Genomic DNA, 110975 nt, shown 5'->3' with positions numbered 1-110975 from the left:
CTGCTAACTGAGCAAAGAGACACTTTTCAAAGTGGTGATTCTCTTATACTTAGCAGGGGGAGAGCAACTGGCCCTATCCAGCCTCCGCACAGCATCCCTCCAGTGACTGTTTCTGGTGTCTACCTTATGTTTCTTTTTAGATTGTGAGCCCTTTGGAGACAGGCGACCATCTTACTTATGGATTTATTTTTCTATGTAAACCGCTTTGAGAATTTTGTTGAAGAGCGGTATATAAATATTTGTCGTTGTAGTAAAAACCATTAACACATTAACAGAATTAAAACAATTTAAAATACAATAAAAATGCTAAAATCAAAGCTTTAAGACTTTGGACTAAAAGCCTGACTAAACAGGTATTCTTTTAGGTCCCTCTTAAAAATATTCAGAGAAGGAGAAACTAATTTCGTTAGGAAGTGCATTCCAGAGTCCCAGGACAACTCTACAAAAGGCCCGGTTTCAAGTCGCCCCCAATCAAGCTGGTGGCAACTGCAACTGGACCTTTCCAGATGATCTTAATAGGCGGTGGGGCTGATGAAGACATTCTCTTAAGTACCTCAGGCCCAAGCCGTTTAGGGTTTTTATTGGCAATAATCAGCACTTTGTATTTTGCCCAGAAACTTATTGGCAGCCAGTGTAGTTCTTTTAAAATGAGTGTAATATGATCTCTTTGGGCTGCCCCGGAGACCAACCTGGCTGCTGCATTCTGTACTAACTGCAGTTTCCAAACTGCATACAAAGGCAGCTCAACATGGAGCACATTGCAGTAGTCAAGCCCGGATGTTACCAGCATACGCACTAATGTTTTAAAGTTGTTTATCTCCCAAAATGGACCGGTCTGGAGAATTAGCCAAAGCTGGTAGAAAGCACTCCTGGCCATTGCCTCAACCTGAGAAATCAGGGAGAGGTTTGGGTCCAGAAGTACTCCCAGACTCCATACCTACTCTTTCTGGAGGAGTGCAACCCCATCCAGAACAGGCAGATCTAAACCACTTCCCAGAGTCACCTACTAGCTGGGTGACTCTGGGCCAGTCACTTCATTCTCAGCCTAACCTACTTCACAGGGTTGTTGTGAGGAGAAACCTAAGTATGTAGTACACCGCTCTGGGCTCCTTGGAAAGAGAGCGGGATATAAAATGTAAAATAAATAAAATAAAAATAAGTCTCAACTTCCCACAATGACTATCTCCATCTTGCTTGGATTCAGCCTCAGTTTGTTTTTTCCTCATCCAGCCCATTACTGTCTGTAGGCAGGCATTTAGGGAAGTTAGGCCATTTCCTGATGAAGCTGACATGGAGAACTAGATTTGGGTGTCAACAGCATACTGATAACACTATGCACCAAATCCCCTGATTATCTCTCCCAGCGGTTTCATGTAGATGTTAAAAAGCATTGGAGACAGTATGGAACCTTGCAGGACTTGCTTTTGAAGAGCAACAGCCTCCAAGCAACATCCTCTGGAACCTACCCAAGAGGTAGGAGCGGAACCACTGCAAAGCCGTGCCACTCCCAACCCTTTCAGGTGCCCCAGAAGGATCCTGTGGTCGATGGTATCAAAAGCTGCCAAGAGATCCAAAAGGATCAACAGTCATACTTCCCCTGTCAATTGCTAACTGGAGAGCATCCAACAGGCTGACCAAGGCCATCTCAACCCCATAGCCTGTCTGAAAGCCAGTCTGAAATGGGAACAGATAATCCACTTCCTCCAAGACAGCTTGGAGCCGAGACACCGCCACCCTCTTGATCAGCTTGCCCAACCATGGGAGTTTGGAAAGAGGCCTATAATTGCCCAAGATCACCTCATTAATGATCTTAACAAGCATTTATCTCCAAAACACTCATTAAAAGTGTCACAATGGGTAACTGATGGATCCAAATACTCATTCAGGGGAGGAGGGGCATGTACTAGCCCTCTCACAACCCTAGACAACTGGTTGTGAGTTTGCAGAAGCAAAGTGGGCAAAAAGGAACTGTTCCTTTGCTGCACGTATTGCCAGAGCATAGATCTTCAAATGCGCTCTGTTTTGTAATCTGTCGGACGCGAGCTGAGTCTTTCTCCACTTGCGCTCGAGCCATCTACCTTGCCACTTCAGCCCCTGTAGTTCTTCCATATACCAAGGGACTAATTTTAAGGGCCCAGAGACATTCCGCCCCCCCCCCTTGTTGAATTATAGCTACACCTCCTGTTCCCGATGGCATACAATCACTACCGAATAACCCAAGACTTTCTTGGGTAGTCTGCCAAAGCCACAAGTCTGGGGTGCATATCTGGTGCAGATCCTCTTAAGAGACTTGTGGCCACTTGAAGCCAGGAACCCTGCACTTGACATCTCAGCTCCACATGGCTGGGGGATGGGTGGGGGGGAGAGAGATGGTTTACCTTGTGCATACAGCTCTGTGCGCTTACGGTCTGCCTCGATGAAGCAGGCTGTGGCCAGGAAGAAGCCACCTCCGATAACTCCCACAAAGGCGCAGAGCATCAGTGCATATTCAAGGCTTCGGAACTGTGACAGGAACGACGGGGGGCGATCACGCTGGATTCGGTCGCTGATCTGGGGCAGGGGCAGGCAAAAGGACACACAAGCTATTAGGCAGCAGCCAGAAGGCAACGGCAGTGGTACAGTCAGTAGGAAACTCTCAGAATTGGAAGGCATTTTGTGCCACTTGGTTAGGTACACCTTGGGGTGGTAAGGATAATAATGAGAGGCTAAACCATGAGTAGCAGTAACTGCCCCAACACACTGTCTCTGTCCTGTATTGAAAAGAGAGCTGCTGGCTTAGTATCACTGTCTCTCTAAGCCCTTTATGCCAGTTTAAAGCAACAGTGCAGCACAGGCCAGAAAAGCGGGGGGGGGGGGGCGAAGGAAGATGCTGATGTTATGTGTTTGCTTATGACCATAGAGTCTTTAAAAAAGCATTTGAAGTGGTTCACAGATAACACCACAAGTTGAAACATTGTAGAACACACTGTAACAGAACATAAAGCAGTTTAAAATGTCGGTGTGACAGGAAAAAAAGAAAGACTTCCAGATGCATTCTTGGCAGAGGAAAGAATAGGTTTTTACACATTTAAGGAAACGGACCAATGAGGAAAATTAGCCTTCTTGGGACAGAGCATCCCACAGCAACACAGCCACAACCCAAAGGGCTCTGTTCCTGGCAGAACCTCATCTCAACTCTCAAGATGGCGGCACCTGGAACAGAGCCTCACTGGCTGACATAGGAAGCTGCCTTACACTGAGTGAGACCATTGGTCTATCTAACGCAGTATAGTCTTCACAGACCGGCAGCGGCTTCTCCAAGGTTGCAGGCAGGACTCTCTCTCAGCCCTATCTTGGAGATGCTGCCAGGGAGGGAACTTGGAACCTAGATGCTCTTCCCAGAGCGGTGGCTCCATCCCCTGAGGGGAATCTCTTCCAGGGCTCACACTTCTAGTCTCCCATTTATACGCAACCAGGACGGACCCTGCTTAGCTAAGGGGACAAGCCACGCTCGCTACCACAAGACCAGCTCTCCTCAGGACCAATGTCCTGGGGATTCACACTGGCTAGCACCTGAGGCAAGACCACCGCTCCTCCCCTCCCCATGCTGTCTGCCCCTGCTAGCCAGAGAGTCTGTCCCCAGCACGGCACTGGTCTCCACCCCTTTCTCACCAGGGAAGAGACAAAACTACTAGTTGCTGTTGAAGGAGCAGCACAGTGGCAGCATGTGCTGGGCAGGGGAGCAGAGGAGAGAGGGAGAAAGAGCGAGCCGTGGTGCCAGCAGCAAGGAGGAAGGGCGACGGCAGTGGGGCGATAGGGTGGTGGCTGTGGCAGGGCAGGATGCCCACAGCTGCTGCCTGAGGCCATGACCTCACCCCCACCTCATTAAGGAACTGCTCCTGTACAATACTACAGGGAGCCTTCCTGGAGCCCAGATAGTACACGATTATACTGGCCGCCTCTCCCACCTTTGACAGGCACAGAAATGTAGCTGCATTAGCCAGCAAGGCCTGTCCCAACTGCTAAGGAAGTCCCAGTAGTGGCACAGGAAAGTGGGGCTGTCTGAATGGTGGAGTGAGTGGGAAGGCCAGATTTGCAAGGCAGGCCCACGGTCTCTCCACAACCACATCCTAAGCCCCGATGCACCAGCCTCAGCACCTACCAGGCCAATGAGGTAAGGGCTCCCGGCATCACCCAGGAGATGGGACAGCAGGATCTGGACGGCTTCAGCTGTGGATCTGCGGGTGGGGATGACAACGTACTGGAGAGAGAAGAAAGATGGCTTACTAGCGCCCTCTACTGGATGACCCTTAGTGCACAGCTTCACCATAATGGAATGCCCCCGGCCCCCCCTTGCCTAGCTGGGCCCTCTGACCTCCCTTGGTAACAACATGGCCACCCCTTTTTGTCCATGTCTGTATATATGGTGGGGGGGCGGTGTTGTGGGGGAATGTAAGAGAGAGAGTCAGAGAAAGACAACACTTCATGCATCTGATTAAACCTTCCACTACAACACATCCGCTAGTGAAGGAGTTCCCATTCAGCTCAGGTACCCCAGAGACTGTGTGTGAGCACAAATTTAAATGTTACTATTATAAGACAGGCTACTCCGGTCACTGGGTTACATCCAGAATAAATTATTCATGATACTCCCATGGAAATCAATGGGACGTCCTATCAATTTCCATAGGAGTAACCAATGCTAATTTTCTGAAGCCAGTCAGGCAGAGGGGAAGGGTATGCTGAGCTTCAGCACACAGCCAGCCAATCAGGAGCAGGGGAGGGAACTTCACTCACCTCCCTCCCCCATCTGCAGCAGACATGTTACTGAGAATGAGTCGGCTTCAAGCTGGCAATGCTCAGATGGGACACAAATAGCGCGGCCACAGGGAAGGAGGCAGGCAGGCGCTGAGTGCCCCCACGAGCACCCTAGGGGTATTAGTGCCCCCTGCTGGGAACCCCATGCTTGTGCTTAAAGTGCTATAGGACTCTGTTGCATTTGCTGCATCCAAGAAACCCGATTCTCTCTCAAACGTCTGTCAGTACTACAAGTACTTTTGTGACCTACTGCATTGCCAACACAATCTTCTTACAACTGCAGATGGGAAGAGACTGGAGAAACACTGGCTTACCCAATGACATGTAAAGGCTTCAGGGCAGCATTATATTAATCTCTGTTCAAATGTGAACACAGGGAGCTGACTCAGTCGAAAAACCAAAAACCTTGTAGGGTGCACCAAAAGTAAAGTAACAATCGACAAAGAACCCCCAAGAAAACTAGTCAAATATACAATACAAACCTTGTATCATAGATCCCAGTGAATAAACAGACACTCATATGATCGAGTCCATTTATTTCTTGGGACTGATATAATAAAATACTATATAAATATAAAGAGAAGTATAAATATATTTTGGACCAGTTGTTTTCTGAAAGGTTCTACCAACTCAGGCCACTAGTGAACCTAGCTCAGTAGTGTCTACACACCAACTAGCTGCAGCTCTCCAGGATTTTAGACAGGGGTCTTCCCCCAGTCCTACCTGGAGTTGCCAGGGAGCGAACCAGGGACCTGCGGCATGAAAAGCCGATGCTCTCCCACTGAGCTACAGCCCTTAAGGGCGATATCTCACAACAGACGCTGCTCACACATGGTCACCCATCCAAATGCACACGCTTCTACCTAAATGTCACTGAACGATGTAACAGACAGCTGTAAACTCATTTGAGACAAGAAGAGGGCATCAACTACTCAAAGCTGATGCTCCCTGGTCACCAACAGCGGAGTGAGGGGGGAGGCGGATCGGACTGCAAATTTAAATATTCCCCCTTCCCTACATTCTCACCAGAAGCATATCGGCCACTATGGCCCAGTTGAGGGAAAGGAGGGTCTCGCCAATGAAGATGAACACCTACGGGGATGAGAAAAGAAAGATTATTTTCTATAGCTCTTTTCCTAAAGAGTTCCAGAGCAGGCTACAAGAACACAAAATCATTCACTGAAGCTAAATGCTGGGAGATTCAGGGCAGACAAAGAAGAAGAGCTTCTTTACAAAATGTGTAGTTCAAAACTATGGCATTTGCTGCCACTGGATGTGGTGATGGTCACCTGGGTGGGTTTTAAAAGATAATAGATAGATTCATGGAGGACAGGGCTCTCAATGGCTACTAGCCTGGCCATCTCTGGCTTCTCCAAGATAGGGCTGAGAGAGATGCCTGCCTGCAACCTTGGAGAAGTCGCTGCCAGTCTGTGAAGACAATACTGAGCTAGTTAGACCAAGGGTCTGACTCAGTATATGGCAGTTTCCTATGTTTCTATCTGTATATTTCCATCAGGATCAGAGGGGGGCATGCCCCTGAACAGCAGGGGCTAGGGAGCAGCAATGGGAGGGCACACTGCCCTCTTTGCCCCCTTGCAGGCTTCCCAGGTACACCTGGTTGGCCTTTGCATGAAGCAGGATGCTGGGTGGGCCTTTGTCCTGATCCAGCAGGGCTTTGCTTCTGTTGAAAATACAGGTTATAGCAGAAGGTACCTCTATGCCACATCAAAGTTGGAAGCACCAAGGCCAAGGCCTGGTTCAAAGCAAGAGGTAAACTCACATAAGTGGCGACGATGCTCCCCTGAGCGCTCACCACTGCCAGGAACAGGAAGGGGGCAGAGCCAATCAGTCCAGCTGCACACACAAGGGGGTCAGCTCGGGGATTGGTGCGGTGCAAGCGCCGGGAAACCTCCACCCCAGTGCTGACGCCCAACACGCCAGTCACACAAGTGACAGCACCAAAGATGAGGCTGCAGAGAGAAAAACGTTATACATTTGATTTATATAATGCTTTATGGTGTCCAAAGCACTGCATGTAAAATATCTTGTATTCCTTTATAAGTAAGTTTTCAACCTTTAAAAAAAAAACATGTACCCCTTACATAGGAAGCTGCCATATACCGAGTCAGACCATTTGTCCATCTAGCTCAATACTTGCTATATAGACTGGCAGCAGCTTCTCCAAAGCTAAAGACAGGAGATGCCCAGGAGGGAACTGGGAACTTTCTGCATGCAAGGATGCAGAGGCTCTTCCCAGAGCAGCCCTTCTCTAAGGGGAATATCTTACAGTGCCGACACATATAGTCTCCCATTCAAAGGCAAACCAGGGCAGACCCTGCTTAGCAAAGGGGGCAATGCATACTTGCTGCCCCAAGCCCAGCTCTCCTCCCACAGACCAGCTCAAAGTTTCAACTCAAGGCAGTGTTCCCTCTAACAGGGATCCCCAGATGTTGGGGATTCTAGGAGCTGTAGTCAACAACATCTGGGAATCACTGTTAGAGGGAACACTGACTCAAGATAGCCCATATAAGCAACCAAGAATTGTGACCCCCAAGAAGCAAATCTTGCCGAGGTTGGTGGGAAATAAAATACAAGTGAGACTGTCCTGGAGATTAATAAGAAAATGAACACGCGCACACACACACACACACTCACTCACTCACTCACTCACTCACCTCACTCACTCACCTCACTCTCACTCTCACTCTCACTCTATACTGTACCTGTCCAATTTGCTCCCCCCATGCCTTGTGCTGTGGGCTCCACAGCAAACCCCTGACCCACCCCATTGCTCTCTCCTTCCATGCAACTGGCTGGCTTCTGTGCTCAGGCCCAGCCCACCCCTTCCCTCAGCCTGACAGGCTCCACAGCAAGGGCAAGGCCAACACTGAGCATCAGTCAGTGTTGCCCCCTTGCAGCAGAGCCCGCCAGTTAGGCTGAGGGAAGGGCCGTGGGCTGAGACTGAGCACAGAAGCCAGCCAGTCGCATGTAGGGGAGGGTGCTGCCTGACACTCCTCTCTCCTCCTGGAGAGGGAGCCAATGAAATAGTATGCAAGTGAGTCAAGGAGATGAGAGGTTCTGTCTATCCTCTACAAGGCTTCGAAAGTACCCTCAGGGGTTCAAGTCCCTAGCTGAAAACCTCTGACCTTACAACAATCCCCTGCTAACTGAGCAAAGAGGCCAGTGGTGGTTTTCTTTATTCAGCAGTGGGAGAGCAACTGGCCGCATCCACCCCCAGCACAGCACAGCATCACTCCAGTGGCTGTTGATGGTGTTATATGTTTTCGTTTTTTATTATTGTGAGCCTTCTGGGGACAGAGAGCAATTTTATTTACTTCTGTTTAAACTGCTTTGGGAACTGTTCGTTGAAAAGTGGTATATACATTAGTGATGTGCACAGGCCTCCGCACCGGTCCGGACATGGGAGGTTCAGGGTTCGGCTGGACTGGGGTGGGGGTTCCTTTAAGGGCAGGGGGGAGGGTGTACTTACCCCTCCCACCACTTTTCCCCCTCTGGCGCGCCTTTTTTAGTTAGCAATTGGGGCAGCAGGATTCCTCCCTGCCGCCCCTTCCCCCGCTCGGCTGCAAAAGGCTTCAGGAAGCCTTTTGCGCGTGCGCACAATGTGCGTGAGGCCACACACACACACGCACATCACGGAGACGTGACGCGCGTGACGTGCGCATGCGCAAAAGGCTTCCTGAAGCTTTTTGCAGCCGAGTGGGGGAAGGGGCGGCAGGGAGGTATCCTGCCTCCCCAATTGCTAACTAAAAAAGGCGCACCAGAGGGGGAAAAGCGGCGGGAGGGGTACGTACACCCTCCCCCCACCCTTAAAATGAACCCCCACCCCGGTGCCGGACCGCAGCTCCGTGGTTCCGTGCACATCACTAATATAAACATTCGTATGTAAGTTGGGTCACATATGTTCATCTGCATACTGCAGATGGGAGGCTGAGGCTGGAACAGTGGCTTGCCCATGGCTACCTAATGAATTCAATGCAGAGGCAACATCCCAATCTGCAGCTCAGCCAGTTCGGAGAGGAGGAAGACAAGTGTCAAGAGAGAGACGGTGGAGCAGAACCTCCACTACAGAGTCAATGCACGGGCTCAGACATCACACAGAACTACGGTTAAGCTTAACTGAGGTTGGCAAGTCAACGTCAAACCTAGGGTTCAGTTCTAGATATGGTGCCCCAAAATAAACCAGGGTTAGGACAATCAAAGCAACTTGGTTTACTAAAACCAAGTTCAGTGTGACACCTGAACCCACCCAATGTTCCTCAAGAGGGACCAAAGTCAGGAGTCATGATCAAGGCCCCCTTGCCCCCACCATCCTGACTGCTAACTCACCTATCAGTGTTCTTGCAAGCAACCTCTGTGGAGCAAGGCTGGGTGCTGCCAGTGGCCAAGCGTGAGCGGTACAGGAATGCTGGTGCCCACAGAGCCAAGGAGCCCGTGACGAAGGCCACAGCTGTGAAGCCCAACGACGACAGCACAAAGCTGCGACTGGCAATAAAGGAGGAAGAGCACATGTGAGTGTGCACATTCGCTCTAAAGCATACTGCAATCAGTTTTCAGTTCAAAGAACCACCACTCAGGCAGGGATTTAGGATTTGCTAATTAGCCGGCCATTATTTGTGATCGTCACCAATCCCCTCCCATCTCTTCTCTCATATCCTTTTCGGACACACAGGCAGAGGGTTTAGGAGTCTTCTGTCATTGGATTCACAAATGGTAAGTAATAGTGAGAGCCTTCTCCTACTGCTTAGAAAGGATTCCTGCTGTTTCTTACCTTTCATTCATCCAACACATGTTTATACCATCCCATAAGCAAGTCCCTGCGCAGTTCACAATTTAGACCATAATCTGAAAATGGCAGTGGAAACAAGACCTCTGGGAGAGAAGATCTATGTGGTGTTGGGTGCCCTCCTCGTCAGAGGACTGGGAGTGCTCGCCCCTGGCAAGTGGATTTCTAGATGCCTAGTCCCAGGATTCATTTTTACATTTGTACCCTCCTCCAGCAATGAGTGCAATATCAAGTGATGACTTGCACAGGCAACTGAGCTGTCACAGATCCACCACTAATTGAACTTTCCTATCACCTCACATGTAGAGCTTTTCAACTGCTCAAACACAGTCAGCTGCCAGCCACCATACACACCCATGTGTAAACAGCCCTTAAAGCACATCACTGGGCCACGAAAGGATATTCTAGGTCGGGGTGGCTAACTGGCATCACACAAGCCCCAAGTGGCAAGGACAGCAGAGGTCTGTGACGTGCCTGGACAGTAGGGCCGTGCAATTCAATTCGCCATTGAATCAATTTAAGTTGAATCGGAGGAGATTCACAAATTCAACCTCGAATCATATCTCCCTCAAAACAGGGCCAAATTCAGGGTGGAGAAGATTTGGGTGATTTGTGCACCATTTTGAGGCCTGTTTTCCTGGGAAAACAGGCCTCAAAATGGCATTCCCCACCCCCACCCCCCCAGGGAGAGTTGATCTACCAATTAGGAACAGCAGGTAGACCAGCCTTCCTTTCCGGACTTGGCATGTCAGCCCACCTTGGAGGACAGATCTACCCAGGTAGACTACTATGCCACGCCTCTATAGCTGTCTATAGAGACATGTGGCAGCCTTGCACAAGACCCATGGCAAATTATTATTATTTTTTTAATGTTAGGCTTTCCAGGAAAAAAACAATTTTAAGAGTTAAAGAAAGAAATAGAAATGAGTGAACAGAAATTGATTCCAGAGCACAGGAAATTAGTCTGTCCAGAGTGCTCTCATGTCAGCAAAAACTTGGCAGAGCCACACCTCCATCTCATCTTGATCTGCTTTATCTGTGGGGTCTCTCCACACATCAGAATCATACTCCACAGAAAGACCCAGGAAAACATTTTAGCAAGTTCAACTATTTGGGGACACAGATACTCCGAGTTAAGCTCCATTCGTACAGATAAAACCTGAATAATTCTGCTTGCTATATGAACAGTCTCAGTACCCGAGTTCAAATCCCCATTCAGCCATGAGACTTGCTGGGTGACTCTGGGCCAGTCACTTCTCTCCCAGCCTAACCTACTTCACAGGGTTGTTGTGAGGAGAAACTCAAGTATGTAGTACACCGCTCTGGGCTCTTTGGAGGGAAAGCGGGATATAAAATGTAAATTTTTTTTTAAGCGTAATAAAAGCCCCAAGCAGAAAAGCTCCTGGGGGAGGAATGATAGTGGTGGACAAGCCTGTCTGCTGTTTCTGACCTTTGACTGAAGATCCCCAAAGTTTGAAAGCCACTGGCCTAAAGCACCCCCAACAGGTGCCTGTCCAGTCTTGCTTTGGAAGGCCCAACGGCAAAGACTGCACAGCCTCCCTAAACTTACTGTGGCTGGTTGCCCTCGAGCCACTCTGGACTGAAGAAATGCCAGGAAGCTGTTCCAGATCCATTCAGAGTAGAATGCATTCATAGTGGCAGCAGATTCAGCCTCTCCCACACTACTCACTTGCGGCTGAGGGCCCTCAGGTCAGCTAGCCAGGACGTATTTTTCAGGGGAGCATCTGAGTGAGTCTCCAGAGCCCCCCGAGGTGGCTCACGCACCACAGTCACCAGCAGCAGCAAAGCCAACACCCCCAGGCCAGGAGTCACCTGCAGTGAAGAATACAGAAGGCAGCCTGTTTGAGGCACCTAGACACTGGAAGAGAGAGCAGTGTGCATGGCAGCAGGGGTGGTGGCGGAGGATCCTGCCATTTTTTGAAAAGGGGATCCCAAAGAGGGACTATAAAACTTAGGCGATCATCATGGTGACAAAACACCCACACACACAGTGACACCCCCACCCTACTTACCCGCAAGGCCCAATGCCAGTCATCAGCCACGTCTTTCACTTTTGACCCCACAATATAGCCCAGCCCACTGCAGGGGAGAAAGGGAGAGTGGTCAGACCCATGCCCAAGCAGGCTTTCTAACCTCTGCAAGGGTTAACTAACGCCTGCTTAATCTTGATCACTGGTATCATTTGGTGGGTTATGAATACCCATAGGTGGCTTTGTTGATTGCATAAAGCTGGTTTCTGATTTACGGTAAACAAGCAGCTCCAGTAATCTGGAGCATTCCAAGTTTGTAACACTCCATGTCTGCCTGTCACAGAACACACCCCTCACTCCACCACATGGAGCAAAGACTATATTTACCTGCCCACAGGTATGGCAAAGTAGAAGATGCTGAGCATGCGCGATCGTCGGTTACCCAGGAACAGATCAGCAATAATGGTGGGGGCGATGGTGGAGTAGCTAGCTTCTCCCACACCCACCAGGCCTCGTGTTAGCAGCAGCAGCCAGAACCGCTGGAGAAAACAGACAAACAATAAAGCCCTTCAAGACACACAGGATGCAACTGTTCTACAAGTCTGAAACTTTGCCCTAAAGAGCTCTAGGAGTTTTAGTCACACGCAGGTGCTGAGAATTCTTTGTCAAGTACTCCTAGCCCCTTCTTGCCATTTCAGTTTCTTGGCTGAGAGTCTCAAGAATTTAACAGGTTTGAATAAGAAGGGCCCTGCTCAGGCCAAAAGAACACTTAAGGAGCAAGTACTGGATGCTGAAGGACAGTTAGATCTAGCCAGTCTCCCAAAAGACGTATTTCTGTCCAACTCATTTCTTTGAGACCTGTGAGCTATTTAGATCCCTTAACATCATCAAAGTTTAGGAGAGCATTGACCCTTGTTCGCTTTGATGCATACCCTACTGCGGTACTAGATGGGAAATATAAGTAAATAACATATACAGCTCAGCTATATCCCTGTGGTACAGGTACCACTCTACGCATGTTTTACTTTACTGTTTATTTTTTAAGGACATTTGAATCAGTATTCTCTTCCTCTTTTAGCAAATTATTCCAGACATACTGACATGTTTTATTTGCAATATCTATTGTCTGATCATGAGGATTCAATTTCCTTAAGTGTGGCTACATTTTTCTTTATAGCCTGTAAAATACGACGAGATCTTTACCGTGCTGTTGTTCCTTTTTGTTTGCTATGAACTATATGATTATTGTTAACTGGTCAATGACCATAATGAAGGAATCTAACAGGTTTGACAGCTGTTCAGATGTACTCAGCACATGAGGCTGAGCCTGGTTTGCAAACAGTCAGAGACAACCAGTTGAGTGGCAATGAACGATCTCCCCCAGGCAATCAGGCAGCAAACCTTTACATAAGGGTTCTTAAGGACTAGCCAGTTCTGTGGACTTTTTTGTAGCGGTCAACTAAACAGAGCAGAAGCTCTCCCAGAAATACAGCTGCAGTGGAAAGAAAGTTTTCAGGCCAGATTAGAGTGCCCATAATCTCATCTGAGGGTAGCGAGAGACCTCTTCTGCCCCACAAACCCAAGTTGGAGGAGTGAAAAGGGAAAGACATTCAAATGGAAAACCCAGAACCCTTCCTAACATGCAGGAGGCAATTGGCCTTCAAAGCCTTCTCAGCTACCTACAACTCTCCCCCACCCCCCAGACAAGTACCTCCTTGGCGATGAAGCTGCTCCCCAGAGTTACTATTGACCAGAATGTGATTCCAACACACATCAGGTTTTTGCGATTATAGCGATCCCCCAGGTAACCGAAAATTGGCGCTAGCACCATGTAGCTGCAAATAAAAACTGCCAAGAGAGAAGAATGGTTAAGAGTATCTAGGCATCTCAGTGGCCCCCCACTCTAGCTAGCTCTGCTCCCAGAGCATTTACAAAGTATATGGGGAAGAGAGAAATCCAGTCTATCCCCTACTCCTTACCCGTCTGTAGGAGTCCCGATTTACTGTCATCAATGTTAAAAAAATGTTCAATGTCAGGGAGAACGCCTGCAGAGAGGATGCTGCTGTTAGTATTAGAGATAAAGACTCCTCACACACAAAACGAACCACCCAACCCACAACCATGATGTTAACAAAAATGTGGAAGAGTTGCAGGGTGGGGGGAGAACTACTTCTTATTTGAAGCATTACACCCCCACCCACATCTAGGAAGGGAAATCAGAAATTCAAGCGACTACCCCAGCCCACTGCCAACATGCTTACCGGCCACAGTGAAGCGGTCCATGTAGTTCAACAAGTTGACAAAGCAGAGAACCCCCACAATGAAGCCAGCATGAGTTGGAGAGATCCCCGTGATGGTCTGCACGTCTACCACTCCTTCATGGTCCGATGGGAGCCCCTCTTTTTCCTCATCCTCTGTGTCATCCGGTTGGGTCAGGATTGGGGCCGTATCAGCGTATGGGAGTCGCTGGGATGCCATGGCCGGGGCCAAGAAGGATCTAATTGGGAAAACATGAGAGGTCAGCAGTCATCTTCTAGGAGGTTGTAGAAAACAGTAAAGGAGGAAAAGAGCATGCTTAACATGAACCCTGGATGTAACAGCAGTCCTATCAACCTCATTGTGCCTGGGGTGAGAGGAACATGGTTGGGAACAAAGGCCCTCCAAACAAGCTCTCAGCCCACATTGCTACCCTATCATAAACAAAGCTGAGGGCAGATGGGGGAAGGGTTAACTCTACATTACAACCCACCCACCTCACACAGACGGGAAATGGACAGGCCCCTTTTCACTGGACTGTCTCTCCTCCCTAGGCTATAACTAACACCAGAACACTATAATTAACACGGGGTGTTCCCAAAACGCCCCAGCTCCTCTGCTAACCCTAGATTCACCCAGGAAATGACTCATTATCTGGCCCCTCCCTCCCTAGCCCGCCCCCACCCCAAGTAAACACCAGCAGCAACCCCATCGTCAAGGCCCTGGAGGGAGCCACAGATTCCCTGCCCCACAAAACAAACCGACCCGGCCACTCTCCCCTCCCAAGAGAGTGGAGCGGCTGGCCAGAGTCACGTGAGCGCCTTCCTTTTCTTTTTTCATAACCTCTTTCATCACATGATGCCTCCAGGCTCCTCCTCTCCTTTTCCGCCTCCACTGCTCGCGCGGCGCCCATGGTTGCTACGGCGACGCGGCCAATTGCCTTGCCGCCCTCTCCACCCCCTATCCCCCTGACGAACCACACAGGAACGTTGTCTTCCGCCTTACTCCTTTCAAGGTCTCAGAGCAGCCAATGGGACCTCCGCTTTCTTTCGAGTAAGGGAGTGCCTTGCTCGGTTGCCGTGGTTACCAGCCCGAAGCCCGCCTCCTCGCTCGCTCCCTGCTTCGTCTTCTCTCTGCTCTCGTGCGGCGGCGTCACGGTAACCCGCGCTTTGCCGACTGCGCGCGCCTCTTCCTCGCCATGGCAACCATAGAACACCTGCATTCACTTACGACAACCCTAGTATTACTACGACAGCCAGTATCCACGTTCTTCATACGGCAAAAGAAAATCTCTATAGGAACATTTAACCCCAGAAATATCATTTCTATGCTAATCAGTATGTTTAACCACACGGCAACCATCCAACCCTCTCCATAGCAACCACAGCTGTTGTGTATTGTTAGCCCTCTCTCCTCTGAAGTAACAATGAATCTCAGTCATCTCACTGAAGCTATTGTCACTTACTGCAACAACAAATCTAGTGCCACCTTGAAAGACGAGCAAATTAGTTGTGACGTAAACGTTTCCTCAGATGCATGAAGTGATCACTTGCTTGCAAAGGTCCTGAGTCCAAAGAGACAAAAAGGGGTTGAGGTGACAAAAGAACAGCCCTGCTGGATCAGGCACAAGGACCATCTAGTCCAGCATTATGGTCAGATGCCTCTGGGGAGCCCCCAGGCAAGAGGTATGTGCATGGCCTCTCTCCTGCTGTTGCTTCCCTGCAAGTGGTATCGAGAAGCATCGTGCCTCTGAGGCTGAAGGCAGCCCAAAGCCACTAACTAGTAGCCATTGATAGACCTGTCCACCATGAATCTGTCTAAACCCCTTTTAAGGTTTTCCAAACTAGTGGCCATCACCACCACGTCCCATGGCAAAAAATTCCATAGATTAATTATGCACAGTGTGAAAAAGTACTTCTTGTCGGTCCTAAATTTCCCAACCTTCAGTTTCATGGGGTGACCCCTGGTTAGAGTGGCTAGTGGTTAGAGTTTTGGGTTTCACCTGGATTTTAAGCATCTCAGCCAGATTGCTTAGGCCACACAGATTCACCCAGATTTCTTTAAAAATAAATTTAAAAAAAGCAAAACTCTAGCTTTTGTAGAACCAGAGTTATGAAGCAAAATGTGGAGTCACTATTCTGCGCAAAAATTATTTTCAAGCCAATTTACGTAAAATGCAAATTAGGCACCCAGATTTGGAAAGCCATAATATAGCAACCCTACCTCTGGTTCTAATGTTGTGAGAGAGGATTCTGTCCACCCTCTCCACTCCATGCACAATTTTATACACCTTGATCAGGTCTCCCCTTGGTCGCCTCTTTTCCAAGGTAAAGCGCCCCAGATGCTGTAACCCAGCCTCATAAAGAAGGTGCTCCAGGCCCCTGATCATTTTGATTGCCCTCTTCTGCACCTTTTCCAGTTCTACAATATCCTTCTTAAGATACGGTGACCAAAGCTGTACACAGTATTCCAGATGTGGCCACAAGTTTGTTTAAAAGACAAAAGGACAATGTACTGCAAGAAATGGCTGTAGCAGGTGTGTCCCAGTACTATATATACAGCCCACAAATGTATATAGAATAATCCAACTAGATGAGTAATATATAGTGACATACCAACATCTACTTTGTATGCTGCTTTTTTTTGCTTCGCTTTGCAACATATTTTATCCTGGACCCTCACCCACTCACCCCTGGAGGTTACAACTTCACACTCAGAGAAGTGGGTCCTTGCTTACAAAATCTTATGCCACAATAAAAGACTCTTTGGCAGTGGTTTGGGTTTTTTTTAGTTTTCTGGCACCTTAAAAGCAAACAGATTTATGATTATATGAGTTCTTGTGGATTAGCCCACTTCATCATGTGAGACTGGAAATGGACACATCACACGCTTAATCTGGTGCCTCAAGGCATCAGCACTCAGAGAGGAAACTGATTGCTGAAGCCAAAACAAGTCTTGCGATACTCACAAGACTTACTTGTCAGATTTATTGCAGCACCATTAAGTCACAAAAGCTTGCACACCATAATATACCTGTTAAGGTATTACAAGACTTATTTTTTATTCCTAAATTGGCTACTCAGAAGTTTACTGCCATGACAGCTCCCCCCTACCCCCCCCCCAATTTCCATAGTAAGGAGTGTTTTTTCCACAGAAACCTGTATGTCTCTAGAATTCTACAATCCCATTCCTACTCCCAGCCTATACAGTTTGTGACCCACCAAGTTGAATGCAGCCAACCAGCCGCGCTGTGTGTTCAAACAGCTCCTCATCTTAACTCTACTGGCACAGTAGTGCTAATCTAACCTCTGCATTCACTGCCTGCCTCAAGGGTACAAGAATAGGGGAGTTTCCAACCACCTTTGGTCACCAGCTTGAACAGCTTTAGAAGGGAGACTTGAAAGACAAGTCTATTGATGGCTAAATACATCCAGTTTCAGAGGTAGTATTCAGAGGTTCTGAATTCCCAGCTGCAGCAGGAGAGGGGGCATGCTTTCTCACCTTTTTGCTGGACTATTGTGGGATACAGGAGGCTGGACTAGATAGGCCTTGGGCTCTTCCTATGCTCTTACCAGAAAAGACCACAGTAGGTGCCTGGCATACAGAGAGCACCCAAGAACTCTGTATGCCACTTTGGGATGGTTTGGCTTGACCCATCCTAATCACATTGGGGAGGAAAATAGGCACACCATCCCACTGTTGCCCCATCAAGTGTGTGTGTGTGTGGGGGGGGCTTGTTCTAGCGACATCCCATGCAATTACAGTGGTGAGACAGCACATCTGATGGGAGAGGGAAATGTGTGCACCCACACTCTGCCCCTATGGTACCATGATAGAGGTAGGATATAACTGTCCTCAAGTTGCCTAAGCCTGCATTTATGTGCAACATGTGGACCAAATAAGAAGAGGAAACTTTTGCCAAAGCCCTGGAAAGTATAAGATTGTCATTAAAAGCCTGGAGGCATTTTAAAAATGAACATTTTGCTTGTTTGCAAGACAAAAAAACTTAAGAAGCATGATTCCCAAAGGATTTTGTGGCCTTGTTTTGTTTATAAACTAAAGTCTCAGCCTCTAGTAGCATTGAAGGCACAGGGTGAACCCACAGTCCCTCTGCTCACAGTATAATCTATTAAAAATGCTGAAATCTTCAAAAAATATGATTGACCACAATCATCTGTGATGAAGGATATGTAAACAAGTGAAGAGTGCTGAGCTTTCTATTATTTGCTTATTTAAACCTACTGTTGGGGCGGGGGAGGGGATGTAAAGGACTTTGTACCTGGCTTACATGTTGACTTGTTAAAAAAGCAGTAGATCACAGTCCTTCACTAGTAGCAATTAACCCTACTACAGTCCTAAAGCAGCATGTCTGCAGCTACTTGCATGAGAATTAAGGGAAAGGTTCCTGCCACTCAGATAACATATATGACAGAATTTTAGTAGGCATATATGTTATTCCTTCATAGTGCAGAAGTCCTTCAACAGTGCTCATAGAAGATGAGTCTGCTAGGGAACCATAATAGGCTGATAAGTCCAACACTGTAGCCCTGTTCACGTTACATTCAGCACAGGGTACAGTATATACAGATAGTTATTCACATGTTATGTTGAACACAGGAAGAGCAGTATACTTATCTGTGCCATGCAACCAAGCATGGTCCTGTATCCAGGTTCGCCTTTACAATGAATGCATGTATCTCTATACTTGTACAATTTAGTGATAATCAAATTGTAGGGAGGGTCGTTGTCATTCAGAGTCTGGGAATCTGTCTCCCTCAACTCTTAAACTCAATTCCTACTGAGCTCAGTGGAGTTTATTCCCAGATCAGGAGGGACTAGGCTTTCAGAATTTGGACTACCAGCTGCTGGAACCCATTATCCCTGTAAATTAAATGGCAGTAAGCCTAGAAGATGTATTGCACTCTATGAAGTTTTATACTCTGCACCTGTGAACTGCAACATGGCTTGCTTTTTAAAACCATCCTTACTGGAACATCTTAATCCTTGGCTAGAGCAAGATGCATAACCTAAACAAACATGGGAACCTGTCAGACAAGAAGCTGTATGATGTTATAATCAAGTTTGAAAACGTGAGACTTCCATAATATCCAGTCCCCCATGCTCTGATCACTGACCACCAAGTAAAGGCAATGCAGAAAAACTGAAGTTGTACAGGTACATTTAAAAACAAATGGAAAAGCAATAACACTGTTCAGAAGAAAGCTAAATTAATCCAGTGCACACTGGACCCAACTGCACTCTGTATTGCTATAATGCCAGAGCTCAGTTTCTCTCCACATTGCTAGACTGCATCAGTAACAAAGTTGATTTTATTAAAAGCTTCCACACATTGCTGGGGGTGGGGTGGCTAGGAGAGAGGAAAGTATGTACAAGTCCAAGAATGGAGTATACTCTCAGCTTCTCATATCCTGGAACAGGGAAAGAGTAGATAAGTAGTGGAGACTCTCCCTATCTCCACTGTTCATATTAAGGTACTCCCGTAACTTCTGATTAAATAGAATCAGGGTTAAAAAACTGAGAGGTGACGAGTAAGGCAAGGCTCAGTTTAAGAGGTGGTATCCTGGAGTAGACAAGAAAATCCTATAGAGGGTGGGCCTCAGAGAGAAAGGTTTCTAGCTCCACACTTCAATGACATCACCAGACTCCATCCCCAGCTCTTGTGGGGTCCTGGTTTCTATCAAACGCTGTCCATCAAAGTAGAAAGCAAGTTTCTGTCTTCCGAGGCCTTGGGCTTGACGGTAGTGAGTCATCAAGGCTTGCAATGGCTCCCCCTGCAAGAAAGAGGACACAGCTATAATAATCACTAGCCCATAGCAGAACCCATCTTCCCAACCTACAGTCCCCTTACCCTCTGGACAGTGATCTCCATCTGGGAGTTTTTGTCTTTTCCTTGCACTCTGAGCTGCAGGTTTCCTGAGTCACTGCTCTCTACTATGCAATCTGCAAGACATTTATGAGAAAAATATTGAAGAATGCAGCTTAGGGGTAGGGGGAGAGAACCAAGTGGGGTGCAACAGAGCTATCGGATAGAACAGTAGGGCATTAGGGATTAACAGTGACAGCAGCCATTTCTAGCACTGGAGCTATTTCTCCCAAGCTTGATGTGGCCCAGAAACTCAGCAGCAATTCATTTGTTTGCCAAAACATATTTCCCACCTTTCCATTGAAACCATGCACAAGGCAGCCAACAACACTAAAATTAAATATTGCATAAGACCACCAGAATTACAGGAGCTCAAGAGAACAGAAACTACACATCCACACAAAGAAAAATTCCTATAGGAAAGCCAACAGCAAGTAAAAACATTTACAAAAAACAGAACTCAGTTACATTTCATTTTAGACTGGACTACTGCAATGTACTTTACGTGGGGCTGCCCTTGAAGATGGTTTGGAAGCTTCAGCTGGTCCAGAATGCTGCTGCAAGGAGAAGTGTGACATCCAACCTGCAGCAGCTTCATTGATTACCAATTCGCTGGCAGGCTTGATTAGAGGTGCTGATCTTGACCTTTAAAGGGCTTGGGGCTGGGGTACCTGTTGGACTGCATTTGCTCATATGAAGCTGCCAGGGCCCTCCACTCAGCATCTCAGGCCCTGCTCATGGCCCCACCACTAACAGGGAGCCGGCTGGTGTGGACAAGAGACAGGGCTTTTTCGGTTGTGGCCCCTCGGCTTTGGAACGCCCTCCCTGCAGAGCTTTGCCATGCTCCCTCTGTCAGTGTTTTTTTTTTTTATTTTTTATTTTTAATGAGGTTTTAAAATGTTTTATCTGCTGCTTATATCTGGTAGTTTCTTTAGTTTTTATACTTCTCAGTTTTTAGCTTTTTAACAACTATTAAAATTACAATTCTTTAAATTTGCAAATTAAATGTGGTTTTAGCCTGGCCTTTTAATTTTTATTTTATATTGCATCCATTTTATTAATGTTGTGAGCCATCCCGAACAGTAGTGTAATGGAAGAGTGGGGTATACATAAATAAATAAATGTTCCAAATTAAATTAATGAGCCCTTCCTAGTAAATTAAATTAATGAGCCCTTCCTATGTAGTACACTGTATCTGCTTCTTTTCCAAGATTTACAGGTTCTCTGTTCAAGCCTGGCCAGGACAGTGGGGAAAGGAGTGGAGAGGGCAATACCCTCAGAACTCTGGGGAAGAACTGTAGCGCAGTGGAAATCTGTTTTATGGCTCCAGGTACAGTCTCTGGCATCTCCAGGTAGGGCTGGGAAATACACCTGGCTGAAATTGTAGAGAGCCGCTGCCAGTCTGTGTAGACAATACTGAGTTAGATGGATCAGTGGTTTGAATACGAATACGATGAATATATAAGACAGTTTCCTATGTAATCCATGAGAGCTGTAGGGAGGTTTGGGCCCCATTTCCGTGCCTCTTATACCTGCTGCTGAGAGCTGTAGGAGACAATCGTCAACACGGTGGGAGAACCTCACCCAGTGAGGGATTCACCTGTAAACATCCCAACTGTTGTCTTTTAAATCTGTTATCTGTCTTGAACCTCAGTTAGTAAGAGGTTCTACGTGGTAGGGTATATATTTTTTATTATTTCTTGTTTACACAGTCAGACAGGTGTTATTGACTGGTTTGTTTTATCCAGACATTGAGTCCTTCCCAAGGACCTGGGATGCCAGAATTTTATTGTCAATAGTTATAGATATCGTCACAGAATATAGGCTGTTCCCAGTAAAGCTGCTTTTTGTAATTGGCTGATGGGGATTTCTGTGGCCCCTATGGTGTTGAGGTGCTCTTCAAGGTCTTTTGGAACTGCACCCAGGGCGCCAATTACCACTGGGATTATTTGGGTCTTTTTCTGCCACAGCCTTTCAATTCCATTTCGTATATTTTTTTCGGTTAAGCGACGTTTCTTCCAGTAACCTTGCAGTCTCCAGCCCTGGTTGCTCAACTGAAGATCCTGAGTCCTGTTGCCCACTTGCCACCAGATGTCCAGGGACTATAGCACCTGGCGCGGTCCTTGTTGACCCGGGCGACGACCGATCCGGTATAGATTTATTAAAGTTATGTCTCACCATATTGTTATTGGGAGAGGCACTCTTTGTCTGGCTCCTCTGGTGAGACCTGTCCAGTATGGTTGGACCTCTGGCATAGCTCTCACCTTCCTCAGAGCACACAAGCCCCACAACCACGCCAAGGTAGTGCCTCACTGGGGGATTACTATTATTACTACTACTACTACTACTACTACTACTACTACTACTACAGGTGAAACTCGGAAAATTAGAATATCGTGCAAAAGTCCATTAATTTCAGTAATGCAAATTAAAAGGTGAAACTGATATATGAGACAGACGCATTACATGCAAAGCAAGATAAGTCAAGCCTTAATTTGTTATAATTGTGATGATCATGGCGTACAGCTCATGAAAACCCCAAATCCACAATCTCAGAAAATTAGAATATTACATGGAACCAAGAAGACAAGGATTGAAGAATAGAACAATATCGGACCTCTGAAAAGTATAAGCATGCATATGTATTCAGTACTTGGTTTGGGCCCCTTTTGCAGCAATTACTGCCTCAATGCGGCGTGGCATGGATGCTATCAGCCTGTGGCACTGATGAGGTATTATGGAAGACCAGGATGATTCATTAGCGGCCTTCAGCAATTCTGCATTGTTTGGTCTCATGTCTCTCATCCTTCTCTTGGCAATGCCCCATAGATTCTCTATGGGGTCAGGTCAGGCGAGTTTGCTGGCCAATCAAGTACAGTACACTGTATACTTTTCAGAGGTCCGATATTGTTCTATTCTTCAATCCTTGTCTTCTTGGTTCCATGTAATATTCTAATTTTCTGAGATTGTGGATTTGGGGTTTTCATGAGCTGTACGCCATGATCATCACAATTATAACAAATTAAGGCTTGACTTATCTCGCTTTGCATGTAATGCGTCTGTCTCATATATCAGTTTCACCTTTTAATTTGCATTACTGAAATTAATGGATTTTTGCACGATATTCTAATTTTCCGAGTTTCACCTGTACTACTACTACACATTTATATCCCGCTCTTCCTCCAAGGAACCCAGAGCGGTGTACTACATACTTGAATTTCTCTTTCACAACAACCCTGTGAAGTAGGTTAGGCTGAGAGAGAAGAGGCCCAGAGTCACCCAGCTCGTTTCATGGCTGAATGGGGATTTGAACTTGGGTCTCCCCGGTCCTAGTCCAGCACTCTAACCACTATACCATGCTGGCTCTATAACATACATAGACACAATTAAATAAGCAAGCAGGCAGAGAGGACAGGATAGTGATAATGGTATGAAGACATATAGAACTGAACACCATTTTGGAAGTCACAGGAACACACACACACACACAATATGCACGGAACTGGCTCCCTTCGAGCCGATAGTCGGGCGGGGTTGGCTTTGAGGATGGGGGAGGATGCACTCACCCCCCGCGTGCTTCCCCCTCTGGTGCTCCAAGTACAAATAGTCCGGCAGGGTGGCAGCATACCTTGCCACCCTGTTGTTTCTGTGACTGGGGGTGGTGGTGGTGTAAGTGCACCTGCATCCTTAAAGCCACCCCTGTCCCTGCATTCGAACGTGGGGGTTCCAAACCTGTTCGGCATTCTACGTATAGAATGCCAAACAGGTTCGTGCACATCCCTTACACACACCTTACCTATGATATCAGCCACACCTAGGCCCAGCCTATGGGGAGTGGCATCAGCTGCAAGTTCGTGATCCCGGAGCAGGAGCAGTATTCTGCTGGGGTGAACCTTCAGGGTCTGGCTCATGTGCTCAACCACCCGCTGAAGAGGGTCCATCTGTGATTAAGGTAACTGTTTTAGAGAGAAAAGCACCGTGTGCCACAGGGAATACCCCATAACACAATAGGATGATTGGGCTCAGCATTTGTTTCTGAGACACATTATTCCTGGGGCTTACACCATTTTACACAAGGCTGTGGATAAAGGCCGTGAAGAACAGATAGGATCAGTTATACATTCTAGAAAGCTCAGAGGGGTTCTGGGAAGGAGGAGGACAACCTAGGCCTAAAATGAAGACTTAAAACAGAGGCCTGCCATGTGCAGTTTGATGGGGGCAAGAGAAGAAAGAGGAACAGACAGGCCTGAGTGGGAACAGCAAAACAGACAGTTAAGGCTGAGGCAGGACTCCCCAGGGAAGGGAGGGGCCACCAAGGCATCTCACCATCCGAACTGAGACTCTGTAGAGATCTGTCCGACACCGGATCTTCAGCACCAGCTCCCGAGACTCTAAGGGGTCTGTTGTGTCAATCAGAATCACATCATCCCAGTCAGCCGCCAGCCCCTCATCCTGCAAGCTCTTCTTGGCAGCTGAGAGGGAAGATGTCAGAGTCTTCAACCTTTGATCAAAGGTTCTGAAGGAGCAGAGAAGGAGAGACAGAAAGATCAGAATGAGAAACTCACATTTGAAAGGCAAAAGCAGTGCTTCCTTGCAAGTAGATCTGAACAGCACAATCCAGAGCACCGATGACCAGAGTTCAAATTTCAGCTTAGGAACATAGGAAGCTGCCATATACTGAGTCAGACCATTGGTCCATCTAGCTCAGTATTGTCTTCACAGACTGGCAGCGGCTTCTCCAAGGTTGCAGGCAGGAATCTCTCTCAGCCCTATCTTGAAGATGCTGCCAGGGAAGGAACTTGAAACCTTCTGCTCTTCCCAGAGCGGCTTCATCCCCTGAGGGGAATATCTCACAGTGCTCACACATCAAGTCTCCCATTCATATGCAACCAGGGCAGACCCTGCTTAGCTATGGGGACAAGTCATGCTTGCGACCCCAAGACCAGCTCTCCTCTCCATGGACTTCTGCCATGAACTTCCTGTGGAGCCTTGGTTAAGTCTCAGTACTTTATCCATTACTTAGGAACAAGACTGCTCAGCCTCACAAGGCTGCTGGAAGGATATACACAGTAGAGACTGTTCACAAGAAACAGTTATATATACACAATGGGATATACAATTTTGTGAAACCGAAGTGTGCTACACAATGCAAAACAAGTCTCCAGCATTCTGGCTCCTAACCTCAGCCTATTCCCTGCCCAGAGAATCTAGGAGCAGTATTCCCTCTAGCAGGTCTTCCCAGATGTTGACTACAATTCCCAGCATCCCCAGCTATAATAGCCTTTGCTTGGGGATTGTGGGAGTTGTAGTCAACAACATCTGGGAATCCCTGTTGGAGAGAACACTGCTTAGAAGTCTGATCAGCAGCAGAAAAGGAGAACAGAAAAATTGAGATGCATCACGAGAGGGGCTTGAATGTTATTTTGTTTCTTTTAACAGTGTAATTATTTATAGGTGTGTCTTAAGTTTTTATGAAACCTTTCTACTCACTACCACCATGAGAGAATATAAAGTCCAGTGAACCATTAATTCTCCTTTATGCTGGTTCGCAAAGTACGGGGAGGGGTTGATGTATTCACTCAGAACAGATGATTGTGAACAAACAAGAAGTAGAACAAGATTAAAAAGGTTGTTCGAAGGTTTCTCTACTTGCTTGTAGGGTTTTGAACTTGAGATACAATGTTACATTTAAATCAGATCTCCGCTGCAGTACCAGTCCCTCTTAAGGCTTGATCATCATTTAACCATTTCCAGCCCCGCTTTTGAACTAAACATTCCTTGTTTTACACACTTTGATATATTTCAAGTTTCACTTTAACTTAAGAGAGCCAAACCAGGCAACTTCTTAAATCCCAGGGGGTCCCCCCTCATCAGGCTGTTCCTTTTTGTTTTATTTATTATTGTAGCCTCAAAGCCTCCCCTTCTTGCGATTGCACCCCAACAGCAGCAGATACCTCACTGACTACACCTTCCTCACCAACAGTTCCTCACCTCAGGCTCAGCAGGAGTCCAAGCACCCCTGCAGAGAAGTGCTGGGCATTATCTTTTTAAGTATCAAACCATCACAGGTTGCCACAGGTCAGTCACACACACACAAGCAGCGGTTTGGAACATTTTGCCATGGGTGAGATTCTGCTGTCCAGTTTACAGGAATTCCATCTATTTTCGATGTTGTCGCATGCCCAACTGAAGCAGGGAAACACAGCTCCCTTCAGACCAAAAGTTTTCAGCATGATAGTCCTCAGCACAAAAGAGTTCCCAGGTGTTTCCAACACAGACCATACAGGTGAGAAATGCACTAGATGCACCTTATATTGACAGACATCCATGAGAACAAGGCCTTTATTGGAATGACCATGTTTGGGTAGACGTCATTCCTACCCAACAAACTGAGGATCTTCCTTCTCCTCCCTGTCCACAGCCACCCACATAACCACACCTTGCTTCCAGAGGATTCCAGTCTCTTACTTGGCTTCACGATGCCGTCTCCTTGGTCGCGGTGGAGGCGAAGGTGATAGAACCTGAACGCTGTTAAAGGAAGAACAGATATAAGTGCGGGTGTTAACTAGGGATTCCAGACCAATTGACTGGAGGGAGCAAAGAAGAAGAGAAACTGAACCTTTTTTCTTGCTCTACTTTTGTGGAAGTTGCTGCCACCGATACCAATTCCTCCTCATCATCATCATCATCATCTGAGGCACTAAAGAGATGGGGCTTAGAGGACAATTCTGGAATTTGAACTGGCAGCTTCAGAGAGTTGGGAAGCAGCTGAAGACTGTTCTGAACCTGTGGAGGGGAGGCAAAAAAAGCAGGAGAAAAGACTCAGGACTCCTGGGATTACTAGGAAATAAGAAAATACTAATCACTTGGCCACATGGAAAGTACAAGTGCTGGTTTGTTTGGAAGAGGAGTCACTATGGAAGGGAGATGCTAGAATTCCTAGATTCTCTCCTCGGCAAAGCAGCAGAGAGTGCTTGAGGAGGGACTGGGAAAGGTTTCCAAATCCTTTTCACCAAGATATGGAACCTGTAGGATGTGAAATAAAGCAACTCCTAATGTAAAATGTAGATATGGGACCTACGCAGCATTCTGTAGGACAAAGATATTGGGAATACGCAGCATAGCTGGATTATCTTTTTGTCTAAAGTTGCTGTGCAATGCAAGTTTTTGGCAGCATACAAATCTGACAAATAAAAGGATTACTCAGCACTCCAATCTGTGAATGGAAAAAGATATCAGGATATCAGGTCAGTCTCCTCAGACGAGGATTGTAGTTGGAAGCCAGAGCTCTGGAATTCTTTCTACAGGAGCCAGTGTGGTGAGTGCTGGACTAGGACTGGGGAGATCTGAGTTCAAATCCCCATTCAGCCATGAGACTTGCTGGGTGGCTCTGGGCCAGTCACTTATCTCTCAGCCTAACCTACTTCACAGGTCATTGTGAGGAGAAACTTAAATATGTAGTACACCGCTCTGGGCTCCCTGGAGGAGCAGGATATAAAATGTAGTAGTAGTAGTAGTAGTAGTAATAATAATAATAATAATTTCTCAAAGCAGAATGGATCGGCATGGGGCTCAGGAGCAATAGAAGGGCAGGATCAGTGTTACCTCCTAAGGTGTGCACACAGAAGTTTTTTTTTATGTCTGCTCAGTTAATTTTAGATCCTGCTCAGGTTGAATCAGGAAGGCCCCACTCTGAACACAGGTACACACACACTGCCTTGATACTGCCGCCCAAAACAAAACTCATTCCACACACAGATGAAAAAAATTAAGAGAGAGCACTGGGCAGGATCTGGGTTCTTCCAGACAAAGGGGCAGCAGCAAGTCACTTAGATAAAGGAGGAAGAAACTATACTTGGGGCTCTTGAGAACTGTCCCCCTTTATGTGAGGAAAGTGGACTAGAATGGACATCATCAGTGTTCTCCCTAACAGGAATTCCCAGATGTTGTTGACTACAACTCCCAGCATTCCCAGCTGCAATTGCCTTTGGCTGTGGGTTATGAGAGTTGTAGTCAACAACATCTGGGAATCTCTATTACTACTACAATTTTTTTTTATACCACTCTTCAACACAAGTTCTCAAAGCAGTTCACATAGAAAAACAAACAATACATAAATAAGATGGTCCCCAGTCCCCAAAGGGCTCACAATCTAAAAAGAAACATAAGGCTGACACCAGAAACAGCCACTGGAGGGATGTTGTGCTGGGGTTAGATCGGGCAAATTGCTCTCCCCCTGCTAAATAGAAGAGAATCACAGGGAATACTGGACATCATGCACATTAGGCTCTGGCCTCCTCCTGGATTTCCCAGATAGTAAAGGAAAGGCTAGTAGTCACTCAAATAAAGGGAGACAAAGAGGACCAAAAGTTTCAGATTCCTTTCTTCAAGTTCCACTGTTTAGAAAGGAGTTAGTACTCTGCTCAGAAAGCTTCAGCTGAATAACAGCAAAATTAATTCACATCCTTGAACTGATTTAAGGTAACAGATATTTGGGGTGGACTGGTCCAAAATTCCTGTGCCCATCTTTTCCCAGCCATGCTAAAGAATTAAGCAGGAAGAGTGTGTGTGTGTGTGTGTGTGTGTGTGTGTGTGTACAAGGGATGGGGTTGGGGCACCTAAGTTCTCCTTTTCTCAGCCATACTAAGGGATCAGTGGGGTGTGGAAGGGACGGGGGTCTAGGTCTCTTTGGACCTTCCCCGGATTTGCGCACCTTATTGGAGTAGACAGGGACTGCAGGAACGGCTGTGCCAGTGATGAGGCGGCGGCGTTTGAGAGGGGGCTTCCTGGGAATCCCCTCCGGCTCCGAGTCGCTGCTGGAGCAGGAATCCAGCTATGGGGAAGAGAAGAGGCAAACAGAGCAGGGGTCAACCAGAACCAACCACGAACACCCTTCCGACAGACAGGACCCTCTTTCCTCCCTCTCTCTATTTACCGTCTCCGCCATGACAGCAGTAGGTTTTTCCCATTGGCTTCGAACTTCGGCGTGTTCCATCCCCTCAAGTCTCGATTGGACTCCAACCCAGCCTGAGTTTTATCGCGCTGCACAGAAAGGCTCGGAAAGAAGAGTAAGCACCGCCTCCGTTGCGGCGCGTGAGGAATCTTGGGGAATGTAGTTTTCGCCTTCCGGAGCGCCGTCACTTTGCCCCCCCCCCCGGCGTCATTGGTTTGGCTTGGGAGCCTGAGAGGGTCTATGTTGAGATCAGTTTGGAACAGTATATACAATTTCCTTATGTGTAGAGCGGGGAAGATTGGTGTGGTACGTGCGCTTCTCCCAGGTGGAGCGGGGGGGAGACTTTCCAACTTTGTCTATTTGTTTATACAGTGTTTATTTTCTCCCTTTGAATATATATCAGGACAACAAAACAAAGGAAACAAAATCAGAGGCTCAGAAAAGTAATTCTTTTATGAGAGGTGTCGATCCGCGCCCATGAAATGTCACAGTTACCTGGCCTTTAAATAAAACCTAACAACAGTTGCCAAGCCTGGGAAAGGAAGTCAAGTCTATCCGTAAGCCATGCCAAAGATCCGGAAGATGCTTCTGAGGCAGAAACTCAGGTTTGCGCTGGTCAAGAAATGGTTAATAGGGTCTGTAAGCGGCCTTGTTGTTAATTACAAGTTGTTAAGATCATAAATCTCCGCATGTCTGGCTGGAGATGCCAGTGAGAGGCCCTTTCTGATATCTCCAGCTAGCCAAGCGTGTAAACTAACATTTTCAAGGACACATCTGGAGGAAATAGTTTGCTTATCTATATGTAGAAGAAGAAAGGCTTAATTGTAATAGAGGAATGTTGCCAATTGTAATATGAGCATGATTATAATAATTGTAATATGATGGATAATTGATGCTAACCAATGAAGATTGTATCTACTGAATGTAATTGAGATGGATATAAAAAGCTGGAATCACGATGTAATCTTTATCTCAGGTTGGGAGCGATTCCTCTGAGATCCAATTGCCAGGCAATAAATCTGTTTTTTCTCAATCGCTGGTGACAATCTTTCACTTTGAGCTCGGGAGGGAATTCTGCTACACTTCCTAATCTAAGGAGTGGAGATTGGTTACAGTTACTCAGAGCCAGTATTGAAGGAAAGGCTTTCAGCACAGCACATGCACAGAGGCACTTTTTTTCATTAGTTCACATACTTCAGAACGGAATCCTTCCAGGACTGACAAATGTATCCAGGAGATCTTCATCCATTCCACCCTTTGGAGAAATACAGTAGCAAAACAGCCAAAACAGACCAAAGACTGAACGCAAATAAGAATCTACCGTCCATCCACTTTTTGTTTTGGTTCGTCTTTGTTGTTATTGGTTTTAAAATGATATTTCATAGAAAGGATTTTGCTGCACAAGGTTGTACAATAATAACATCAGTTCAGAGCTGGACGGTTTTGACCCTAAATAGCGAGACCAAAGTTTTTGAAGGCTGGAACTGTAGCTCTGTGGTAAAGCATCTCATTTGCATGCCAAAGGTCCCAGGTTCAACCCCTGGCTTAGGACTGGAAAATATCCCTGCCTGAAACCTTGAAGAGCCCCTGTTGCCAGTCAGTGTAGACAGTACTTAGCTAGATGGTCTGATTCGATATAAGGCAGCTTCTTGTTCCTAGGACTGCCTTCTCTCCCATGACTTTGCCCATCCATTTATTGTTGTGAGCCGCCCTGAGCGCTCGTGTACTGGAGGTGCGGCATATAAATACTTTAAATCAGTCAATAAATCCTGTGAGAACATAGACTTTAGCAAGGATGGGCAACCTTGGTTCTCCAGCAATTGCTGGACTACAATCTCCATCACCCCCAGCCTTAATAGATTGTTAGCTAGGGATGATGGGTGTTGTAGTTCATCAATTGCTGGAGAACCAAAGTTGTCGCTGTATCTAGTACACAGCTGCTCAACTTCGGCCCTCCTGCAGATGTTGGCCGACAACCCCATAATAAATAAATTGAATAAATAATAATACCTGGCTATTTATTTTATTTATTGTTCAATTTATATATCACTTTTCATTAACATAATCTCAAAGCGGTTTGCAGTATAATTAAAACAATGCATAATTAAAATACAAAGGTACAGATATCTCAAAAATTAAAATACATTGGACAAAAGTACAGATAATATAACATATATATATAACACTGACAAAAGTACAGATAATATAAATATAAAAATAATCTCTATATAAAAATTTAACAACCCATAAGATAATAATAATACATAACACAAAGCAGCAGCAGTAAAAAAACAATACTTTCATTCAAAAGCTTGGGTGAAGAGCAATGTCTTTCCTTTTTTCCTAAAAACTGTCAAGGAGACTGAGGGGCAGATTTCAGCCAGAAGAGCATTCCAAAGCCTGGGGGCAATGACTGAGAAGGCCCTGTCCTGCATGCTCAACAACTGAGCCTCTCTCACTGTTGGTACACAGAGCAGAGCCCCCTCTGATGATCTGGTCAAGTGGGCAGAAACCATTGGCCATTGTGGCTGGGAATTACGAGAGTTGGAGTCCAAAAATAGCTGGAGGGGGGGCCAAAGCTGAGCAGGCTTGATCTAGAGAGAACCTTGCATGTACCGTTTCTGATGAATGCCCGTTTGGTGACCAAGCAAGAGAGAGCCTTCTTGGTAGCTGCCACCACCCTGTGGAACTCCATTCCCTTGAGAGATCTGTCCAGTTCCCTCTCTGGAAGGTGCTTTGACAGCAGTAGTAGAATAACCGTACTTTATTTCAAAAATGATTAATAACCCTAGGGTCAGGAGGTCACGCTTAAGTCAAGGAGGTACAAGCAGACAGCTATAACTCTATATAAAGTGCAGCTGTTTTGAAAGCTGTATTTCCTTTTGGGGGAAGTAGAGCAGAATTCTGAAAAAAGCACTATAATGTATACATACATGTATAAAATATATATATTGGCAAATAGTACAGTTTTGATTATATTTATTTGTCCTTCAGTTTCTTTTGGATTAGCAAAATGCCCATAGCTTCTTCAGCTGCAGTCCCTTACCCCCACATTTCTTATTGTGTGTCTATGGCTGTACAGTATATGTATGCTGAATATGAATCTGAGAGTTCCAAGATAAGTCTTCTGGATCATGGTTCAAGCATCTTCATTTGTTTAGGGTTTGATTCCCCTGTATCACCTATTGGCTAAGTCTTCCTGTGCAAGTCTGTGGTAGATGGTGAGAATTGAGTGCCCATGTAACTTTACTCACACTGATCGACAAGATATAAGGTCACAGCCAAACTCACGTGCATAGGCCTCCTTGAGAAAGATTTGGAATTATTAGACACAGTCTGCTATAGAAGTGAATAGTTTCTTAAAATAGCTTTGTGCCACCATCCTGTATCAACATTCTCTTGACATCAGAATTGGCAGCATGGAACTTTTGTGAATTCAGTCTCTATGTAAAACTATATATTACTTTATTTTTATTTTTTATAATTAAATTTTGAATTTTTATTACAAAAAGACTCAGTACAAAATACAAAAAAACCCTGAAACAACACATTTCCTAGCATATCAACATAGCCATACAAAAAATTTCAACATTCATAATGCTAGCTTCGTATAAACATTAAAATCCATATCAAGTTTTATCTTCCAGATACCCCAAAGTGGATCCCACTGAATTAAAAAAAAAAAGATGATCTTATTTGCCTCCCTTCTTCCTATCTTATGAATTCTGTTATTTTTATCCTTTATCACTTCATCTGTAACAAAGTAAATGGTACAACATAAATGTAAAATCATACACTTGGCAATCATTGCTAAAGTGTTTGGAATAAACTCGTATAAATTTGAACCACCTCCCAAACCCTTCTGCACCATTCAGTTACAGAGAAAGATTCATAGTCTTTCAAGTGTCTTGAAATTATCTTTTTTAGCAGCAGTCAGGCCCTATTGTCAGAGTTCCCAGTTTACAGGGGATATTTACAAACCATTCCATCAGAACCACTTATTTATTATTTTATTTTATTTTATTTAACATATTTTTATACCGCCCAAAACTTATGTCTCTGGGTGGTTTACAAGAAGATAAAAACAAAGGTAAAACATTAGTAAAAAAACAAAAACAAGAAATTTAAAACACAACCATTTATTTTATTTTATTCTTTAAAAAACAATATTCTAAAAACAACATTAAAACAATCAAAACAATATCAGTTAAAAGCCTGGGTGAACAGATGTGTCTTTAAAGACTTTTAAAAATTTGTCAGAGATGGGGAGGCTCTTATTTCACTAGGAAGCGCATTCCAAAGCCGCGGGGCAGCAGTGGAGAAGGCCCCGTCCCTGAGTAGCCACCAGAACACTTAGATGTTCTTTCAATTATTATGTTTGTTATTCTTTCTAAATTATCTAATACCGCCTTCCAAAATTTATGAACCACAAGGCAATTCCATAACATATGGGAAATTTCTGCATTTATATCTCCACACTTCCAACACCTCACAGAGCTTTTGTATACCTTATTAAGTTGTTTAGGTGTCATATACCATTGATACAATACTTTAAGAAAATTTTTCTTTCATATGAATACAAATAGCTTTCATTGCTTGGCTATTGAAAATATTATGGGATGCTTTTTAATTGGGTAATGGGGGGCACATGAGAGTAGGTTGCTTATATAGGAGAAGGGGCAATTTTGGAGGGGCAGCACTGTTGGGGAGAAACAAAATGATTTCAAAAAGACCACATACATGAGAGTTATATATTATTACTGTTGTGTTCTAGATGTCATTGTGGTTTTGCACAATTCTTATCATTCCTGCTCCCTGTAGTACACTTGTACTACAGACAACCAGCTAGGGCATCAGCACATTTAATGTCAGCATGCCAGTCACCTGCAAAAGTATGACTGCTAGCAGCAAAGCAGTTATCTAGAGAAATTCATTGTTACTGCTTGACTTGTCTGTGTCCCCATTTCTTAAGGGGCAAGTTCACACATGATATTCATTAGTGCCCCAAACCAACATCAAGTGATGACTTGCATACATGAAAGAGTTAGCACAGCTCAAACACAACCGTTTTTAGTTATAGCAATTCACACAAGGTCAAGTAATAGGCATCTAGTGATGCACGCGGACGTGTGAATCAGCCACCAGGCAAGCCTTGAAGATAAATTCTTAAGAGTTTGAAAGTAACAATTCCAGCTGTTGTTGGCTTGTAGTCTTCCATTGTTTTAAAAATCAACCACCACCACCCCCCGACAAAAAATAAATTACCAGAAGTGAAATTCACAGACAAGAAATACTTTAATTAAATATTGTGTAAAATGAACATTTTTATACAGTTAAATATCTGAAAAGAATGTACAGATAAAACAATCTTATTGTAGGGTCTTTAACAGTAAAATCTACCATTTAGTGCAGTTTTCCGTTGGGAGACAATGAAGCAATGAGTGCATTGACTAATTAATCTAAAACACAATCAATTTGCAATTATGAAGAAATTTGCAAACTTTCTAACATTTGGAGGGGCAGAAACAGGGTATGTGACCACTCTACAAACATGCCCCACCAGTTGGCATGAGTTTCATGGCTTTGAATCACTCCATGCTGCTTGTGTGGAAAAGAGTGGTGCTTGTAGTCCCACCAATGTAAATTCATTTTTGTTTACCTACTGTAACACAGCGCTTCAGAAGATGAGCTTTTTAGGGGACAAGCTTAGTATATAAGACATGCTGATGGAACCAGTATCTTCAAAACACATTGAGATGCTACAAAAACTTTGTTTAAAGATTTTATTTAAACTGTTAAGAATCAACCAACTGCTTCATGAACAATTCCATTTTATTTCCTGATCTTCTCTCATATTTTCACATTTCTTGGTCCTGAAGAATAAGGAAAAAGCGATGCCTACTTTGTATAAAGTTTCTGATTACGTCTTGGCTATGTCTAGTACTTGCTATGTATGTGTCGGGGGAAACTTTGTGGATGCACCATTTTGATTATCATGAAACACTGATGAAAACGCCTCCAAAACATTTTTCTGTACTCATAACTAGATTCACAATGGTGGTGTGTCTCTATAATGTGATTTTTATTTTTTAATTTTATTTTATTTTATTTATTTATTTTGGTGGTATAAAAAGGGGGGCCAAAGAGGTATGAGCCAACAAAACTGGGAGGAAAGGATGAATATATGATTTGGGATAATTTTGGGCATTGGAGGGTGGGAGGGTTTTTCATTGCTTAACTTCATCTTAATGAAATGAAACTTTGTAACTTATTATAGTTAGAAATTGTAACTTTGATATTGAATTCTCTTGCCTTCAACAAGCACACTGACAGAGACAGAATGCTACAGTCTGTTGGTTATATATATTTCCACTGCTAGAGCTTCCTGTTAAGCAAGTGCGATCTGCAATATTCCCCCCCCCCCAAAAAGGTTTGCTAGCACTATATAATGTTGCATTCTTAGGCTACTGTGAAGTCTGTGTTTCTTGTACCAGAAAATTGCCCCTTTGACTTCTAGATCCTGCTTCCCTAATGTGTTTTGTAATTGGTTATAAAATTGTAGACTTTTGTGATTTTGCCAAAGTTGTAGCTCAATTTTTATACACTTGTCTTGATTTTTTCCCCCAGATCCACTTAAATATTTAGAAAAGTAAATTTTATTCCTTAAAAAGATAAGGAATAAAATAGTCATACTTTGCAACACTTTCTTTCACATAAACACTTGCAATCACCAGGGGGATGTATTTTGTAACATATCAATTATAAATATTGTATTTATCTTTGAAATTTTGTATATTGCTTTTCATCATTTTTTCTTGTATGTATGTTTTTTGGTCACTTGACTGGTATTGTGATGTTGTGAAAAGCATTAAGCCAAGAACAATTGCCGCTCGGCATTGGGGGAGAGTCCCGACATCCATGCTAGGATCTTTAGGAATTATATTATCTCTCCATACCATGCATAATTTTATAGACTTCTATCATGTCTCCTCTTAGTTGCCCCCACCCCCACCCCTTTCTAAACTAAAAAGCCCCAGAGGTTGTTCTAGGCTTGCCTTGCCTTGTAAGAAAGGTGCTCTAGGCCCCTAAGCCTTTTGGTTGCCCTCTCCCGCAGCTTTTCCAATTCTAAAATATAGTTTTTGAGATATAGTGACCAGAACTGTACATCGAACTCCCAGTGTGGTTGCACCATAGATTTGTATGAAAGTATTATAATACTTATAATACTTGTTATAAGTATTATCAGGGTGCTGATGACACCCAAATCTATTTCTCCTCCTCGTCCTCATCCTCATCCTCATCATCATGAAATTTGCTGGTCAATGACTGAATAAACTTATAACTTATAACTCATCATGAAATGGCATTCACTCCCTAAACGCCTGCTTAAAACTGAGCTTCAGGGTAGAATTTCCCCAGTGTGCCTCAGTGTGCCTTGTATACATATGCATCTGCAAAACTGTGATAGTAAATAAATGCTTCAGGTCATATAGCTCCATGTTTCACTATTTCACTAAATTCACAAAACATACAAGGACATTTCTTAGCATACTATTCTTAGCATGATATGCTGACAGTCTACCATAGTCTGTGAATAAACTGTGTCTTTTGAAACTCCTTTTATTCAAACTTGGAAACAAATCAGTTTATTCATGGATCGCTGTAGATTGTCGGCAGATGGCACTAGGAATACCACACAATCGTCTTGTACATTGTGTGTATTTCTTGTTTTATTTAAGTTGAACTATATCACCAATGTAGAAAAAAAACCTGATCCATACATTATGGCTGAGTTCAGAGATGGCATGAAATTGGAGTTAAATGGGGATTGGTTGGAACTCCAGTAATCAAAAATTGAATAAATAAAATAAATGTCTGAATTCGTGAAACCATGTTTTTGCAGCAAAAATGATCTGCAGTTTGCCTTGACAACCTCCAAATTGAATCTTCAGTTTGCACAAAAGTTTGCCACCAAGCCCACTGGTTTGGTCACTAAAGGGTTATGTCTGAGCCCAAAGGCTGCTATAATCATGGGTTTGTGCTGATTTTCAATCAATTTTCAAAGTGGTGGTGGCACAAATGTGCCAGGGATTGCAGCCGCTTCATTGCTTCTGTGATTCTCACTGGTCACCTCTCTGAGCACCAGCCCCACCCCTCCTGTCACCTATCCAGCTATAGAGTTGCCCCCCCCCCAACAGGGACACCACCACATCCCACCCCCAGATTTGTCAGCCTCACAAGCAGTGTAGTCACACAAGGGCATTCCCTCTTCCCACTTTGTCCCTTGCTCCCCCCGACCCACAACCTGGCAAGCAGGAGGGAAAGGGGATGGGGTGATAGGATGGACACTAAGTGCTTTGCTCCCCAAGGAGGAAGCAGCAATGATGTATGTTCACAAGCAGAAACACTCTAGGTGGCAACATAAGCAGGGCACCCCATCACAGCACTGGGAGGAGAACAAATGGCTGGTGGTGTGGTGCCTGGGATCAGGTTTAAAAAAGCAGCCCCAACCAGGAATTCTTGAGCAGCCAAATTCAATTTTTTTTTCACAGAAAGGTAGGGGAAAGGGGGGGGGGCAGAGCTGGCAGATCCCCATTCCCAGCAGTCTGATTTAGGAATTTTGAATAGATTACAAGATCCACCCACTCACTCAATGCCCCCGGGGTTGCAGTGATTCTTTTCTATATATAGAGGTTCAGTCTACTAGGGAGGACCATGCAGCTGAAACCCCTAGGTCTCCCTGTAGACTACATACTCATGAGTGGAGCTAACCCAACAAAGCTTGTGTGGGGTCCCCAACTCATATATATATATATATATATATATATATATATATATATATATATATATATATATATAAAAGAATCACTGCAACCCCGGGGGCATTGAGTGAGTGGGTGGATCTTGTAATCTATTCAAAATTCCTAAATCAGATCTGTTGGGAATGGGGATCTGCCAGCTCTGCCCCCCCCCTTTCCCCTACCTTTCTGTGAAAAAGAAAAAATTGAATTTGGCTGCTCAAGAATTCCTGGTTGGGGCTGCTTTTTTAAACCTGATCCCAGGCACCACACCACCAGCCATTTGTTCTCCTCCCAGTGCTGTGATGGGGTGCCCTGCTTATGTTGCCACCTAGAGTGTTTCTGCTTGTGAACATACATCATTGCTGCTTCCTCCTTGGGGAGCAAAGCACTTAGTGTCCATCCTATCACCCCATCCCCTTTCCCTCCTGCTTGCCAGGTTGTGGGTCGGGGGGAGCAAGGGACAAAGTGGGAAGAGGGAATGCCCTTGTGTGACTACACTGCTTGTGAGGCTGACAAAGCTGGGGGTGGGATGTGGTGGTGTCCCTGTTGGGGGGGGCAACTCTATAGCTGGATAGGTGACAGGAGGGGTGGGGCTGGTGCTCAGAGAGGTGACCAGTGAGAATCACAGAAGCAATGAAGCGGCTGCAATCCCTGGCACATTTGTGCCACCACCACTTTGAAAATTGATTGAAAATCAGCACAAACCCATGATTATAGCAGCCTTTGGGTTCAGACATAACCCTTTAGTGACCAAACCAGTGGGCTTGGTGGCAAACTTTTGTGCAAACTGAAGGTTCAATTTGGAGGTTGTCAAGGCAAACTGCAGATCATTTTTGCTGCAAAAACATGGTTTCACGAATTCAGACATTTATTTTATTTATTCAATTTTTGATTACTGGAGTTCCAACCAATCCCCATTTAACTCCAATTTCATGCCATCTCTGAACTCAGCCATAATGTATGGATCAGGTTTTTTTCTACATTGGTGATATAGTTCAACTTAAATAAAACAAGAAATACACACAATGTACAAGACGATTGTGTGGTATTCCTAGTGCCATCTGCCGACAATCTACAGCGATCCATGAATAAACTGATTTGTTTCCAAGTTTGAATAAAAGGAGTTTCAAAAGACACAGTTTATTCACAGACTATGGTAGACTGTCAGCATATCATGCTAAGAATAGTATGCTAAGAAATGTCCTTGTATGTTTTGTGAATTTAGTGAAATAGTGAAACATGGAGCTATATGACCTGAAGCATTTATTTACTATCACAGTTTTGCAGATGCATATGTATACAAGGCACACTGAGGCACACTGGGGAAATTCTACCCTGAAGCTCAGTTTTAAGCAGGCGTTTAGGGAGTGAATGCCATTTCATGATGAGTTATAAGTTATAAGTTTATTCAGTCATTGACCAGCAAATTTCATGATGATGAGGATGAGGATGAGGACGAGGAGGAGAAATAGATTTGGGTGTCATCAGCACCCTGATAATACTTATAACAAGTATTATAATACTTTCATACAAATCTATGGTGCAACCACACTGGGAGTTCAATGTACAGTTCTGGTCACTATATCTCAAAAACTATATTTTAGAATTGGAAAAACTGCGGGAGAGGGCAACCAAAAGGCTTAGGGGCCTAGAGCACCTTTCTTACAAGGCAAGGCAAGCCTAGAACAACCTCTGGGGCTTTTTAGTTTAGAAAGGGGTGGGGGTGGGGGCAACTAAGAGGAGACATGATAGAAGTCTATAAAATTATGCATGGTATGGAGAGATAATATAATTCCTAAAGATCCTAGCATGGATGTCGGGACTCTCCCCCAATGCCGAGCGGCAATTGTTCTTGGCTTAATGCTTTTCACAACATCACAATACCAGTCAAGTGACCAAAAAACATACATACAAGAAAAAATGATGAAAAGCAATATACAAAATTTCAAAGATAAATACAATATTTATAATTGATATGTTACAAAATACATCCCCCTGGTGATTGCAAGTGTTTATGTGAAAGAAAGTGTTGCAAAGTATGACTATTTTATTCCTTATCTTTTTAAGGAATAAAATTTACTTTTCTAAATATTTAAGTGGATCTGGGGGAAAAAATCAAGACAAGTGTATAAAAATTGAGCTACAACTTTGGCAAAATCACAAAAGTCTACAATTTTATAACTAATTACAAAACACATTAGGGAAGCAGGATCTAGAAGTCAAAAGGGCAATTTTCTGGTACAAGAAACACAGACTTCACAGTAGCCTAAGAATGCAACATTATATAGTGCTAGCAAACCTTTTTGGGGGGGGGGGAATATTGCAGATCGCACTTGCTTAACAGGAAGCTCTAGCAGTGGAAATATATATAACCAACAGACTGTAGCATTCTGTCTCTGTCAGTGTGCTTGTTGAAGGCAAGAGAATTCAATATCAAAGTTACAATTTCTAACTATAATAAGTTACAAAGTTTCATTTCATTAAGATGAAGTTAAGCAATGAAAAACCCTCCCACCCTCCAATGCCCAAAATTATCCCAAATCATATATTCATCCTTTCCTCCCAGTTTTGTTGGCTCATACCTCTTTGGCCCCCCTTTTTATACCACCAAAATAAATAAATAAAATAAAATAAAATTAAAAAATAAAAATCACATTATAGAGACACACCACCATTGTGAATCTAGTTATGAGTACAGAAAAATGTTTTGGAGGCGTTTTCATCAGTGTTTCATGATAATCAAAATGGTGCATCCACAAAGTTTCCCCCGACACATACATAGCAAGTACTAGACATAGCCAAGACGTAATCAGAAACTTTATACAAAGTAGGCATCGCTTTTTCCTTATTCTTCAGGACCAAGAAATGTGAAAATATGAGAGAAGATCAGGAAATAAAATGGAATTGTTCATGAAGCAGTTGGTTGATTCTTAACAGTTTAAATAAAATCTTTAAACAAAGTTTTTGTAGCATCTCAATGTGTTTTGAAGATACTGGTTCCATCAGCATGTCTTATATACTAAGCTTGTCCCCTAAAAAGCTCATCTTCTGAAGCGCTGTGTTACAGTAGGTAAACAAAAATGAATTTACATTGGTGGGACTACAAGCACCACTCTTTTCCACACAAGCAGCATGGAGTGATTCAAAGCCATGAAACTCATGCCAACTGGTGGGGCATGTTTGTAGAGTGGTCACATACCCTGTTTCTGCCCCTCCAAATGTTAGAAAGTTTGCAAATTTCTTCATAATTGCAAATTGATTGTGTTTTAGATTAATTAGTCAATGCACTCATTGCTTCATTGTCTCCCAACGGAAAACTGCACTAAATGGTAGATTTTACTGTTAAAGACCCTACAATAAGATTGTTTTATCTGTACATTCTTTTCAGATATTTAACTGTATAAAAATGTTCATTTTACACAATATTTAATTAAAGTATTTCTTGTCTGTGAATTTCACTTCTGGTAATTTATTTTTTGTCGGGGGGTGGTGGTGGTTGATTTTTAAAACAATGGAAGACTACAAGCCAACAACAGCTGGAATTGTTACTTTCAAACTCTTAAGAATTTATCTTCAAGGCTTGCCTGGTGGCTGATTCACACGTCCGCGTGCATCACTAGATGCCTATTACTTGACCTTGTGTGAATTGCTATAACTAAAAACGGTTGTGTTTGAGCTGTGCTAACTCTTTCATGTATGCAAGTCATCACTTGATGTTGGTTTGGGGCACTAATGAATATCATGTGTGAACTTGCCCCTTAAGAAATGGGGACACAGACAAGTCAAGCAGCAACAATGAATTTCTCTAGATAACTGCTTTTGCTGCTAGCAGTCATACTTTTGCAGGTGACTGGCATGCTGACATTAAATGTGCTGATGCCCTAGCTGGTTGTCTGTAGTATTTTCACTGGTTGCCCATTTGTTTTTGCACTAGATTCAAAGTGCTGGTTTTGACCTTTAAATTCCTGTATGGTTTATTTTATTATTATTATTTATTTTTTACATTTATATCCCACTCTTCCTCCAAGGAGCCCAGAGCGGTGTACTACATACTTGAGTTTCTCTTTCACAACAACCCTGTGAAGTAGGTTAGGCTGAGAGAGAGAAGTGACTGGCCCAGAGTCACCCAGCTAGTTTCATGGCTGAATGGGGATTTGAACTTGGTTCTCCCCAGTCCTAGTCCAGCACTCTAACCACTACCCCACACTTATGGTCAGGTTATCTGTCACACCACATTCACACATACAAATCTAGCAGGAACCTCTGTTCTGTGTCGCAGGCCCTGCTCTTGGCCCCACCACTGACTCAGATTTGGTTGGCAGGGGCCAGGGCCTTTTCCATTGTGGCCCCTCACCTTTAGAATGCCATCCTGGAGGAGCTTCACCTGGCTTCCTCTTAGGTTTAAACAAAAATTGATTTAAAGACTCTCCTCTTGAGAGACTTTTTTGTATTTTAACCTGCTGTCAGTACTAGTCTGATCTTTGGATTTTAAACTTGGTTTTAAATGGGATCACAGTTTAAGCCCGTTTTAGCACTATTTTTTATGCTGCCTTGCTGCCTGCTTATTTTTATTTTATATTGTTGTATTGTGATTTATTGTCATGAGCTGCCCCAAACAACACTATGCAGGAAGGGCAGAATATAAATAATTTCACCCTTATCCAGAGTCATGACTTTTTTTTTACACACGAGTAGAACTTCTGCCTTTTAGGGTCGACCATCAACAGTAAAGGACCCAGCAGGTAAGAAATACGCCACAGATTAGCACTTGGTAGGGTTGCGATGAATAAAGGCCTTGGAATGGATATTTAGATGCCATGACACATCTATACCTACACTCTACAGATGTGAAAGCTGGAGTTTGAAGAAGCAAGATAGAAAAAGTATTGAGACTTTTGAACTTTGGTGCTGGAGAAGACTTTTGAGGATACCATGGAAAGTCAGGAAAACGTACAAATGGATCATAGAACAAATCAATCCAGAATTTTCACTAACGACACAAATAACCAGGCTCAAACTATCATACTTAGGACACATTATGCAAAAACCCAGCTCCCTTGAGAAGTCCATAATGCTGGGGAAAGTTGAAGGAAAGAGAAGAGGACAACCAGCAGCAAGGTGGATGGATTCGATTATGACAGCAATGAATGCACTACTGAGAGACCTTAAAGGCCAAGTTGTAGACAGTTCATCCTGGAGAGAATCTATGTGGTTTGCTAAGAGTCGACCCTGGCTTGATGGCACTTAATCAATAACTTCCTACTCCCAAATGGCTGCCCCCCAACTTTTTTTAGCCTACAGAACCCACAATAATTTAACAGGTCACTCCAGTGAGTACAGCGGTGACCCCCACATTCCAAGCACGGTGCCCTGTGTGACTGCATGACACTGAGAATGTGAGCTGTTCACAAAGAAAAATGAACACTTAAAACTCCACACTGATGAGGATCCATACTTCAACATCTCAGTTCTCAGCTGGAAGGACACACTGTGACTGACCTAAAGGCAAACTGGGAGCAGGTCCAAGTGTATTCTAAAGGCCAGTCACCCACAATCATCACATCTTTTGCTTGGTTTCTTGTCAGCTGTCCTGGGCAGAGATTTCCTGGTTACACACAATACCAACATCTTCTGCCCATCCAAGCCAAACACATTTGACCGTACTTCCCTTTGTGAATGTGGTTGCATCTCTGGGGGTATGTCTGGCTGCTGCTTGTGTCTCATCGTGCCTACATAGGCCCAAACTCTTATTCAGAAGAGCCTCTGCCAGCTATACACTGGGAAGAATCTTATCCCTCACCACATTTCTCAGAGGGCAGGTTAAGATGAACATTGCCCTGCACACACGAGAACATCAGGTTCTGTGTCACAATCAAGGCTCTCCTCTCTGTTGCCTGTATTACCAAGGATCGGTGAATACAAGACTTTCCAAGTGTATGGGCAAAGGGTAAGACTGAGTATGGTGTGATTGATGCAGAAGTGGTGACTGAAGGACCTGGCCCTCCCCCTCAGAAGCAGTACAAGTGTCCAACAGAAGTTGAAGCAGGAAACAGAAGTGTAATAGGAGGACTCCTTGGACAGGGAGTTCTCCTATAAACACCCAGGTTATGCATTACAGATAGACTGCATTTCTGTGAGAACGTCCTGTTTAAGGAGTCCTTCTATTATGGATAAGTTTTATTCTTTGCCTATACACTGGGAAAGTCTTGTTCTTGGTCATACTGGCGGCGGGGAGGGGTATTTTGATCACAGCATATCAGTGGATGGCCGAGATCAGAGGTGACCTGTCTTCCATATGCTCAAGTATTCCGTTGTTTAGGTCTAGTTAGCTTGTTCTCCCTGAGGGAAGGGGCTCCTAGAATCCCCACATTCTCCACCAGATTGTTGTAACACTATATTAAAATGGAATCATGCCCATCTATCAGACACTGAGTAAATCCTACTTTTCTATGTAAAAGAGAAGCATGGAAAAACTAAGTTGATCTTAGTAAGCATTATATATGTCAAGCATTTGCATGTGGCTACAGTCTCCAACTGCTTCTCCCTTCCTCTGCTGCTGTTCAAAGTCTAATGAAGTGGCCTCAGAAATGCTGGGGAGGGAGCTGTTACCCTGTTCCTCCACCAGCCCTCAGAGAAAGGAATCAGACTGCTCCTTGTCGGGAGTCTCTAGGGCCAAGTCACTCCCATGTTACCCTGCCAACCCTAACTCTGCAATCAGGACAATCCCGATCACTTTCTCCCAACTCCGCCCTCCCCAATCTAGCTGCCTCCTCCCTCCCTCCCTCCCTCCTTCAGCTGTTGCCTGTCCCACTACCATTGAGGCCCTGCCTTCTCTGCCACCAGGAGGCAACCTGCTGCTTGCCATGATGGCTCACCCACGGTCCTCAGTTCTTAGGTCTTCTGGCAATCCCCAGCAGCCGAGGAAGGTCCCAGATGGCTTTGACTGTACCTGGGAGCTGTATGGCCTCCGTCTTCTCAGCCCCACAATCGGGTGAGTAATTGGGCCCTCTCGCGACTGGCGGGAAGGCTTGACAATATACAATAAAGCAAATCATGTAATGTATTATAATATTTTTTGGACTTTGTACTGGACTCAGGGACTAGCACAGGTGCTACAATCCAGGACATGCTGACAGCCAGACTAAATTACTCATGAGTAGTCTCATTGAGATTAAAGGGACAAGTTAGTCATGACTAAATTGTTCCATTAATCCCAATGGGACTACACATGGGTGATTTAGTCCGACTGTCAGCCACCATTCTGCCCCTCACCAGGGTCAGCCACTGAGCCCAAGTGGATGTTTTTCTCCTATTGTATGCTCTCTAGCAGGGCTGGCATTGGCATTGGCATTGCTGGGCACCTACTGAGGGAACAAGGCCCTCAGAAGGGCCCACCTGATCCCTGAGGCTACCAGTGTATCCATAGCCAGAGTTGTAGTGGAACAACTCACCTGAGTCCCATCCCAGATAGGAAAGCCCCCCTGGAAGGCAATTCATAATGCCAAGGACCCCCCTGGAGCCAACTCTGCTTTTCAGCTTCAAGCGCTTTCCAAGCAATTCAGTTCTCAAATTATGAATATCTGTGACTCACACCAATCAAGCAGCATGGATATTTTCTTTTCGTCTCACGGAGCAATGTTATTTAGCACAATAACTACCATCTCTTGCTCCTGGAATGAATGTTCTAGACAATTCCCTCCCAGCCAAAGCCATGGGCATTCTTGAAACTGGCCTTTCCATGAATCAGTTCTACATCACTGCCACAGAGCAGTCCCACTATTTACTGGAAACTGCCCCGACTATTTGCCGCCCCACTATTATAGTCCCACTATGGGACTATAAACCGCCCCACTATTTGCTGGAAACCGCCCCGACCCAGGTTGCGAGCCAAGCACCGAGCCCCTAGATTTTTATTATTTATTCTAATTATTTAAAATATTTATACCTCGCCCCTCTAGTACACTCCTGCTCAGGGATGCTCACAACATTAATAAAAAGATACAATGTAAATTAAGATTAATACAATTAACCAGATTTAAGTTAAACAAGTTAAAACCAGGCTAAAACCACATTTAAAATTATATATATATATATATATATATATATATATATATATATATATATATATTTAAAGTTCCAAATTGATGAGTCTGCTCTCTCCTCAGACGAGGAACTGGTGGCCAAAAAACTGCCTCAGAAGGACATCATGGCCCCGACTCCCAGTCATAGAAGACCCACTAGAATCCTTATCCAACCATGGCCCAGAGGTCACCCTAAACTGCTATGCTCCACCTGACTGCACACCGAGCTGCAGATCTAGCCCCCACCTTCATACCAGACCCAGCTTCCAAGTAACCAATCCCTTTGGGACCCTTAGAGGCTGTGGCACCCTAGGACACGTCTTTGACCTCCCATCTCCCCAAGGAAGCTCCTTCAAGTTCCCTCTGTGGTGAACCAGGCTGTGGTCTATTGCTGATTTTGCACACCTTGGCCACAACTCCGTTCGTGAAAACTCCCAGTAGCGCTGCCACCATCCTCTGCTAAGAAAAAACTTCAAAATTTCACCAAAAATATCTCAAAATTTCAAGTAGTATGGAGTCTGAGCAGGCAACATGGAGATACAGAATTAAGAACTTTATCCAGCATGGACCATGTTTAACGTAATAAAAAGGCTAATTTATTCAAAGAGATATAAAAGGAACTATTTAGAGGCAGTAAAAAACAAGATAAAAGGTCAAAGATTCAAAATTTACAAGTAAGGTACTTTTCTTCCCATATGGTGTCAGGCAGGAGGCCCAGAGATCTTAGTAGTTAAGCTGAAGTTTCAGAAGTTAAAGTTTGCATCATGAATGGAGAATGGAGCTTTCCTCTACCCAGCCAGGCAGAATCGCTCTCTGCACACTCTCTGGAGCTATGCAGCTGGGTTTAGCTAAGATAGATAGATAGATAAACCTTTTTACAGTCAAAGACGAGCAACATAACACACAGTACACAGAACAGACTATGAGTAACTATATAAGCAAATATAAGTGTGCATCCCTCACAGAGGATATAACAAAAATACAAATATTCCAGTATATTAGGGTTGTTAGGTTTAAACTTTCATATCTAGGGGAACTAGGCTCAGCTAAGAGCCTCTTTCCTAAGCAGGAACTCAGAAGTACATAAGAAGTACATAACTTAACACCAGAGAAAAGCTGACCTTGGCTTTTTAAAGAAAAATGTGTCTTTTCTGTCTAGCATGGGAAAGATTTGTAGAGCTGTGTTAATTAAAAATCTCCCTCTTAGACTGAGCAGACATCCTGGCAGAATGGTATTGTAATTAGTCAGAACACTGAATTTAAAGACTCAGGTGTTTCTCCCTGGTAGTGGCATGTCCTTAGACAATAGGAGCATCAGTTTGCATGGAAACTTATCACTTAGCATCAGTTGAGGTGCTTCCCAACATGGGGAAACACACCAAAGTCACCTGACTGACGACAGGTTGTATGAGACACAGAATATACACAGAGAGAATGCAAATGTGCAGGTAAACAAGCTCAAAATGGAGGTTTAGAGTAAAGCAGGGCCGCTCAATTTCAGCCCTCCTGCAGACATTGGCCTACTACAACTCCCATAATTCCTGGCTATTGGCTATTGTGGCTGAGAATTATGGGACTTGTAGTCCAAAAACAGCTGGGGCCAAAGTTGAGCAGGACTGGAATAAAGTAAGCTCTGGTATGTGACAAAGAAGCCTTTCACAACACCCTCCATTAGAGGCACAGCAAGACCCGAGAAACCCTCCAGCACCGGGCAGGTGCAGAAGCGTGCAGCTGACTGCTAGATTACCCCTGGATGGGTCTACTTGGGAGGAGGACTGACAGAGGTCTACTCAGGAGTTGCTTCAGCTTGCAGGAAAGAGTGTGGCCCTGTCATGGCCTATATAAGCTGCTTCTTCTTGCAGTTCTTCTTGGGACTCTGCTGGTAGCAATGGAGCTGCTGCTGACTCCTTGACTAGCTCTCAGACTCTGAACTCCACTCTCTAGTATTTAATTTTTTTTATCTGCCCTTTATCTGAACTCTTCAGGGTGCTTAACAATAAGATAAAACGAGTAATAAAACTTCACTAAAAACAAACTGCAGAAATAGTTAAAAAAGAGAGCCGAGGAGCCACTCCTTGGGCAAATGTCTGTTTAAAAAGGGCAGATTCCCCCAAAAGGCGAGGAGAGCGGGAGCCATGTGGCTCTCAACTGCAAGCAAGTTCCACAAGCTGGGGGCAATCACTGAGAAGGCCTTGTCCCGCGTGCTCGACAAATGAGCTTCAGTAGGTGTCAGCACAGAGCAGAGCCCTCCCAGCTGATCTAGTCAGGGGGTAAATTCAGCTAGGAGCAGGTGGTCCCTAAGGTCCCCTAAGGCTAGAGTTGCCATGCCCCTGAAATTCCGGGTTTCACCTGGATTTTAAGCATCTCACCCAGATTGTTTAGCCCACCCAGATTGGCCCAGATTTCAGCTTGCTTGCATTTATTTGTTTGTTTGTTTGTTTGTTTAACTTATTTAACTTGTATACCGCCCAAACATTCATCTCTGGACGGTTAACAATAATATAAAAACAATTAAAACAAATATAAAAGCTTAAAACAGTTTAACAATGTAAAAACAAACAGTATAAAATTAAAACTACAAATTTTAAAAGCTGAAAAAGCTTGGGTGAAGAGGTGGGTCTTCAGATGTTTTTAAAAAATACTCCGGGATGGGGAGGATCGTATCTTAGTACGGAGCGCATTCCACAATCTCGGGGCAGCAATCGAGAAGGCCCGTCTCCTTGTGGCCAACAGACAAGCTGGCGGTAACTGGAGACGGTCCTCCTCAAGTGACCTCAATTTAAAAAGGAAAAAAGCTAAACTTGTAACAACACAGAGTTATACAGCAAAATGTGCAGTCACTATTCTGCTCAAAAATTATTTTCAACCCAATCTACATAATATGCAAATTAGGCACCCGGATTTGGAAAGCCAGAATATGGGAAGCCTACCTAAGAAATAAGTACCGAAGCCTGTGTCCTTGGCTCCGGCTCCTTGTTGCTGACTCCATGGAACAAGTTCTGTGGCCTGCTCTGCAGCCTGCGCCAGTTTCTCGGCTCCACTCCCCACCAGTGTTCCCTCCAGCAGGGATTCCCAGATGATGTTGACTGCAACTCCCAGAATCCCCAGCTGCAATGGCTTTTGCTTGGGGATTATGGGAGTTGTAGTCAAGAACATCTGGGAATCCCTGTTAGAGGGAGCAATGCTCCCCACCCATGCCAGACCTCTTCCCTACACTGGCGGTGAATATTCATGGTTTATCCTGCATGCCATTCGACTATTCCAGGCTGTGAGCACAGCACAAATCCACCACAGAAAACATAGGGATGTAACTTTGGCAGTGGCATTATTTGGATTCTCTGTGATAACTGAATGAACAAATTGTGTCCATTTCAGGTAAAGCGGCTAGAACTACGTCCAAGTTGTTGGAAGTTAAACTTTGCGCTGTCTCTTTGTCTCAGACAGTGGAGGACAGACTAGTAAGTCAGAGGGCTAGAGAGTCAAGACATTGGTCATCCCTACTCCACTGCTCTGATGCTATCTCTTTGAAATGTAGATTGCTACTCTTAGGGATTCAACTTCCTTCCTCTCTCTCTTCCCTACCTGTCCTTCTACCTTGCAACATGGCAAGCCTCTCTCCCTGCACCATGTGTGCAGAGAGGATGCAGAATCCATCTGCATCCAGCTAGATAGATAGATTAGAGATCCTGACTCCTCACTTTCCTATCTAGAATGGAATTCCTTATTAAATGCCTTATATATTGATTTGAAACTATGAATTGGCTCCAAGTTACTTTACTCTCAGTATACACGCAAGCCTAACTAAATTTCTGCTGTGTTGTGCCTCTGTGCACTCTGCTATAATGAGAAAGGGATTCTCTTACCACAGAGAATTTCCAACACAAGTAAGGGCCAAACTCAACGTAATGTTAGTTGTATCATTAGCCCGGGCACTCTTGTTTTTTTCTTGGGGGACTAGCATGTTGCAGCCCCAGATCTGGAGGTAAGGGGCTTTAAACGCAACACTCAGCCACAATCGCAAACAATTGGGCCCCTTACACATTCTATTCACAAAAGAAAAAAAGTCTTCATTGGAGAAAATGGGAACTTTTTTTCTTGTGGGAACACACAAGCTATAGCTGCTTTGGAATGGAGATATTCCGTGAGAAAACAGCACAGGGGGCTAATTTTAATCCTGCCTCTCCTCAAGCTCTGGCCTTATCCAGATTGGGGTCCTGAGCTCTCACTAATTAAAAAAGGAACATTTCTACTTAAGTCCATCTCTCATTACCATAATATACAGTCTGGCCTTAGTACACATGGTCACTCAGCAAACATAACATTTTAAGACAGGATATTTGATTTAAATCAATGATTTACATTACCTTGATTTAAATCAATATACTCTGCATCAATGTGTAATTATAGTTACCCCATCTAAATTAGCATATATTTTAAAAGCTACTGTAGTTTCTCTCTCTGTTGGAGCGGTTGTAGAATAACAGGAACTTATTTCCATTTATGGTGGACCTGTTCTGGAGTTTCATCTTTCTGGTTAGAAGTATTTACAGAAATGAGTCAGATCACAAACCTGAAGATTAGTTTTTGTCACAGCTGGCGTTATTAAATATATTTGTTGGGGCAAATGCAGATTTATTATCTAAAGAGTGAATTGTATTTATGTTAAATGCTGGCAGAATGTCTATAGCCAAACACTGGAAAAAACCAAAATATGACTTTAGATAATTGGTATAAGAATTTATAGCATATTTTGCTTTCAGAAAAGTTGGCTCATATTATTTGGTCCCATTTGAGCCAGGTTATAAACAATGCCTTTTATGTTATATGATTGGATTTTATTTTTTATACTAATCAGGAAAATTATGGTTGTCTTCCCTCTTCTGTATATAGTAATGTGTGGATGGATTGATGAACTGGGGATATTAAGGAATTGAATAGGTTATTTTTTCTTGTTGTTGCTGGTTTTTTTGCATATCAAGAATTAATAAAGATTATTTTAAAATGTCAGTTATAGTTCATTATTATAGTTGTGACACATCAGTGTCATTTACACAGTCTGTCCTGGCCAATGGAGTGGTCTGATCCTCCTTTTTAGTGGTCATCTTGCTTTCAGTCTGCGGTTTTGAAACTGGTTCAGGCTCAACTGATTGATAATTGGCTGATTTAGGCTTGACTGCAATGAGAGAAAGAAAACCGTAAGTTAGTGATCCAAAATCACAGCCAACCCCCCCACTACTATGGCATAACAACGTTGGCAGTGGCCTGTGTCTAAGTGGCCACTGCCACGTTCATCCCATCATGCTCACCCATTGCCACTAGTCTCTGTCCGTAGCATGCTATAATGATCTCATGGCCCGGAAGCGCTGTGACGTACCTTTATTGGGCCGCAACCAGCTTGCTGCCCTTTGTCAGCTGCAGCAACTTTGCTGGACCCATCCACAGAAGCCAAGAGACTTCGGGAGGGAGGATCAGCAGGCTCAAGGCAGCAGACAGGCACAAGGTGGCATGCTGCGAATGGTGGGGTGGGCAGAAAATGGCAGATGGGGGAGCCACTGCGGAGGGGGTGAATGGTGGGGCCTCTGGAGGCCTCCTTCTTCTGCGGGGCCTCAGGTGGGGTCTCCCTTTCCCTGCAGGGCCCCAAGAGGCTCACGTTCTTGGAACACAGCTGCTCAGCTATAGATCTGTTCCTGCCCCACTATTTCAGTCTTTCTCTTTCACCTGCTCTTCTGCCCATGCCACCTCCACCTCACAGACCCCTTTTGTAAGGACAAACTCACCTTTACACATATACATGAATACAGCTCCAAGAAGAAACCCCACTATGAACGCAATTGCTCCTGCCAGTAAAACCACAAACATAGGGACCAGCCTCGCACAGATCTCTGGAGGAGGTGATGAAGTAGCTAAAGAGATAAAGACAGGTGTCAGCTGAGATGTTGCAGGGGACAGCTTCTTCCCTGTACAATGGGAGCTCAAGGGGGTGGGTCATCCCAACTCCCTCACCTTTTGGCTGCCAGTATATGGCTTTCTCTGATGGAGCATCCAATGCCTGATGTTTTACCCTACAGACATAGCTGTCTAAATGGTTGCTCTTCTCTGATAGGAGGACACTCCGAATGGAGAACGTCCCATTGGATGCCTTTTGTGGGTGATCCGATTGTAACTTCAGCTGTGGCTTCCCGTCCCGCAGCCACTGCACGTCAACCTCTTTGGGATAAAACCCACTCGCTAGACATGTAGCCACCATGACATCCTCCGTTGATGGTACAATGGTCACCTCAAGCCTTGGGGGAGCTGTGAGAAAAGGAAGAAAGATTTGAGAACCTGGATACTGCACCACAGAGGGTTGTGCAAAGCTCAGGCAAGCTCCCTGCAAATCTGTCGAGAGCCTCTAAAGGACGATAGTATAGAGCAAACCGGCAAAGCGCTTACCCGTATTTACCCAAATAGAAGACTACTCTGAATTTAAGATGCCCCCCATAAAAAATACACGTTATACTGTATTTACCTAAAATGAAGAGAACTCTAAATTTAAGATGACCCCCTGATTTCTAATATCAAGGAACTTGGGGGAAATGTAGTCTTGGATGCAGGTAAATACAGTATACCTTACGGCCTCTGAATGTAAATAAGGAGGTTGTGGTCTCGGTGCAGTTCTTTGGCACATATTAAACTGAACAGGCTTCCACATTAATTTCCAATGCTAAGCTTTCACTACAGTGTGAGAGCAACACTCTGAGCAAAGTCTATATAGAGCACAATGGCCAGTGGTAGCTTTCAATACAATACCAGAAGTTTAGGCTATGTGTGACATTATCTCCCCCACTCCTGCTATTTCTCCCCCTCGCCCCTATTTTTTATTATTAGAAAACTTGCCATTTTCACAATCTTGGCCACAGCTTTCACTTTGAACCAGGCTATGATCCTCTGATGAATGCTAGCAATTCTGTTCCTAACAGCACCATCCTTTACATCTTTGCTCAGAGGCAGATCCCACTCTTTTTATGTGAGTTACTCCCTTGCACTAGTGCAACTAGCAAGGTAGAGGACTAGAGCACAAATGGAGAAAGACCCAACTTGACTCTGCCAAGGTTATAGCATAGAGCACATTTTGAAGACCTATGTTCAGTCTGGCAATATGTGCAGCAGAGAAGCAATTCATTTCTGCCCGCATTGCATCCACAAGTTCATGTCCGGCGGAGTCGATTCGGGATGTGAGAGGGCTAGTACAAGCCCCCTTCCCCTTGAATCAAAATTTGGAACTATCAGTTACCTGCTGTGACACTTTTAATGATTTTTCTGCAGACAAAATCTTTCATATAATTTGGGCCAAACTGGATTCTACAATTAGGGCAGAGACTGTTATAGAGGTATCCAGCACTTCCAGTGAGCCAGCGTGGTGTAGTGGTTAGAGTGCTGGACTAGGACCGGGGAGACCCGAGTTCAAATCCCCATTCAGCCATGATACTAGCTGGGTGACTTTGGGCCAGTCACTTCTCTCTCAGCCTAACCTACTTCACAGGGTTGTTGTGAAAGAGAAACTCAAGTATGTACTGTAGTACACCGCTCTGGGCTCTGGAAGAGCGGGATATAAATGTAATAATGATGATGATGATTACTTCCATCTTATGTGGTCAGACTGGATCACTTTCAGTCTGTGACTCCTGAGGATGCAGACAAGCTGTTTCAGCCTGTGCGTCCTACCACCTGCTTTCTTGACCCTTGCCCAACTTGGCTTATTTTATCTAACAGTCAAATTATTGGAGAACATCTGGTAAACATCATAAATGCTTCACTGAGGGAGAGTAGGATGCCTCTTGTCTTTAAGAGGCTGTCACATTAGACCAGGCCTGCTCAACTTCAGCCCTCCTGCAGATGTTCGCCTACAATTCCCATAATCCCTGGCTATTGGCTGCTGTGGCTGAGAATTATGGGAGTTGTAGTCCAAAAACAGTTGGGGGGCCTAAGTTGAGCAGGCCTGCATTAGACCATATTTGAAAAAACCTACAGTGGACTCCTCAGTTAGGTAAGGACCCATCTCTAATCTCCCATGGTTGGGCAAGGTAACTGAGAGGGTGGTGGCCTCTCAGCTCCAGACAGTCTTGAAGGAAACTGATTATCTAGACCCATTTCAAACTGGCTTCTGGGTGGGCTATGGAGTTGAGACTGCCTTGGTTGGCCTGATGGATGATCTCCAATTAGGTATTGTCAGGGGGAGTTTGACTGCTAATTCTTTTGGATCTCTTGGTGGCTTTCAATACCATCAACCATGGTATCCTTCTGGGTTGCCTGAGGGAGGTGAGATTAGGTGCCACTGTTTTACAGTGATTCTGTTCCTACCTCTCAGGTAGATTCCAGATGGAGTCATTTGGAGGCTGTTGCTCTGTAAAGCGAGAGTTACTGTATGGAGTTCCACAAGACTCCATACTGTCTCCAATGCATTTTAACATCTACATTAAATTTCTGGGAGAGCTCATCAGGAGATTTGATGCAAGGTGTTATCAATATGCTGATGACACCCAAATCTATTTATCCCTATCAGCTTCATCAGGAAATTGCATAACTTCCCTAAATGTCTGCCTGGAGGCAGTCATGGGCTGGTGCAATGGCTCAGACCTCTGACTCAGAAGAATCAGAGGAGGAACGGGAGGACTTGGTTGGGAGTGCAGGCTCAGAGGCACAGCAATAGGATTTGGCAGGGAGAACAGACTCTGGAGCTGAGGAATCAGAACAGCTGCCAGACATGAGGGCTGAGGAGGCTGATCAGGAGGAGGCGGGGATTTTGCCTGTCTTGAGAAGACGTCTCAAGAGGAAGGCTCAGTGGGAGACATGCAGGCGCAGGATATCACAGGAGAGGAAGTAGAAGTGCTGACTCAGGAAAGCCTGATTGGCTGCCGGTTATCTTGAGCCCTATATTAAGCAGTCTGTTAGTTGCACAGATTGCTGTCAGCAACTTTTGCTTACCGCAGACCATGTTCCTATTTAGAATTCCTCAACCTTTCGAGTTCCAGTCTGCCCTTGTCCTGTTCTATTCCTTGCTCCATTGTCCCTTTTCCCATCAATTCCTTGCTCCCTTGCTCTGTTGTTTTCTTTTCAGTTATTACTCATTTATTGTAGAGGGGGTTAGGGTTAGAGTTTAGTTCAGGGGACTTTATCCGTTTACTACTATTTTTTCTTTGTGAGTCTTTCATTTTCCTTCGTGCAGCTTCACTGCTACTTTCTGTTTAACTCACAGGGGGAGAGCTGAAGGGGTTGTAAATCCTGTTGGGTTAGCCAAGCTAACAGATTTACGACAGCTGGATGAGGGATAACAAACTGTAGTAGAATCCAAATAAGATGGAGGTACTGAATGTGGAAGATCAAGACCTGAGAGATGGTTTAGATCTGCCTATTCTGGATGGGATTACACTCCCTCTGAAAGATTAGGTATGTAACTTGAGAGTGCTCCTGGATCCAAAATGCTCTCTGGTTTCTCAGGTTGAAGCAGTGTCCAGGAACGCTTTTTATCAGCTTTGGCTGATATGTCAGCTACGCCCATTTCTGGAGGAAAATGACCTCAAAACCGTAGTACATATGCTAGTAACCTCTAGGCTTGACTAGACACTACGTGGGGCTGCCTTTGTACTTAGTCTGGAAATTACAACTGATACAGAATGCAGCAGCCAAGTTGGTCTCTGGGACATCCTGAAGGGACCATATAATACTGATTTTTAAAGAATTGCGCTGGCTGCCGATATGTTTCTGAGTGAAATACAAAGTGCTGATTATTTGTTGAAAAGCAGTATATAAATATTTGTTGTATTCGTATTGCCTATAAAGCCCTTAATGGCTTAGGTCCAGGATACTTAAGAAAGTGCTTAAGAGAGGGTTCATTCCTTTGTCATGAACCCTGCCACCTTTTAAGATCACCTGGGGAAGTCTGGTTATGTTTGCCACTGACTTGTTTGGTGACAACTCAGAGCCTTCTCTGTGGCTGCCTCATGGCTTTGGAATGCACTCCTTGTCAAAATAAGAGCTTCTTCATCTCTGATTGCTTTTTAAAAGACCTTTTAAGACACACCTGTTTTCTCAGGCTTTTAATTTAAATGACGCCTGGGGGATTGCTGACAGGAAGTGGGTGGTATCTGGTTCAGCCAGCAAAATCCCCTAAGGTGCGAGGGTGCACATATTTTGGATAAACCAGAAGGGGACAGAGTAGAGCCAGGAGTTGAGCAGAAGGAAACACATGACAGCTTGCCAAATATGCCAAATGATGGTATGGGGGATAGCACACACCAACACCAGGTGAGGGACTTGTGGTATAGGTGTCTATATACCAATGCCAGAAACCTCCGAGCAAAGATGGTTGAGCTGGAGTGCTTGGTTACTAATGAAAACATAGATATAGTGAGTGTTACAGAAACCTGGTGGAATGCTGAGAACCAGAGGGACACTGTTATTCCTGGATATAAACTCTACAGCAGGGACAGGGAGGGGAGGACTGGGGGAGTAGCAGCACTGTATATCAAAGAAGGAATAGATTCCAATAAGCTAGAAAACCTAGGTGGAACAGAGTCCTCCACAGAATCGTTATAGATAACATTACAAGGACTGAAAGGAAATGTGTTACTATGGAAAATGGTAAAGTGTTACTAGGGAAAATGAAAATTACAGTAAAAATGGTAACTATCCACACATAGACTGGATAAATTCACATTCATGTAATGAAAGAGAGGCCAGATTTCTAGACATGCTAAATGATTGTGCCCTAGAACAGTTAGTCGCGGAACCAACCAGAGAGATGGAGACCTTGGACTTAATCCTGAGTAATGCCCAGGACCTGGTGTGAGATGTCAGAGTTGCATTGGGTAGCATGAAATTTTTCTCCCTCTCTCACAACACTAGAACCAGGGGTCACCCCATGAAACTGAAGGTTGGGAAATGTAGGACCAGCAAGATGAAGTACTTTTTCACACAGCGGATAATTAATCTATGGAATTACTTGCCATGGGATGTGGAGATGGCCACCAGCTTGGGCAACTTTAAAAGGGACTTAGACAAATTCATAGAGGACAGGTTTATCAATGGCTACTCGTCTGGTGGCTGTGGGCCACCTCCAGCCTCAGAGGCACGATGCCTCTCAATACCAGTTACAGGGGAGCAACAGCAGGAGAGAGGGTGTGCCCTCACCTCTTGCCTGTGGGCTCCCCAGAGGCATCTGGTGGGCCATTGTGTGAAACAGGATGCTGGACTAGATAGGCCTTGGGCCTGATCCAGCAGGGCTATTCTTCTGTTCTTAAACTATTTTTTTACTCTGTAAAATGGTCTTGTTTTATGTTGTGAATTTTTTTGTTTTTATTTTGTGAAAGTGTTTTGCTTTATTTTATATTGTAATCTTGGATTATTTATACCACCTATATCTATATCTATCTGGGCTGAATCTATATCTAGCTGGGCTGAATCCAGTATGGATTTGAACTGAACCGACAAAACCGGTTTTGTGCACACCTCTAGAGTTGGGATTCCTGGGTTCCATGGGGAAAGGTCTCACTCACCTTCCACCTGCAGCTGAAAGTCTATTTTGAGCAGGCCTTCAACAGCTTGGTGATAGACGTGGCAGGAGAAGTTGGCATCGGCATCAGCAGTTTGCGCTGTGAGCGTCAAGACACTCTCTGCGCTGAATGCACCGTCATTGTTGTGCTGGACTAAAAGTGATTCACGGTCTTTCACGACCACATCGTTTTTCCGCCATTCCGCAGATATATTGCCAGGGTAAAAATCGGACACTTTGCATATCACAGTACTCGGCTTGGCCAGCTGCACCTTTTTGGAGATGAGCATTAGTTGTGGGGGAGCTGGAGAGAGAGAAAGAGTTTGGGAAAGATCTCATTCACTGGGAACCCATGTTCTCTCTAACAGGGAGAAGAGAGCTGGTCTTGTGGTAGCAAGCATGAGTTGTCCCCTTAGTTAAGCAGGGTCTGCCCTGGTTGCATATGAATGGGAGACTAGAAGTGTGAGCACTGTTAAGATATCCCCCTTAGGGGATGGAGCCACTCTGGGAAGAGCAGAAGGTTCCAAGTTCCCTCCCTGGCTTCTCCAAGATAGGACAAGATTTTTAGTGGGAAGAGAGCTGGTCTTGTGGTAGCAAGCATGACTTGTCCCCTTAAGCTAAGCAGGATTCATCCTGGTTGCATATGAAAGGGAGACTAGAAGTGTGAGCGCTGTAAGATATTCCCTTCAGGGGATGGAGCTGCTCTGGGAAGAGCATCTAGGCTCCAAGTTCCTTCCCTGGCAGCATCTCCAAGATAGGGCTGAGAGAGATTCCTGCCTGCAACCTTGGAGAAGCTGCTGCCAGTCTGTGTAGACAATACTGAGCAAGATGGACCTATGGTCTGACTCAGTATATGGCAGCTTCCTATGTTCCCAGATGTTAACTACACCTCCCAGCATCCCCAGCTGTGATAGCCTTTGCTTGGGGATTATGGGAGTTGTAGTCGACATCATATGGGAATCCCTGTTGGAGAGAATACTGCTGGAGACCCAGCCATCTACTGTCAACGCAGTCCTTCTAATGTCCTGACCCACGGCTTGTCCAAGTCTACAGAGTCTGTAGCTTAGCTAGGGTCTGTGTTATTTCCACATTAATTCCCCCAGGAGCTCTTTTTGTCCTCCAGTCCCAGCTTGGCACTCCTACCCCTCAAAATACATTTAAAAAGGAAACCCTTTCCTTGCCTTCAGCTCTCTTTTCACTATTGTAGGAGCTGATGCAACATAATGGTTAAGGGTATGACCTGTGAGCCAGGAACTTGCCTGAGACTCACTCCTTCCCAATAGCAATATGAGGAGGATAGTGGTTTACCTCAAAGTATACTTCAAAAGGCTACTGAAAGGGAGTCTATTTCTTCTTTAAATGTATAGATCACTGCTTCACAAAGAAGTGCTTGAGATCATGGGCAACATATAAATATAGATATTAAAACACTGGCCAGACGGAGTTTGGCCCTCAGATAATACGAAGTGCTTCAAATGGTATGCTTTCAAACAGTGCTCCACGTTAAGTGCTTTAAACCAGGGATTCTCAACATTGGGTCCCCACCCAGATGTTATTGGACTTCAACTCCCATAATTCCCGACCAAAGGCCACTGGGGCAGGGGATTATGGGAGTTGAAGTCCAATAACATCTGGAGACCCAACGTTGAGAAGTCCTGCTTTAAACTGTGATGTGAAATCTGTGACATGCAACAAAGCATTACTCTCACTCACCTTTCCATTGCTACACTTACCTTCCACCCTCAACTCCACGACCCCGACTTCATTGTCATGTTGATAGACAACGAAACAAGTATAATCAGCGGCATCGGAGTCCTGTATGTTTCGGAGCAAGAGAGTTGCATTGCCTGATTGCAGCTGCTCGGGTGTCATCTCTGCCCCTTGCCGATTCACCGTTAATCCACCCTCATACTTAATAACATTTTTGTTGTCCTTCTTCCATGCTACAACCAGTTTGCTAAGGTCTAGGGGTCCAGAAGAGTCTGAGATGTAACACGGCAATTGCGCATTAGAGCCCGGCCTGGCACGGACTGGGGACGAAGGCACTTTGACTCTCGGAGCTGTCCCTGGAAAGGACAAAGACAGCAAGAACAATTACAGCTAGAAATACCAATGCTGTTGATCACGTAATATAGGATGGATGTATAAATCTGTATAGGTCACAAAACAGATTTTAAATGCGTGTAACTGTCATTGCTCCTGGGAACCGTAATTATGTGAAGAAACCATTCTTCCTCACAAAGCTACAATCCCCAAGGTTCCTTGGTATTACCAGAATGGTTAAGTTATGTTTGAAACCAGCTTACATTTGAATAAATTGAATTTTAAATTCAAATCAGGGCATCCCTCAATTGTGTGAGGGTGTCATTTATCTAAATTGCCCCTCTGCAAGCATTTCAAAATCCTGTTCAGACAAGATTCATATGAACGCGCTCCCGCCACATGTAAGCCACGTTGAGACCACTGATTTAGCGGTACAGAAATATGATCAATAAACAAACAAATAAATAATGAAACCCCAACAGCGCGTTGGAACATCCTCCTGTAACATGAGGGCAGGTGCACTCTGCATGACACCCATCCTGTTTGCACGTTGCGGCCAATGCTTATCTGAACCAGAGCCTGATGTGCTCTTAAACTCCCAACTTCTCAAATAAATGAACCTTACAGCTTACTTCCATATTGGCTTCACTAGCAAGCTACTTCACTTCTGTACTGTCCATGCTGTCACTTCATAGGAGGAAAGCTGGTCTTATGGTAGCAAGCATGACTTGTCCCCTTAGCTAAGCAGGGTCTGTCCTGGTTGCATATGAAAGGGAGACTAGAAGTGTGAGCGCTGTAAGATATTCCCTTCAGGGGATGGAGCTGCTCTGGGAAGAGCATTTAGGTTCCAAGTTCCCTCCCTGGCATCTCCAAGATAGGGCTGGGAGAGACTCCTGCCTGCAACCTTGGAGAAGCCGCTGCCAGTCTGTGTAGAGTAGACAATACTGAGCTAGATAGACCACTTAGTATATTATTATTTTTTGTTATTGACTGGTTTGTTTTATCCAGACATCGAGTCCTTCCCAAGGACCTGGGATGGCTGAATTTTATTGTCAATGTTGTTGCTGTTCTTATAGATATCATCGCAGAATACAGGCTGTTCCCAGTAAAGCTGCTTTTTTAATTGGCTGGTGGTGATTTCTGTGGCCCCTATGGTGTTGAGGTGCTCTTCAAGGTCTTTTGGAACTGCACCCAGGGCGCCAATTACTACTGGGATTATTTTGGTCTTTTTCTGCCACAGCCTTTCAATTTCAGTTTGTAGATCTTTGTATTTTGTGATTTTTTCGATTGCTTTTCTTCTATTCTGCTATCCCCTGGTATTGCGATGTCGATTATTTTGACTTGTTTTTCTTTCTTCTCCACTACAGTTATATCTGGTGTATGATGATGATGATGATAATGATGATGATGATGATGCAGATGCATTTATATCCCGCTCTTACTCCAAGGAGCCCAGTGCTATGCACTACGTACTTAAGTTTCTCCTCACAACAACCCTGTGAAGTAGGTTAGGCTGAGAGAGGAGTGACTGGCTACGTACTTAAGTTTCTCCTCACAACAACCCTGTGAAGTAGGTTAGGCTGAGAGAGGAGTGACTGGCCCATAGTTAGCCAGCAAGTCTCATGACTGAATGGGGATTTGAACTCGGGTCTCCCCAGTCCTAGTCCAGCACTCGTCTCTAACCACTATACCACACTGGCTCCACATGGCAGCTGCCTGTGTTCCTGTGTTCAGTGGGGGATTCAACTACTGTTTTCTCTCACTTAACTTTGCCCCCATGTTTCCTTGCACTGACTTAAACAACACAGAGGCAGCTGCTTTCGAAAAAGACCATTCTAGCCTATTGTTTTTATCTGGGAGATTACAAGAAAATATGCTCTACTACCTCTAACACATCCACAGTGGCTGACATCCAGACTGATGTCACATCACCAAGAGAGCGTTTTCCGTCACGAATGAGGAGTTGGGCCATTTTTGCCAACCCCCCTTTCCCTCTGCAGCTGCCTGTGACTCCTTAAAACATGTGAGGGCCCCCCAACCCTCAAACAATATAAGGGAGACAGCAGTACAAGCGGAAACCTCCTCCAAAGGTTTGCATGAAACCTCAGAATTACATCTTTGTTTATTCTTTCATTGATTTATGAAATGTATATCCTGCTTTCTGCCCCAGGCTTGGTTGACGCAAAGTGGCTTACGGTATCAACAAAGTCAATAAAGCAGTTCAAAACAAAGCAGAAAAAGCCAACAGAAGCTCCAGCAGCAAAATACAAAATCACTGAGACCCAAATGCCCTCTGAAATAAACTAATCAGTGGAAAGATGAGCCTCCCTGGGGAATGAACCCCACAACCTCAGCGTCACCATAGAGAAGGCCCTATCCTGCACTGCCTCACACATACCCACCCCACTTCTGACATAGAGAAAATATAGAACCTCTGATGTAGAGAGAATATAGATAACCTGAATGCTCAGGAGGGTTTATACACCAACATATTTCATCCAGAGCATGTTGACTAAAGGTCAGAGTGCAGGGATCAGGTGACTAGATTGCCAAAACAATTCCAAATAATAAAGCCAGTGTAAAAACAGATGTGTCTCTGAGCACACATAGAGTGCATTTCCCTGATCATCAGGTAACTCCTGCTAGCTGGGCAAAGAGGCATATTTTAAAACAGCGGCTCTCATATTTAATAAGGGAGAGCAACTGTCCCTATTCATCCCAGATAGCGTCCCTCCCCAAGGGCTGTTGCTGATGTCTCTCCCTTGTGCTTGATTAACTGTAAAGCTATTCTCACGACTGCAGAAAAGCGAGCTAAGGGACCCCAGCCAGCTTTCCTGCAGTTTTGGGAACCACCAGGCAGCCGTGCGGCTCCCATAGGTTAGTCCGCTTAAGCCCTACCCCCTTAAACGAGGTTAGCGGAGTGAGAAGTCCACTAATCACATTTGACTGAGCGTGTGCCACCACAGTGCGGTGCCGTACTGTGCTGACACACAAGTATACCCCCGACCAGGAGGCTATAAGCAGCCTCCCGGCATGAGGGTCTCCCCAGAATGCCCCACGCACTCGTGTGGGGCTGAGGCAGACTCAGGTTTGTTGTGGTCAAGAAATGGTTAATAGGGTCTGCAAGCTGCTCTAACTGCAAACTGCAAACAGCACAATAACTCTTGTTGACTGTGGAATGCAGGCTGGGGCCTCTCTGATATCTCCAGATAGCAGGGCGCTAGCTACAACACCTTCAAGGACATGTTTGGAAAAGGGAGTGAAATAGTTTGGCTGTATGGAGGGAGGAGGAGGGGAAGGAATGCTCAATTATAGTTAGAGGAATATTGTCTAATTGTAATAATTGTAATAATTGTAAAATGACGATTAAGTGATGCTAACCAATGAGGATTGTATCCACTGAATGTAATTGAAATGGATATAAAAGCTGAAGTCACGATGTAATCTGCATCTCAGGCTTTGGAATCTATTCCACTGAGATCAATTTGCTAGCAATCAAAATTTGCTTTTTCTCAATTGCTGGTGTCAATCTCTCACTCAGAACCCGGGGGGGTTTCTGCTACAGGGCATCCTGGGACTTCTGGGGGCTGGGTGGCCCCCGATTCCTGCAACCCCAATCACCTCTGTGACGGAGCCGGTAGTCATGATCCGGGCGGCTGATCCGGCGGCTAATCCAGCTACCCAGCACTCTGCTTGTTTTGCGGGGATGGTGGGCTAAGCCCGCTCTCTCTGCACACCACCTTGAAGCACTTCATTTTGATCGTGTGAAGCACCTGTGTGTGTGTGTGTGTGTGCATGCATGCTGAAAAGTGATCTATATATTTAATTCCCTAAGGCATACCTGTGCCTATTCCCATGTGTGGCAGTTCTCGCGAGAGTTCGGAGAGCTGCCAGATAGCTGTGGGATGGATGGGCGGGAGGAGAATGGTGGCTGCAGCCAGCCAGAAAGTGGGTGATGGGTGGTGAGAAATGGGGGGTGGGTGGGAGAAGAAGCCGGCACAGCCGGCCAGAAAGCAGCGAGCAGGCCAGCCGGCTAGAAATGGGGGTGGGGGAGGGAGAAGAAGCTGGCCCCCCCACCCGAAAGTGGGGGGGGGCAGGTGAAGAAGCTGGCACCTGTCCGGCCAGAAAGCCAAGGGCAGGCCAGCCGGCCAGAAATAGGGGGGGGGGTGCAGCAGGAGGGAGAATAAGCCCACCCTCCAAGAAAGCGGCGCAGGGGACAAGAAAAAGGCAAGGTGTGGGCTGGCAGGGGAAGAAGGTGGCGGTAGCCGGCGGCAGATGCTCTGTGCCCAGCCCAGCCAGTATATACATATTAATAATAAAAATAACCCCAGCTGCCCTCACATTTCTGAAATTGAGGATCATGGATTCCAGGACGTGAGCAGGAAGACTTTAAGCCCAGCATGTCTTCAGGAACACCATTTTGGTTTTCCTAAAATGAAATCGCTTCTATAAGATGAAAGGAAAAGTGACAAATTTGCTTTTACATGCTTGTAGATGGTGGGGATAAGCTAGCTCAGAGGTTACTGTTCCCTCCTGGACTTATTTCGATTTGGAAAGCTACTTCCCTTCCCTTACGGTTAATACTGCTGCTGCAAATCTGATTGGCTGGCTGAGTAGGCATACTGCCGCTCCAATTTTAATCTCTGAACAATTAACATCTTGCTTTTATTTTCTGGCCTATTAATTTATTTCTCATTTCTATCTATCTACTGTATCTACTGCCTGATATAAAATATCACTAGGTGCTTTACATAAAAATTAAAACAAACCCATAAAAAAGTTTAAAGCAATTAAAACAGCATAAAAAATTTCTCCTCCACAAAGCAGCCTCTCTTTCACTCCTCCAATCCTGTAGCAACATTTTCTGCAAATTCAGGAGGGGGTTGATGTTTAAATCTCCTGTTCTTGTGTAAATGTTTGTAAAGGTAAGGTAAAGTGTGCAGTAGAGTCGGTGTCGACTCCTGGCGGCCACAGAGCCCTGTGGTTTTCTTTGGATTTACCATTGCCTCCTCCCTCAAAGCTTGAGATTATGCATTTCAGCATCTTCCTACCTCGCTGCTGCCCGATTTCCCTGGGAAATATACCAGCGGGGATTCGAACCGGCAACCTCTGGCTTGATAATCTCCGCTGCACCATTAGGTGCAGTTTGCCCACCCTGGGGATGGCAGGAATAAATGCAGATTTACAGAGCCACATGTACAAATGCATGACGTTACATGAGAGGGATAACTCATACATACAGATTGTGCATCTAGTGCATGAAAGGGGCTTACAAATACAATAAAAAAGAAGGTATTCAAGAGCTGAACAAATTGACTGAAACCTAAGTTTCTCTCGCAAAACTTTGCAAGAGCTGAAACTGGTTCGCACCCCACGCTTTTAAAAGGAAGGAGCAGTGTGCCCCTGATCATGTGCAGAGTGCCTTTCCCTGCAACGGAAGCCTGTCCCTTCCCCACACATTTGGAATTAAGGAGCTGCCTCCACAACTGCCCCAGAGACGCCACAGTTTGTCCCATCATCATGCCTTGCAAACATCTCCTCGTTAGATCTTAAAAAACAAACAACCCCACACACCGCGCCGATGGCTCTCCGTCCCCTCCCCTTTTTGCCTTAGACGAAGCATACACGTGAAATTCAGGAATGGGCAACAGATTACACAGCAACGGAGGAGGGAACGGAAGCCCCAGTTTCCGGAGAGCTACCCACCAGCAGCACCTCCAGGCAGTTCCAGAGCAGCTGCCCAGTAATGCCTCCACCGCTGCCCTAAATGCCCTCCGAGGTCCCTCCCACGCTCTAACGTGCTCTGTTGATTCTCATCTGCCGCAGCTTCAAGCTCTGCGAAAAACCTCCCCGGCGACGACAACCCGCCTTGATCCCGCGGGCAAGCGGGGGGAGGGTCCGGGGGGTAAGTACTAGGCTTTAGGGGGCAACTTACAGGCCGACTGTAGAAAGAGCAGCCACCACAGCAAAGGTCTCCAGCGCCCGGGCATGATATTCGTGGTAGGTGGTTGTTCTCTATGCACGCTGCAGCAGTGCCGAAGAGCAGTTTCGTTTTCGTTTCCTCTCTTTGCTGGTCAAGGGAAGCCAGAACAGCAGAGAGAAAGGCATCGCCGCTGCCCATGCAGACAACACTGGCGGCAGCCGCGGCACCAGGAAAAAGGTGGTGGTCGGGGGAGGCGTAGAAGGGACAAAGTGCATTTATAGGTGGGCGAGAGCTGTGTGCCACTATTAGATTAGGGAGCTGCCTTCTACTGAGTCAGGCCATTGGTCCATTCAGCTCAGTATTGTCTACCCAGACTGGCAGCGGCTTCTCCAAGGTTGCAGGCAGGAGTCGTTCTCAACCCTATCTGGAGCTGCCAGGGAGGCATCTTGGAACCTTCTGCGTGCAAGCATGCGAGCTTTCTTCCCAGAGCAGTTCCATGCCCTTGGAAACATCTTACATGTAGGTGCTACATGCTCACATGTCGTCTCCCATGCAAATGCAATCCAGGGTCAACCCTGCTTAGCATTCATGCTTGCCGCCATAAGACTAGCTCTCCTCCGTTTCTGAAACAGAAATGGGTGGTGGCAGGGGCTAGCCACTTGGGGGAGGGGTGCTTGCCTCCTTGCCCCGCCTTTGGAGCCACCCTTGGAGACAAGCAGTTTGCCCCCATACCTGCCCTCCATATCTGTTTCAGAAATCCAATTTATGGGACACAGCACACCCTTCTGCCCCCCCCCCCTTTATTCTAGCGTTGCCATTGATGACTATATGCTTGTGGGAGCACCAGGGCTCAAGCCCCTTTAGGATTTCTGGGGGACGCACCCAAACAAACACACACCCAGACTGCCAGGGAGCACCAGAAATTCACAGACTGGCAAACCTCATCCATCAGTCCCAAGTGGTCTTTGTTTCCCAGACTATGGGCAAGTTAGCAACACCTATGTCAGGCAGCAGCAATGTAGGAAGATGCTGAAAGGCATAATCTCATACTGCGTGGGAGATGGCAATGGTAAACCCCTCCTGTATTCTACCAAAGAGAAACCACAGGGCTCTGTGGTCGCCAGGAGTTGACACTGACTCGATGGCACACTTTACCTTTAGTGGAGGGGCAACATGCAGGAACGGAGCGCTGGTATGTGGGCTATTACGGAGAGTGCCTGTGCTTCTGAATTTGCAACGACATCACCCAGCAAATCCATAGGAGACACGTTGCTGCCTTGTTTGCTGTTTTTCAGAGATAAGAAGGGGAGGGAACTCTTCAGGCAGCAGCGGAGAGGGAGGATGAGCTTGTGGGGAGGGAAGGCAAGATTGACTTGATGTGTTGCTGAGGATGCCATCCATTAAAGTCCTATTCAAACATTATGTTGTACATTTGTACAGTGTACACAGATACAGATCTGTGCACAGGTACAATTATTCATACGTAATGATGAGCACAAGCTACAGCAGTAGGCTTTCTTTCTGTAACATGCGTTTGCGGGGGGGGGGGTTCTGTACTCTGTTTCACTTTTGAAAATGAGCACAGGTACTGGCATCCACACAGGTACAAGTGTACAAACACCTGTATGCTTGTACAACATAATGTCTGAATAGGAGGAGTTAATTGTAGTTTGGATGAGAATCTGCATCGTGCATGTGTAATAAGCGTTCAGGCTACCAGCTTTGACTTTGACTATTCTTGGAGCAGTGCCCCCCCCCCACCAATTCCTTCCCCCCCATTCCAATATTTTTCACAATATCAAGCCACTAAGAGAGGGGTAGGCAACCTTGGCTCTCCGGCTGTAGTTGAACTACAACTCCCATCATCCCCAGCCACAATTTTTTTGGAGAGCCAAGGTGGCCTATTGCTGCACTTAAATTATCAGGATTGCTTCTCCTGGAAGATTTTCACACCCACCTTTTAGTTTGCATCTCCTCCAGAATGGAGGGTGTGCATTCACATATCGGACAGATTTACCCCAAAGTCCCTGAGAGCTATCGGGGAGCACTTAACACACAATTCGGGTTTTTCATTGCGCGTTAAGAGTGTAGCCCAATTTATATCTGGGGTTAAAAAATCCACTTTTTGTGTCGGTTTTTGGGGGCAACTTTGAACTCGCAGTAAAGCCTCACAATAAACCCAAGCCTGCTGTTTGATCCTAGAGTTTGATGCTGATTCCTGGAGACCCCGGGCCCATGTTGGAAGGTTAGCTAGCCTGGAAGGGGGTTTCTGTCTGAAAAATTGACAACTCTGAATACAGGCCTGGCTCTGAGTTTAGTGCTGCCAGTTCATTGATGATCTCCTCTTCAGGTCGGAACACAGCTAGTGTCAGCTGTGAGTAGGTCAGGTGGTCTTGCCTGGGTCCTCTCCTCAATCCCTGCTGCCATCTGCCCTACTGAGAGACATAGGAAGCTGCCATATACGGAGTCGGACCATTGGTCTATCTAGGTCAGTACTGTCTTCACAGACTGGCAGAGGCTTCTCCAAGGTTGCGGGCAGGAATCTCTCTCAGCCCCATCTTGGAGATGCCAGGGAGGGAACTTGGAACCTTCTGCTCTTCCCAGAGCGGCTCCATCCCCTGAGGGGAATATCTTACAGTGCTCACATTTCTAATCTCCCTTTCATATGCAACCAGGGCAGACCCTGCTTAGCTAAGGGGACAAGTCATGCTTGCTACCACAAGACCAGCTCTCCTCTCCCACACACATGTGACCTCCCATTTACACTATCACTAGGCATCTTTCATGTGCTCCACAGGTACAGATTTAATAGGAACAAATCCTTGGGGCTTGCAAGTAATCAGGGAGGGCAGGGCTGAATTATTAGCTGGGTATATTTACCCTGAAATGAAAAGAATAAGGGGGTGATACGTCATCTCCAAATAGATGATGGGCTGTCACACAGAAGAAGGACCAGGCTTGCTCACTGTCACTCCTGAGGACAGAACTTGGAACCAGTGGGTTGAAATTACAAGGAAGCAAATTTCAGCTATAATTAGGGAGAATTTCCTAACTGAGAGAACTGTTAGACAGTGGAACAGTCTGACACACAGAGTGGGGGCTAGGGGTTTTCGGGCAGCATATAGGCAGCCATCCGTCAGGGAGGCTGTAGCAGTTTCCTGCACTGAGTCAGAGGTTGGCTAGAAGAACTCTGAGGTCCCGTCCAATCCCAACATTCTATTATTCTAGGAGGAAATACCTCCATCCACTCTATACAGCAACAGCACTAGAGAGTGCTTTTCAGCTGGAGTAACTAGCCCTGATCTCTCCAGTACATTATGTGGAAATGGGGTTAACTCTTTCCCCATGCTGTGTTCCCCATGCCTGGGGAGAAATTGAGGTTGAGAGATACACACCTCAACCCCAATTCCTCCACCCTCCAGGATCCTTCCAATTGTTAAGGGATCTGCCCCTTTCATAGCTTAAATTGCCCTTTGCAGGGCTTAATTTAGAACCAAAGTATGTCCCCCCCCCACTTCCAGTCCCATTCTCCCAAATGATTTTTTTAACCAGCTAAAGGGCCAGCTCACCCACCAACAGCTTAAAGGATTTGGAGGCAGGAAACTGGGGTCAACAAACGTTTCCTCTATGCACTGGGCTTGTGATTGAAGGGAAGCAAGAGGCAGGCTGTTTGCTTCAAATTCCTGACTGAAGGTCAGGAAATTTAAGGCTGACAAGAGGAAATACTTTTTCACACAGCACATAATTAATCTATGGAATTCTTTGCCGTGGGATGTGGTTATAGCTACTATTTTGGATGACTTTAAAAGGGCTTAGACAAATTCATGGAGGACAGGTCTCTCAGTGGCTACTTATCTGGTGGCTGTAGGCCACCTCCAGCCACAGAGGCAGGATGCCTCCAAATATCAGCTGCAGGGGAGTAACAGCAGGAGAGAGGGCATGCCCTCACCTCTTGCCTGTGCGTTCCTCCGAGGCATCTGGTGGGCCACTGTGTGAAACAGGATGTTGGACTAGATAGGCCTTGGACTTGATCCAGCAGGGCTGTTTGTTCGTATGTTCATCAGCCTAATGACCATTTGAGTCTGTAGCTGCCACTGTTCTAGGGCGGCATGTGTGTGCAGTCTCCAGTCTTTCATTTGGTTTTGTTCCTTAAAAACAAACACACAATTTTTCTGCACACCTTGGATGTTCTCCAGGTTTACAGACTCCCTTTCCCTCTGGGTAGCGCTGCTTCAGTGCCCAGCTTGGGCAACATGATGCCTCCCACGTTGGCATTCAAGGAAATGATGAGAAGTGTTGCTTAGAAATTACAGCAGGGGCGGCCCTTTCATGAGGCAAGGTGAAGCTGTAATCTCAGGCAGCAAATCATTGGGCACCAGCAGAGTGGCAAGATGTCCACTGCCGCCGCCATCAAAGCAGTCTTCAGAACCAATCTGACCCTTGCAAACCTTGCAAGGAACACCTCTCCTCACACTCCTTGCAAACCTTGCAAAATGAATGAGGAGAGGAGAGATTGCTGGCAACCTTCCCTGCTTCCCACACCGCTTTCACAGCTTGTAAGGGTCAGTTTTTGAAAGGGGACTGGCTGGCCCCCATCAAAGGCATGGGGTAAGGCAGCATTTGGCACCTTGCCTCAGGTGCCACAATACCTTGGGCCACCCCGAATAAATATTTGGTAAATCTCAGCTCACTGCAGGAGCCAGTGTGGTATAGTGGTGAGAGTGTTGGACTAGGACTGGGGTGGCCTGACTTCAAATCCCCATTCAGCTATGTAACTCACTGGATGACTCTGGGCCAGTCACTTCTCTCTCAGCCTAACCCACCTCACATGGTTGTTGTGCGGATAAACATAACCATATACACCACTCTGGGCTCCTCAGAGGAAGAGAGGGATAGAAATGTATCAAGTTGTTCTAGTAAGAACTAATCAACCTACTTTCCTTTCACTGTCTCTACAACTGGACTAAATTTGGTTCAAACCGAGGTCCACAGGTTAGATCTCTTGCAACTCAAATGTTCATGCATCTGACATCTTGGATCGGGGTGGATGACATCATCACAAACTACACCATTGAAGTGTCCCTGTGTGTCACTCACTACAACTGTAGCAAATTTGTTTCAAATTGGTTAGACTGCCCACGTTAGTGCACTTGTGCCTCAAAAGTTTTTCTGTCATCTTGAATTGGTATGGACATCATCACAAACTATGCCATTGAGTTGTCCCTGTGTGTCACTCACTGCAACTCTACCCAATTTGGTTCAAATGGGTTAGACAGTCCACAAGTTAGCCAGCTTGTGCCTCAGATGTTCATGTGACCATAATCTTTGATTGGGGTGGATGACATCATCACATACTATGCCATTGGGGTGTCCCTATGTGTTCCTACAGCTGTAACAAATTTGGTTCAAATCGGTTGTGGTTTGCAAGTTAGCCCACTTGCACCTCAAAGCTTTATTTGTCCACCATCTTGAATTGGGGTGAATGACATCATGACAAACTACGCCGCTGAGGTGTCCCTATGTGTCACTCACTGCAACTGCGCCCAATTTGGTTCAAATGGGTTAGACAATCCACAAATTAGCTGGCTTGTGCCTCAGATGTTCATGCAACCACCATCTTGGGTTGGGGTGAATGACATCATCACAAATTATGCCAATGAAGTGTCCCTACAGCTGCAGCAATTTTTGTTCAAATCGGTTAAGTGGTTTACAAGTTAGCCCACTTGCGCCTCAAAAGTTTACATGTCCACCATTTTGAATCGGAGTGGATGACATCATCACAAACTATGCTATTGAGGTGTCCCTGTATGTCACTCACTGCAACCAGTGTTCTCTCTAGCTTTTCTCATCTGTGTGTGGAATGAGTTTTGCTCTGGCTGGGAGTATCAAGGCAGTGTGTTCGCACATGCATTCAGAGTGGGGCCTTACTGATCTAACATTTACTGAGCAGACATCAAAAAACTTGTGAGCGCAGGCACATGTGCACACCTTAGAGGGAACACTGACTGCAACTGTACCCAATTTGGTTCAAATGGGTTATGCAGTCCACAAATTAGCTTGCTTGCGCCTCACATGTTCATACAGCTGCCATTTTGAATTGGAGTGGATGACATCATCACACACCGCACCATTAGGGCATCCCTATGTGTCCCTACTGCTGTAGCAAATTTGGTTCAAATCAATTAAGTGATTCACAAGTTAGCCCACTTGCACCTCAAAAGTTTACACGTCCGCCATCTTGAATTAATGTGGTTGACATCATCACAAACTATGTCGTTGAGGTGTCCCTGCGTGTCTGTAGCAAATATCAGATTTAAGCCCAGCCTTTGTCTCGGAGCAAGCCCACATGGGGGAAAGAAAAATTCTGATTCATTTCCTCTATGTTTGCTCAACAAAGGCTGTTCTTTTAAAACTTGACCGTTTCTTGGTAATCGCTGCCACCACGCCCACTTTCTAACAGAGTTTAATCCCTCCCTGGTGTGGGCAAAATTCTAGAGAAACTCTCCTTCTTTTACCAATGGAAAAATACAGAAAACTTTCCATGTGCAATCTATACATGAAGAGCAAACTTGGTAGTGGGAGTTGCTGAACAATCAACATTGACGCGTGTATGCACAAGAGTAAAACCCCTTTTCCCAAGTTAAAAATCCACTCAGACACAGGTAAAATGCAAAGAACAAAAAAAGGGGAAACTCTATTAAAAATACTAGACTGCTTCAGTCTGAGGCTCTCTCAGCTTTAAGTTACAGATAAAAAGAACATTCTCTGTACTTTACAAGATTACTTCCAAAGATCACTCCAGCTGGTGTTTGGAGTGGCACACTTTAAAAATCGTGGCTACCCAGTTGCAAACATAATTCAAAGAACACCCCCAGTTGCAAGGAAACTTTAAAAGCACCTTTATAGGGTACAAAGACTTTTACAGAGCCCTGGTTGGATAAATAGGGCTCAAGGTCAGTTCCTTTTTGTTACGTTACAGATAAAAACATTATAGACCAATTGTAAGGATTTGCAAAAGCACAAGATCAAAAGAAATCTAACGCAGGCTACCTAACACACAGTTCTCTGGCTAGACCTTCCCCTGAAGCCAAAGCCCTTGGCTTCCTTTTCCCTTGAACCTTACTCTAAACTCCAGGAGATAATTGAAGTTTCCTGCAATTCTGTCTCTTAAGAATCTGCAGATGCCCTTCCATGAGAGGAGTCTCCAGGCTGGCTGTTAGCCACGAGACAGCAAGGCTTCATGGCCGGTACTCACAAAGCCTGCTCCCCATCTTATCTCATCGCCCTCCTGACTCCTTCTGGGAACAAAGACCCCCTTCACTTCCTGCCGCCAGACCCTTTAGGTCCCAGTCACCATGTGCTGAATGGCTGATCCCCAGAGGTCACTACCTGTCAGTCAGGACACGGTTCACTTTCGGTTCACTCTTCAGGGTAAGAGAGGGCCGATGCTACAGTGTCACTCACTGCAACTGTACGTAATTTGGTTTAAATCAGTCAGACTGCCCACAAATTAACTACTTGTGCCTCAGATGTTCACATGGCCGCTATCTTGAATTAGAGTAGATGACATCATCACACACGACGCCATTTAGGCATCCCTATATGTCCCTACAGTTGTAGCAAACACGGTTCAAATCGGTTAGGTGGTTCACAAGTTAGCTCACTTGTGCCTCAAAAGTTTACCCGTCTGCCATCCTGAATCAATGTGGATGATATCATCACAAACTATGCTGTTGAGATTCCTGTGCGTCACTCACTGCAACTGTACCTAATTTGGTTTAAATCAGTCAGACTGTCCACAAATTAGCCCGCTTGTGCCTCAGATGTTCATGCAGCCGCCATCTTGAATTGGAGTGGATGACATCATCACACACCATGCCATTTGGACATCTCTATGTGTCCCTACAGCTGTAGCAAATTTGGTTCAAATTGGTTAGGCGGTTCACAAGTTAGACCACTTGCGCCTCCGCCATCTTGGATCAGGGTGGATGACATCATCATAAAGACCATGCAGGTGTCCCTATGTGCCCCTATAACTGTACCCGATTCGGTTCATATTGGTCCAGGCGTTGCGAAGCTGATAGTAGGGGGACACACACAGAATGTCTGGTGATCTCATAAGCCTGCTGGAAAGTAGACTATAAACAAACAAATAAATAAAGCAGCACCAAAAAAGGCACTTTGTACATTGTCAAGGACAATTTCTGTCCTGTCTTACGCAGCAAAATGGGACTACAAGGGCCCACTGAGAGCCTCTTGCCTATATCACTCCCTCAGACAGAAAGCTGTCTCTGTCTAAATCAGGAAATGTGGTTTTGGGAAGCAAACAGATGGTCAGGTCAACAATATAGAGTCCAATGTAGAATGTTTTTATTTTACGGGGGATGAGTGCTGCCAAAATAGACTGCAGCAAGAAAAACATTAGGAAAAACACTTATTATCTGAGACTGTGTCCCATGGGAACCCTTCCTTTTATGAAAATATACAATGACGCATTGCACAGTGAAGTCAATGAACCAAGGCTGGAGACACACAGTAGATTTGTTTTTCAGAGAGCTGATGATTAGGAAGAATTTGCTCATGGCTGTGTGAATTCATCACATCTTTGCCTCTCATATACACCTGTACAGATGTACCTACCTACAAGAGCTACCTAACGGCGCAGCAGGGAAATGACTTGATTAGCAAACCAGAGGTTGCTGGTTTGAATTCCTACTGGTATGTTTCCCAGACTATGGGAAAAACCTATATCAGGCAGCAATGATACAGGAAAGATGCTGAAAGGCATCATCTCATACTGCACAGGAGATGGTAATTAGGGATGTGCATGGAAACCTTTGGCGCTGGCGGGGGTAGCGCTTTAAGGGCGGGGGAGGGTGTACTCACCCCTCCCGCCGCATTTTCCCCGCCAGCGCGTTGTTTTTTGTAAGCCCCTCGGGGTGGCAGCGTTCCTCCCTGCCGCCCCGTCTTCCCTGTCGGCCGGAAGTGGCGAGTGCACGTGCGCCTGTTGTGTGCATGTGCCCTTCTGCCGTGTGCGTGCGCGCACTCACGACTTCCGGCCGATGGGGAAGACGGGGCAGCAGGGAGGAACACTGCCGCCCCGAGGGGCTTACAAAAAACAATGTGCTGGTGGGGGAAATGCGGCGGGAGGGGTGAGTACACCCTCCCCCGCCCCTAAAGCACTACCCCCACCGACGCCGAAACGCCCCCAGTGCCGAAACGTTTCAGAGGCCTTCATAATGGCCTCTGAAACATTTCGGGCACATCCCTAATGGTAATGGTAAGCCCCTCCTTTATTCTAACAAAGACAACCACAGGGCTCTGTGGTCGCCAGGAGTTGGTACCAACTCGACAGCACACTTTACCTTTACAAGGGCCAATGGCTGACATCCTGACTAACGAAGCGTTGGTACAACAAAAAAAGTACCAGTGTAGCATCAGTGCTTCTGAAGACTAATGCTGCACCTGTGCTAGTGTGCAGGGAGGATTTCAACAACTTTCCCTATGTCACCTGGGAATATATCCCTGAGGGTTGCAGGGGCCTCAGGGATATATTTTTGGGTGGCACAGAGTACTTCCTGGGGAAGGGGCAGTTAATTTGTCCCATTACCACTGAGCCAGCAGCGGAGCTCATTTAGTTGAACTTTTCATAAGATCTGGTGCTTCTCTTCTCACCCTTTATTCTCAGTTCTCCATGCAGGCTTTCAGTTTGTATGTTTAAAAGGAAAAAAATTTCTAGGTGCCTAGTGTGTTCATCTGGGTAAATGTTTATTCAGCACTTTAAAAAAAGCAATCATATGTTTATTTACAACTTGTCCCAGGTTGGAGAGGGGCTCCATGAGTTTTGCAAAATTCAGCCAATCGGCACTCTACCCAGGTGGGCGGGGACAGAGGTAGCTTTTGTTTATTGTCATACGGTCAGCCAGTCAGCACTCTGCACAGCTAGCTTCGACTGGAAACACAAAGAAGCAATTGCTCTTGAAGTCAATTCTAAGGTTCTGCATCAGGCCAAATGGGGTGAATGTGGATCTGTTGTGAGTTCACCACTGCAGCCGTGCAAGCTGTCTGTGTACTTCTAAACACATCCATTCACATGTTCTTGTACTGTCTCAAAAGTCTGGGCAGAGGAGATAGTAGAACAAAAGAAATATGCTTATAAACCTCCCTCAAGGCTCTCTTAAAAAACGGTTATGCAAAGAAAGGAATGCTTTAATTGTTACTTTTTGGTGGGTCCTAATGAAAGCATTACCTGCTTTGGATTATGGATTGTTCTTGTAACGGATTAGACCAGGGGTAGGCAATTCTGGCTCTCCAGCTGTTGTTGAACTACAACTCCCATCATCCCCAGCCACTGGGGATGATGGGAGTTATGGTTCAACAACAGCTGTAGTGCCAAGGTTGCCTAACCCTGCATTAGACCAACACATATGATTTTAGGATTTATAAATCAATAAGTTTGTTCCCAGCCCAATGCCTCCTGCTTCTCACTTAGGAATGTGAGGCTCCATACTGCTCCTGCTGCTGGTGAGGGAACCCTGAAATCGGATCTCCCAGTTCTAGGATTCTAGAAGCACCCTCCTGCTCCTCTGCTCCAATAAACTCCAGGGTGCAGAGACCTTCTTCCAAACAGTATACGTGACCTCAAATTCTGGGTGACATCATGAGAGAGGAAAGGAATTACAGAGGCTCAGGCTCCCCAAGCCTGCCCCATACCATGGCTAGTTCTAGTCCGAGCACAGCATCCCTCCTCTAAAACCAACACCAAAAGGAATGGAGCGATTTTGCCGTGTGGAACCAAAAGCTGGGCCTGTGGAAGGAACAAAAGAAATGATGTTGCAGGTAGCAATAAGAGAGATCCAAGACATCCTGGCCCTACCAAGGACTGTATAGGCATATCTATCTGTCTGTCTGTCTGTCTGTCTGTCTGTCTGTCTATTTCTCTTAGGTGTACCCGTCGCTAATCCCATATGTGGCAGCTCTCACGAGAGTTCACAAACCATTGCCAGATAGTGACAGGGATGGGCGGGAGGGAAGAAAATGGCGTTGGCGGCTGGGCCAGAGGTGGCAGTGGTGAATGGTGGTGGTGGGTGGTCAGCTTGCCAGTGGGCGGGCAGAGAAAATAGTGGCTGGGAATTATGGGAGTTGTAGTCTGGATTCCCCGTTAGAGGGAACACTGCCCATGGACTTACCTTCTACACGTGGATCAAAGCTGCCTTCCTTCCGTGAACTGACATTGTTTGGACTTTCCATATTTTCATAGGAATCAGCATCTACAAATGAGAACCAAGTCAGATGGACTGAACCCCCAATCCCAATTCTGTAAATTGGGACCAGGGAAAATTGGAGATGTCAACCAGTTGCCCCCCTGATAAGTAGAAATTCAATAGGTGATGCTTTCCCTGGTATCAAATTCATGGAGGACAGGTCTATCAGTGGCTACTATTCTGGTGGCTATAGGCTACCCCCAGCCTCAGAGGCAAGATGCCTCTAAATACCAGTTGCAGGGGAGCAACAGTAGGAGAGAGGGCGAGCCCTCACCTCCTGCTTGTGGGCTTCCCAGAGGCATCTGGTGGGCCACCGTGGTGTGAAACAGGATGCTGGACTAGATAGGCCTTTGGCCTCATCCAGCAGGGCTGTTCTTATCTAAGCTTACCTGCTGGATTTCTGCCTGTCATGCTACTGTTAAAGGCAATGGAGCCCTGCCAAGAAAAAGGTTGGTCACCCTAACCAAGTAGTATATTAGAGAGTTAGGGGGGAAAAACACCTCCCTTTTTTGCTAGTTGCCTTGTGTTTTGTTTCTAGCTTCTACGAGTAAATGCAATAAGGGTATGAAAGAACAAGATCCGGAAAGTTGGCCATGGGTCCCTCACCCCAGATTCTGGTTTTTTTTAACACAATATTTTTTATTTGGAAAATACAAATAACAATAAGGGGGGAAAACATCATAAAATACAACTACATAGCAAATGAGAAGCAAAACAACAAAAACTTGCTGATTCTAAAGAGGGAATCAGCATAGAGTAGTGGTTATTATTATTATGATTTATTTACACAGTCAGACAGGTGTTATTGACTGGTTTGTTTTATCCGGACATCGAGTCCTTCCCAAGGACCTGGGATGGCTGAATTTTATTGTCAAAGTTGTTGCTGTTCTTAAAGATATCATTGCAGAATATAGGCTGTTCCTAGTAAAGCTGCTTTTTGTAATTGGCTGATGGTGATTTCTGTGGCCCCTATGGTGTTGAGGTGCTCTTCAAGGTCTTTTGGAACTGCACCCAGGGCGCCAATTACTACTGGGATTATTTTGATCTTTTTCTGCCACAGCCTTTCAATTTCAATTTGTAGATCTTTGTATTTGGTGATTTTTTCTATTTCTTTTTCTTCTATTCTGCTATCCCCTGGTATTGCTATGCCGATTATTTTAACTTGTTTTTCTTTCTTTTTGACTACAGTTATATCTGGTGTATTGTGTGGCAGATGTTTGTCTGTTTGTAGTCGGAAGTCCCATAATATTTTTACATCTTCATTTTCTTCAACTTTTTCAATTGTATGGTCCCACCAATTTTTGGCTACAGGTAGCTTGTATTTTTTGCAGATGTTCCAGTGTATCATTCCTGCTACTTTGTCATGCCTTTGTTTGTAGTCAGTCTTTGCGATCTTTTTACAACAGCTGATTAGGTGGTCCACTGTTTCATCTGCTTCTTTACAAAGGCATCACTTGCTGTTTGTTGTTGACTTTTCTGCTTTTGCTCTTATTGCATTTGTTCTAAGTGCCTGTTCTTGTGCAGCCAGTATTAAACCCTCGGTTTCTTTCTTCAAGTCGCCATTCTTAAGCCATTGCCAGGTCTTGGTGATGCCTGGTTTTCCACTTATATTGTGCAAATATTGACCATGCAGTGGCTTCTTTTTCCATTTTTCTGCTCGGTTCTTGACTTGTTCTTTCTTGTAGGCCTGCTTTGTTTCATTGGTGTTGAATAGTTTCTTGTTAATGACCATTTGAAGTGCATCTTCTTCACTGTCCTTTATATATTCTTCAAGGCATCTTTTCTCCTCCTCTACTGTTTGATGGACTTGCAGCATTCCTCTTCCACCTGAGCTGCGAGGGAGGTATAGCCTATCTACATCACTGCAGGGGTGCAGAGCATGATGGATGGTCATTATTTTACTGGTCTTACAATCTAGCGTCTCTAGCTCTGCCTGGGTCCAGTCTATTATTCCTGCAGTGTATCTGACAACAGGTATAGCCCAGGTGTTTATGGCTTGTATGGTGTTCCCGCCATTGAGTTTGGACTTTAGGATTTTTTTAACTCTCCTGATGTATTCACTTCCAATTTTTCTTTTCACTTCAGTGTGTGCAATGTTATCAGCCTGGAGAATGCCCAAGTATTTGTAATGTTCTTTCTCTTCCAGGTTCTTGATCTTGCTTGCATTGGGCAGTTCTATTCCTTCTGTTTTTCTTATTTTCCCTCTGTTCATTATTAATGCAACACACTTGTCTAGTCCAAACTCCATTGCTACATCACTACTGAATATACGGACAGTGTTTAGCAGTGATTCAATTTCTGACTGAGACTTTCCATACAACTTCAGATCGTCCATGTACAGCAGATGGTTGATTTTACTTGATGTTTTAGATGTTTGGTATCCGTGGCCTGTTTTGTTTAGTATTTGTGAAAGTGGGGTCATGGCGATTACAAACAACAGAGGGGATAGTGAGTCCCCTTGGAAAATGCCTCTTCTAATGCTAACCTGTCCAAGTGTCTCACCATTGATTGTTGACTGTGTACTCCACATGCTCATTGCTTTTTTTATAAATATCTGAATGTTTTTGCTGACACCAGTTGTTTCTAAACATTTTAGTATCCATGTGTGAGGCAATGAATCGAAGGCTTTCTTGTTGTCAATCCATGCAACACTTAGATTGGTTTTTCTTCTCTTACAATTTTCTAAAATCATTTTGTCAATCAGCAGCTGGTCTTTTGTGCCTCTGGTGTTCGGGCAATTTCCTTTCTGTTCAACTGGAGCTGTTCGTTAGTTAATAAGTGTTGCATGACTTCATCTGCTATTATTCCAGTTAATAATTTGAACATGTCTGGCAGGCAAGTTATCGGTCTATAATTACTTGGAACTGCACCTTTTGCTGGGACTTTCATGATGAGATGAGTTTTCCCAGTTGTTAGCCATTGTTCAATATCACCGCCTTGCAAAAATGTGATTGAACTGTTTTGATAGTTGTTTATGAAGGCTTGTTAGGTGTTTAAGCCAAAAGCCATGCAGTTCATCGTTGCCTGGAGCAGTCCAATTTTTAATTTTCTTTGCTCTTTCACTTATTAATTCTGGTGTTATTATTAAATCTTACATTTGTTGGTTACATTTTTTTGACCTCTTTCACCCCGCCTGCTTTTTTATTATAATCTATTGGATTGTCCCATAATTTTCCCCAGAAATTTATTTATTTATTTATTTATTTGATTTGATTTGATTTGATTTGATTTCTACACCGCCCTTCCAAAAATGGCTCAGGGTGGTTTACAAAGAGAAATAATAAATAAATAAGATGGCTCCCTGTCCCCAAAGGGCTCACAATCTAAAAAGTCAGAGTGGCTAGAGTGTTGGACTAGGACCGGGAAGACTTGAGTTCGAATCCCCATTCAACCATGAAATTCACTGGGTGAATCTGGGCCAGTCATGTATCTCTCAGCCTAACCTACCTCACAGCGTTGTTGTGAGGATAAACATAATCACGTACACCACTCTGAGCTCCTCAGAGGAAGATCGGGAATGTAATAAATAAAATAAATAAATTACAGGAAACTTCTTGATGGGCATAAAATCCATATACACAAGAATGAAGAAAGAATTACTAACTGGTTTTATTTAAACAAGCAAAAAACCAGCTTGAAATCAAAGCATCATAGGAAGAATGATATATAAATTTATCTTCTGATTGGAATACATTTAGGATTGTGAAGATTTTCTGTATAAGGAAGAAATAAAGATCATCATGCCATTAAATCTTTTTAAAATTGTGATTTCTCACATGATGTACTTGAGGAAGTTTATACATGGTCATTTGTCAAAAAATGTCAGGCCATTGCTCTTTGGAGGACTGATTAAGAGACTTCCACTTACAGTTTGTGCAATGCAGCACTACCCAGATACACTAACGCAGTGTTCTTTGATGCAAGGCCCAAGAGCCAATGACTCCCATCAGCCCTAAGTGCGGCTCCCTGACTAATTATTAAGCCTGTGCAAAGCTTTGGCCAGAGCCAAAGAGTCCACATTGTCCCCCTGGCAATGTGTGGAGGTGACCATTCCCACAGTGCTGTGCTTTGCCTAGTGCAGTTTCCTTTAAGGAAAACAGAGCCCTTTCAAACCCAGCACCATCTTGGAAGGCATCTATAGAGCATTGGGAAGTGTAGTCTTTCCTAAAGCTGTGTACATGTTTCCCCCCTAGACATTGCTGGGGCTCCACAGTGCTGTCTTTCTCTTAAAGGGTTCTCCTGGCACTGGGAAAACAGCAGCATGCAGAGGTCAGCAGCGTGGGAACAGGTTCTCACAGCAAACAGGTTTTACTGAAGTGGCCGCCACTTGAAAAACAGTGATGACCATTGCATTAACCCGTCTGGAGCCCAGGAATTTCCCTTCCCACTAGATCCTCTTTTTGTCCTAGCACTCACCTTCCTCGTTGCTTGTGTTGGGGTGCAGGTGAAGAGTCTTGTTTGCAGTGGGGGGCAACATCCCATTCATCTCCTCATAGGTCTGGGAGCCTGATGGGAAAGGAGAAACGTCTCAGACTGGAGTGGATGAACAAGCAGGCTAAACATTCTTCTGTGGAGGGGGGTCCCAGCCAAATGGAGGCATTTGCTGTAATTTACTCGTCTGGAGTTTTCCAATATAATATACGCAGCTTGTTCCCAGCACGGGGCTTTTCAACAATTCCTCGCAGCCCAGAACAGTGTTTCTGTTTCCTTATCTCAAAACAGAGGACGAATATCCCACTCACAAGCCAGAGATAAAAACATCAGTAATGAAGCTGAGGCATTTCTCTGGGAATAAGGGTGATGGAGGACAAGAAGAGATGGTCCTCAGTTTGAAGATGAATCATGCAGGGACTAGCAGAAATCATCTGTGCTCAGGCTAGACCAAGGCTGCACAACATTGGTCCATGTTGGACTACAACTCCCATCATCCCTGACTATTGGCTCCTGTGGCTGGGGATGAGGGTAGCTGTAGCCCAAAACAGTGTGTGTGTGTGTGTGTGTGCTGAGCAGTCTTGGCCTAGACACTCCCTCTCTTCCCTCAAAGGAACATCTCCCGACCCTCCAAGCCCAAGTGACTCCCTGGTATACAGGTGAGTTGCGAACAATGAAGCAGGCTGGTAGACAGCTTGAGCATCGTTGGCAGAAAACTCAGAATGAATGTGACCTAACACAGGCTAGAGCCCATATTAGGGCCTACTCTATGGCGGCGAAGAAATCCTGCTTTCCCATCACCATCGCATCAGCTCAATGTCATCCAGTGGAGCTTTTTCGAATGGTTCAGGGCCTCCCAGGTGAGGACACCAAAGACCATGAAATGGAACTCTCGGCAGCCCGCTGTGACCAATTTGTTTTACATTTTGCAGATAAAATCGCTCACAAGCCCTCATTGGACCCAGATGACTTATATAACCTTCAACCAGTTTCAAACCTCCCCTTCTTGGGCAAGATATTGGAGAGTGTTGTGGCGTCTCAGCTCCAGACTGCTCTGGAGATCCTTTCCAGTCTGGCTTCCGACCTGGATATGAGACTGAAACTGCCTTGCTCGCCCTGGTGGATGACCTACACCGGGAGATAGACAGAGAGAGTGTGACTCTGTTGATCCTCCTGGACCTCTCAGTGGCTTTCGATACCGTTGAGCATGGTATCCTTCTGGAATGTCTCTCTGAGTTGGGACTTGGGGGCAGTTATACGGTGGCTCCATGCTTACCTGGAGGGTCGTACTCAGAAAGTGGTGCTGGGGGATGCCTGCTCCACCCCTTGGCCTTTGGCCTAGGATGTGCCACAGGGATCTATTCTGTCTCCCATGCTGTTTAACATTTATATGAAACCACTGGGAAAGGTCATCCATGGGTGTGGGCTGCGGTGCCATCAATATGCTGATGACACCCAGCTCTACGTATCTTTTAAGTCAGCAGACACCAGAGAGGCAGTGGATGCTCTGAACTGGGGCTTGGAGGCTGTTCTGGATTGGATGGCAGCAAACAAGCTGAAACTTAATCCAGATAAGACAGAAGTGCTCTGGGTTGGTAGAACTGATCATCCGAGTAATGAGGTAAATCTGGTCTTGGACGGGGTCACACTTCCTCTGAAAGACAGAGTCCACAGCTTGGGGGTACTTCTGGACCTGACGTTGTCCTTGGAGGCGCAGGTGACGGTGGTTTGCAGAAGTGCCTTTTACCAACTACAGCTGGTACACCAGTTGCGATCCTACTTGGAGAAGCTGGACCTGACCACAGTCACTCGTGCATTGGTAATATCCAGATTGGGCTACTGCAATGTGCTTTACGTGGGGCTGTCCTTGAAGACTGTTTGGAAGCTTCAGCTGGTCCAGAATTCTGCTGCAAGAATGCTTGTGGGTGCAAGTTGTTTCATGAGTATCATACCCATCCTGTGGCAGCTTCATTGGTTACTGGTCCACTACCGGGCTAGATTCAAGGACCTGGTCTTCACCTTCAAAGCTCTACACAGCTTGGGGCCAGGGTACCTGTCAGACCGCATTCGCCCATATGAAACTGCCAGGGCCCTCCGTTCATCATCTCAGGCCCTGCTCATGGCCCCGCCACTAACAGAGATTCCAGATGGTGGAGACTAGAGACAGGGCCTTCTCAGTTGTGGCTCTTTGGCTTTGGAACGCCCTCCCTGAAGAGCATTGCCATGCTCCCTCCCTCAATGTTTTTAAAAAACAACTAAAGACACATATTTTTAAGGAGGCTTTTTAATGTTCCATCTTTGGTTATATCTGGTAGGTTCTGTAGTTTTTAGTTTTTATAATTTTCAGTTTTTAGCTTTTAAAATAACTTTTAATTTGAACTTAATACTGATTGTGGTTTTAACCTGACTTTTAACTTGTTTACTCAATGTGGTTAATTTTATTACTTTTATTGTATACTGTTATCTATTTTGTTGTTGTGAGCCACCCCAAGCAGTAGTGTACTAGAGGGGCAGGGTATAAATATTTTAAATAAATAAATAAATGAGAAAGCATCAACGTGGTGGCAACACTGCTTTTAAGAGCTGCACGGTCCAGCCTAAACACAGAGGACCATGTTATGCTTGGATTCTACTGCTTCAGATTTCAGTTGGGGGATTACCTGAATGAATGCTTCCCCATACAAACATGGCACAGCAAACATCTGATGTCAAGGAACGGGGTTCTAACCTAGCATTAACCCCTAACAAGCTAGTTTTCTATGTGCAGTGATTTTCTAAATCACTTTAAAAAAAATTTTTAAATCACTTTTTTTTTGACGGGGGGAGGGACATTCAATCATGTGATTCCTCCACTTGTGCTCTGAAGTAGTGCAATCCACAAGCAATTTCATCATTTATCCATTCATTCATTCAGTATATATATGCCCTTCCCGAAGCGGTTCAGGCCCTGGCTCAGGGCTCATATTACCATGTGACTTGTTTCTTTAGGCAGGGCCTTACCCATGGACCCTTTGCAGATAGAGAGATACCTTCAAAGAGGCGCAGGTGCAAGTTGTGTAACAGGGATATCCAGATGTGGTTGACTACAACTCCCAGAATCCCCAGCCAAAGAACCTTTGCAGCTGAGGTTGCTGAGAGTTGTAGTCAACAAAACCTGGAAATCCCTGTTACAGAGAACACTGGTGGGCGGAGGGGCAGCAATAAAAAGACAGCAACTCAGCAGATGCTTTGCTGTGGTCCGGCTTTTCAACAGAGGGCCGAAATCACCTGTGGGATTCCTGTGATTCACAGAAGCACCTGGCTTTTCTGCTTACCTGTAGAAGCTTCGCTGCCACCATCCTGCTTGTCCACTTGGGGGTTCAGAGCCAGCTGCAAGCGCAAACCTGGGGGCAGAGATCAGCACTTGCACTAAAGAGCCATGCCATTTTAGAATGCATCCACAGGGGCATTATTTCCCAGTCTCGGAAAATCATGACATCCATGTATTTTGCATCAATATGGTCCTGTTTGGAATCACTGTGGTCCGTTGGAGGGACTACAGTTCCCAAAGAATACTAACAAATTGAAAAAGGAGTCACAAGTGTTCTAGGACAGAGGATGTTCAAGGGACTAAATCAGGGGTGGGCAAACTTGGCCCTCCAAATTTATCAATTTGACTGGGGTTGATGGGAGTTGTAGTTCAACAACAGCTGGAGGGCCAAGTTTGCCCATCCCTAGTCCAGCCTTGGGTCACCAGATGTTGTTCGACTACAACTCCCATCATCCCCAGCCACAATGGCCACGTTGCAGATGGGGATGATGGGGATGATGGCAATTGTATTCCAGCAACATCTAGGGAACCATGGTTGTGAACCACTGATCTAGAAGATAAGGCAATGCTCACAGAAGTGGTACTGGCAGCAGCCAGTTATTTTAATAATAATAATCCTATTTTAGACCTGCTTCCTGCTTTGTAACCACATGCAAAACCATAATATAGGTCATCTGCAAGCTGCAGTCCTTTGTATGTAAGTCTCATTGCACCCAGAAGTCCTTGCTTCTGAGGAAACACGCTTAGGACGATAAATCACAAGATGAAAGACTGTCGAAAGGATGCAGAAGAGAAACAGCTTGGGACACACCCATTAACCTGGACTTGTTGCCATACTAGTTGTGGGTAAAGTTGTGGCTCAAAATGTGAACTGTTGTTCTCTGAAGCTCTTATGGAAGTTTCAGTAAAATACTTGAGCACATAGCTTTTTTAAAAGAGGGAGGGGGCCTTTCCAACAGAGCCTGCTGATTTCACAAGATTTGTGAAATCACAAGGGTTTCAGCGATCTGCAAAAAGATTCAAACCGTGGCTGTTTATAGTGAAAATATGTAATGATGTGGGATAACTGTAAGATCCCTATGATTCTTCTTTTTAATATGTGTCTTTATTACAGAAAAATTGTTCATGTGTTTCTTCTTTTCAGATAGATAGTATTCAAATCAGCAGCAGCTTGATCAGAATCATGTTCTCTCTTGGGTTCAGCTAGAATTAAAAGGTGTTTGTTTTTTCTTCTAGTTGAAAAGAATCTCAGCTGCTCTTGTTTTATTACAATGTGGCAATGCAACATTATGTAAAGTTGCAGACTTAATATTAGCCTTCCAAATGATTGCACCATACATAAACTACTAGCCTGACCCTTGTCCATGTTCCAGTGGACATACCTACCCTGTAAACATGTGTTGTTTTTATGCCAGTCTAATTGTCATGGCTTCCCCCCTAAAATCCCGGGACTTGTAAATGTTGTGAATTCTCTCTCACAGATCCCTGGTTCCCCTAGCAGTACTACAGTTCCCAGGGCCCCTTGGGGAGAAGGAATGACTGTCAAACCAGTTTAAATCTGTGGAGGAGATACGCCTTTTGTTAGCACTGTGAAACACTCTTGCACCCTCTGCCCCCTTTCTGTCAGCAGCAGGGTATGACGGATATGGTGGACTTAGACTGAGGAGAGCTGAGTTCTAATCCCTCTACAGCCATGAAGCTCATGAGTGACCTTGGCCCGGTCACAATCACCCTGTTGAACCTATCTCATAGAGCTGTTGTGAGGATAAAAGTGGGGAACGGAACCATGCATGTAGCCTTGAGTTCCTTGGAGGGAGAGTGGGATAAAAACATATAATACCTCGGCTGCTAGGAAGCAGGTTGGCCTTTGCCCATTAAAGAAAGATTGAGAGATATTATTATTGTTGTTGTTGTTAATAATAATAATTCGATTTCTATACCGCCCTTCCAAAAATGGCTCAGGGCGGTTTACACAGAGAAATAATATATAAATAATATATAAATAATATATTTATTCATTCCACTTGGAGGTCTTAGGAAAGGGGCTCTGGGTTCTCTGCCTTCTTAGACCCCTATCCAGTAGTACCTGCTATAAGCCGTGCAACGCCAGGACTCACAGGGTCCTCCTCTTCCACATTCTCATAGTTTTCACCATCTGTTGGGAAACACAGGGAGACATGACCACCAGCAACAGGACTGATAGGCTTTGAGTCCTATTACCATTTTGGGGAGGGCTTTGTTGTTATGGGCACTGCCTTCAAGCCCCTTATGAAAGCTGTTGCTCATGACAAGAGCCGCAATAGGATGGAAGAGAGAAAGTGGACAGTGTTCCTGTAGCAGCTTGTGAATATAACCCATTATAATCCCATGCCAGGGATGTGGGCATGTAAGCTGCTGGGGGCAACAGTGCTCTCCAATCAGCACTTGTGTTGTCTCCCGGTGAAATGTTCCCAATGTTTTCTTCCCCATTTTGGAGCCAAATTCCACAGATTAGCACTTCCCTCTTAGATATCCTGGTTCCCATGTCCCCTTCTCTCGCCTGCCACATGGGCAGGCCTTCTCTCGCCTGCCCATGTCCCCTTCTCTCGCCTGCCATGTCCCCTTCTCTCGCCTGCCAGATCCCAGGTTGTCCTTGTCTCCTTTGTTCCCAACACATTTAAAGAGAAACTCTTTCTCCAGAGAAATTGTCTTAACAACCCTGACATTAACAAATAAAATCAATGTATTTGTTAATTTCAGAATGTTATAATCAACCTCCCTTGGGGAAAAGTGTTATTTTGAATCAGGAATAAAATATACATATTTTCTTTACCCAGCTACTCTTGTTTTCCCTAGTTTTTACAGCTGTTTGATGCCTCTCATTGTTTCCATGAGTTGCTTCAATCTCTACCTCCACACCCAGATGTTACCTTCAGCAAGCTGGTCTTCGGTCAGATTCTTAGGGCCCTGCTGGGTATTGTTTGCATACCAGGGGTCATCTGTGGATCACAAGACAGTGGCTGGTAAGAAAATGTGGCCAACACTGCCATAGGACCTGTCTTGTCCCCTTGCCCCATTGATAATACCTGAGCCCCAAGAGCAGATGCCAGATGTCATGTCTTTCTTGTTGTTTTCATAAGGGGATCCATCTGTTGCAGGAAGAACAGCACAAGGTTAATAAAGGGTATTCCCATACAGCAATAAAGTGCAGGATATTCAAACCTCTAGTCCTGCATGACTTCCTAGTGTGAACTTATCTTCTGTACACATAGCAAGCAGGGACCTTGCACAATTTTTTGTAGCTCCACCAGCTGGCCAGCTCTTGCATTGTAAGAAGAACCTGCCCTTTTCCCCAGTCGCCACAAAAATAGCAATGAAAAAGGGTGGGTTCGTCTCAGAATCCAAGAACTGGCCAGCAGATGGCGCTGTGAAAATTATACAAGGTCCTCACTTGATGCACATACAGAGGGTAAGATTGTGCTAGGATGTAGCACGGAAACCTACAGCAGTGTGTATGGGGAGTAAAAGCATGCCTGGAACTTACAAAAAACGATGCATATCTTGTATGGTATTGCTGTACAGAAAGACACAAAGGCAATGAATAGGAAAAGGGCTACCAGTTAGGGACAGGGTACATACTGTACATTCAGAAAGTCCCAGATTTAGTCAACAATGTCTCCTATTAAACAGGATGTCAGACAGCAGGTTTGGTCAAGATGCCTTCCTGAGACCTCTGGAGAGCTAGGAATAGTTCCATGTGTGGGTTAGGTAGACCAACGGTATGATTGATTATAAGGCAACATATGTAAAGAAGCCTAATGGGTGGAGTACAGGACCTGGGTTCTTCAAATCATGGTCAGCCCAGTCCAGCCCATCCTAGACTGGACTGCTACTCTCCGGCTACTCAAAGGACTGCCTCTGGACAAGGTGGCAGGAGAGAATTCCCTTGGATGAGAGAGGTGGGGCAGGAGAACATGGGACTGATTCATGATTGGCTGCAGTGCTACTAGGGGACAACTGGACCTCCCCAGATGATCTTTATTTATATATTTATTTTTATATTTATCGAGAGCCAGTGTGGTGTAGTGGTTAGAGTGCTGGACTAGAACTGGGGAGACCCGAGTTCAAATCCCCATTCAGCCATGAGACTAGCTGGGTGATTCTGGGCCAGTCACTTCTTTCTCAGCCTAACCTACTTCACAGGGTTGTTGTGAAAGAGAAACTTAAGTATGTAGTACACCGCTCTGGGCTCATTGGAGGAAGAGCGGGATATAAATGTAAAATAATAATAATAATAATAATATTTAACACATTTATTTGGCAGCTCACCTCAAGTGCCGCAATACCATGGGCCTCCTGTGCCCCAATCAATACCCTGGATTAGACTTCCATCCGTCTATTGTCCTGTCCCCACCCTCACTCATGTTGAACCCAGGATTCATTGACTCAAATAAGCACTCGGCATTTAACAGCCCTCCCCAACAATTTCCAATAAAATGTGAATAGCTTTACACACATCACACAGACAGTGCATGTTAGCTGTTGTAACCTCAACTTCACTGAAGAGCTGCGAGGATTACGCCACCCTAATCTCTTAAATGAATGTGAGAAACAAACCAACTGTGACAGTGACAGTAAGCAAAAGGAATAATTTACCGCTCAAAAGCAGGCTTGCCTGTTTCACTTCTTCCTGGGTGTTCTCATAGTTGTCATCATCTGAAGCAGAAAAGACCAGGATGACTAGGCCCACCCACTCTTCCCTCAGGCCAAATAATCTTCCTTGGCCTCCCATTGCTTTCATAAGAACAGCCCTGCTGGATCAGGCCCAAGGCCCATCTAGACAGTCCAGCATCCTGTTTCACACAGTGGCCCACCAGATGCCACTGGAAGCCTACAGCAGGAGTTGAGGACATGCCCTTTCTCCTGTTGTTACTCCTCTGCAACTGGTACTCATCTGATTCCTCCACAATCCCACTTTGATGTTTTTATTTCCCCTCTGAACTCACCCACCCTGCTTCTGCTCATAATCCCCATCATCCACCATGCCCACAGGACAGAAGAGGCTCCTCCTCTTCTTTTTGGTATAGTTGTGTGTCCTAACCTCCCTGGCCACCATGTTCTCCAACACAGTATCACATTGCGGGGGGCCTGTACCAGCTACTGATTCCTACACTGGTCATCAGGGGGTCTGAGGTCTTGTACTGTTTCTGGCATCCAGTGCAAGCTCAGAAGCATAACCTACAACCCCCTGTGATGGACCAAAGGCTCCTGGGATGTTGTTACCCATTTGTGATTGACGGATGCTGGCCTTATGAGACATGGAAGGAAGGTGAGCCTATTAGGTTCTCCGGCTACTCACCTCATTCTCTTCCATTTTCTCTTCCCCTATTTCTCTGAAGCAGACTTTCAGCTAGATATTATGGCCTGCCAGCAACATGGTAATTTCCATCCCATCTATTCAACCCGATTGGATTAATCAATGAGGCATTTATCAAGCTCCCAATAGATTACCACACCCTGGCTATCACATCATGCATGTGCTTGGTGAGGAAGCTGTAGGTTTGGCAGGCCTGTGACCCAAAGTTTTCTTCCCTCAAGTTCATACCACAATTTGCTTCCCAATCTCCTACCCATATTTACCATCTTTTTGCTCTGTCTCACTGTCAGGGCACTCATACTCCTCCTCATCTTCATCTGGTGAAAAGGAAAGAGAGACAGAGAGAAAGCATGTACAGCAGTTATTATGATGGTCTTCACTAGACAGCAGGGCTGGCCTTTTCTAAATTGCCACCACCCCCCTCTGGCTGGCTCCATCTATATTTGAGACAGAGCCCTACACAAACTGGCAGTTAGGTGGCAGAACTGTTTTTGGACTGTTACCACTTCAAACTGCAGATGGAGAACCGCAAGTTCTTTCATCTTCAAACCCTGGCAAGAAATCTGGGAGCTCTTTTTACGTCCCCAAATTATATTGACTGTCAGAGAGATTCTCTAATTCAATTCTGGGGAATTTTACTATGGTTTTCTTTTAGCAACAGACACTGTATAATTTCAAGCTGTTACATTTCTACCCTGGATTGTCTGTATATACTCGGTTACATTGTAATGTCAGTTGGCTACCCAAATAAACTGACTGACTGACTGACTGACAAATATTAAGAACTCCTTCTACATACTGTAGAAAACTATGTGAATAAGAAAAGGGTTCTAGTGTAACCTTCTCCCTGTTATGTTTTTATATTTAAGTAAAGTAAAGTGTGCCATTGAGTTAGTGTCAACTCCCGGCAACCACAGAGCCTGTGGTTGTCTTTGGTAGAATACAGGAGGAGTTTGCCATTGCCATCTCCCACACAGTATGAGATTATGCCTTTCAGCATCTTCCTATATCGCTGCTGCCTGATAGAGGTGTTTCCCATAGTCTAGGAAACATACCAGCAGGTATTTGAACTGGCAACCTCTGACTTGCTACTCAAGTCATTTCCCCGCTGCGCCACTAAGTGGAACATTGTTGTTGTTGTTAATAATATGTACCGGGATTCAATCATGGTAGTATAGTACCATAGCAAAATTTTGCCCACCTGTAGGCTGGAGCAGCTCAGGAACAGCTGAACTGTATCACATCCTGTTTTTTATGAATCAGACCAGCGTTCCTTCCCTGCCCCAACAAAGTTGTTGGTTCAGAACTGTACTTTAAATATGCAAGTTGGCAATGCAGCACTGAATGATGATTGCAGAGGTGGGGTGGGAAAACCGCAGATTGTGGCCAATTGCTCAGGCAGCCTTCCCAGTCTGGTGTGTAGGCCTCACCACATGCGACATGCACTGCTCCTTGGCTTGGTGTTACTAGGGGCTGGCCCTCATGTCCAACTGGTCCTGGAGTGCTTGTGCTATATACATAAAGCCCCCAGATGCTGCCCTCTGCATGGTAACAGCAGGGGCCAGATCACAGCACCACAAAATGGAGGTTCATCTTTTCCTTCCCCCTTGAACAGCTTTGCACATTTCCTGTGCCAAACTGCCTCTGCATCCTGCCGCCGCTTGAGAAAGTCTCATTCAACCGCAGGTGTCATTTGTTTTTTAATCTGCTATTTTTTTACGCCTTTGCAGCAACTGTGACTGTACTTTTCTCCTGCATTAAGAGGAAACCCAAAGACAACTCTTGAAAACATTCAGAGTGCATCTTCCAAGTGAATCAGAGCTCTTGCACAGCCCCTCTCCATTTCCGTGTGTGCCTCGTGCAGGCAAACATTCCATTTGTGCTCCATGGATCAGAACTCTTTGTCTGCCATTCTCCGCCTCTTAATGATACCCCAAATCTGCCACCTGAAATGACCATCTTATCTGGCCTTAGGATGGACAAAAAGACAAAGAGAAGGGTGGAGGCACCACCAAGGAAACACAAATGAGAGGGGGGCCACAGATGCCTCACTGTTGTCTTTAACAGGCCCCACACATTTTGGATAAAGTCCTTTATCAAGGGTATTTCAACTTAATAAAACATTTTATAAAAAGGCTGATGCCAACCCACATCACCAACAGTAGCAGAGTTATGGTGATATCAGTTGGCTTCAGTCTCTTTGTGAAATTTTTTTTAAGCTGTGAAAGTGCCCTTGATAAGGGATTTTATCTGAAATGCATTGAGCCTGTTAGAGACAACAGTGAGGCATCTGAGGGTCCCCTCTCATTTGTGTGGCCTCAGGGTAAAACCCTTCCTTTCTAAACCTAATCCCTGAAGACACTCCAACCCTTTCAGTTCCGCTGGGCCTGAATTCCTCACTATGATCTTTGCAACACAGACTTCCCACCCCCAACTCCTGGGGCCAAACTACCCATGAAGGCAGTTCACACGATCAACCTAAGGGTAGGAGTAGGCAAAGCCTCCTCCTACCCAAATTCGGGAACTGCAGGTGCTCCCGTTTTCTGGCGGGGTGAGATTAGAACAAGGTAGGAGGCAGGAAGATTGATCTTTTGCTAAACACACTCTACCCAGATTCCGTCCCCGGCTTTGGAATGAAGTAGGAGGAAAAGCCTTCCTACACTAAAGGGGCTTAGTAGATGACCAAGCTCCCCACCTGCCACCTTGTTTTTAACTGACACACGAGCAAAAGCTGTGAACATGCAGAGCATGCAAGTACCCAGATTAGGCGGTAGAAAGCTTATCCTACTCTAATGCTGATCGTGTGAACTGCCCTATGATATTCTAGGCCCGTGTCTTTAAAAATGGGTATGCCTCAGTCACATGTAAACTGGGGTGGTGAGTGTTTTTTAAAAAATGCTGTTTAAAACTCAAAATGGGCATATGGAGGGCTTAATCTTCCTTCCTCTTGCTGTTTTCACCTTCACAACCACTCTTATTCCAACCGAGTCCAATGCCAACATTGGAGCCTGACTGGAGGGGACGGAAGTAGCCCTGGAGGAAGGGACTGCAGGGGAGGAAATCGAGAGGAGGGTTCAGTTGACTTCTTTTGCAATTTAAGTTGGATGCCCTTCTCCCACCTCCATTTTCCATATGATCAAGGCAGGCACACATTTAAAGACACAGCTCCGTCATTCTCACATCTTGTAAGCTTCTCATCCTTGGGCCCCCAGATGTTGTTGGACTACATCTCTCATCCTCTCCAGCCACAATGGCCATTGTGGGTGGGAATGATAGGAGTTGTAGAGCCAGCATGGTATAGTGGTTAGAATGTTGAACCGTCAAATCCCCATTCAGCCGTGAAACTCACTGGGTGACTCTGAGCCAGTCACTAATGTCTCAGCCTAACCTACCCCAGAGGGTTGTTGTGGGGATAAACATAACCATGTATACTGCTCTGGGCTCCATGGAGGAAAAGTGGGGACTAGAGACAGGGCCTTTTCGGTTTTGGCCCCTCGGCTTTGGAACGCCCTCCCTGAAGAGCTTCACTATGCTCCCTCCCTCAGTGTTTTTAAAAAACATCTCAAAACGCACCTTTTTCAAGGAGGCTTTTTAATGCTCCATTATTGTTTTGTTATATCTGGTAGGTTCTTTAGCTTCTTTAGCTTTTTATAATTTTCAGTTTAATTTGAACCTAATAATTGTGGTTTTTAATCTGACTTTAAAAAAATTAGTTAATGTTATTACTTTTATTGTATCTGTGTCTATCTTATTGTTGTGAGCTGCCCCGAGCAGTAGTGCACTGGAGGGGCGGGGTATAAATATTTCAAATAATAAATAAATAAATGTAAAAACAAAAATTTAAAAACCTACATCTGGGGACCGAAGGTTGAGAAGCCCTGGCTGAACTTTTATTCCGTATGCTGAATCCTGACTTCCTACTCACAATCATATCCTTTTGTTCTCCCCACTGCCTTTCAATCCCTTACATTTCTCAGTATCACCATAACCCGGAACTCTGCTCCTTGTCCTAACCCATAACCCGGATCTCTGCTCCTTGTTCACTCTTCCTCCATGACGTTGTCCTGTTCCCCTACTGTGATCATCACACAATCACCCTTTCCCTTCCCTCCTTTCCCCCCAGAATTTACCTTGTGTTTTGGTGGTACTGGGCAGGTCATCTCTCTTCTGAAATAACTGCTGGGCACCCAGTGGGTCCATGTTTGGTAGCACATTTTCATAGGAGAAGGCATCCATTGGATCTTGGTCTTGGGGGGGGAAACGGAAGCTCCATCAAGATCTTATTCCCTGCCGGGTTAGTTGGGTCTCTAACAGCAGCAGGGCAAAGAATCAAGCAAGAATGTTCTGGAAACCAGCACCATTGCAATTGCCTCTCACAAGAAGACCATTACAAGATGGATTCCTGCCCACAAAACCCGGAGTGGGTAGCGGGTTAATTTTTTTAGTAGGCAGGTCCTATCAGATGCGGGCCAGGAGAGCCATTTGGCATAGGCCTCAAGCTCAAAGAGGATCTCAACATTAAATACGTTAATTTTTTGGCATTTGATAAGTTTCATAACTTGTTTTTATGCGCATCCCAATTTCCCAATATCACAATTGCATTGCATTTTTTTTGTCAGTTTGCCTGCATCAGTGGCTTCAGGTGAACACACTTTCAAACATACAGGTATTGAAGCAGGTAAAGAACTACCACCATTCGACTATGGGACAAGAGCATTTGATGCTTAAAATCAACTGTGATGTTTCACAAAAGCTAGACTAGAAATTCGTTAAATTTTAAAAATTCAAATTATGTCTCACTCTTTCTAGTGCCTTATTTCGTATTCATGTGTTGCCATTTTTAAATTTTTTATTATGGCTAGGGGCCTCAAAAGCAGGAAGCGGCCTGGGCTTCTCCGGACCTCCGAGAGAGCCTGTGTGTAGGGGTCATTATTAACTCACCATAGTCATTTGCTGGGTGTACCAGAATGCCGTTGGAATTGTGTGTTCTGTTCCGCTTGGCATGGAAGAACCTTCTAGAAGCCAAGGAATCATAAATCTCGAATGACACCAAGGTATGAATTCAACAAGAGCCACCCTGAAGGCCCTTGTTGAGCTATACAATAGGATATAATTACGACAACAACAGACCACACCCCAGATTCCCTATACCTTGAATTCTATTGGGAGGAGCACTAGGGGCTCCCATCTGTGTGCTAGGAAGAGTTGAGATCTCCAAGGAACATGGGAAGCCTTCCATTCTACAGAGAGCCCAATGGTATATCCAGTGACAAAGCTGGCTGGGCTTAGCAGGTTGAAGGATCTCTGCCTGCCTGATGGGCGAGGGCAGCCCCCAACAAAAACCTATCTGATAGTGGGCAGAGTCACCTCACCGCACAGCCAATTATGGATGGAGCCAAGAATGCAAGTGCAACATCCTCAGAGGGAATCTTCCTACCCTCACCCAGGCCCAGTTCAAAAGGCTCCCCTGACATATCACCATACGACCATCCCTACCCCCTTGTTCCTCTGGGGAAATTGAGAGGTTTGCTGTTCTCCCTGTACTGTAAGGACAGACAGGGGTGGCTCTTTCATGAGGCAAGGTGAAGCAGTCATCTCAAGCAGCAGATTGTTGGGATGTCAGCAGCGCCTCAAGATGCCCCCATAACCAGAGCAGCACTTTGGGACTGATCTGACCCTTGCAAACATTGCAAGGAACACCTCTCCTTGCAAAACTTGGAAGAAGCACGAAGAGAGAAGAGGAGGCCGCAAAAACCTTCCCTCCTCTCTGCTCGGCATGCACTTTCAAAGCTTGCAAGGGTGCATGTGTCTCGCCTCATGTGCTGTATTAATTTGGTTTGCCCGTGAGGGCAGGGACTCCATATTCTGTGACTCTGACTTTCCTAGATTTGCCCTCTACAGATTGCTAGCCAGATTCTGGCCAGAAACGTCTCTGTACTTTGCACTCCTTCCCACTCAAATACTTGCCTCCTGGCAGGGGCTCTCAGATTCTTCTGCTGCCTATGAATGCGAATGGCTGAAATGATAGATAGGAATTGTGTGAGAAAAAGAATGCTCACCCCACAGCCAACATAGCCATCTGCATGAATCATTAAAAAAAGCTTTAGAAATCCATTAGCACCTCTGAGCCCCGCCCTGCCTCACCATTGGCCAAACTATTGTGGTCATGGAATATTCACAAACATTCTGTCTGCTCAACAGGCAGGCTATCAACATTAGGCTATCAACATTAGACTGTTGATAAACCATGCCAGGTCTGCATGACCAGTTTGGCCGGGGGCGGGGGGGATCTCACATAGGGCCTAGAGACTGGAGGGGCTGTGTGCTGTTCAGGAGTCGACCAAATAAGTAAAGAAGATTTAGAAGGCAGAGGGCTGAAGGCCAGAGGGGCAGCAAGGCGAGTGGGTGGAGGGCTGAATGTCACATATTTATTTGAGGTCATCAGCCATATATTTTGTTCCTGGTCTTTAGTGTATTTAGATTTCTAAATTATCAGAGGAGGTATAGAGAAGAACTTTGCCATAAAAGGCATGATGACGTCTACTTTTACAACATTTTAAATGTTCTTAACTTTTTAACAGTTTTAATTGTTATTTTGACTGATTATAAATTTGTGTTGTTTTATCAGTTGTAAATCACCCAGGGCTATTAATTTAGATTGGGTGGTATAAAAAAGTGACAATTAACAACTAATAATAATCGTCCTACTAAGTTAATATTAGATTAGGGCTTAACCTAAAGGGCACAATGTGTAGTCACAGTTAATGTTGGAAGAACCAGGTTTAAGCTATAAAAGGGAAAGCAAGTTGTGGGAAGAACTTGGCATTAATCTCTGTGGTTGATTGATCTTGCATGGATGGTTAATCTTGCAAACTCACCACGCTGGAGACGTAGGAAACAGAAAAGGAGGCCAAGGCAGGCAGCCACATATCCCAAGGCTACAGTCCAGATGACCCAATGCCGATCTCCTAAATGCAACCAAGCTTAGAGGGGGAGAGATGGAAATAGCTATCAGGTTCTGCATTTATATACATGACTGGATATATACTGCATTCTTGCAAATATACCCATTTTCTGCAGAAATTGGTACTGGCACAGAATTTAGGATACTCAGCATTTCAGTTTTCGTTGTTTAGAAGCAAGTTTCTAGTCCCCAAGCCTGAATCTTAGGCTTGAAAATGCCTTTTGCTCTTTCAGTTCTTGTTGAAATCTCGACAGGTGCTTCTAATAATGGACCAGGCCTTAGGTATGCTCACTGCAGAATTTGGGGTTTTTTGCTTTGCACCGATTGTACACAACCCTGTATATCTGTTTAGATTAGTTCATATTTGTATCTCATTGTGATATTTATTTTTAAAACCTAAAAAGGGGTTTTAAAAGCAAAATTTGAAAAGTATTCAGATTTTAGATTTGAGTGTTGAAAATATGATTTCAAATGTATGCAAACTTCTACATCTGTCTAACCACCCCCATTCCTCTAACCACCCCCATTCCTCATTTGAAACATACCTGACTTTGCCATCACCTCCAGCCTATAGTGGTGAGTCTGGTTTGCCACCTGACAGGTGTAGTTTCCACCATCTGTGAAGTTTACTGAAGGCAGCAGCAAATCAATGCAATTAGACCCCAGCCAGGGCCAGTAAGGGATGGAGCGTCGTCGTATTCTTACACTCAGCACTTTTTTTTGGCTCTGTAAATCATGCTGAATCCAGAGCAAGGACCCCTCAGTCCAATTGTGAGGTACTGAGACATCGCAGGAGAAATTTGCAAGACCCTGAAATGGATGAGAAATGGCCTGGTGCCCTGCAGAACAGAAGAAAGAAGAGTGGAGGGGTTTTGGAGAGAGAAAGTGGGTAGTAACAATTGAGCTAAAGCATATTTTTTCACAAGGTTTGTCCGTTACTGAAATTTGCAACCAAAATGCTGAGCTCTGGTCACTTCCACCCAGAGAAGGGCCTCCAAGGATGCCCTTAACTGACAGGCTCATATGGGAGCATGGCCTTGGCATCCATTGAACAAGCAGGGACAAATGTCCTTGGGCCCAGAGGGTCGGCGGGGAGGGGGGGAGTCAAGCAGGCCACCCTGCCCTGCCACCACTTCTTATCTTGGCCTCCAGTGGGGTGGGTGAGCGAAGTGGGGCAGGCCACCCCCCATGGTGGTGGCAGTGGCAGGCCTCTCCATCCGGCCTGCCTCTCCTGCTAAACTGTGCACCTGTGCAGTTCGACTATGGATATTGCATGCCCGTGACATCACGGGCATGCAACATCCATATTCACGTGCACAGTTCGGCCAGAGAGACAGGCTGACCGGAGAGGCCTGCCACCGCTACAGGGGGTGGCTTGCGCCGCTTGGCTCACCCCACATATCCCAGAGGGGAGGCCAAGATAAGAAGCGGCAGCGGCAGGGACACCGAGGAAGAGGTAGGAGCGGTGGCGGGGAGATGTTGGTTGCCTTGCCCCTTGAGTCTGATGTAAGAAGCAGGGGGTGTGGCTTAGGGCGCCGGCACATGCAATGGCGGGCCCCCTCCACAAATTTTGCCCCCCGCCCCCCCAGGGGGTCTCACTACGCTGATATCCTGGCCTCAAGCTTTAAAGGTTAAAAATAGTATCTTGAATGGAGCCTAGCAGGGGTGCAGCAAGGTTGGGGTGGGCCCAGGGACAAAAAGTGAAGATGGGCCACCATCTTCTTCAGAGAAGTATGACGGGGGAGCAAAAAGCAAGATATCACGCTGTCTGTAGGCTCCCCTCTCTTGGAGGTCCAGGGACAACCCTCCCCCCCTTTTAATTGTAGCTACACTGCTGGGGGATTCACCTTAAGTGGCACAGCGGCAAAATGCTTGACTAACAAGCAGAAGGTTGCCGGTTCGAAACCCCGCTGGTACTATATCGAGCAGCAGCGATATAGAAAGATGCTGAGAGGCATCATCTCATATTGCACAGGACGAGGCAATGGTAAACCCCTCCTGTATTCTACCAAAGAAAACCACAGGGCTGTGTGGGCACCAGGAGTTGACATCAACTCAATGGCACACTTTACTTTACACTGCTGGGGCCCAGAAACAAATTAGTAGCAAATGAAACTCTTCTAAGATTTATTTATTACAATGTTCATAACACCAAATCAAACATGTCTCTAAGTGGTTTACAACTTAAAACAATTAAAACGATTAAAAACAACCAAACGCCTATCTAAAAAATGGCTGACATGAGGAAAACAAAGTAGTCTCATTGAAAGTAAAAGGACAGGTTAGGCAATGCCTAATTTGTCCTTTTAATTTCATTTGGACTACTTGCAGTAGTTTTCCTCATCATGTCAGCCTGTGCCTTTAAGGACATTTTGAAGGCTGGCAAAGTTGTTAGGCCTTGTATTTCTGCAGGGAGCACATTCCAATACTCTGGAGCTGTTACAGATAAGGCAGGACCCAGAGGCAGATTGAGATGGACCTCTCCAGACAACCTTGATGAGCAGTGGGGACTGGTCAAAAGATTGGCACAACAGTCTACATACAGCACCCGATTCCAGCCTTCCAGGCCTGTAGCTGAGGGTGGGAGGGAGTGGGAATGCCCCCACCCCCACCCCAATTTTCGCTTCCTCTCCATTTTTTAACAAATAAGTAGAAGTGTTCTAGGCCTCAAGCTGTCTGCACCCCTTCCCGGTGGCACCCCACCACCGAACTTTTAGACTGGCTACAGACCTGCATCCTTCTTCCACACCTTAACTCATACTTTTAGTACCCCTCGCTCATTGCAGCCCCTTCCTTTAGCACCTGCCCCTCTCTCTCACAGTGAGGCTGTAGCCAATCCCTAAGCCACCCCCATCTTCTCCTGCAGCACCTTTCTCATCCAAAGGTCCACCTCATCCAGTCCCCTGGACTGTTCTACCATCAGTCCATCCTCTTGACCCCGCTCTCACTCCTTTGGGGCCTGGGGTTCGTTGACTCTGACTCCCTCACTCTGCAATTAACCCTCCCCGCAAATCTCCAAAAATGCCCTAAAAAGTTGCAGCCTCAGAAGTCCTCCCTGCAAACCCAGCACAATTTAGCCACTGCACACAAAGCACCTCACCTTCAGGGGCGTAACTATAGTAGGGCAAGGGGAGGAGGCCCACTGCCTTGGGGTGGGCCCCGAGGCAAGTCACATGACTGACTCCCCCCAGCCACGCACCCTTCCTTCAGTTGTATTCATCCTCCGAAATTGATGTGAGTGTTCAGACCTGGAGCTACCAGAACAGCATGTCTTTCTCTAGTACCATTAAATGACTTGCATTGTCCACAATTTACAAAACCTTTAATCACGTATATAAATTTTACTATGCTTTTTGTTACCACTATTCAGCCTCATTTAAGATTTCTTTACTTCATGAGCAGAGCTTCAGTGTGTGTGTTGGGGGGGGGCATTTTAAAACCTTGTCTCTGGGCCCAGTCCAACCTTGCTATGCCCCTGCTCGCCTTCATGAAGGAGCTGAAAGGTCTTGGGCCATGCCCATTTCCCAGTGGAACGCCAACTTTGACATAATGCTGACAGTAAAAGAAAGGGGTTGTTACCGCTTGAAAAGTCATCTTCCCCACGGCCTTTCACTTCCTCTTGGGTGTTCTCATCATCACCTGAAGGAAACAGACCAGGGTGACTAGGTCCACCCACTCTTCTCCCAGGCAATATTTCCTGGCCCTACATTATTCTCCTTCACACCCCATTTTAATGCAGTCCTTTTCTGAATCTGACCCCATCCTTTTTGCAGTCATAATCCAGAATATCCACCTTGTCCCCTGGTCTACAGCTCTTCCCACTTTTGAGGGATGGTCTTGTGTGTCATACCCTAAAGTGGTACCACTTTCCTCAACACAGGACAGCATTTGGGGATCTTATACCAGGCACATGATGAGTATCAGGGTCTGAGCAAGGAGGTTCACATGATCATTAATGGGGGAGGACAGGGGTCCTACCCAGCTTTGAGAGCTGTGCACACTCCTGATTTTTGGTCATATGCCACAAAAAGCTAGGTAGGAGGAAAGGAGAGTGACCTTCTGTGAGACAGACCGATTGACTGTGAGACAGACAGGGGCTGGGTAAGATTAGGAAAAAGTTAGGAGGAAAAAGCCATCCTTTTTTACTTGCTTTGTCCCCCATCCCACTATGAATTGGGGCCTGCCAGAGGCATGATGTTCCTAATTTATTCATTCTAACTGTATTCATCAGTGATGGATTTGCCAAACTTCTAATAGACTGTACTATGTTGGCACTTATACCATGGTGGGGTGCTGTGATACCTACAAGCTCGTGACCTAAGGTTTTGTCTCAGCTTCATCCTACAGTTTGCTTCTCAATGCTCCACCCATATTTTTTTTACCATATGACTTCGTCCTGTTGACAAGCTGCTGCTGCTCTTCATCATCTTCATCATCTTCATCTGGAAGATCGGAAAGAAAGAATGATAAAGTCCTGGTTGTTACAAACAGCAGATGAGGAATTCATGAGGAATTAAACTTGTGTCTGGGCTGTTTCACTTCAGATTGCCCGTGGGCAGGTTCAGACGTAATGGCAGCAGCTGAGGTTGCTACCGCCCTGAGAGTGCAAGCTCCCCCCACCCTCCCCACACAAACTTCCCTCTGTTGTTGGTTCTGACATGCGAAGATTGGTCATGATGTCTGGACCCACCAATCTTGCATATCCAGCCCTACTTCCTTCAGGGAACCCAACGTCTGTCACTATTAGCTACAGCTATCAAGTTCATTCAAGGAGAGGAGGATAAGCCAAAATTGGTGGGTTTGGATTTCATGACCAATCTTGGCACATCAGAACCGACAATGGAAATAGAGGCTCGAGCAAGGATTGCGGCGGCGGGAGTGTGTGGTCCTGAGGTAGCGGTAAACTCAAGTGCCCCTGTTACATCTGAACCCACCCCGTGTGGGTGGCGGGGGGCTTGTTCCCTACACACAGAAAACTAGCATGTCAGGGAGAAGTCTAGCCTTCAGCCCTTCTTCCTAACATCTACTTTTCTACATACTTTTCTTTAATGAGGAGTGGTCTGTCATATGAACCTTCAGCCTGTGGGATAGCTCAGACAGCAGTTTGCTACTTCATCTGCTGTTTCTCTCAGCATTCACCTGACAGATGGGGCCAGGCTTCACTAAGCTGCCACCACAACTATTTTGGTTCACCTCCTCATCAGTGGTGGCACCAGGAAAAAGGTTGGGGAGTACACAGAAGGGGCCAAGTGCATTTCTAGGTAGGGATGTGCACAGACCTGTTTGGAGTTCTATTCTTAGAATGCCGAACAGAACCCATTTGAACACGGGGGCAGGGGTGGCTTTAAGGATGGGGGGGTGAGCTTACCACCACCACCCCGCCACGCTTCCACCTCCAGCGCTCTGTGGATAAATAGTCCGGCGGGGTAACAGCGTACCTTCTTGCCACCCCATTGTTTTACTGACCGGAAGTTACCAGAAGTGCCATGCACGTATGTGTGCGTCATGGGCAGGCACGTGTATGGCCAGCATGCGTGCGACATGCGAGAGCCCATGACGCGTGCACACGCGCATGGCACTTCTGGTCACTTTTGGTCAGTAAAACAATGGGGCAGCAAGGAGGTATACTATCCACAGAGTGCCAGAGGGGGAAGCGCGCGGGCGGGGGGGGGGAGGTAAATGCTCCCTCCTCCGTCCTTAAAGCCACCCCCGGGCCCCGCCCCACCATCAGCTTGAAGGGAACCCATTCCATGCACATCCTTATTTCTGGTTCGGGGAGCCATGTCCCATACATTAGATTTCTTTTTTTGCCACCCAAGTTGTCACAAGTCAGGTGTTGTAATGGATGCAGAAAACAGTAGATGTTAATGATTGGTGGGGCGGGGTGGTGGGGAGATCATGGGGATGTTCTGTTACAAGTGAGTGAAATTGTGCAATAAATAAGCACAGCACTGGAGCTCCACCCCTTCCTTCTTTTAATTTCTCTTCTACTTGTTTTCTTCTTTTCCTCAGCTGTAAATTGAATAATAGTGTTGGCACGGGGGCGGGGGGAATGGGGGGCACAGAAGGGGCAAAGTGCATTTCTGGGTGGATTAGCTGTGTCCCACATGTTAGATTTCTGAAACAGAAATGGGGAGCAGGTGGGGACAATGACTTTTCCGAGGGGGCACTTCCCCCCATCCCTCTGGAGCAGCCCTTGCACAATGGACTAAAAATGGGAGGGAGTATAAAGGGCATAAGAACATAAGAACACCCCTGCTGGATCAGGCCCAAGGCCCATCTAGTCCAGCATCCTGTTTCGCACAGTGGCCCACCAGATGCTGCTGGAAGCCACAGGCAGGAGTTGAGGGCATGCCCTCTCTCCTGCTGTACTCCCCTGCAACTGGGACTCAGAGGCATCCTGCCTTTGAGGAGTGAGGCTGGAGGTGGCCCACAGCCCTCCGACTAGAAGCCGTTGATAGACCTCTCCTCCATGAAGTTATCCACACCCCTCTTAAAGCCATCCAGGTTGCTGGCTGTCACCACATCTCGTGGCAGAGAATTCTGCGTTGTGTGAGGGGGTAATTGCACAGGGGGTAATTGCAAGAGGGTAATTGCAAGAGGGAGGCCAGGGGCATAGCTAGGGGAGAGGAGCCCATGTTCGCCCCTCTCCCTGGCGACCCCTCAGAGTGAGGGAGATATTGAAGAAAATAGGGAGAGGTGGAGCTGGAGGGCCCTCAGGAGCTGGGGACCCGGGTTCTTTGAACCCATCCACTCAATTATAGCTATGCCCCTGGGGAGGGTTAAGGCATAAGAGGAGGTAAGAAAAGGTTGCCAGTATGAATAGGGGGTGAGAGAGCAAGGTATGGTATAATTTGCATGTCTTGTATTGCTGTTATGTTGGAAAACCAATAAAAATTTAACAACTAGACAATGTGAGTGGACAACAGAAGACAATTCCAGAGAAAAGGATGAGTATGGGAAACACATAGTGAATATCTTTTTAAAAGCTAAGTGAGAACAACATATATATGATTTTCCCCTCCAATTTTGTTTTCACTTCCCCCCCCCACCTCCGCCACCCTTCAGAATGACAACCCCGCTCAAGAGGGCCTCACCTCTCCACTGTGGCTCTTTCCTGAGTGTGTGGTTCTTTCCCGAGATGCCATTCCAACTACAGGTGAACCAATTTTCTTGAGAGATGTTGTAGATCTGCAGCCCGTAGGCTTCACCCAAACGTGCCTCAGGCTGGTGGGACTTGACATATACGTGTACCAGCACCTCCCCAGATGAACTGAGCCAAGTCAGATTCAGGCCATTTGAAGCCAGTGCAGGGTCCCAATGGCATGGCAGCAAAACTCCATGTGACTCTGGGGTTTTCAGGGAGGGGGGAAATGATAAGCATTTTATGTATTTCTTTCACAACTGCAAAACCTACTCATAAGGTTTTCCAACATGGCGTGTGACAACAACAACTCACTAAAATCCAATGGTTAGCATCCAGGCTAACATTCCATGTATTGAAAACTGTTCCCTGTGCACAACAGAGCACAGTATGATTTTAGCTGATCTTTAGCCCACTGTATCTCCTGAAAATATGTCCCTGAAGGTTGCAGGACCCTCAGGGACATATTTTCAGGTGCCACAGGTGACTGCAATGGGAAGGGGAGATCCACCAAAATCCACCCCTTGCAGATGCACAGCAATCTAGATGTCAGCCAATAGCAGCAGTAACTTTATTTATTTATTACATTTAAATACCACCAAGGAACTCAGGGAAGCATACAAGGTTCTCCCCACTTTATCTTCAGAATAACCTTTTGAGTAGGTTAGACTGAGAGAGAGAGTGCAACTGGTCCATGTTCACCCAGTATAATGGGGTAAAGAGACATCTTTTAAAGACTTATATTTAGCAGGGGGAGAGCAGCTATTATTTTACTTTTAAAAAAAATTTACTCATTTATTCATTTTATTATTTATATACCACCCTTCCAAAAATGGCCCAGGGCGGTTTACAACTATCCCTATTCAATCTAGCAGAGAATTTTTCCAGTGCTACTGCTGGTATCTACCTTGCATTACTTTTTAGATTGTGAGCATTTTGGGAACGGGAAACCATCTTACTCTTTTTTCTGTGTAGACTGCTTTGGGAAATTTGTTGTTGTTGAAAAGTGGTGTATAATTATTATTATTATTATTATTATTATTATTATTATTATTATTATTAATGGCTGGACAGAGATTTGAGCCTGGGGCTCCTAGTCTGAAACTCTAACCACTACACCACGCTGGCTTGTTCTTAATACTGCTTAAGATAGTCAAAAACAAGTCGTTTAAACAGCAAGTAACACAACCTGTCTCATCATCTAGCTGTTCCTTCAAAAGCCCAGGCAAATAAAAAGGTAATTCAGCAAGAAAGGCTCCAGGTATACCTCCCTAAGTCCCTATATGCAGGCTGGTACCTCAGAAAAGGCCTTCTCTCTGGTTCCTACCCACTTCACCTCTGAAGGCAGAGGCGCCTGGGGAATGGCCTCTGATTATGATCACAACACTGCCCATACTGGCGTCTATAGAAGTAAATAACCTTTCCGCTACTTGGGGTCAATTTACAGAGACACTCCCTGAGCCAAGGATTCCTACCCTCCTCCTCCTGCCTCTTTTGACTCTGCTAACCATCGCCAGCCCTGCAAGCCTCCCTTTTCTGGCCCCATAAATAATACTGCAGCCCTCCGCTGCTGATACTTCCCTATTTTGTCCCCAAATCATAAACAACACTGCAGCCGCTTGCCACATCTACTTCAACAGTAGAACAGTCACCTCAAACCTTCCTGAAAGTGCCCCCTCCAATTTGGAAGCTTGTCTGCAGGAAATACTCTACACATGTTCAGGAGCACTGCTCTTTATTATTATTTTATTTTATATACCACTTTTCAACAACAAACAACAAAAACAACAACAAAGATCTCAAAACATTTTTTTAAACATTTTTACTCTCTTTTAAAAAACATTTTAACTCTCCTTTTTAAACTTCTTCTTTTTACATAGAAAAAAAGAAAAAGATGTTTCCTTGTCTCCACAGGGTTCACAATCTAAAAAGAAATACAAGGCACCAGTAACAACCACTGGAGAGATGCTGTGCTGGGATGAATAGGGACAATTTCCCGCCCCTTGCTAAATAGAAGAATGTCACCAGTTAAAAGGGAGGCTCTTTGTCCAGTTAGCAGGGTCTTTACTGCTGCCACTCTACCAAGCCCCATCCCCATCCAGCCCAGCCCCCTTCATCCCCTATTCTCCCTCAGGGTGACCCACCTGTGGCTTGAATCACACGGATCGACTCCTCCTGGGCTCCAGTGGCAGCTCCCCAACTCAGCCAAAGCAAAATCTGGCAATGCAGAGTGGGTACCATCGCCACCCTCTAGCCAGCCTCACTGCACACCAGCCCCTGGGCAGCCAGGCAGAGTGAGGCCCAGGCAGCAGAAAAGGGGCGGTCATTAAACCACTCACTGCTGTGACAGCACTCCGGAGCATGAACTTCCCACCGTGCTCCCCTGTGAGTTCAACAGCTGCCCCAGGGGACGGAAGGGTGGAGAGAAGAGGCCAGGGCTGTTTTAAACTCTGAGCAAAAGTGTCTGAGAATGATGGAACTTTTGGCATTGTCAGACTTTTAAATCTCTTTTCTTTCTTTACGGCGTGCATATTCCACCTTCCTGCCAAAGCATTTAGGACAGGGAACAGTTTAAAATGTGAACATAAACAAAAGTCAAAACAACAAAACAGCAGAATTTTCTCAGGCCATAGCCAGTGGTGATCTCTTCAGGAGCTGAGGGCACAAGGTATCTCTGACCTGGCCTTTATAGGGATAGTCGTTCTAAGTTTATTTTACCTTTGCTAAAGAATTGTCCGGGCCACACTGATCTTTTTTACTTGGAGTATCTGCTGTCCAGTTTTAAACCTGGGATGACTGTTAATGTGGCCAAATTTTGTTTTACTGTATGTAAGCTTCGTAAAGCCTGCATTACTTAATCGAATATTTTGTAAAATGTAAAGATTAACTGGTCTATGACCGTAATAAACTTTATTTATCTATCTGGCCTGGCCTCATTCATTCATTCTGTATTGCCTCACCTGGATGGCTCTAGGCAGTTCACAAATATAAAAACAGATTAAAACAAACAAATAACTCATTAAAACAAAATTAAAACCAGTTTAAAATCATTTCAGTACTCACTAAAGGCCAGGCTAAAATGATATGTGTTTAGGGCTCTTTTAAAGGCTGCTAAAACTCTTAAGCCCCTAATATATATTCATAGGGAGTGCCTTCTAGAGCTCAGGAGCAGCTACAGAGAAGGCTTGATTCTGAGTTCTCGGAGAGGAACTTCTCCTGATGACCTTAAAGTGAGGTGGTGATCATACTGAAGAAAGCGCTCTCCCAGGTAACCCAGTCCTAAGCCATGTAGGGCTTTAAGGGTAATTACCAGCACTTTGTATTTTGCCTGGAAACCAGTGCAGCTTTTTAAAAACAGGCATATGGTCTCTCCAAGAAACCCTGGAGACCAATCTGGCTGTTGCATTTTGAACTCACTGAAGTTTCCGAATGACATACAAAGGCAGCCCCTCATACAGCACATGGCGCTCCAGTGGTCAAGCCAAAAAGTTACAAATCAGTGCACCACAGTTTTGAGATCATTATCTTCAAGGAACGGACATAGCTGGTGAAGTTGATAGAAAGCACTCCTGGCCATAGCCTCTACCTAAGACACCAGAGTGAGGTGTGCATGCAGAAGCACCCGCAAGCTATGTACCTGTTCCTTTATGGGGAGTGCAACTCCATCCAGAACAGGAAGTTCTATCACATCCCTTGAATTATGGCCCCGCCCCCCCTTAGTACCTCAGTATTGTTTGGACTCAGCTTCAATTTATTATCCCTCGTCCACTGCATTACTGCCTGAAGGCAGGCATTTAGGGGAGCTATGCCATTTCTTGATTATGGTGTCATGGAGAAATAAATTATTATTATTATTATTTTACATTTATATCCCGCTCTTCCTCCAAGGAGCCCAGAGCAGTGTACTACATACTTGAGTTTCTCTTTCACAACAACCCTGTGAAGTAGGTTAGGCTGAGAGATGCGTGACTGGCCCAGAGTCACCCAGCAAGTATTATGGCTGAATGGGGATTTGAACTTGGGTCTCCCCGGTCCTAGTCCGGCACTCTAACCACTACACCACGCTGGCTCTCTAACCACTACACCACGCTGGCATATAAATGTGGGTGTCATCAGCATATTGATAACACCCTGCTCCAAATTCCCCAATGATCTCATCCAGCGGTTTCATGTAGATGTTAAAAAGCATTGGGGATAGGATGGAGTCCTGAGGGACACCAGACAATAGCTCTCGTTGCACAGAGCAACTATCCCCTGGTGTCACCATCTGAAATCTGCCAGAGAGATAGGAACAGAACCTCTGCAAAGCAGAACCCCGTATTCCCAAATCCCCCAGACAATTCAGAAGGATACCTTGGTCAATGGTATCAAAAGCTGCAGAGAGATCCAAAAGGACCAGCAGAGTTATACTCCCTCTATAGATTCCTTGGTATACCAGGCTGGCATAACATATGGTCCATGGGCCATATCTGGCTCACGGGCACATTTTTTCCAGCCTGCTGGGCTGTTTATTGAATGTTAGGAACATAGGAAACATAGGAAACTGCCATATACTGAGTCAGACCGTTGGTCTATCTAGCTCAGTATTGTCTTCACAGACTGGCAGCGGCTTCTCCAAGGTTGCAGGCAGGAATCTCTCTCAGCCCTATCTTGGAGAATCCAGGGAGGGAACTTGAAACCTTCTGCTCTTCCCAGAGCGGCTTCATCCCCTGAGGGGAATATCTTGCAGTGCTCACACATCACGTCTCCCATTCATATGCAACCAGGGCAGACCCTGCTTAGCTATGGGGACAAGTCATGCTTGCTACCACAAGACCAGCTCTCCTCTCCTGTTTCTTCCTTCTCTCCTCCCTGCCACTGTGGTGAGAGGTGGCGGTGGGGTGAGGGCCAGTGAGAGGTACTGTGGGTCTCAGATGCAGAATAATCTCTAGCCAATGGTCCCAACATGTGCCTTTTCCCTGGGACAAATAGCAGCTGCACAGGGTGTGTGTGATCCAGATCGTGATTATCAAGGCAGTGAAAATGAAAGTAAGTGACAGGATGCAGCAGCTTCTGAGAGATAGTGCTGGCTGTTGGCAGAATTATAAGCTCAAGTGATGCAACAGCAAGATAAGAGCAGACACTGGCAGGCAGCATCATTATGAGAGCAAGCTGTGGTGGGCAGCAGCATAAAGAAGCAAGGGAGCTTCCATTTGAGGCTCTGAGTCTGCACATGCCATGCCAAACATTTTGATGAGTCCAAGTGCAACTCTGTTTGAACTCAGTGGGACAAAAACAAAATTCCAGGGTGTGGGAGGTAGCACGTTGGTCAGTGAAGAAACCCCAGTTATGTCTTGAGGCACTTTAAAGACTGAGTGGGAGATTGTGGACTAGAGCCTGCTTCACCCACCAGAGCCCAACTCCTTTGATGCAAGCCTGACATGAAAGGAGTGGGCTCTGGATTGCTTCAGTTCCTGCCACAATACACAAGTAACTGGCATAGTGAGTGACAGCCAACTATCTCCTTGCTTTCAGTGGTGCTTTGTCAGGGCTATGGATTCACCATCATAAGGGCGGCACCCAGACTAGTCTCTCACAACTAACTCCCACTGAAATGAATGAGACTTAAGCAAAGCGTGACAAACTGGTCTCTTGCTATCCATGGTGCTTAGCAGCCATGACTAACTTAGTCTGGAACCTGCCCAATCATCTTTACTATTAACTTTTATAGTGTTTAATATTGTAAGCTGCCCAGAAAGTGATATAGCAGGCAGTATAAAAATGCATGAAATAAATAAACAAGACTCTTATTTCACCTTTATTTATTTATTTAGTGCATTGTCAAACTACTGTTTTATGATTCTAGTCTCAAATTTTACTAGTTTCATTTCTATGCCCTTGTCGTGATGTGGTGAAAATTGACCTCGGCCCACACACACCGTGTCATGGTCGGTTCTGGCCCACAGAGGTATTTGAGTTGTACAGGCCTGCAGTTGCGTGAGGCTCCTGGCCTGAGCTCTTCCTCTTCTCCCTCAGGGCCCACAAGTCTTTAAGTAATCTTCAGGATTCAAGATGGAGGAAATGCTGTTTCAGAATATTCTCAGGACGTTGGAGCGCTCTTCAAGAGCTAATACAAAGTGGGGATTTCTGTGTGTGAGAGGTGGAGCTGAATTCTGCACAGTAGCAGCTTGTACTAACAAGCTGATTGATTGATTAAGTGCCGTCAAGATAGATTATCTCCAGGATAATCTGTCTTCAACTTGGCCTTTAGGGTCTCTCCGTGGTGCATTCATTGCTGTCGTAATCAAGTCCATCCACCTTGCTGCTGGTCGTCCTCTTCTTCTCTTTCCTTCAATTTTCCCCAGCATTATGGACTTCTCAAGGGCTATGGGGTTGAGTCAGCCTTGGTCGGCCTGATGGATGACCTTTACTGGGGAATCGACGGAGGGAGTGTGACTTTGTTGGTCCTCTTGGATCTCTTGGCGGCGTTCGATACCATCGACCATGGTATCCTTCTGGGTTGCCTGGAGGAGTTGGGAATAGGGGGCACCGCTTTGCGGTGGTTCCGTTCCTATCTCTCAGGTAGATCCCAGATGGTGGAGCTTGGTGACAGTCGCTCCTCTAAGCAGGAGCTGTTATATGGTCCCTCAGGGCTCCATTCTGTCACCAATGCTTTTCAATATCTACATGAAATCGCTGGGTGAAGTCATCAGGAGATTTGGTGCTGGGTGTTATCAGTATGCTGATGACACCCAAATCTACTTCTCCTTTTCATCTTCAGGAAATGGCACTCACTCTTTAAATGCCTGCCTACGGGCAGTAATGGGGTGGATGAGGGAGAACAAACTGAAGCTGAATCCAAGCAAGACGGAAGTGCTCATTGTGGGGGCTCAGAATCTGAGAAGTGAGTTAGATCTCCCTGTGCTGGATGGGGTTACACTCCCCCGGAAGGAGCAGGTGCGCAGCTTGGGAGTACTCCTGGACCCAGGCCTCACCCTGGTCTCTCAGGTGGAGGCCATGGCCAGGAGTGCTTTCTATCAGCTTCGGCTGATTCAACAGCTGCGTCCATTCCTTGAGGAGGATGACCTCAAAACAGTGGTGCACCAGCTGGTAACCTCCCGGCTTGACTATTGCAATGCGCTCTACGTGGGGCTGCCTTTGTACGTAGTTCGAAAACTTCAATTAGTTCAGAATGCGGCAGCCAGATTGGTCTCTGGGGTAACCCGGAGAGACCATATTACGCCTATTTTGAAACAATTACACTGGCTGCCGATATGTTTCCGGGCAAAATACAAAGTGCTGGTGATTACCTTTAAAGCCCTGAACGGCTTAGGTCCAAGTTACCTTGGAGAGCGCCTTCTTCTGCACGATTCCCACCGCACATTAAGGTCATCTGGGGAGGTTCATCTCCAGTTGCCACCGGCTCGTCTGGTGGCGACTCGGAGGCGGGCCTTTTCTGTGGCT

The 110975-nt window shown here is 45.5% G+C and overlaps 4 protein-coding genes and 1 long non-coding RNA gene across 8 annotated transcripts in view; 1 reads left to right on the top strand and 4 right to left on the bottom strand.

The window, feature by feature from the left end:
• Positions 1-14998, bottom strand: part of SPNS1 (SPNS lysolipid transporter 1, lysophospholipid) — a 15992-nt gene extending 994 nt beyond the window's left edge. Inside the window, exons 1-12 of one of the 4 annotated variants that reach the window (XM_053265614.1) lie at positions 14854-14998; positions 13854-14089; positions 13572-13637; positions 13304-13440; positions 11980-12131; positions 11635-11701; positions 11292-11434; positions 9145-9300; positions 6578-6767; positions 5824-5889; positions 4142-4240; positions 2379-2550 (exon numbers count right to left, since the gene is read on the bottom strand). In XM_053265614.1, the coding sequence (XP_053121589.1) occupies positions 2379-2550; positions 4142-4240; positions 5824-5889; positions 6578-6767; positions 9145-9300; positions 11292-11434; positions 11635-11701; positions 11980-12131; positions 13304-13440; positions 13572-13637; positions 13854-14070 (1465 nt within the window). In that variant the 5' untranslated portion in view covers positions 14071-14089; positions 14854-14998. Of the gene's footprint in view, positions 1-2378; positions 2551-4141; positions 4241-5823; positions 5890-6577; positions 6768-9144; positions 9301-11291; positions 11435-11634; positions 11702-11979; positions 12132-13303; positions 13441-13571; positions 13638-13853; positions 14090-14345; positions 14515-14613; positions 14834-14853 lie in introns of those variants that run through there. The other 3 variants (XM_053265613.1, XM_053265612.1, XM_053265615.1) reach the window with 3 other exon arrangements.
• A 4162-nt stretch (positions 14999-19160) lies between these two features.
• NFATC2IP (nuclear factor of activated T cells 2 interacting protein) lies at positions 19161-28810 on the bottom strand. Its single transcript, XM_053258754.1, has 8 exons — positions 28668-28810; positions 28446-28565; positions 26352-26518; positions 26201-26260; positions 24059-24248; positions 23529-23673; positions 19718-19809; positions 19161-19640 (listed from the first exon to the last, which is right to left on the bottom strand). The coding sequence occupies exons 1-8, from the start codon at positions 28725-28727 to the stop codon at positions 19482-19484; spliced, it is 993 nt and encodes a 330-aa protein (XP_053114729.1). The 5' UTR covers positions 28728-28810; the 3' UTR covers positions 19161-19481.
• A 67-nt stretch (positions 28811-28877) lies between these two features.
• On the top strand, positions 28878-29718 carry LOC128328729 (uncharacterized). The gene is made up of 2 exons (XR_008309370.1): positions 28878-28991; positions 29089-29718. It is a non-coding gene; the product is annotated as an uncharacterized LOC128328729 (long non-coding RNA).
• Positions 29719-46140: 16422 nt separating this feature from the next.
• LOC128328819 (CD276 antigen-like) lies at positions 46141-65257 on the bottom strand. The gene is made up of 6 exons (XM_053258911.1): positions 65076-65257; positions 58831-59163; positions 57102-57401; positions 51571-51861; positions 51345-51470; positions 46141-50740 (listed from the first exon to the last, which is right to left on the bottom strand). Exons 1-6 carry the CDS (start codon positions 65128-65130, stop codon positions 50589-50591), a joined length of 1257 nt encoding a protein of 418 aa, XP_053114886.1. The 5' UTR covers positions 65131-65257; the 3' UTR covers positions 46141-50588.
• A 9557-nt stretch (positions 65258-74814) lies between these two features.
• Positions 74815-105806, bottom strand: CD19 (CD19 molecule). Its single transcript, XM_053263475.1, has 19 exons — positions 105677-105806; positions 103486-103737; positions 100771-100830; positions 99968-100027; positions 96934-97227; positions 96303-96407; positions 95392-95440; positions 94366-94439; positions 93555-93671; positions 89688-89741; positions 88704-88763; positions 87134-87196; positions 86978-87046; positions 86155-86223; positions 84073-84141; positions 80744-80833; positions 76253-76333; positions 75777-75870; positions 74815-75180 (listed from the first exon to the last, which is right to left on the bottom strand). The coding sequence occupies exons 1-18, from the start codon at positions 105771-105773 to the stop codon at positions 75788-75790; spliced, it is 1746 nt and encodes a 581-aa protein (XP_053119450.1). The 5' UTR covers positions 105774-105806; the 3' UTR covers positions 74815-75180; positions 75777-75787.
• Between the last annotated feature and the right edge of the window lie 5169 nt (positions 105807-110975).

Source organism: Hemicordylus capensis, chromosome 6 (assembly GCF_027244095.1).
Source record: "Hemicordylus capensis ecotype Gifberg chromosome 6, rHemCap1.1.pri, whole genome shotgun sequence".
In the NCBI taxonomy this organism is placed as follows: Eukaryota; Metazoa; Chordata; class Lepidosauria; order Squamata; family Cordylidae; genus Hemicordylus; species Hemicordylus capensis.
This window is presented reverse-complemented; position numbering and strand designations above follow the sequence as displayed.

Coding starts and splice junctions, on each gene's coding strand:
- NFATC2IP (XM_053258754.1), bottom strand. CDS start 28,727: ATGGAACACGCCGAAGTTCGAAGCCAATGGGAAAAACCTACTGCTGTC. Junction 24,249..26,200: donor AGACGGCATCGTGAAGCCAA/GTAAGAGACTGG, acceptor CTGCTCCTTCAG/AACCTTTGATCAAAGGTTGA. Junction 19,641..19,717: donor TGGAGATCACTGTCCAGAGG/GTAAGGGGACTG, acceptor TCTTTCTTGCAG/GGGGAGCCATTGCAAGCCTT.
- LOC128328819 (XM_053258911.1), bottom strand. CDS start 65,130: ATGCCCGGGCGCTGGAGACCTTTGCTGTGGTGGCTGCTCTTTCTACAG. Junction 59,164..65,075: donor GCTCTTTCTACAGTCGGCCT/GTAAGTTGCCCC, acceptor TGTCCTTTCCAG/GGACAGCTCCGAGAGTCAAA. Junction 57,402..58,830: donor CGTGGAGTTGAGGGTGGAAG/GTAAGTGTAGCA, acceptor CTCTCTCTCCAG/CTCCCCCACAACTAATGCTC.
- CD19 (XM_053263475.1), bottom strand. CDS start 105,773: ATGGTACCCACTCTGCATTGCCAGATTTTGCTTTGGCTGAGTTGGGGA. Junction 100,028..100,770: donor CAACAGGACGAAGTCATATG/GTAAAAAAAATA, acceptor TGTTTCCTTCAG/GTGATGATGAGAACACCCAA. Junction 84,142..86,154: donor CGTTGCACGGCTTATAGCAG/GTACTACTGGAT, acceptor CTCTGCCCCCAG/GTTTGCGCTTGCAGCTGGCT.